The 144179-nt window shown below is 45.5% G+C and overlaps 1 protein-coding gene across 2 annotated transcripts; it reads right to left on the bottom strand.

The window, feature by feature from the left end:
- Positions 1 to 29767: 29767 nt before the first annotated feature.
- On the bottom strand, positions 29768 to 140819 carry ST3GAL1 (ST3 beta-galactoside alpha-2,3-sialyltransferase 1). Of its 2 annotated transcripts, none has more exons than XM_053395274.1 (9): positions 140195 to 140819; positions 99014 to 99088; positions 75402 to 75596; positions 53778 to 54688; positions 50312 to 50508; positions 46328 to 46507; positions 40069 to 40114; positions 37273 to 37392; positions 29768 to 34966 (listed from the first exon to the last, which is right to left on the bottom strand). In XM_053395274.1, exons 4-9 carry the CDS (start codon positions 54090 to 54092, stop codon positions 34793 to 34795), a joined length of 1032 nt encoding a protein of 343 aa, XP_053251249.1. In that variant the 5' UTR covers positions 54093 to 54688; positions 75402 to 75596; positions 99014 to 99088; positions 140195 to 140819; the 3' UTR covers positions 29768 to 34792. The 2 variants fall into 2 exon arrangements, with proteins under 2 accessions (XP_053251249.1, XP_053251248.1); XM_053395273.1 differs by having other exon boundaries at positions 140297 to 140819.
- Positions 140820 to 144179: the final 3360 nt, after the last annotated feature.

The following is a 144179-nucleotide window of genomic DNA, read 5'->3' as shown; positions in this document are numbered from 1 at the left end:
GTACGCCGGCTCCCTCGGCCACTAAAGCGAGATGAGCACTGCAACCCCAGAGTCGGCCATGACTGGACCTAATGATCGGGGTCCCTTTACCCTTTATCTTTACAATGCAACAGTAATGACTTTCTGTAACTATCCAATCACTGAACGTCACTTTCAATTCCTTATTTGCATATGTGGACCTGAGTGAAAACTATCTACAGTATCTTCCTGCTGGCCCAGGGTGAGAACTTCAATACATAACTCCAGGAATCAAACCTTTGACATTCTGCATGCTAAGCGGATACTCTACCTCTGAGCTATAGCTCTTCTGAGACCTCATCTTCTCCCCCTTGCTACCCCATATATCCAGAACTACGTTTCACAACACCTGAGTGGTGCCATCCCTTGCTATCCATCTTTCTCCAGCTCTGACATTCCTTTCCCAGTGCAGTCCTGGTTGCATGATGGAACTGTGGTTTGCTTTAACCAATATACTGAAATTCCATTCACACCAGTGGGTGTTGCGTGACACAACAGCAAACATCATGGGACAACAGGCGTACTTCTGTGTGCAAGGTCAGGAAAGAACCTTATGCAGGTATGCCAGGCCAAATTGCTCACTTTCCACCTGCAATTTTCTGGGTTAATGGGATTGCAAATGGATTTTTTCCCCCTCGAAGCTGTTCACATGGAAATGAGCGCTAAACTTCCGCCATATTCCGCTAGATTTCCAGAGGTGACTCTTCTAAGTAATGGAAATGTCAGGGAAATGGAACAAACGGCTGTGGGAATGCATCCGTCTGTCAATGCCATTTTGCAGCACACACCCTTAAAAAACACCAGAAGCCACCAGTCTGGAAGTGGCCTCAGAGAGGTGGGACCAAAAAGCCCCAAAATCATGTGCAGATACTTCAGAAACCAAAACAGCAGATGCTCAATTCGCCATGAGCATGCAAAAGAAAAAAATATCTGTAGATTAAAGACCTTGTTTCCCTATCTTTAAAGCTTTCGTGTCACATATTAATCTTCCTAGTAAACAAACCTCACCACCACATTCGCGGCTCTGCTCTCCGAGTCAATAAAAAGACTTAGGAATGTACACACCCACACAGCATGTGATGCCTTCTGCAGGAGCCAACAATGGCATCTGAGAGTGGGTGTGCATTCACCATTTATGGAGTCAGGGAGGGAAAAAAGCCTTTCTAGAAAGAGCTTGCAAAACACTTAAGGAAGATTAGACTTCCACCCTTTCTTGCTGCTTAGTGGTGCCAGGTATAGTATAACAATTGTAAGGTCCCAAATATAGAATGAATGTTGATAATTGCACAAGGTAAACACACGTACATAAGTATATAAACCACATGTCTCAAATAGTACAGAAGAGCAATGCAAAAGCCATCTTGGCTCTCCTAAAGGCTCTAAATATTTCCTCTGCCCCCTTAATCCCCCTTGCCAGAGAACACAGTTCCTGAAGGGATTCCTCTCCTATATCTATGAACCTAGTAAGGTAAAGGGACCCCTGACCATCAGGTCCAGTCGTGACCGACTCTGGTGTTGCGACGCTCATCTCGCTTTATTGACCGAGGGAGCTGGTGTACAGCTTCCGGGTCATGTGGCCAGCATGACTAAGCCGCTTCTGGCAAACCAAAGCAGTGCACGGAAATGCCGTTTACCTTCCCGCCGGAGCGGTACCTATTTATCTACTTGCACTTTGACGTGCTTTCGAACTGCTAGGTTGGCAGCAGCAGGGACCAAGCAATGGGAGCTCACCCCGTCACGGAGATTCGAACTGCCGACCTTCTTATCGGCAAGCCCTAGGCTCTGTGGTGTAACCCACAGCGCCACCCGTGTCCCTCCTATGAGCCTACTTTGTAATTATTTGTCACTGTTTGCCCAGATGCTCTGCCTTAAGGGAAATCTGACGGGTGGACTATGTAAAACTTGCTAAATTCTCAGGAATTTCACACCTTGGCCTGCCTGAGCCACAGTCACTCCACCTTAAGTGTGATGTAATTTCTGACTGTTTGTAGAGGGGATGTCCTTCTTCTCCATGTCAAAATGAAAACCCTTAAAAGAGATGTTTCTTCTTGGTTCTGGGTCTCTCTTGCCTCCTTGCTAGGAGGGAAGGGAACTCTCTTTCAGTGTATCTGAAGAAGTGTGCATGCACACTGTTAAGTTGTGGGTGAACATATCAGATGACACAGCAATTCTTCAAACAGCTCTTGTTTATTCACAGGCCAGGACAGAACTGAACTGAAGGGTTCAGTCAACCTGCTTATATAGAGCTCCAGTACAATGTAACTGTAACAATTTTCTAAAACTATCCAATCACTGAACGTCACGTTCGATCCCTTATTTGCATAACTATCTACAGTATCCCCCTGCTGGCCCAGGGTGAGAACTTCAGTACATAACACACACAAAAACTCATACCTATAACAAACTCAATTGGACTCTAAGGTCCTACTGGAAGGAATTCTTTTATTTTGTTTTGACTACAACAGACCAACACAGCTACCTACCTGTAACTAGAAAAATAAAGATCTGCTTTGCTTTCACTGCATCCTGCCTCCATCCATTCATCTCTGACCAATCATGGACTTAGGGGACTCAGTCCCTTGAGGAGTCGGGCAGCAAAAGCCAAACATCCCTATTTTTCTATATCGCAGGCTAGGCAACCTCTCCAGTACTGAGAATCACATGGCAGAACAACATGGGCTGGAAAAGAGTCAGTCCAGGGCTGCCCAGATGTGGTCCAAAAGAAAGCAGGGCATTACATTTGGCACCAGCTTGGACGCAGGAGTTGCCGGAAGGAGGTGTACAAGGTGCCATCCAACCGCCTTGGGGCCTCCACTCCGGATTTGTGCAGGCTTTGCTCCTTAGCCTTTTCTTTTCCCAAAGATATTCTGCAAGGCAGCAGAGGTTTAGGAACAGAGTTTTCCTTCTGCTAGATGGGCTGCCTTCTCAGGTTGATGAGCCCCATCTGCCCCTCACTAGATAGATGATGATAGATGATGATAGCTAGCTAGATGAGAGAGAGAGAGAGAGATGATAGATGATGATAGATGATAGATAGATGATAGATAGATATAGATATAGATAGATAGATGATAGATGATAGATAGATATAGATAGATAGATGATAGATAGATAGATAGATAGATAGATAGATAGATAGATGATAGATGATAGATAGATGATAGATAGATAGATGATAGGTAGATTATAGATAGATGATAGATAGATATAGATATAGATAGATAGATGATAGATGATAGATAGATAGATAGATAGATAGATAGATAGATAGATATAGATAGATGATAGATGATAGATAGATATAGATAGATAGATGATAGATAGATGATAGATAGATAGATAGATAGATAGATGATAGATGATAGATAGATGATAGATAGATAGATGATAGGTAGATTATAGATAGATAATAGAGTGCTTTTTTCTGGGGGTACGCAGGGGTACGCATACCCCTAAACATTTTGTGAATCTAAGTTTGGCCTCATTGAGGGGCAGTATTTCAATATGAGTAGGAAAATGAGGGTACCCCTAAACTTTTTTTTTTAATAGAAAAAAGCACTAGATAGATAGATAGATAGATGATAGATAGAAAGATAGATAGTGCCAGGTTTGGGGACAGGCAAGCAGGGGTCCCTCAAGTCAGGGTGGGAAAACTCCTTAAAAACTAGAGAGTTTGAAATGCCTGCTCTGGAAGAAGGACGGAAGTTTAAACATCTCAGACTGCTTTGCACGTCCAAGAAATTTCCGAGTGAATGTTGGGAAAGGAGGGTGTGTGTGTGTGTGTGTGTGTGTGTGTGTGTGGCGGCATTTGGCTTCCTTATCACAGAGGCTTTACTGTACAGTACATCTGTCAGCCCATGAAAAATCCAAAGTGAGATGGTAACATACACAGAACCCAAATGTTTACCCTCCTCTCTAAATGCACGGCCTGCTCTTAAGCTTAAGTAGACACACAGGAGATTGCAAGGCGTTTGCATAGATCACAGGGAAGATCAAAACTTGCCCGCTTGAAGCAGTTTGCACCTTTTTCAGTTCCTAAAAAAAAAATCTCTTCCCCATTTAGAACTGAGTGAAGTTATTTTTTTAAAAAAATATGTTGTGCTTTGTTTTTAAGGAGGAAAAGAGAAATAAGCATGCACAGCGCTGCCAGTCAGGAAATGGAAACAGTAGGCTTCTGTTGGCAATTGTGTGTGTGCCTAAGTGCATACCCTCCAACACTTCTCTGATGAAAATAGGGACATCCTATTTAATAATAATAATAATAATAATAATAATAATAATAATAATAATGTTATTATATGGGCAGCTTCCGACATATATAAAAACATAACAAAACATTAAAAAAACTTCCCTATACAGGGCTGCCTTCAGATGTCTTCTAAAGATCTCCTTGGTTCAGGGAGTCACACAACACCATACCCTCCAACATTTCTCTGATGAAAATAAGGACGTCCTAGGAAAAAGTGGGACATTCCAGGATCAAACTGGAAACTGGGATGGCTTTTGTAAATCAGGGCCTGTCCCTGGAAAATAGGAACCCTTAGAGGGTCTGTAAGTGCTTGCTTTGAAGTAGAGAGAGAGAAAAGGGAGACCTGGAACTTTTCTGTTGTAATTTATCGAGAGCGCCAGTCAGGAGAAACAGAAAATGCAAAGTAGGAATGAAAAATATGTACTGAAGTTCTCACCCTGGGCCAGCAGGGGGATTCTGTAGATAGTTTTCACTCAGGTCCACATATGCAAATAAGGAATTGAAAGTGACATTCAGTGATTGGATAGTTACAGAAAGTTGTTACTGTTGGTTTGTATGAGCTCTATATAAGCAGGTTGGCTGAACCCTTCAGTCCAGTTCTGTTCTGGCCTGTGAATAAACAAGAGCTGTTTGAAGAATCGCTGTGTCGTCTGATATGTTCACCCACAACTTAACAAAATAGACTAATCCCAGGACACCCAATATCATAAAAAGACCTTACTGGAACAGGCCAGTGGCTCACTCAGTGGCATTCTGTTTTTACAGATGTCAACCAGGTTAGGGAGTTTGCCAGCAGGACCTCACTGCCACCTCACTCCTGAGGTTTCCAGGAACAGTTATTCAGAAACATACTGCTTTGGACTGTGGGGGTATTTTCTGGTGAGCTCTATTCACATACTGTTAAATTCTGGTTGTGCAACTGAAGGGGATTTGGTGTTCTGGCACAACAAACCTGCTTCCTCCTTGAATCAGACTTTTTGCACAAAATAATTTTTATAAAAAAACACACACACCAGAAGCTTTTCTTTTGGGAATTATATGGGCAGAACTACTTAAATTGTATAGAAATTTATGTAGGCTACTACAGCAGCAGGAATGCTATTTGCCCCAAAGTGGAAAGAAGCAGAAGTCCCAGCATAGGTAGAATGGATCCAAAAACTTATGGAACATGCAGAAATGGCAAAACTTACCGGAAGAATAAGAAATCAAGATAACAAACTTTACAGATAACAAACTAGAACAGATTGGCTTCCGAAAGTCAGCATCAACCATGGACCACTGTCTAACTCTTTATCACCTTGCCAGTAAATACTCCGCACCAAGGCAAGGCCACCTATTTGCCGCTTTCATGGACCTGGAGGCCGCCTTTGATTCCATTCCTAGGCAGAGATTATGGTCCAAACTTGCCCATCTGGGAATTGATCCGCACCTCCTCTCCCTAATTATTTCCCTTTATTCAAACACCACAGCTTGCGTCCGAAGTGGTCCCAACGGCTCCCTTACCACTCCATTCCCAACGGCCAAGGGCGTCCGACAAGGTTGTCTCTTGGCCCCTTTACTGTTTAATCTTTATCTTCATGATGCAATTTCCCCTTTGAAGCTAGCAACTAAGTATCCTCCTCACTTAGCAGGTCACCCCGTTGCTTCCCTTTTCTATGCAGATGATGCCGTCATCTTATCCAGAACAGCTGCGGACCTGGCAAATGCAGTTAATGCATTTATCGCCTATTGTAAGGCGGAAGCTCTTAATATTAATTATAAAAAATCGAAAGTCCTTCACTTCACTCGTTCCCGCAAACTCAAGCTGGAGCCGCTTAAGATCACAGGTGGCTACTTAGAAAAGGTAAAAGCCTTTAAATATCTAGGCTCAATATTCACTTATAATCTCTCCTGCACCACCCATCTACAATCTGCCTTTCTCGCCGCAACCACGACCTCCAATGCCATTGTCCAATTTTACCACCAGAAGGGCGGCAAACACCTTCCAGCAGCAATTCAAATATTCAATGCCAAAGTTGTTCCTAAATTATTATATGGCTGTGAAGTATGGACTGCAGCAATATCAGGTAACTTGGATCGCCCACTTCATATGTTTCTGAGATCTCTTTCCGGTGTCCCGAGATGCGTCTCAGGTGCAGCCCTACGACTTGAGTTCGCCCAGCCCTCAATTGTAAAACGAGCATGGAGTCGAGCCATTTCCTATAGCTCCCATCTACTAGCATCGGATGCTCGAATTAGAGGTGGTTTTTCCAATCTGATCCTAAGAGATATTCATAATTCCCCTTGGAAAACTACAATTAACCTCAAACTCCGCTCTCTTTTCAATCTGAATTGCAAAACTGTTCTTAAATTAGAGTGTATCAGTCCGGCGGCCCTACCTTCAATTAAAAAGAAGCTACAGCAACTTGACTTCTCTAACACAGCTGCCGATGCAAGAGGGCCGTGTTCAGGCCTAGCCCTAGCTATTCCTCCCCCTGAAGGGATCCCTCTATACTGCTTCACAATTTCTTCAGAGGCTAAGCGAAGGGCCTTTACCTGTGCCCGTCTCAACTGTTTTCCTACAGCAGTTCTGTCGGGTCGTTATTCCAGAGTCCCCATCGCAAACAGAACATGCACCTGTAATGACACGGCTCTGGAGACTATGGAACACGTAATGCTCTTCTGTCCCAACTGGACAGATGAAAGATCTCGGTTTTTAACTCCTCTCATGAACAAGCTTCATCTCCCAATCCAGCCCTGGATAGTGTCCCTTTTTTTGCAGGATTCTGATTGTTGGATTACCGAGATGACAGCTAACTTCCTGCTCAGTGTGATGAAGAGGAAAGCGGCACTAACTTCTCTTTAACACCACAGCTGCAGTCAATACGCTGCACAATCGAACGAAGTTCCAAGTAGCTTTATTGTACAAGGTCAATGGAGCTAGGACAAATTTGAGGAGCTGAAGGACCCCTTTAACGATCCTCCTCCACCCTTTGCCCAGGACGATATCTACCTTCACCTCCCCACCCCCATTTTATGTTGTTATTTCTAATGTATATCATGCTATGGCCACATGGCTAATGCAATAAAATCTATTGATAACAAACTTTTTATAAAAGAAAGGAAACAGTTTATTGAATATTGACAGATAAATTGCAAACAGATAAAAACATTAGCAGGATTATTGTAACAACCTGCAGTTTCATAAGAGTATATATTTGAAGCAGATAATTAAATAAGCAAATTAAATCAATTTGGATATGCAGAAGATATTAAAAAAAATAATTTAAGGAACCGCAGAAAGAGGGGGAAGGAAGTCAAATTTTGAAACGTTAAATTGATTGTAAAACTAATGAAATGTATAAACTTGAAAAGTTCTTTTAAAAACATTTTTTTCCCCAAAGACTTTTTGCAACAAGGTAACAGTCAGGGGAAATGGGATAAACATTGGGAAATGAGGGATAAGCATCTGTTTGATGCAGAATTGTGTAACCTCCCCACAAACCAATGGGACGTGGTGTTCAATAAATAGCCAAAGCCATCGAACCTCCTTGCAAACCGAGCCAGAAGGAATGCTTGATAAACAGGTGATCTGGAAGCTGGCGCTAAAATGCTGATGAATTTTCGGAAGACACAAGATCTACCCACCGTGGAGGAATGGCAGATGCAAGTGATTGACTACATGGAGATGGCTGAAATGACTGGCAGAATCCGTGACCAGGGAGAAGAACTGATGGAACAGGACTGGAAAAAGTTTAAGGACTATTTACAAAAACACTGCAAAATGTTTGAGTGTTAACATGATGTGGGAAGTGAAGGTAACAGGGCATGTGGGATTTGGTTAAATGTGAATGAAAAGAAGAATGTTAAAAAGGAGAAGGGGTTATGAACAGAATAATATTATGTCACAGTATATAAGATGAGGATTGGGCTAAAACAATGAAAAATTGGGACATAATAATTAGAAGAATATAAATTTAAGCATGGTTTAAATAAGGGTTTGAATTTGCTGAATTTGATTGGAATAAAGAGGAACACAAAAAAGGGGGAAGTGAGGAGGTCAAGACAGAGGGGTATGGAATTTTGTAAATGTAAGAAAGTGGATTTTTCTTTTTTCTTTTTTTCTGTTTTTCTTTTTTTGCTATATATCTTTGTTTTTTTTGGTGTTTCTGTTCTTTATGTGAGCTTTATTCATGGTAATGTTCTATCTGAAATGATGAAATTTTTGATTTGTAAAACCTCAATAAACATTTATTTAAAAAAATAAAAATAAAATGCTGATGAATTTTCATGGAGACTTAAAAAAATAAATAAAATAAAATTGCAAACTGATGTGGAGAACTGAGCTCAAGCGTGGTAGAATGAGAAGCTGAAATTGGCATGCCCATCCTATTTCGATCCTAGTCAGCTGCCCTTTGCAATCCCTCTCCTTCTGCATTGTTTTGATATTAGGATCAAGGAAGACAGCGGGAAAAGCTACAAAATCTGCCAAGGCAGAAATCCTCGATGCTGAGAGGATTGGTGGAGCATTTTCCTTCCGAAGAATAAAGACGCCATTTCGCTGGGAGATTAAAAAGACCCGAGATATCAGCCAGGACTTGAATACTCAAGTCTTTTCTCCTCCTTTTCTTTAAGGGTGTCAGAATATTCTTGGCTCCTGCCAGCGTAGGTTTTAAGTTCAACCTTACAAGAACAGATAGAAGAGGCGATTAATTTTTATGAAAATGACAGGCCTCTTGTTCCACTGCATGCAGAGGAGTTTTTTCCATTGTACCATTTAGTAAACTCCTTGTGCCCTAAATAAAAGAAAAAAAATGGAATCACAGAGTGCTTGCTCTGAAAAACATCAAAGTGAAATGAACTTTGATTTCGTATACACTGCTCCGAGCTCAAAGACTATCCTTCTTTGTAAGGTACCTGTCTGTAATAACCCCAAGAATCCTGCTCCTCCCCAACACTTTCGTGTTTCAAGTTGAAGGCTGTGTTTAAAGACGCAGGCTGCTTGATCCAGACTGCCACTATTTTGTAGGAGGGATTCAGGTGCATACAGCTCGTTCCCTAAGTTTTATGGCAGTCGCACAGAATTTGGCCACCCTTAGTGTGATCTCTAGATCCTTGATCTCTACCAGGAGTTTTAGACATTGAAGTTCGGACCCATTTGGAGATTTTGTATAACAGGAGTGATAAATGTTGTTGTTTAGTCGTTTAGTCGTGTCCGACTCTTCGTGACCCCATGGACCAGAGCACGGCAGGCACTCCTGTCTTCCACTGCCTCTCGCAGTTTGGTCAAACTCATGCTGGTAGCTTTGAGAACACTGTCCAACCATCTCGTCCTCTGTCGTCCCCTTCTCCTTGTGCCCTCCATCTTTCCCACCATCAGGGTCTTTTCCAGGGAGTCTTCTCTTCTCATGAGGTGGCCAAAGTATTGGACCTTTGTTGGCAAGGTGATGTCTCTGTTTTTTATACCGAGCGTATATCCCCGTAGAAATAGCAGCATAACAAGTGCATATGGGAAATTTCGGTTTACACAATTAAAGGGGATGAAAATAACTGGGCTGCTTCAGCCTCCAGTATTCAGAGAGAGCAAATGTGCGCCGGAACATAAACACTGCAATCGTGTACTAATAACACTTGGATAATGCTCCGTAATCCCCCGCAAGGTAATGCTTTGGTGCTGAGCCAGATTATCTTAATATAGCGAGCAAAGGAGTGATTGTTTGACTGGGAGCTGAATGAATTGCTGGCCGAGGGTTGCCAGATGTTCAGGATTGGGCTAGAGGGCACTCTGGCATCGACTGCAACGTCAAACGACCTTCATCCCTGATCTATCATCCACAGGACGAAAATAGCAGATTATCTGCAAGACACGAGTCCAAAATAGCATGCAAAGGTCCTGGATCTAAAATATACGGGACAAAAATATGAAGATGAGTGCATTCAGACACAGGAATGATTGCATTAGTTTCCCTGGTTATAGAGCAAGAGCTTCTGTCCTGATTTTTTAACATTCCTTTTGCATTACATTACCTGTTGCATTGTGGAAAGGTGGCTTTTGGATTGATTTACTGCCATGGTGCATTAAATTTCATGCACATCAGTGGGTATGGTGGGGATATAATTGAACATCTTGCCAACCGGCCTTGCCCTTGACATGCATTGGGCTTCTGTTCCTCCATGTTTTCCCCATGAAAGCAGCAGCAATTAACTGTATTATTCATCCATTCATTCATTTATAGAGTGCCATTTATGTACATGGCTCTGTACAGAATTAAAATAGGAAATTCTACCTGGTGGAGGGGGGCAGGCATACAATCTAAAACAATATAAACAATAGGATCAAAATTAAGGAATATAAACAATACGATCAAAATTAACAGTTTATCGTAAGTAATTCAGAAGACATTCCACCAGATATAATAAATAGGTGTGCTGGGATGCCACTTCAATTTTCATCCTGCAATTTTTCAAGTTAAAAGGGTTGCAAATGGATCAGACACCCCCCCCTCGAATTAATTAACACAGAACGGAATGCTAAACTTCTGCTAGATCCAAAGGTAGCTCCCCCCCCCCCCCGTAAAGCATGGAAAATATCAGGCCAGGAAACATTGGGGAAATGGCATAAAGTGTTTTCCTGTATGTAACCTACACAAATTCAGCAAAGCAGAACTCACCACACCTCCAAAATGTAACAACAATAAATGAAAACAACAACAATCTGTATGTTTCCAATAAAATGTGAGGAAGGTCCAGATTACCTAAATAATATAAAGGCCTGGATGAACGTCAAAACGTTCATCTGGTGCCAAAAGAAGACAAGCTGTATATGAATTTCCAGATTCCCAGATCATCCAAGTGTCCCTATTTTCCAGCGATAGCCCCAGATTTACAGAAGCTGTCCTGGTTTCTGATTTGATCTCAGAATGTCCCGCTTTTCCTTAGGATATCCCTATTTTCATCAGAGAAATGTTGGGGGGTATGGAATAGGGCGTCCCTATGTTCACCGGAGAGATGTTGGTGGTTATGCATTCCCTGCTGCCATGGAATTATGGCTAGCTTATTGCCCTGTTCATGTGTCATATTTCTGAAAACCTGGGTGACTAGGCTGGTCGCCAAACTGCTCTGCTGTACATCACTGACACAGCTAACTTGGTGTGCTTTTCCTTTGCTCTGCTTGTGCAGAGATCCACTGCAAGTCCAAATATTGTTCCTTCCATCCTTCTGAGTGTGTAAATCAAGCACAACACTTCGATTCAGGTCACATGCCTTTCTTTCTCTTCATTCTGGTCATAAGCCTGACCAAAGAGCAATCCCAGGTTCAGGTGGCAGCAAAGGGGAAGCCAATTGCTGATTATATTCTTGCAACAAATGACTAACCGAGAGAGAGAGACAGAGAGAGAGAGAGAGAGAGAGAGAGAGAGAGTGCTCAGCATGGCAACGTTTTCTCTACCCATTTTTGTAATCGGAAGAATCTTGAGGAAACGATATGGTTGGGCAAATGCGGCCATCTCAGATTTGATTTCCCCCTCCCTTTAGTATTAAATTCTCTTTTAGGCGCATGCTAGTTTATTCATTAATCAAAAGAGCCTGAGGTGGAATTAGGAAAAAGGTGAACATTAAACTATAGCCAAGGACTAGGGCTTGATTGCAAAGCACACTGGAGCTGTCACATATCCTCCAAGTGTCCCGATTTTCCAGGGATGGCCCCAGAATTACAGAAGCCATTCCTGTTTCAGATTTGATCCTGGAATGTCCAGGTTTTCCTCCCCCTCCCCCTCCACATCTCAGAGAACTATTAAAAGTGGTGAAGGGATCAGATCAGAAACCTCCCATCCTTTTTGGAAATAGCAGCCTTTGCTGTGTGTTTGTGTAGCTGCAAAAACCTGTTTATACTGAAAATAAAATATCTGCACCAAATGAAGGAAATGGTGACGCCGACATACAAAACCCTTCCTATAATTTTGAATTCACTTTAAATTCTTTAATTGCAATGCTTCAGCAGCCAACAATTTTTTAAGACACGCATGGAGGGTATATTCCTTTCTTGTAAACTGAGCCTTTCATTGCAAGCCTTTGCATGTCTACTCAGAAGTAAGTCCCATTGTATTCAATGGAGCCTACTCCCAGGTAACTGGGTAAAGACTGTGCAGCCCTACACTGCAATTCTAAGCATTCTTACTCAGAAGTAAGTCTCACTGAGTTCAATAGAATTTACTGACTGATCATTCTCACAGATTCCATCATCATCTTCATCTTCATCATTATTATTGTTATTAATTTCCTGTCTTTTCCACAGGGACTTAAAAGGCAGCTTACAGCTAAAATTGTATTTCATCCCATTTATCTGTGGAAGGTTTGTACATGATTTTTCTTTACAACAATCCTGTGAGGTAGGTTCAGTGGAGAGGTTGCAACTGGCTCAAGGTAACCAATGTAGGTGTGTTTATGACATCTATGTGTGCAGCGAGATCAAATGCAGGAGAAGCTTCCTGATGTAGAATAGGATGTCCTTATTTTCATCTGAGAAACGTTGGAGGGTATGCTCTCAGGTCCCACACGACATGCTGCTTGACCTCACATGCAAAGGGGAAATGCACCGGAAAGTGTGGAATGAACGTTTGCTTGACGCAGCATCATCTAACCTCCCCACAAACGAGCTGGAACAAATGCTCAATAAAAAACCAACACCGTCTAAGCTCCCTGCAAGCTTTGGGCAAACGAACCAGAAGCGATGCTCAATAAACAAGTTTGGCTGGAAGCAGCCCCAGTTCCTCCACAGGGCACAATGGTTATGTTCTGCCCAGGGCCGTCTTACCCATAGGCACTAGGGGTGCGGGGCACCCGGGCGCTGGGCTCTCAGGGGCACCAGGCCGAGAGTCCGGGACCCGAGAGTTGAGTCCGGGGAAGAGGCTGCTTGTCGGTCGGAGCGTCGCGGCAGGCTCTACTGCTGTGGACGGCTCTGTGCCGCGAGTTCGGGGGTGACCAAGGCAGCGAGATGCTGAGGCGGCCATTCGGCTCCGCCCTCCTGTGCGCCTGGGACAGGGCAACCGGGGGGGGGGGGCACCGGGCGGATCTTTGCACCCCGGCGCCGCAAAAGCCCTGGTTGTGCCTCCAGTGTCAGAGACACTATTCCTCTGACTGCCAGATGTTTTTTTTAAAATGATATTTATTAGGAGTTTCAAGAATTACAGGGGGGAAAAAGGAAACAACAAAAATTTTAACAAAACATACATAACAATACATCAAAAAAGGAAAAAAAACAAGAAAAAAGACATAAAAATCAATACAGCAATAAGAATAATAATAAAGAAAAAACACACATCCAATATTCCATAACTTTATCTTTCATTTACTTGTTTCATCGACCTCCTCACACCTCCCTTTTTGTATTCTAGTTTAATTATTTGTTTCAGCAAATTCTTTCCATCTTTTTCAATTTTTATTGAGTAATTTAACTTAACAGTCTAACCTATTAATTAACTCAGCAAATCCTTTCCATCTTTCACTATATTCTGTCATTCAATTTACCTTAATTTATTTTAACCCTATCTTACCATAAAATACCTTAAAACTTAAAACTTAATATTTATTTATACATAATTCCTTATATCATTTCTACTAAAGCCAATTATTTTCATTCCAACATTTTTCCTAATGCTCATTAATTTTGCACTAATTCCCAAAATAATTAAAAAAAAATATTCTTCCAATCTTCCTCCTACGTCTCTTCTTCCTGGTCTCGGGTTATGTCAGTCCTTCCTGTCCATTCCATCTAGACCATCAACCTGGTAATCTAATGTCCGAGGCTCTTAAGTCTTTTCCATGTCCCTTCTGCAGATCTTCTTCTTGTTTGCACCCGCACTTTACCTTATCTTTTGTTGATCTCTTTCTTAATTTCTTTTCTCTCTCGTTGAGGAGTAGGTCTCGGGGATACTCCAACTCAAAAATAACTCCGTCTCTCCTCAGCAGATCAGCCCATTCCCCACAGTCCCATTCCCCACAATCAGCTGTGTAGTCCAAAAAATAGGCTAACCTGATCCAAAACACACACACACCTCACTCACACACGAAAACAAAGATCATCACAGCCAATCACAAGCAAACAATCACACCCTAGGCCAACCCCAACCTCGCTCACCACCAAAGGAACACAAGTGAACAACACAAGCAACGCTGACACCAAACTCTACATACATTAAACATAATAGAAACACCGCCACCCGACCCCACCCCCATCCATCTTCCCTCTCTCCACCCCCCCTTTCTTTTTTCTTTCTTTTTTCTCCTCCCCCTAATGCCTCAACAAATGAAACGGATTTGTAAAAATGTTACATGGAAGAAGAAAAGAAAAATACGAGGCACTACACTTCTGTAAAACAAGAAAATCCTTAATAATTTTTTTTTTTAAAAAAAAGCATGTTTCAAAGTCCCTCCAAGATTAAGGGCCCCCACATCTCCGGACCCCCCATGGCCCACTCAAAATTCAGTCTTCAAGGACAGCGGCTTATGCTCCTGCAGGGCCTCAGGTCTCTCCATTTGTGTTACTTGAGGTTCAACAACAACCTCCTCCATTATCTTCTGCATTTGCACTTGCCCTGTCAAAACAGGTTCCTGCGTTGGCTCCTGAATCGTTTCTGTATAGATATTCACTGTTTGTCCAAATTTTTTGACTGCAACAGTCATCAAATCCATCTTCTCATGCATCTGCTCCAACAAAGCACTTGTCTTGCAAAAAGCAAGCACCAAAACTTCTTCCAAACACATTTTTATTCAAGGTCAAAGTCTAGTCCCACGATCTTAATCTCCACAGCTGTGAAATCCCCAGCTCGACTCCAGCAACAATTTAACAAGCTCCCTCTAGAGGAGACAATTTCTATATGTATCCATCTTTTGAAAGCAGGTCCAACAAAAAAAAAAAATACTTTCATTTTTCAAATTCTTTGTTTCTTTTAAATGCAAAAGGCAACATTGGAATCAATTTGTTTCTCTTCTTTAACTATCTGTCAAAAGGCGTTCCATTCACAGTCAATGGACTTCCCCAAAAATCTCTGTCTCTGACACCCCGTTCCCAGGTTTGAGACGGTGGAAATTTTTCTTTCTTTACGCTCTCTCCTGCAGGCTTAAACAATCAGAATTCCCCCTCTTTACTCCTGCTTCCAAGAGGGGTTTTGCTGGTTAAAACTGAAGGAATTTTAAACCTTTATATACGACTTTCCTGACTTTAGCTTGCACAATTTTTGCTTCAGTCTATTTACAAAAAGCGGAAGGCGGACTTCCTGTTTAGAGCCTTCCCGCTTCAGTGCCAAATTAAAATGTTTCTTAATCCAATTTTCCATTCTACTCACGGGTACTTGTTTAGAGTCCAATTGTCCACAGGAAAAAGTCAGCGCTCTCCGGCAACGGCTGTGCGGCTTCACTCCGTAAAAATAGCGGTCGATTCAAAACACCGTGCCTCTCACCCCACGTCGCTTCGGATCCCCGAAAAAGGGGTTTCCTTGCGAGTGGGGGGGCGCTCCTGGTGTCAGCCGAATCCCACGTTCCCAGGCTTCCTCCGCCTGGGATTTTTAAAGGGTCTCCGCCTTCACCGTGGCGGCAAGACCCGATTTTCGCGGAGCGGGTTCCTCTTGATCAGAGGAATTCCGCCATTGCCGATGGCGCTAACCTGTAAGTCCCTCTGACTGCCAGATGTTATGAATCAGAAGTATGGAGAGTGCTCTTGCACTCTGCCTCTGCTCGCAGAGGCATCTGGTTAGCTAGAGTGGAAACAAGATGCCGAACTACTAGATGGGTCCTTGGCCTGATCCAGCAAAGCTCTCCTTTTCCATGGTTGCTTTTATTTTTGTTTTCTGACACACAATAAGCAATAATAGCAACAGTAAAGAAGAGAAGAGATCCACACATTGAAGAAAAAGGAATCAGGGAGGAAGGAACGGAAGCGTTCCAAAACCAGCGTTATAACTCCAGACAATTGTCCTTCGGAAGCAAATTATCCAAGAATGTTTTTCCAAAGGAAACTGTGACCACGAGGCTCTGTTTACGTTCTTTCAGGCAGCAGAAAACAAGCCCAGACTGCGCTTCTGCTGCTTCCAAACCTTCTGAATTCCAGACCAGTTTTCCTGTTCATTTGCATTGTTTGTCTTCTTTTTTCCTAACATAACCTAACAATGGTGCTCATTTTCTTTGTGAGCTCTGTAGCTGCAGACAAATGCATTTATGTAATTAGAAATCCCTCTGAAATGCCTTGCGACGGGAGTTCTTTAGAGCAGGCAGCCCCAAACTTGGCCCTCCAGCTGTTTTGGGACTACAACTCCCATCACCCCTATCTAACAGGACCAGTGGTCAGGGATGATGGGACTTGTAGTCCCAAAACAGCTGGAGGGCCGAGTTTGGGGATGCCTGCTCTAGAGGAAGGGAGAGAGAAAGCAAGGCCAGCCTCAGCTAAAAGGAAGTTTTACTTCCCTCCATGTTATTTTTAACGCGACACAATACCTATTGTTGGGTCTGGTGAGTGTGTGTGGGCAAAACCAAGTCACAAGCTTGGCTCATTTGCCTGGTGGTTTGAATGCCTCTTTTGATAGAAGTCAAGTGAAGGCAGAGAAGCGCACAAGCGATTGTTATCCTTCGGGGCGATTTGAATCTGCTTTGTTGCAGAGTTGTTGCTGGGCGTGTTGCTGGTTTTTTCTGCGGAAATGATTGGGAAAGATCTGTATATATTCCTTTAAAGAGCCCACAGATCTGCCACACTCGAAACCACCCCTCCTTCCGTTCAGCACATCTGCCCATTTGTCTAGCTGCTGCTACCAAAGGAGACTCGAAAAGAGATCTTAATGGTGACGCGGAGCAAAGAGACACTCAGGCTGTGAAGCCTTCCTTTCAGCCCAAAGGTCACCAGCCACCATTGCCTGAAGCCTGCTCATCCCTGCTTGAAGTCACTGCACTTTACAGGAGATTTGTAAATAGCCCCAGGGCATCAGCTGAGGCCTTCCTTGGATGACCTCTAAGGATTTTGAGGTTAAAAATGCAATTGATTGGGAAACTCTGTACCTTTGCTTCTTATCAGCCTCTGGCTCAGAGGAGCAGGATGTTCTCGATAAGGCACCAGGAAGAACGGAGCATGTAGCACAGTGGTAAAATGGAATAATCTGTCACATTTTTAATTTAATTTAATTTTTAATTTATTTTATTAAGTTTGCTTGACAACATTACATTGTAATATATGGTATTATGAAAAAAGAACAAGAATGCAAATCAAAGACAATTCTATACAATACAATTCACCATACATTCTTTTGTATATACATAAGACTTCCCGCCACCCCCAGTGTATTTACCTTTTCTATTTTCCAGTTGTATACATGGCTGTTAGGGACGCGGGTGGGGCTGTGGGTTAAACCACAGAGCCTAGGACTTGCCAATCAGAAGGTCGGCTGTTTAAATCCCCGCAACAGGGTGAGCTCCCGTTGCTCGGTCCCTGCTCCCGCCAACCTAGCAGTTCAAAAGCATGTCAAAGTGCAAGTAGATAAATAGGTATCGCTCCGGCGGGAAAGTAAACGGCATTTCTGTGCACTGCTCTGGGTCACCAGAAGCGGCTTAGTCATGCTGGCCACATGACCCGGAAGCTGTACGCCGGCTCCCTCGGCCAATAAAGCAAGATGAGTGTCGCAACCCCAGAGTCAGCCATGACTGGGCCTAATAATCAAGGGTCCCTTTACCTTTATACATGGCTGTTACTTTAAACGAATTATGTAATCTTAAAATTTATTACTACTTACGAAACCTTTTGCTTTAGTTTTATCTGTCATATATACAGAAATAATTCAAACCCTGTCATAGACACCCCGCCGCTATTGTATTTCATTAAATATTTCTTAAACATATCCCACTTTTGCCCTCACTCAGAGTTGGCTTAATGACGATGGCACAGCAGCCCATGGTGTCTTTGTGATGAGGATGGTGTGAGGGGAATCCCTCTTTACCTCACGCTGTCTCTTTACATAAGGGAACCCTGCTGGCTCAGACCAAAGGTTCATTAGGTCTACCCCCACCCCATGCCAAAGGACATTGGATGGTTTAAAAGGGAGATGTGATAGGTGTGATGCGAGGAAAATACCCAAACCCTTTCGGGTGTTTTTCACCTGCAACCCCTCCTCCTGCCCCCCTCATGCAGCTGATCCTTTAAACGCCCCGTTTTCCAATGCCTGGCTGAGGCAACTCCCCAGGCTAGATTACAACCTTTCGTTCCCGTGTTGTATTCTTGCACATGGAGGCATGTGCACCAGGTACGACGCCAAGGATGGGGTCATGCTCCTGTGACCCTCTGACACATGCCTTAAGATCATTCTGCATTCTGATGCAATCTTCAGAAACAGCGGCTCTCTTTCTGCTTGTACAAGTTTTAACCTTCAGTGCATCCTTTAATTGCATATGATCCCCACATAGCTGTGTACGTTTGTGGGTGTGTTTCTACAGCTCATCTCGCCTCTGGACCTTCTTGCTAATGCCCTCAGAAGCCTCCTTTTGCAATCTGTCACATGTTGGTTTGCCAAACCCTGTCGACTCAGAAATATGTCTGAGGCATTTTCAGCAAGAACTCATTCGGTCCTCGCTTCCTCCGGCGGGGCATATTAGCCAACTCATTGAATCGCAGAATTGTCGAGTGAGGTTCCCTAAAAAGGAGGATTGGCAACTAAAGATGACAGGATATGCAGAGTTAGCAGGTCTAACAAGTAAAAATAAGAGAGCAAGAAGACCAAGAATATAAAGAAGAGTGGGGGGAAATTTGTGGAGTATCTGGAAAATAACTGTAAACAAGTGAAAAAGCTAGCAGCATTAAGGTAAATTCAACCGTATCATATATCATAAAGGGAGAATAAGGGGAGAAAGTGATCTAAACGGACATATAAGGTATATGCAGAAATGGTGGAGAAATTAAAAGAACCAGGGAAGGTCGATAAGGGAAGTCATTGAATGTTTTTATTAAAAGAAAGATATAACAACAATAAACCTTAATAATAATAATAATTTATTATTTGTACCCCACCCATCTGGCTGGGTTTCCCCAGCCACTCTGGGCGGCTCCCAACAGAATATTAAAAGCACAATAAAACAATTGAAAGCACAATAAAACATTAACGGTGGAAATGTATATTGAAAGTGAATGTGATTTGGAAATGTTAATAATGGAAATTACACACACATACACAAGATTGTCGAGTTAGAAGGGACGCTGAGGGTCATCCAGCCCACTCCAAATAGCACCATCCGTAGCTTCAGGGAAATCTTAAAATTTGCAACAGTAAACTAAGAGGGAAAGAACGCAAAGTCCCTGCCAGACAGGAAGGGCAAACCAAGCTGTTGGACTACACCAAAATGACAAAACTGACCAGAAAGCTCAGGAACCAAGAAAACAAAAACTTCAAGAAAGAATGGAAAAAATTATAATTTATTTAGGAGGCCACTGTAAGCAGATGAAAACATTTGCAGGGTTTTAATCTCACTTGTAATGTAACAAACACTATGGACAATATGGAGAGATACAAAATGTAGATTATGAAATAATACGCAGTTGAAAATGTTGACAAGAGGAGCCATGGAGGGGAATGGGGGAAGTCTGAGATTCAGAGAAATCTCTAAATATGTATTTGGTATTGTTATAACTTTACACTTGTAAAATCAAAGAAAAAATATTTCCAAAAAGAAGATACAATAAAAAAAATAGACCGGGGGGGGGGGGAAGCTTTTCGGGGGGGGGGACTCCAAGAATGTGTGTGGGGGGGGGAAATGCTGCTCCTTGAGGAATTGTGCATGCAGGTTGACTGAGGGAGGGGCAGAAAACTGGAGGAGGGGGAACAGAATTGGAGTGCCCTGGAAGAAGAAGAACGACTGGCACGCTGAACAGCAGCACTCCACACGCAGTGTTTTGTGCCCACCTCTCACTTAAGGTAAAGGTAAAAGTACCCCTGACCGTTAGGTCCAGTCATGGCCGACTCTGGGGTTGCGGTGCTCATCTCGCTTTACTGGCCGAGGGAGCCGGCAAAATGTGAGGAAGGTCCAGATTACCTAAATAATATAAAGGCCTGGATGAACGTCAAAACGTTCATCTGGTGCCAAAAGAAGACAAGCTGTATATGAATTTCCAGATTGCCAGATCATCCAAGTGTCCCTATTTTCCAGAGATAGCCCCAGATTTATAGAAGCTGTCCTGGTTTCTGATCCCAGAATGTCCCGCGTTTCCTTAAAGGTAAAGGGACCCCTGACCATTAGGTCCAGTCGTGACCGACTCTGGGGTTGAGGCGCTCATCTTGCTTTATTGGCCGAGGGAGCCAGCGTACAACTTCCGGGTCATGTGGCCAGCATGACTAAGCCGCTTCTGGCGAACCAGAGCAGCGCACGGAAACACCATTTACCTTCCCACTGGAGCGGTACCTATTTATCTACTTGCACTTAGATGTGCTTTTGAACTGCTAGGTTGGCAGGAGCTGGGACCGAGCAATGGGAGCTCACCCCGTTGCGGGGATTCGAACCACCGACCTTCTGATCGGCAAGCCCTAGGCGCTGTGGTTTAACCCACAGCACCACCCGTGTCCACCTCTCACTTAGTCTCATTATAAAGGAGATGGAAAGGCAGGCGATATGGAGCTCAATGCCAGTCCGTCTTCATCGCAAAAGTGATGCCAGCTGGGAGCACGTGGCTAAAGCAGACAACCGAAGACACTGACAAGCCAATGGACAGGAAGCCACGGAAAAGAACAAGCTACATGGAGAGATTCCTCTTGGATGTTATCCCCAATTTAACAGGGTTCCTCTGGGCTCCTTACAAGGCCTTTTTAACCTCCTTTGTTATTTATCTGCATCCTTCAGCTCAGGTTTTCGCTGAGTCTCCCAGTCTGCAGAAGGTATTTTCCTAAGGCAGGGATGGGCAAACTGTGCTCTTCCAGTTTTGTGAACTCCCATCAGCCCCTGCAAGCCTGACCAGTGGTCGAGAATGATGGGATTTGTAGCCCTATAACATCTGGAAGGTTGTGGGTTCTCCATCCTTTTCCTAATGCACACATCTGAGACAATAAACTTGTGTCTGAGCTGTACCGCTTCAGACTGCAAGTGGGGTTCCTGGGACTGACTGTCCCCCTCTATACGGAAAAATAAAAATCACTGCATGTAGAAAGCTAGCCTGTCAAGGAGATAGGGTTAGGTATAATCCTCTCCCTGACACGCTAATTTTCTTAGTTAAGGGTTCCGTTATTTATTCATTTATTTTTGGGTATGGAAGAGCATCGTGCGAGTCTCTGCCTCTAGTATGAAGTGGTACACAATGCCACTTCAGTTTTTGTGTGTGGAATCATTCAATTGGAAATCTAAGAGTTTCCTAAGTTGGAGCATCTGGGCCTCTGACCTGGCAGAAAACAAGCTCATTCCCTGCGGAATAGATTCAGCAAATGAAAAATGGCGGGTTACTCGTGCTTCGCAACAACAGGTGTATTTATTCTCTTAGGGTGGTGGTTACTTATTAAAAAAAGATAAAGAAAAAACTGCCCAGCTCTGCAAGATAGGACTAAACGGCCAAGAGAGGCTGATAAGCATCTGAGTTACCGATTAACTCCTTTGCGAGATCCTGAAACTCTGAGATGATTAATCTGAAATGGAGACCAAAATATCAGGCTCTGCCAAAAGGGTTCAAAAGTTTACAAGACAAAGTTATGTTTCATAGATTCTTCAGAGGGTGTAGCACTGTAGCTTATTGAAGTGAACAGCGCCACTGCCCTCCATGGGCAAAAATTCGCAGTGGCTAATATTTGCTTCTGCAGAGCTGAGGGTTGGGCAGCATATTTTGAGCAGGGATGAAAGACCTGTAGCTCTCCAAGTCCTTCCTGGGCTTCAGCTCCCATCCATTGCTACCAGTATGGCCAACGGCCAGGGATAATGGAACAGGGAGTCCAGGAACATCTGGAGAACCTGGGGTTCCCTAACCCTGATGCAGTGGAGTGGTAAAAAGCAGGCACATGGGGAGAAATCTGCCCCAAGAACAGCTGCCAGTTGATCCGCCCTTCTGGCATGGGATGGGCAGAGCTCACATCATAGAATTGTTGAGTTGGACTGGACCCCCTTGCAAGTCTGAGCTAATTCTGAGGTTTAACCTGCCTGAACTTGACCCAACAACTGTTGGCGTCTGTTGGGAGCGGGTGGCGCTGTGGTCTAAATCACTCAGCCTCTTGGGCTTGCCAGTCAGAAGGTTGGCGGTTCGAATCCCCACGACAGGGTGAGTTCCCATTGCTCTGTCCCAGCTCCTGCCAACCTAGCAGTTTGAAAGCACACCAGTGAAAGTAGATAAATAGGTACCACTGCGTCGGGAAGGTAAACGATGTTTTCATGCGCTCTGGTTTCTGTCACAGTGTCCTGTTGCGCCAGAAGCAGTTTAGTCCTGCTGGCCACATGACCCGGAAAGCTGTCTGTGGACAAACACCGGCTCCCTTGGCCTGAAAGCGAGATGAGCGTTGCTACCCCATAGTTGCCTTTGACAGGACTTAACCGTCCAGAGGGTCCTTTATGCATTTGTACTCCTCCTTTGTGACTCCCCCTTTCTTCCATTTCTTATACATGCCCTTCTTAACTCTCAGCTCTTCTGTAAGCTCCTTATGCAGCCACACCGGTTTCCTTAGACGCCTCCCACTTTTCTTCCTTGTTGGAACTCTCTGCATTTGGCCCTTCAATATTTCACCCTTAAGAAACTCTCACCCATCTGTGACTCCCTTCTCTTTGAGTATTTCCGACCTTGGGATCTCACATTTGGATTTTTGAAATTGGCCTTCTTAAAGTCCAGAGTGCATGTCTGACTAAATAATAATAATAATAATAATAATAAATACCCCAGCCACTCTGGGCGGCTTCCAACTGAATATTAAAAACAATACAGCATCAGAAATTAAGAACTTCCCTAAACAGGGCCACCTTCACTTGTCTTTTAAAAGTAAAATAGTTGTTTATTTCCTTGACATCTGAAGGGAGGGCATTCCACAGGGCAGGTGCCACTACCAAGAAGGTCCTCTGCCTGGTTTCCTGTAACTTGGCTTCTCACAGCGAGGGAACCGCCAGAAGGCCCTCGGCGCTGGACCTCAGTGTCTGGGCAGAACGATAGGGGTGGAGACGCTCCTTCAGGTATACAGGACCGAGGCTGTTTAGGGCTTTAAAGGTCAGCACCAACACTCAGCTTTCCCTTACCTCTGTATTGTGAAACCCAGGAGGACACAATCAATACTCCCCAAGTTTTCAAGAACTTCCACTTCATCGATCAGTACTTCCCTGTTGGTGAGGACCAGGTCCGAGTTAGACGATCCCCTTCTTGATTCTTCCACCGTCTGGAAAATGAAATTGTCAAGAGAGGCAAAGGAAATCAAATTTGCAGATGACACCAAACTGGGAGGGGTGGCTAACACCCCAGAGGACAGGATCACACTTCAAAACGACCTTGACAGATTAGAGAACTGGGCCAAAACAAACAAGATGAATTTTAACAGGGAAAAATGTAAAGTATTGCACTTGGGCAAAAAAAATGAGAGGCACAAATACAAGACGGGTGACACCTGGCTTGAGAGCACTACATGTGAAAAGGATCTAGGAGTCTTGGTTGACCACAAACTTGACATGAGCCAACAGTGTGACGCGGCAGCTAAAAAAGCCAATGCAATTCTGGGCTGCATCAATAGGAGTATAGCATCTAGATCAAGGGAAGTAATAGTACCACTGTATTCTGCTCTGGTCAGACCTCACCTGGAGTACTGTGTCCAGTTCTGGGCACCACAGTTCAAGAAGGACACTGACAAACTGGAACGTGTCCAGAGGAGGGCAACCAAAATGGTCAAAGGCCTGGAAACGATGCCTTATGAGGAACGGCTAAGGGAGCTGGGCATGTTTAGCCTGGAGAAGAGGAGGTTAAGGGGTGATATGATAGCCATGTTCAAATATATAAAAGGATGTCACATAGAGGAGGGAGAAAGGTTGTTTTCTGCTGCTCCAGAGAAGCGGACACGGAGCAATGGATCCAAACTACAAGAAAGAAGATTCCACCTAAACATTAGGAAGAACTTCCTGACAGTAAGAGCTGTTCGACAGTGGAATTTGCTGCCAAGGAGTGTGGTGGAGTCTCCTTCTTTGGAGGTCTTTAAGCAGAGGCTTGACAACCATATGTCAGGAGTGCTCTGATGGTGTTTCCTGCTTGGCAGGGGGTTGGACTCGATGGCCACAAATGGTCTCTTCCAACTCTATGATTCTATGATTCTATGAAAGGAGGAATTTGTCAGACCTTACATTCTTGACAGAATTTGAGTTCCAACAAATATCGTTATAGGATCTCTTAATATGAGGAAATTCACAGAGTGGGTACCACTCCTGAGAAAGCCCCTTCCCTGGTTCCCAGGTTTAAATAAACAATAAATGTAAAGGGTGGCTGAGAAAATGTATATGGACTACTTCAAACACTTTTTAAACTGTTCTATAAATGTTTATTATTGTGATCATCGTCATGCAAGTTGGTTGATATGGTTCATAATTGGTGGATGAGCAGGCAAGATTGATTTGAATGCAAAGACTCGCACATACCCTCCCACAATTTTTCCCCCTGGATGACCTTCTCGGACTTCTGTTACAATAAGGTCCTATGATTAATTGGCATCATTGTCGGTGACATCAAGGCAAAAACAGGAAAGAGAAGAGAGGGGAAAATATTTGCATGTCCTGGAATCCATCCTGTTGTTGCAGGTGTGTCGGAAGGAAGCGATTCAGTTCTTCTCATGAGCCGGACATCTAGATGAATGGCAATGCTCGTCTTGTTGTGCAAACAGATACAAGAACAAATGTTCCTCATTCAAGAGATTAACCTAAAGATTTTCCCCAACCAAAGCAGGAAATTTGCGGTAAAAGCGTTCCTGATTGGTGGCCGTTTGGCCTCTGCTCAAAGACCACTACAGAAGGAGAGGCAACAGCTTCCTAGCCGATCCCATCACAATTCTGGTTCTAAACGCAGCATAACGGGTCTCAGTATAGTATAGTACAGTACAGTACAGTACAGTACAGTACAGTACAGTACAGCACAGCACAGCATAGCATAGCATAGCATAGCATAGCATAGCATAGCATAGCACAGTACAGTATAGTATAGTGTATTTTAAAATGGGGTTTTAGAGTTTTTAGGGGTTTTAGAATGTTTTATGTAGTTTTGTAGTAGTTTTATGTAGTTTTGTAGTAGTTTTATGTAGTTGTGGTAGTTTTATGTAGTTTTGTAGTAGTTTTATGTAGTTTTTCAATTTCATTGTTCTGCATGGGACAATGACAATAAAGGTATCGTATATCATTTAACGTATATCGAGCTGTTTGTGAGACCAGATCTCTGCTCTGGGATGAGGAAAGGCCAAACAACAACCTATTTATACCCCGCCCATCTGGCTCTGTTTCCCCAGCCACTTTGGGCGGCTCCCAACCGAATATTAAAAACACAATTCAGCATTAAACATTAAAAACTTCCCTAAACAGCGCTGCCTTCAGATGTCTTTTAAAAGCAAGGTAGTTGCTTATTGCCTTGACATCTGCTAAGAGTGCTAAAAGGCATTAGGAGACCCCTAGAGGTTTATCGGGACGCGGGTGGCGCTGTGGGTTAAACCACAGAGCCTAGGGTTTGCCAATCAGAAGGTTGGCAGTTCACATCCCTGCAACGGGGTGAGCTCCCGTTGCTCGGTCCCAGCTCCTGCCAACCTAGCAGTTTGAAAGCACGTCAAGTGCAAGTAGATAAATAGGTACCACTCTGGTGGGAAGGTAAATGGCATTTCCGTGCACTGCTCTGGTTCACCAGAAGCTGGCCACATGACCCGGAAGCTGTATGCCAGCTCCCTCGGCCATTAAAGTGAGATGAGCTCCGCAACCCCAGAGTCGTCCGCAACTGGACCTAATGGTCAGGAGTCCCTTTACCTTTTAGAGGTTTTTCATTCCATCCATCTTCACTGGAGGGTCTCTGGGAACTGTAGTTCTGCAAGGGGAATAGGCCTCTCCTAACATCTCGCAGCACCCTAAACAAACTGCAGCCCCCAGAATTCTTTGGGTGTTTAAAGTGCTATCATACCACACGGCACAAATGTGACCTGAAGTCTTCTTTGCAAAGCTCTGGTTGAAAAGGAAAGATCCCCAGTCTCGTTTTTGAACATGTTTCAGATCATAAACTTTTTTTGAGGGTGTGTGTGTTGGACAGCGGTGGTGAGGGTGAGGAGAAGGGAGGGAATTGGGTGCATTTCAATAACTCCGACAGAAATAGATTGCAATTGGTTAAATCGTTTGGTGTAGGTTTAGTTCTCACAAGCAGGGAAGCAGGTGAAAATCCTGGGTCCCCACTTCAGAAATGTAGTGTGTGTGTGTGAGACGGAAGAGGACTCCAATGGGCGAATGCCCTTCCATAACAAATCAATCAACCCATCAATCAATTTTGCAGCTTTTCTTTCAAGGCAGGAATCAGCCGTGATCAAAGGAGCACAGCGCACTCTAGTGGACACAGCAAAATATGACAACTAGCTTTCGTTTATAGAGTGGGCAGTACTGCCCCCTGGGGGTAAAATGGATTTATGGGGGGGGGAGTAAGATGCATGGGGCAGCTATGGGTGCAAATGATTCTCAGACTTCAGAAAGCTGGTATCACTTGACCAAGTTCAAGTTGGTTGAATTCCTTAATTTTATATATATATATATATAAATACCAGGCAGAATTCCATGTCCTTTGAACATGCTCAGCCCTCGTTGAGCTGTTTTGGGTTTCCTCCTCACTTCTCCATTGGACCGGATCGACATTCCTAAAACAACTGTCACTGTTAACTGTTTGCTTAATTAATTGGAAGCCATTAAGGTGGTTATCAACTGATCCTAGCTGGCTCATTGATCTGACCATATGCTGAGCGGGGGTTTCTTTGTGTGCAGGAAGGGGAAGCAGAACTCAGCCAACAGCTGTGAACCTTGGCGAAACTGAGGCCAGGAGTTTGCAGCAATAAAACTGCAAGCACCTTTGCAAAGCTAAGCAGGGTCCAGTATGGTTTCAAATTGGATGGGTGACGGTGTGTGCAGAATCCTGCATTGCAGTGGGTTGGACAAGATGACCCTCATAGTTCCTTCTCATTCTATCACTCTATGAAGTCACAGTTACTGTAACATGCTCTGCGTTTTGAACATAGGAATATAGTTCGCTGCTTTATATGGAGTCATACTGTTCATTTATTATCTGCACTGACAGCAGCTCCTTCAGGATTTGAGGTAGGGGATGTTTTCAGCCCTACCTAGAGAAACCGGGGATTGAATTTGGGACCTTCTGCATACAAAGCAAGAAACTGATGATTCTTGGTGCCAACAGCTGTCGGGTAGGAGTCACCCCTGCCTTTTTTAAAAACAAAACAAAACTGTACAGTTCAGAAAGGCCTTTGGAAAGTGTGTTTTTACAAACCAGTTTGATTTTAGTACATCATTATGTCTATTTCTATCCTGCCTTTTCCCCAGGCCGGCACTCAAGCCAGAATCAATGGACGTCAATAAGGAAAAACTCGGTTTGTCCTCTCCCTCTGCCTTATCAATAATAATAATAATAATAATAATAATAATAATAATAATAATAATAATATTTGTACCCCGCCCATGTGGCTGGGTTTCTCCAGCCACTCTGGGTGGCTTCCAACAAAGATTAAAAATACATTAAAATGTCACACATTAAAAACTTCCCTGAACAGGGCTGCCTTCAGATGTCTTCTAAATGTTAGGTAGTTGTTTATCTCTTTGACATCTGATGGGAGGGCGTTCCACAGGGCAGGCGCCACTACCGAGGATTTGGTTAATTCAATAAGAAACAATATTATTTTAATATTCATCTCACCTAAAACAGTAATGGGCTTCATTTTATCCTATGCTTAAAATCATACTCAGCCAATTTTTATTGTACCTACTTGGTGTGTGGGTGACACACACACACACACACACACACACACACACACACACACACACGTATATATGTAAAGGTAAAGGACCCCTGGACGGTTGAGTCCAGTCAAAGGCTGGGGTTGTGGCGCTCATCTTGCTTTCAGGCCAAGGGAGCCGGTGTTTGTCCTCAGCTAGCTATCCAGGTCATGTGGCCAGCATGACTAAACTGCTTCTGGTGCAACGGGACACAGTGACGGAAACCAGAGTGCACGAAAACACTGTTTACCGTCCCGCCGCAGCAGTACCTATTTATCTACTTACACTGGCATGCTTTCGAACTGCTAGGTTGGCAGGAGCTGGGACAGAGCAATGGGAGCTCACTACATGGCAGGGATTCGAACCGCCGACCTTCTGATCGGCAAGCCCGAGGCTCGGTGGTTTAGACCACAGCGCCACCCGTGTCCACACACACACACACACACACACACGTGTGTGTGTTTACCACATGGTGCCTTCTCTTTAATTTGCTTTTATTTTTATTTTTTTAATAACACCACCTTTATGGATATGCTATTGCCGTTTTTAACCCAGGTTTCTGTTACTTTGTGTTACACTGCCTTGGTGTATTGTTATTAATCGAAAGCGCAGTTTATATGTAAGTAAATCAGAAAGATGTGTTCCTAGTTTATGGAATTTTCTTCCAAGCCAGTTTAGACTCCTTTAAGCAAAGATTAGACAAACTCCAAGGAGATTAGGCCTATCCCAACCATGATAATACAACTGTACCGTTCAGAGGAGGTGTATGATACAAGTATTGTTTTTCATTCCTCTCTCTCCCCTTGCGTATGTGAGAGGGAGAAATCAGTTTAAAAAACAACATATGGCATGATATTATTTCTTTCACAGGTATTGAGGCACATAGTCACTTTGTGCCATCTGTATCTGCAAATGTCTGGCACGTTTAAGACTATATAGAACTGTTAGGAGCAGGTTAGCAATAAATCACACAGCGCCAGTGAAGGCAACTTTTTATTCAAGGAAACAGGGATGGCTCTGGAAGGCACAGCATTTGGTCCTGGTGGATCTTGCCCCTATTCTCTAAGTCTCCTCCTTCCCTGGGTCCTTCTCAAGCAATCTGAGACTTTGTAGTCTTGTCTGTTTCTGCTCCTTGCTCTTCAGACCGCTACTGGTCCTGGGAGACTAGCAGGGAGGGGAACTGGTTGCAGGATGGGAAGACACCCTGGCTTCTGCAGCAGCCTATCTTATCTCTGCCTCTTGACACCACCTCCTCTCCAGCCTGCTTCTGATTTCTCTCTGCCACATACACCCCCAGCTCACTAACCCCTGTTCATCGCCCTGCTACCAATCCCCAAATACAGTTGCACCATAGATTTGTATAACAGCATCACTATATTGGCAGTTTTATTTTTAGTTCCTTTCCTAACCACCCATAGCACGGAATCTGATTCTTCACAGCTGCCACACACTCAATGAACAATTTAACCAATTAACTGACCGCAAGCTCCTGCGGCCACCGAGCACAATTTATTTAATCAGACGCCGAGTCTAATAAAGAGGCCTTCGAGAGGGACGGGTGATTACAATACAAAAATTTATTTGAAGTCATTTGCATCGTATTGAAAATGTCAACAATAAATAAGATGTCGCCAAATAAAACAAAGTGATCCTTCATTTGGAGAGAGAAAAGTGATCATATAAAGAGTAGTATAAGAAAGAAAGATAGATAGAAAGAAGACTTTGACGACAACCCTGGAGACAAGTGTCAAAGAAATTTGGCTTTGCTCAAAACACCCACACCTACACATAAATACTTTAAAAAGATAATTTAGCAGGGATACTTCAGCGCTATTGGGCAACACCAGTAATTGAACCAGGTATTTCTGTATGCAAAGCTCTACTTTTGAGCTACAGTTCTTTCCTCAAAAGGGGAGCTTGCAGGGTCTGGCACCTGACCCTTGCCCCCACCGACATTTCTGTGATTAAGGTCACCAAATGATCAGGAAACCTATCTAGGCCTGCTCCTCCGCCTTTAACACCCGCTCCACCTTCAAAATAATTGGTGGGTAAAAGCTTCTGCGCAGAATGGAAGGTTGCAGCCAACAGCTCAGGCAGACCCTGTTGAAATGGATTTAAATTAGGCAATTGAGTTCAGCGCATCTGCCCACTACCTCCAGTTCAAGTTGTTGTTAAAGGCACAAGAGCACAAGTAGGTGTATATATATATAAAGTTGGTAACCCTCGCTGTGATCATAGCAGGAAGACAGCTATAGAGTGTTACTGGTTACTAGAGTTTTGCTGGAAAATGAGAAAACCCTTGTCATTTTGACTGTCATATTAGCTTCCATTTTTAATCAATAAATCACTGATCACCTGGTATCAGAAAAGTGAGAAATGCTGGCTTTGCTGCCTAGAGGTAAACAGAGACAATGTCGCCTTCTTCTCAGCCAAGCGGAGAAGATGCACTTTCTGAACGCTCACGAAAGCTACTGGACAAAGAATCTCACCCATTAAAGCAGGGCTGGTCTGTGACCACTGGACCTGCTTGCTGAGAGTCCATCTCCAAACAATGCCCAAAGCCCTGTTTTTTAAAGGCTCAAATATCGAAGCAAGGGATTTTTGGGTACGTGCGCCTAAGTTGCTTGGGAACTTGCAGCCTTGCCAAATCAGACGCCAGAAGTATAAGCAGAACGCAGAAGAGAATTCTGCAAAAAGCAGTGACACGACCCAATAGGGAAGGGAGAAGGGGGAGAAATTATACCCACTCAACAAACACACCTTGATTTAAAAATGATAAGCCGACAAGTTTCTTAAGAGTGATTTCTTTCCTTAAAAAAATAATACCACAGGTTCCGGAAGAAGAAGAAAACATTATGGAGGATAACCAAATAAGCAGCTCTTTTGAGAACATTTTATTTATGTTCTTATGCTCCAAGCTCTGCTGAGGTGGGCTGGTGAATAGTTTGATTGGGCTAAGGGTAGCAGTTTGTCTCCGCCTTCTGGCAGGGATTCTTCCACCAGGACAGGCAGAAATCCAACCGGGGAAGCTGCTTCTCATCACAACATTTGGGAGCTTAGGGAAAGCTTTCCCTGTTGGATGTCTCCCTGGCTTGTGGGAAACAAAGGCATCAATCTGAGCTCTCACTGAGACTGAGTGAGGACAGTGCAGTCCCTGCCCCTGACTAGAGAGCAGGGGTTGCTAACACACACAAACACACAACCTGCAGCCCTCATGGCTAAGTGAGAAAACCCATAAGCATTTCTGCCTGCTCAGACATTTACAGGGACGTTCTGTGGTCGGGACACCTGTGCGCTCAAAGCAGATCTTCTCCTTCCTACGAACTTCCACTTTCTATCCTTCCTTCATTACTGCCTTCCTTCGCTACTCCATATGTTTTCATTCTCCCTACCAACCTAGAACTTTTTATCTTTCTTTTTAAAAGAAACACAATACATATATTCACATACTTGATTGAAAAAACCCCCTCAAAATACTGGAACAAGGAATAAGGTAAAGGTAAAGGGACCCCTGACCATTAGGTCCAGTCGTGACCGACTCTGGGTTGCGGCGCTCATCTCGCTTTAGTGGCCGAGGGAGCTGGTGTACAGCTTCCAGGTCATGTGGCCAGCATGACTAAGCCGCTTCTGGTGAACCAGAGCAGCGCACGGAAACGCCATTTACCTTCCCACCGGAGTGGTACCTATTTATCTACTTGTACTTTGAAGTGCTTTTGAACTGCTAGGTTGGCAGGAGCAGGGACCGAGCAACGGGAGCTCACTCCGTCGTGGGGAGTCGAACCTCCGACCTTCTGATCTGCAAGTCCTAGGCTCTGTGGTTTAACCCACAGCGCCACTCGCGTCCTGGAACAAGGAATAAATTAAGCCTATTTCACAATTCTGACCCAGTCCCAGATTGTGCTCAGGGTAAGTGCACCACCCGAAGCCAAGCCATGTGTCTCAGTTCTTTCTGTCCTTGCAGGGAAGAAGGTTTTTCCAGATCTCATGCAATGATGAACCAGACTTCCTTTTAAAGGGGGACGGGACATCAGGGACTGAAACTAGAATCTTTCACATGCATCTCAAGTGCCTCTGAGCTCAGTCCTCCTCGGGTGCTAACTATAAATTGATTTATTCGGATGTTGTTCCGACCCTATAAGCTCAGAGTACGATGTTGAAAAAAACAACATTATTTCCAGTCTGTAAAATAGGGTTCCCAATTAATTGGGGCAGTCTGGCCTGCTCTTGTGCATTTTGAGCAGCGACCCTGATCTGCAGGCGACGCTTCCCACAATGTGGAGATAAGAATTAGCCGCTTGCGGATCATGTTGCTGTGAAAGGCACAGGCGCAGAGGCGGGCAAAAGGAACTGGCAACCCTGCCAGGGAATCTAAACGATTCTGGGGCAGACAATAATATCCTTGCTGCGGCACTCGTTTCGAACAGGTTTCGAACTACACCTGCGCCGCGAAATTAACGACGGCAACCCACTGGGGCTAAGGGTCAAATGGCAAGTTTTCAAAAGACGTCCTTAAATCTGGCCGCTCTTGTTTTGAGGAAAAAGCAACCATCCTGATCCCCACGTCGTCCCCTTCCTGCTGAAATACAGCTGGTTTATGCATTCTTATTTATTTAAAAATAATAATTGTGTTTATTCTCAGATGTCGGTTGCCCGTAAGAACTAAAAAGCCTTGTACGAGATATTTCGGAGAGTTTTTCAGAAAGGGTTTCTCTCTCCTTTTTATAGGGACAATTAAAATAGATACACACTATTTATTTATTTTAAAAGGAAATAAGAAGGTAGCATAACCATCTGGATTTTCAGGACAAAGAATCACTGTGACCGCCCCCCCAACATCCCCTCAAGAGGTCCCATGACCAGCGCCACGAGGCGACTTTAACGTGGATCTGCCCATCACCATTTTCTTGAAACCGCCACACGGCCGTCTTCCTAACAGTCTCACAATTAGTTCCTGTGGCAAATGCTTTGTTAAGGATGGCTTCCCCTCACTTCATTCTCCGGAAGAGGATGCTTTCTACAACGTTCCAGACCAATCTCTTCCAGTCACCTTCACTTAAGGGCCTTGTCAACTGTGGAGATCATCCCTTCCTCTTTTCATTCTTTATAAGGTTCCTGACGGTGCGATCCTTTGCTTGCCTGCGCAGAAGTAAGCTGCATGGAGTTCGCTGGGGACTTACTCCCAAGTAATCCCATTCCCTGGCCATGGATCTCACATCTTGATTCTGCTCACTCCTCCGATGTAGCCCTTGAACAATATCCTCCTGAGGTGGAGACAATTTCCTTCCATTTCAGGACAATTTCACACAGGAGCCACCTACTACAGAAGTAAAAAATAGAAGCCAAAAAAAAATATCTTCTTTTTTAAATTAAAAAACCCACATTATTTTAAAATAAGGCAAAAACGTTTCTCTCTCTCATAAACAAAACTGAAACATGACTGTTGCTCGCGAACCTTTCAAGTAGACTGAAGAAAGCTGTCGATAAAAAAAACCGATGACGGTAAGTAGCGTTGAACTTTGGTCAATTATTTCCCTATATATATATATATATATATGTAAAAAAGGTTTAATCGAGGGATTTCAGTCTCGGTGAGAGCCGAACAAGACAAAACGACTCTCCCTTTTGTATTCTTGATATTTCAGAAAGGCACATGTCAATGACAAAAATTTATAGAGATATAAAAATAACTTCATTTCTCTGATTGGTAGCAGAGTCGAAAGCTCAGAAGCGGCGAGAAAGACATTTTTAAAAGGTAAACAATAGTGACTAGTTTACTCCAGCTTCTTATATCTTCATATTCAACCCCCCCCAAAAAAATCTTTTCCCTCCTTAATTATGGCTATGAAGAAGAGCAAATACATTTCACACAGGGGGGAAAATCCACAGTAATAACTGGAAAGTGTTTCATTCAAAATTCCCAGCTCTTGGCAAATGGAATAATGGAATCATAATATTTTAGAGTTGAAAGAGACCCCCAAGGGCCATCTAGTCCAACCCCCTGCAATGCAGGAATCTCAGCGAAAGCTGGTGCCAATTTTTGCCGGCTGGTGACAAATGCACACTTGATCATAATGCAGTATGGGAGCTCGGAGGTCTTGCAAGGACGCAGCTCCTGGGAGAAGATAAAAAACAGAATTAGCTCCTTTTTGAGGTAATTTGTGAACGGAGAGGGTGTTTCACATCCACTGTTGTCAGGAATGAAATCCAGCATCTCTTTCGCTGTGTTTTCGGTCCCAGAGAAAATGAAAGCTCAAGATATGCGTTCTCAGAAAGACGAAAGGGGGTTGGGCGTCGGGATCTAACTTTTGTTTCCTTTAACTTGCACAAGGCAAGATTTACAGAGTGGAAATGTCTCACGAAAGGGAGAGTGACGAAGCAGGAAGAGGAATCCTCCCGCATCCTTCAAACGGTAAAGAAATCTCGGGAACCCAGCAATGCCGCTTGCAATCTGCAACCCGGCGGTCGTTCCTGGCTTTGTTGGCTAAGGCGTGAGATACAGTCAACTCCGAGACCCCTTTTGTTTCGGCAAAAGTCTCTGTATTCCCCATAAGTCAGAAATCACAGCGCTCCCCGTGACCGGGGTCATCTGCCCTTGAAAAAGCGTACTTTGTCGACCGAGGCAAGAGTCAACGTTACGTTGGATTCAAAATCCCCGTCGTGGACGCCCGTCTGGCGGAAAGCCCCGGCTGATGGGTTGTTTTCCCAGTAGTGGTGCCAGTTCCCTTTGCTGTCGGCTCCGAAGCCGTAAAGGTCCACCTGCGGGGGAAAAAAGAAAAGAATTCTGAAGAAGTCTCGGTCTTTAATGTAGCAAGTGCTCTGCTTTAAAGCTCTGAACGGCTTCGGCCCAGTATACCTAAAGGAGCGTCTCCACCCCCATCGTTCTGCCCGGACACTGAGGTCCAGCACTGAGGGCCTTCTGGCGGTTCCCTCATTGCGAGAAGCCAAGTTACAGGGAACCAGGCAGAGGACCTTCTCGGTGGTGGCACCCGCCCTCCCATAGATGTCAAAGTGATAAACAACTACCTGACATTTAGAAGAAATCTGAAGGCAGCCCTGTTCAGGGAAGTTTTTAATGAGTGACATTTTAATGTACAGTGGTAACTCGGGTTAAGTACTTAATTTGTTCCGGAGGTCCATTCTTAACCTGAAACTGTTCTTAACCTGAAGCATCACTTTAGCTAATGGGGCCTCCTGCTGCCACTGCACTGCCAGAGCACAATTTCTGTTCTCATCCTGAAGCAAAGTTCTTAACCTGAGGTACTATTTCTGGGTTAGTGGAAACCTGTAACCTGAAGCGTATGTAACCTGAAGCGTATGTAACCTGAGGTACCACTGTATTTTTAATCTTTGTTGGAATCCGTCCAGAGTGGCTGGGGAAACCCAGCCAGATGGGCGGGGTACAAATAAATTATTATTATTATTATTATTATTATTATTATTATTATTATTATTATTATTATTATCAGGCCAGAGGCCCATCTAAGCTCAGCATCCTGTTCTCAAAGTGGTCAACCAGATGAGTCTAAGGGAAGCTCACAAGCTGAACTGAGCACAGGATCCCCTCCCCAGAAACTAGTTTTCAGAGGCACTGATAGCTCTGTCCTTCACAAATTTGTCCTCTTTTAAAGCCATCCAAGTTGGTGACAACGTGTATCTCATATAGTATTCAATCTCTTTCCCCATTTCCATGGACGGAAGCCCTCTGCAAGATCATGTGATGAGGGGAGAGCAGGAACGAGATTCCTGACCCTTCCATCTCCTTCTCAACCCCAGCTTCATCACCTTCCCCAAGCAGAGAAGGAGCCCATCTGCAGAGGTTGATCTTCCCAACATATCTCCAATCTCCCCACCACATGATAGTAATTGTGTGGGGGGGAGAAGAATGAATGAATCGGGTTTAAGTCATGTACAGTGGTACCTCGGGTTACAGACACTTCAGGTTACAGACTCTGCAAACCCAGAAATAGCACCTTGGGTTAAGAACTTTGTTTCAGGATGAGAACAGAAATCGCGCGGTGGCAGCAGGAGGCCCCATTAGCTAAAGTGGTACCTCAGGTTAAGAACAGTTTCAGGTTAAGAACGGACCTCCAGAACAAATTAAGTTCTTAACCCGAGGTACCACTGTACCTGAACAAATTAAACCCAGGATGGTTAAGTCCAGTTGAAGGCAACCATGGGGTTGTGGTGCTCATCTCGCTTTCAGGCCGAGGGAGCCGCCATTTGTCCACAGACAGCTTTCTGGGTCATGTGGCCAGCATGACTAAACTGCTTCTGGTGCAACGGGACACCGCGATGGAAACCAGAGCGCACGGAAACGCCATTTACCTTCCCACCACAGCTGTACCTATTTATCTACTTGCATTGCTGTGCTTTTGAACTGCTAGGTTGGCAGGAGCTGGGACAGAGCAATGGGAGCTCACCCCGTCGCAGGGATTCGAACCACCGACCTTCTGATCGGCAAGCCCAAGAGGCTCAGTGGTTTACACCACAGCGCCACCCGTGTACCTGAATAACCCAGAACTGGCACTCAGCATCTCTTTTTACCCTCACCGCAGGGGTTGTGAGGTCTGCTCCGGTAGTTTACTATTTGGAAAAATCCGGTCCCTCCTCTCTCTCATTTTCTTTTCTATGCCAAAGGAGGAGTTTGAAAGCCTCTGCTTTTGATTTAAAACTAACCACAGTTCCTTGTGACCTCTGGATCCAGCAACTGTGGTTTGTTTAAATAAACTGTGTGAGCCTTGTTCACTCCCATCTGTTCTGTGAGGAGGCGGCTAGAAGCTTTCATTTTTGCTCGGTTACCTGAACTTGGTTACATCTGAACTTGGAGAATTAGCCCATATTCGCACCTCATTCAGAATGTGAATTATGTGCAGAATAAAGTGGCACTATCACTTCTCATGAATTGGAAGCGGTGGTTCTATGATGTCTGCAATGCTCACAAGCTCTCCAGGGATCTGTGCTTCGTTTAGAAAGTGGAAGCTTTTGTTCTCCCCCTTGAGAGGGCATAGTGGCAAACCACAGTTTCCCATGATGTCTACACCGAGCCCTAGCATTGCACGTACCTCATCGCAGATGTGAAGAGCAAATATAACTGACAGGAAGCCTGTTGAAGGGTATCTCCCATGATGATGCAGCCAGTTATCATAAACGTATTTTATGAAGAAGGGGTGATAAATCAGGATCTGCACAGAATGAATCAACAGGCCTTGTTAGTTTGGTTGCAGATACAACACGGACGCAAAAAAGGTCGCTAAGACGAGATATGAAATTGGACAAGGTTAGAAGTCGCTGACTTCAAGTGCAAATTTGCAGTAAAAGGTGGGGTTTCAAAATCAGAATTTATGCATTTATTCACCTGCCTTATAATGTAAAAATCAGGATGGGTCAGAACCTTTAGAACATGAGTGGCCCTTGTGGTCCTTCGAATGCGATTGGACTCTGCCTCAAACTCCTATCAGCCCCAGGCAATACAGTGGTACCCTGGGTTACATATGCTTCAGGTTACATACGCTTTAGGTTACAGACTCCGCTAACCCAGAAATAGTACCTCGGGTTAAGAACTTTGCTTCAGGATGAGAACAGAAATCATGCGGCGGCGCAGCAGCAGCAGGAGGCCCCATTAGCTAAAGTGGTGCTTCAGGTTAAGAACAGTTTCAGGTTAAGAACGGACCTCCGGAACGAATTAAGTACTTAACCCGAGGTACCACTGTAAACCAGAGCTTTCCAAACTTTTCATGTTGGGGGACACACTTTTTAGACATGCATCATTTAGCGACACAGTAATTCAGTTTTACTAGCAAACCGAAGGTTCAACTGACCCCATTCCAGGAGCGTTCGTGCGACACACCTACACACTAACGTGTCGCGACACAGTTTGGAAAGCTCCGCAATAAACGAACAGTTCAAGGAAATGCTAGATGTGCAGTTCCCATCACCACCAGTGAGTGGAGATGCAGCCACGCCACTGAACTGCTAGCTTGGTTCCTGCTTCTTCTTACGGTTACAGGGTGGGAATTTTGAACAGCATCACTTTTCAAGCCGCCTTTGAAACTTTGGCTCATTCCACCCCCCCGCCCCATGATATGGGGTTTGTAGTAAGGGTGGAGGGATCTGTAAATTTTTTTCCGTTTCCCCCCCCTTTTACATGTGTTCATTCATAAATCAATTTCACCACATTTCTACAGTCACCTGAGAGAGTAAAAAAATAAAATCCTGTACAAAAATCTTCCTATAAAATGCGTATAGTTAAATGTTTCATTGCAAAGTAGGTACTGGGGCTGGGGCTCAGTGGTACAGCATCTGCTTTGTTCGAAGAATGCCCCGAGTTCAATTCTAAGCATCCCTACGTAGAGCTGGGAATGTCCCTTTTAAGAAAAGAAAAAACAAAAACACGGAGAGCAGCTGCCAGTCAGTGTAGACAATACTGAGCTATATGGGCCAATAGTCTCGACTCAGTATAAGGCATCTAAACATGCTACAGTGGTACTTCAGGTTACATATGCTTCAGGTTACAAACGCTTCAGGTTACAGACGCTTCAGGTTGCAGACTCCGCTAACCCAGAAATAGTACCTTGGGTTAAGAACTCTGCTTCAGGATGAGAACAGAAATCTCGCGGTGGCGGCACGGCAGCAGTGGGAGGCCCCATTAGCTAAAGTGATGGCTCAGGTTAAGAACAGTTTCAGGTTAAGAACGAACCTCCAGAACGAATTAAGTTCTTAACTCAAGGTACCACTGTATTGCAAAATATGTATTTTATCTCAATGTACAGACCCCTGGTAATGGACTTGACTGGCCGGCTAAACCAGGCAAGTGTACCTGATGGGTCTCAAACCCTCAGTGAGTTAGGGATTTCCCCTGCATGTGAAGATAGGCTTCAGTGGATACAGAGGACGTGACCAATAGTGTGCTAACGCAGCAGTGTCAACTTCACCCCTGGAGGTGCACTCCATTGCCTCTCAAGACAGATGGATGCCAGTGACACACTTCCAGATCAACTTTATCCTAAAACACACATTTTCTGTGTGCTTTTGGGTACAAGATACCTAAAAGATCGTCTGACCCCTTGTACACCCTACTGATCACTGCAGATACCATCTGTTCCCTTCTTCCTTCTGTTGTTGAAATCGGACCTTTGGTGGGATGGCACCTGTCCTGTGGAATTTCTTCCCGCTGCATATCAGATAAGCATCACTGCTGTTGAAAAGCTTCCTTTTTTAACAAGCCTTTAAACCGAGGCTTTTAATCCCACTTTGTATCCATATTGGATTTGAAATCGTTTTGATATAAGAAATTATTTTATATAAGTTTCCTACTGCTGATACTTTTATTGCTCAGTTGCTTCAAGGTGTTTTCCTGGAAGTGATGCATAAATGGAACTAACTTTGTGTGTTGTGTTGTGACAATTTAGAATATTCATTTAAACATCCTTAAAATATCAATGACTTCCCTTCCTCTCCTTCCATGGTTCATTCTGCATAACATAAATCCCTCCATTTTTTATATAAACCAAACCCTTCAGCATTCCACTTTTGGATCCATCAAAACTTATTTATACTGCTGGATTTATCTTAATGCTGCCAACATTTTCAAGTGTACACAAAATGGAACTAACTTTGTAAGCGAGCACTGCAAATCTTAGAGAAGTTCCATCTATGGTTAGTCAGCTGGACAGCTCAGTTGGTAGAGCACGAGAGTCTTATCTCAGGTCGTGGGTTCGAGTCTCATGCTGGACAAAAAATCCTGCATTGAAGGGCTGGTCCTTTCTAATTCTACAATTCTACGGTTTGAAGGATCATCTGAATTTAGCCCATGCTTACGTACAGAAGAACTTTGTGGCCAGATCAGAGCAATAACTCACCTTGCCTTTGTTGACTTTGATTTTGCGTGGCACTGGAATATATGTGCTGTCAAAGAAAAGATATATGTGAGTCAGTGAAAGCAAGGTACACCCTGTGCAGCATGCAGTAAAAAAATAATAATAATAAAAAGTAAAACATCCACCCTTACTTCTAAATCCAAAGTCTTGGCATATATGTCATTTATGAAAGAGACACTAAATTAAAATGTAGGTTTGCAAAATATAGGTTGTAGGTTTGCAAAATATAGGGAGGAATTCAGATCGCTATTTTGTCACAGTGCATTTCTGCTTGGAAGATGGAGCAAACTTCCATCAGGGCGTGTTGAATTTGTCAACTTTCAAATTCCAAAAAATGAGGGGATGCTAAAAAGTGTGACTTGGGAATTTGAAAGATATTTTGGTTCAATTAATGTGATTTAGTTTGGCCTGGTAAGTAAAATGTGTGTAAAATGGCACAGAAATCATTAAAAATGCTTGCCAGGTACCTGTAGTTACATTATATATCAATATTGTATTTATTTATTTATTATTATTATTATTTAGCACTACCTGACATTTTCAGAATGTAAAATTAAAATTCTTTGGTTTTCCTAAAGCAGTGCTTCTTCATCAAACGTAGACTTACCAAGCTATATGTTGTCCAATCACAAAAATAATAGCAGATTTGATTTCCTTGCACCAAAAAACACACATATTTTAAAGACTCCTCACTGAATAAATTTGCAAAAGTTAAGTTTAATTCCCTAAAATGGCACACCCTACTCCCCCATGTGCTGTCCTGGGGTCCTCTTGACCCCTCGCCCCACCAGAGCTGATCTGGGGCACATGGGTGCAGGACATACGAAAAAGCCCCACTTGTGCTAGCAGGACTTCTGCTAGCTGAACTGTTTTATTTCCCTCCAGCCCATAGTCAATTTGCCAAAAGTTAAACACAGAAAGGGCATTAAACCTTAGGCGAGCAAAGCCTGGCAGCTCCATGTCTCTCCACATGCCCTGTTCCTGAATGGCTAAGCTACCGTGATGTCATGGAATGTTCACTCCCTCTCTCTACTCCTCACAGCTGTCAGTCAACAGAATGCCCTCCCTTTCCCCAACCAATGTTCTGTCTGTCCTGTCTCCACGGCAGAACACTCAGGTTTGCCGTGGATCAAGGAAGAAGTTCTTTCATCCCCAGAAAAAGTCAACAGCTGCTGTGAAACCCCCTCCCCTTTTTTAAAGACACATACATTTATTTTTATTTTTTTTACAGAAAAGAATTCCCTGCCATATATGTGGCATTCTGGTCTGGATGAAGCCGTTGCTAAAATCCATTTCTTTACCAAAGGGAGACTAATCCATTCCCTTAAACTCGGCTAATAAGAACAGAGGCTTTTGTCAATTCCCAAATAAAACCCTGGAACGTGAAACCTTTGATGAACGCTTCGGTTTGTGCTTATCCTGTCCAGGAAGTTTGCTTTGATTCTGTTACACTGTAAGCTGCCTAAATTTCTTTAGCCTTTGCTCCATCGCATTACATGCAGACATTCACATTGCTTTGCTTCCTGCTGCTTGCTTTTCACGGACAGCGAGATCAAAGGAAGGAACCCTGACCCCTTCTCCTCCACCCCCCCCCAAATAAATAAGGCACAATAGAGAGGGGAGAAAATAGAGAAAGTGCCACGCAGCACATTGTATCTCAGTATGCAAAACCACAACTTTGCATATCCGTTTCTATTTAACGATTTTCCTCTCTCATTTTCTAGTTCTGTTTAGCAAAAGGAGGCACCATTACTATGATGAAATCTGTGTGAATTGAGAGAGAACGTCTATATTGCAAGGGGGATCTGGTGCGTTATTCTTATCCTGGCTAGTAGGCTATGGACGGCTTACTAATGGTACATGTGAACAGGATCTAGGGGTCTTGGTGGACCACATGTTTAACATGAGTCAACAGTGTGATGCAGAAGAAAAAAAAGGTGAATGATATTCTAGGCTGTATCAACACAAGTCTAGCGTCCAGATCAAGGGAAAGGATAAAGTAAAGGTAAAGGGACCCCTGACCATTAGGTCTAGTCGTGACCGACTCTAGGGTTGCGGTGCTCATTTCGCTTTACTGGCCGAGGGAGCCAGCGTACAGCTTCCGGGTCATGTGGCCAGCATGACTAAGCCACTTCTGGCAAACCAGAGCAGTGCATGGAAACACCATTTATCTTCCCGCCGGAGCGGTACCTATTTATCTACTTGCACTTTGACGTGCTTTCGAACTGCTAGGTTGGCAGGAGCAGGGACCGAGCAACGGAAGCTCACTCCATCGCGGGGATTCAAACCGCCAACCTTCTGATCAGCAAGTCCTAGGCTCTGTGGTTTAACCCACAGCGCCACCCGCGTCCCTGGTAGGGAAAGGATAGTCCCACTCTATTCTTCCTTGGTCACACCACACCTGCAGTTCTGTGTCCAGTTCTGGGTGTCACAATTTAAGAAGATGTTGACAAGCTGGAATGTGTGCAGAGGAGGGCGACCAAGATGATCAAGGGTCTGGAAACCAAGCCTAATGAGCAACGGTTGAAGGAGCTGGGTATGTTCAGCCTGGAAAAGAGGAGACTGAGAGGAGATATGATTTGTTGTTGTTGTTTAGTCATTTAGTCGTGTCCGACCCCATGGACCAGAGCACGCCAGGCACTCCTGTCTTCCACTGCCTCCTGCAGTTTGGTCAAACTCATGTTAGTGGAGATATGATAGCCATCTTCAAATATCTCAAGGGCTGTCACGAGGAAGAGGGAACATGCTTTTTTTCTCCTGCTCTGGAGGGTAGGACGTGAACCAATGGCTTCAAGTGACAAGAAAGGAGATCCCAACTAAACACACAGAAAAGCTTTCTGACAGTTAAGGGCAGTTTGACAGTGGAATAGACTCCCTTGAGAGGTGGTGGAATCTCCTTCGAGGTTTTTAAGCAGAGGTTGGGTGGCCATCTGTCATGGATGCTTTAGCTGAGATTCCAGAAGAATATTAGCTTTTTTTGCTGCTGCATTTTCTGGAAGCCAGGATTCAGGAAGCCAAGGGTCCAAAAGCAAGGAGTCACGAAGTCAGGGGTCCGTGGATCAAGAAGCAGTGAGTCAAGAAGCCGAGGTTCAAGAACCCAGGAAGCAAGAAACCAAACACAGCGAGGCAGGAAGCATGTTGCTGTGGCAAAGAGCTGAAAGGAAATGCTGACCTTATAACCCTTCCCAGCTCTTGTCACCAGGTGCAGTGAGTTACCAATCGGCCTCACCTGTGCGGCCACGCCTTGCCTCTCCAGAACAAAGGAAGGCCCCAGTCCTGCAGAGTCCTATTGGTCCCAGGGCCTGGCTCCTGCAAGCACACCCGACAACAGGCATCTGGCTGGCCACTGTGAGAACAGGATGCTGGACTAGATGGGCCATTGGCCTGATCCAGCAGGCTCTCCTTATGTTCAGTGAGACAGGTCTCAAATCCCCACTCGGGCCAGTCACTGTCTCGCAGGGTTGTTGTGGGAATTAAATGAGGAGGGGGGAGGGTCACACAGTATGCCAACGTTGAGCTCTTTGGAGAAAAAGGTGAGATATAAATGCAATAAATAAAAACAAATGTTCTTACTGCCAACAGCAAAGGCCCGTGTGATTCTGCATTCATTCAGTTCTCCCAACAGGCAGCCAGGTTCCTTTGGGGTCATGACTGCTTGCTTCCCCATATATTGTCGGTCTCAGTTGAGGCTCAAAATTGAGCTGCGCCTGCTTTGGCTCTCTATGGCCCATTGCAGGGAAAAAGTGCTCTCACTTCATAAAAAAAAGTCCCTGTCCATTAATCACAAGCCCATCTTCTTCCTGCTTGCCAGAGGCCTGCTCTCTACATTGTGTGCTCCTCGTGTTTTTAATTTCCTGACTGGAACTCGGTGGGCTGCCGTGGCTTATAATAATAACCATCATCCAGACACTAACTTCAGGAACCTGCCTGATCTGATCGGCGGCAACTTCCAGACGCAATAAATGGAACAGGAAGGAGACCCGTAAGAATAAATATCAGACGGGTGTTGGAGGGTGAGATTGAACACCTTCTAATAGCCTGCATTTGCCAACAAAGGTCCGTATAGTAAAAGCTATGGTTTTCCCAGTAGTGATGTAAGGAAGTGAGAGCTGGACCATAAAGAAGGCTGATTGCCAAATAATTGATGCTTTTGAATTATGGTGCTGGAGGAGACTCTTGAGAGTCCCATGGACTGCAAGAAGATCAAACACATCCATTCTTAAGGAAATCAGCCCTGAGTGCTCACTGGAAGGACAGATCCTGAAGCTGAGGCTCCAGTACTTTGGCCACCTCATGAGAAGAGAAGACTCCCTGGAAAAGACCCTGATGTTGGGAAAGATGGAGGGCACAAGGAGAAGGGGACGACAGAGGACGAGATGGTTGGACAGTGTTCTCGAAGCTACTAAAATGAGTTTGACCAAACTGCGGGGGGCAGAGGAAGACAGAAGTGCCTGGTGTGCTCTGGTCCAGGGGGTCACGAAGAGTCGGACACGACTAAATACTAAACAACAACAACAACAACAACAGCCTGCATCAGCCAGATATAGAATAATAGAATTGTAGAGTTGGGAAGAATTGAAGAGTTGGTTAGCCCAACCTGCTGCAATGCAGGAATCGCAATGGAAGAATCTCTGACCACAACCTTAACATAAGTCAACGTTGTGATGCAGCAGCAAAAACAGCTAATGCTACTTTAGGCTGGATCGACAGAAGTCTAGTGTTCAGATCAAGGGAAGTAATGGTTTCACTCTTATTCTGCCTTGGTCAGACCACACCTGGAGCCCTGTGTCCAGTTCTCGGCACCACAATTTAGGATGCTGACGAGCTGGAACGTGTGCAGAGGAGGCAGCCAAGAGAATCAAGGGTCTGGAAACCATAGTCCATTAATTTCGTCTGCCATTCTTCTTTCGTCGGAATTTCTTCTTGTTTCCATTTCTGGGCTAACAGTACTATTGCCGCAGTTGTTGCATATAAAAACAATTTAACATCTTGCCTATTAATGTCCTGACTTATAATACCAAGTAAAAACGCTTCTGGTTTTTTTAAAAAAATGTATAATGGACTATGTATAATGTATTAAAGAACTATGCAGAATTGGACAAAATGACAGGAAGGATTCGAAACCTGCGGGACCAGAGATTTACAGAAGATTGGAAGAAGTATATGAATTATTTGAAGAGCAACTGTAATCAACAAATTACGCTAGCAGGACTACAAGAAGTTTTATAAGGAGAAATATACAAAGTGTTACAAAGTAGGAAAAGATAGAGATATTGGTTATGAGTTTGAAATGTACAGTGGTACCTTGGGTTACTTATGCTTCAGGTTACATACACTTCAGGTTACAGACACCGCTAACCCAGAAATGGTACCTCGGGTTAAGAACTTTGCTTCAGGATGAGAACAGAAATCGTGCTCCAGTGACAAGGCAGCAGCGGGAGGCCCCATTAGCTAAAGTGGTGCTTCAGGTTAAGAACAGTTTCAGGTTAAGAACGGACCTCTGGAACGAATTAAGTACGTAACCAGAGGTACCACTGTAATAGGGAAAATAAGAAATGCATACTAAGAGATTAGATTGGAAAATTTTCAGACAGGATTGATGGAAGTCTAAAAAATTGAATAAGATGTAAAAGTATGCTTAATTACTGTTGAAAATGATATGTTAAAAAACATAGAGACTGAGAGGAGATACAATAGCCATCTTCAAATATGTCAAGGGCTGTCGCATGAAGGATGAAGCAAGCTTATTTTCTCATGCTCTGGAGGGTAGGACTCGAACCAATGGCTTCAAGTGACAAGAAAGGGGATTCTGACTAAACATCAGGAAGAACTTTCTGAAAGTAAGAGCTGCTCGACAGTGAAATGGACTCCCTCAGTTGATGGGCTTTCCTTGGAGGTTTGTAAGGTTGGACGGCCATCTGTCATGGATGAGTTAGTTGAGATTCCTGCATTGCACAGGGTTAGACTAGAGTTCTTGCTTCCCTCTACAGTTCTATGATTCTACTATTCTGTGAGATCATATGAAGAGATCTGCTGGATCAAGTTGTGGGCTCACTATTACGTCCCTTGATCTAGATACTATACTTCTGTTGGTGCAGCCTAGAACAGCATTTGCTTTTTTTGCTGCTGCATCGCACTGTTGAACCAACGTGAGTGGTCCACAAAGACTCCTAGATCTCGTCCAACAGAACTCGTCCAACTTCTCATGGCCTCCTAGAATAGAGCAGACACGGCCACTTACTGGTTGATGGTCCCTGTGGTGAGAGCGCTGATGACCCAGCGAAGGTCCAGGGTCTTGAACGGGATGACTATCATGCTGACGTTCTCGCCCAGTTCCTTGTAGCTCTCAGGGTAGACAAAGTGGTGGGTCGTCTTGCTGCCGACATCAGACTCATAGCCGGCTGTGGGGGCTTTGTTCATTCTGTGTGGTCCAAGAGAAGAGGGGTGAGGGAAAAAGCAGGCAACGCCAGGAGGAGGTACATGGGGCAGGTAGGCATCATCTTGCCACAGGTGGCAATGGCCGCTATTGATGGGCGCATTTGCAGGCTGGAGAAACTCTCCCCTTCCCACCTCGTAAGTCTCATGGCCAGTCCCTGCACCCTGAATGGACTTCAGAAAATTCTTCTGTTGGCTAAGGAAGGGTTCCTCTCAAGCGCAGAAGTGCAATTGGTTCGACAGCTGCAACCATTCCTGGATTGGGAAAGACTGACCATGGTAGTTCATGCATTGGCTAGATTAATGCAATGTGCCCTTTGTGGGGCTTCCCTTGTGCTTGACCAGGAAGCTGAGGTTAGTGCAAAACGCTGAAACACAGTTACTGACAGGAGCGAAACCTTGTCAGTATAGAACACTTGCCCAGAGATCTGTGCTGGTTCCTGATCTGCTTCCAGGTCAAGTTCAAGGTGTTACTGTTAGTATATAAAACCATTAACAACCTGGGACCAGTTTATCTGCAAGATGTTGTGAACTGCCCTGAATCCTGTATACAGTATACAAAAATTACAGTATACGGCATATAGGGCAGTATACAAAATTAATTAATTAATAATACCACCCCACTCAACTGCTTCAATCTGCAGAACTGGGACTGTTATAGGCTCCATATAACACCTGTTCTATATTTATGAGAAATCGGTCTTTTAGTGTGGCAGAACCAACACTTTGGAATGCCCTGCCTATTGACACCAGGCAGAGAAACCTTTGCTGTTTTCAATTTTGGCGCCCGCTAAAACCATTTTCCCTTTAGTCAAGCCTAACCAGACCTGGAGAAGGTTGAAGTATGTTTTAATCTGTTTTTAGTTTGTTGCCAATTTTATTTTTTTGAACGTTTTAAAGAGCTGGGTTTTTGGGTTTTTTGGGGTTTTTTTTACTGATAATACTACAGTGGTACCTCGGGTTAAGTACTTAATTCGTTCCGGAGGTCCGTTCTTAACCTGAAACTGTTCTTAACCTGAAGCACCACTTTAGCTAATGGAGCCTCCTGCTGCTGCTGCGCCGCCGGAGCACGATTTCTGTTCTCATCCTGAAGCAAAGTTCTTAACCTGAGGCACTATTTATGGGTTAGTGGAGTCTGTAACCTGAAGCGTCTGTAACCTGAAGCGTATGTAATCTGAGGTGCCACTGTATTAGCTTTGTCAACCCCATGCCCTTTGAGGTGCTTTTTTTTTTTTGGTCTTTTTACGGTTAAGCAGCATTTAAATTGTATGAAACAATTGTATGTAAATAACTAAGTTTAGCAGGGGGAGGAGAGGGGCCTCGTGGGTGCCAGAAACACCCTTGCGGCTACGCTAACAGGCACAATTTGGCAAGCCAAACCATCTTGTACGTAAAGGAGAAAGGCCACAGAAATAGAGCCCCCACTCTTTTGGAAAACAGAGGGTCCCAGATTTGATCTCTGGCATCTCCAAGTACTGTACAGCTGGAAAGGATTCTTGTGTGAGATCCTGGACAGCTGCTGCCAGTGCTGTCAATACTGGGCTGGGTGGCCCAGCGGCCTGACGCCATGTAAGGCTGCTTCCCCTGGTCCTGAGCCCGATATGGGTGTCTGTGCATTAGGTAAAGGTAAAGGGACCCCTGACCATTAGGTCCAGTCGTGACCGACTCTGGGGTTGCGGCGCTCATCTCGCTTTATTGGCCGAGGGAGCCGGCGTACAGCTTCCGGGTCATGTGGCCAACATGACTAAGCCGCTTCTGGCAAACCAGAGCAGCGCACGGAAACGCCGTTTGCCTTCCCGCCGGAGTGGTACCTATTTTTTACTGTACTGTTTTTAACACTGATTGGGAGCCGCCCAGAGTGGCTGGGGAAACTCAGCCAGATGGGCGGGGTATAAATAATAAATTATTATTATTATTATTATTATTATTTATCTACTTGCACTTTGACGTGGTTTCGAACTGCTAGGTTGGCAGGAGAAGGGAATGAGCAACAGGAGCTCACCCCGTCACGTGGATTTGAACCGCCGACCTTCTGATCGGCAAGTCCTAGGCTCTGTGGTTTAACCCACAGCGCCACCCGCGTCCATTAATGCCACCTAAATAACATGCTGGTATGAAAGCCATGATGCCCACAAGTGGCTGGACCATGTTCGTGGTTAACACGACCTTTCATCCTCTATAAAATGTTTGCCAGTTCTTGTGGTTAGAGTGTGTGCGTGTATTTAACTAAACTATTCCCTGGATCATCCAGAACTCTGCCATAAAGAGTTCACTCAAGGTTGCTTGGATTCGGGAAAAGGCTATGGCACCCTGAGGCCTCTGAACACGAGCTGAGCTGCTAAAAGAGGGTGCTCCCTACAGGTGAACAGGCAGACGGGCAGTAATGCAATGAAAAACCTCCCCATACAGTCTGCCTGTTTACTTCAACTTAAACCGCCCTGGGTTTTATTTTATTTGTTTGTTTAAAGGTCAGCATATTGAAAGCAAATATCTATCATCTATCTATCTATCTATCTATCTATCTATCTATCTATCTATCATCTATCATCTATCTATCTATCTATCTATCTATCTATGCATCTATCTATCTATCATCTATCTATCTATCTATCATCTATCTATCATCTATCATCTATCTATCATCTTCTATCTATCTCTCAGAATATTTATTTAATTTAAGTGGAACAACCAAAGCATTCCCAAGAGGCAGAGTGAAAGACCTGGCAAGAGCTAGAATCAATTATTGTACAGAAATATAGTAAAACCACAGATAGTCTAAGCCAAAGCCTAGGGCTTGCCAATCAGAAGGTCGGCAGTTTGAATCCCCGTGATGGGGTGAGCTCCCGTTGCTCAGTCCCAGCTCCTGCCAACCTAGCAGTTCGAAAGCACATCAAAGTGCAAGTAGATAAATAGGTACCGCTCCGGCGGGAAGGTAAACGGCGTTTCCGTGCGCTGCTCTGGTTTGCCAGAAGCGGCTTAGTCATGCTGGCCACATGACCCGGAAGCTGTACTGGCTCCCTCGGCCAGTAAAGCGAGATGAGTGCCACAACATCAGAGTCATCCATGACTGGACCTAACGGTCAGGGGTCCCTTTACCTTTTATAGTAAGCTGCCTTGTGCATATTCAGACCAAGCTCAGTATTGTCTGCACTGAGCAGCTGCTGTTCAGTATTTCAGACTGGTCTCTCTCTCCCCACCAGCCAGTGGTGTAGCTTTTTTGAGGGGGCACAGGGGGCACAGCTTCCGTCGCTGGGCTCCGTTGGAAACGGCTTCTCCATGCGGACCAGGAAGCGACCTCTCCGGACAACGGAATGACTTTCCTTTTCTTATCTCAGTGGCTGCAATCTCCTGGGTGATGTGGATGCCGTGAGGCAGTTGAACGTGCACCCGTATTTTGTCCGTTTCAAACGTCCCTCCATGTGGCTCTGGCAACCCATGCTACACCACTGCTCCCAGCCTTACATGGAGATGCTGGGGACTGAAGTTGTGGCGTTCTGCACAAAAACCAGGTGTTCTACTGCTGAGCTGCAGCCTTTTTCCTATGGAGTCAGTTCCCCCATATGGTTGCAAATATCGAATTATCAGATGAGGGGGAGGTGTATGCGAATCACGAGTCTGCAGCAGCAATGGGCTGAAAATTGGTAAATGGGATCTTTGGTGAGGCTCAGCTCCAGACGTCACCTATTTAAGCCTCACCATGAAGACAATGGCTTCTTTCTTTTCTTTTCGTTACTTTCAGTGGCAGAGAGCGGTCAGGCTAAGATCGCTAAGCCTTGCAACAGGGACTCACCTGAACACAAAGTCATGGTTGTCGATCTCCTGGCCGTACTGCGACTGCTTGAGGTTACCCGAGTTCCCCACCACGGCACACCGCCTGCATCGCGAACTGCTTCTCTCCAGGAGCTGGTCCGCGTCTCCAGGGATGAGCTCAAACAGCTCCTGGATGGTCTCATTTAAACCCTTGGGGTTCTTTTCCCCTTGCAGCTTCTATAAAGAAGAACACACAAGTCACTGTGCGGCTTTCGGAGGGGCTGTGGAAAAAGGATTCCAGGCACAATTCAAAGTGTTGGTGCTGACCCCTAAATGGCCTCGGTCCAGTATACCCAAAGGAGCATCTCCACCCCCATCATTCAGTCTGCACACTGAGGTCCAGCTCCAAGGGCCTTCTGGCGGTTCCCTCCTTGCGAGAAGTGAGGTTACAGGGAAAGAGGCAGAGGGCCTTCTTGGTAGTGGCGCCCACCCTGTGGAACACCCTCCCATAAGATGTCTAAGAAATAAACAACTACCTGACTTTTAGAAGACATCTGAAGGCAGCCCAGTTTAGGAAAGCTTTTTATGTTGATGTTTTATGTGTTTAATATTTTGTTGGTAGCTGCCCAGAGTGGCTGGGGAGGCCTGGCCAGATGGTCGCAGTATAAGTAATAAATTGTTGCTGTTGTTGTTTGTTGTTGTTACAGCAGTGTCTTGGCTTAGGAATCAATAGGCTGGAGCAGGTTAGGTGACACAAGAGGCATTCAAACGTGGTAGATATCACATTCGTTTCCTTGATTAAAGCTCTTGGAGAAACCACCTTCTTGAGCGTCAGACCCACTAATGGTCTCAATCTGCTGAGCCTGTCTTCACATGCAGGGGAAATCCTTAATTCACCGAGGGTTTGAGACCCATCAGCTACCCTCAAGTGGTTTAGCCAGTCAGTCAAAGCCATTCCCAGGGTGTGGCCGCTGTTGCATGCTGACTGCTTCTAAGAGCCACAGGTGAGATCGGAGTGCAGGCTGGGGACCAAAGGTGAACAAACTACCCCAGAAGGAGCATGGTGTGTCCCCCACCAGGGGAAAAAAAGATCCCTGCATTCCCATGCACCCTATTTTATCCTCCTAACGATGCTTTGAGGTAGGTTAGACTGAGAGGCCCAAGGTCAGCCGGTGAACTTCGTGGCAGAATGAGGATTCAAACCCTGGTCTCCCAGGTCCTAGTCCAACACTCTAACCTCTACACCACATTGGTATCCCTACCTAGACTTGCAATTTCCATAATATGGTGCTTTTATTTCCTTACGGGCAAATGTGAACATCTATTCTGCAGCTGTTTCAGAACCCCGCCCAAACCCAATTATAATGTGAAGTAAGAAATGAGCCAGCTGGTGGGACCGCAGGCAACAGAAATCTGATCATTGCCTCTAATGATATTGATTTTGGGGAGGATTGGCAGGTGTCTCTCCCCCCCCCCCCCGCTGTCAGCACAGATTTAACGGGCCTCTCAGATATCGGGAAAGCCACCCACGACAGAAATTTCTGATGGACAGCTTGCCACAGAAACCAGATACCATGCAGAACAAACCGTTTCTCAGATTGGTCACTAAAGCTGCCTCCAGGCTGTCAGTAATTTGCAGGAGGGATCCAAGAGCATGCCGGAATTTTAGGTTTGTGCAACTGCAGTGTTCTTACAAAAGGCGACTTCTTTGCTGATTTGTTGAGAGCCAATGGTGGTTTGGTGGTTAGAGTGTTGAACTAGGACCTGGGAGAGATCAGGGTTCGAATCCCAACCCGAGCCAGGAAGCTCGCTGGTTGACCTTGAGCCAGACACTCGCTCTGAAGGCTACTTTGCAGAGTTGCTCTGAGGATAGTATGGGGGAAAGGGACAGCCATGCAAGTCACTTTTGAGTTCTTTGGAGAAACGGGTGGGATAGAAATGTAACAAGCAAACAAAATGATAGTTACGAAAATGGCTGGGAAACACAACTATTGTTGACCACATCTGTGGACCTCCAGATGCTTGCAAGGATCTATCGGGCACTGCCCTGATGGCCAATGCTCAGGGATGATGATAATAATAATAATAATAGTAATCATTTATTATTTATATCCTGCCCATCTGGCTGGGTTTCTCCAGCCACTCTGGGCGGCTTCCAACAAAGTATTAAAATACAGTAGTCTGTTAAACATTAAAAGCTTCCCTAAACAGGGCTGCCTTCAGATGTCTTCTAAAAATCTGGTAGTTGTTTTTCTCTTTGACATCTGGTGGGAGGGCGTTCCACAGGGCGGGCGCCACTACCGAGAAGGCCCTCTGCCTGGTTCCCTGTAACTTGGCTTCTCGCAGCGAGGGAACCGCCAGAAGGCCCTCGGCACTGGACCTCAGTGTCCAGGCTGAATGATGGGGGTGGAGATGCTCCTTCAGGTATACTGGACCGAGGCCGTTTAGGGCTTTAAAGATCAGCACCAATACTTTGAATTGTGCTCGGAAACGTACTGGGAGCCTCCAGCCAGAGAACCCTCTAGGGAAGCCTCACCAGAGGAAGACTCTGACTACATATCAGGAAAAACTTTCTGGCAGTAAAAGCTGTTTGACAGTGGAATGGTCTCCCTCAGGAGGTGGTGGACTTTCCTTCCTTGGAGGTTTTTAAGCAGAGGTTTGTTTGGCTATATGTCAGGGACGCTTCAGCTGAGATTCCTGCATTGAAGGGTTGGACTAGATGCAGCTCTCAGATCCTTTGATTCAATTTGCCAATAGCTGGGAATTTTGAATGAAACTCTTCCTACGATTTTATGATCCTTACAAATTTGGCCACGCAAGGTTCCAACCAACCGAGGTGCACAACAATGCACGTACGAGGGTAAAGGAAAATGCACCACGTTTGTGAAAAACAACACCAAAAGATTTACATCGCATTAGGGGGAAATTGCTTGAAAGGGTGTTTCGTCTTGCTCAAAAGTGCATACAGAAATGTGCCTGTTTCTGGAGAATCCTACACTAAAATGCTGGTGGTTCACGCATAGGTAAAGGTACCCCCTGAGCATTAGGTGACTCTGGGGTTGTGATGCTCATCTCGCTCTATAGGCCAAGGAAGCTGGCGTTTGTCCGCAGACAGCTTCCGGGTCATGTGGCCAGCATGACTAAGCCGCTTCTGGCGAACCGGAGCAGCGCACAGAAACACCGTTTACCTTCCCGCTGGAGTGGTACCTATTTATCTACTTGCACTTGACATGCTTTCGAACTGCTAGGTGGGCAGGGGCAAGGACCGAGCAACGGGAGCTCACCCCATCACAGGGATTTGAACCACCGACCTTCTGATCGGCAAGCCCTAGGCTCAGTGGTTTAGACCACAGCGCCGCCCGCGTCCCTCTTGGTTCACACATACACACCAATTAAAAATGGCTAGGGAAAATTTGGATGACTGAAGGCTGGGGGAAAAAACGACACAAGAAAGTGGGGAGACCCCAAGACAAACAGGTCTCTCTTCTCCACAGCTAGCTACTCACCAGCCACCACTTGTAGCTGTCTTCGGGCATGAAGGCATTCTGTGTGGTCAGGAAGGGTTGCATAGTTTGGTTGAACCTGTCGTCGAACCAGAGCGAGACCCCCTCTTCAGAAATGCACGTGCGGCAGCTGCAAGGCCTCCGGGAATATTTCATCAGTCTCCGAAACTGCTCCGAAAACTGGTAGACGAGCTGTTTGGGGTCCCAGGCGACCATGACCGTGTTGTGGCTGTAGTTCAGCAAGAACGACGTGATGGTGATGACAAACAATAAGGCAAGAGTAAACATCTTGAAGCCCCTCTTCCTGATGGCCAGCATCTTGACCCGCTGCCGCCGCCTCCTCCTTAGCCCGGATGCCCGAGTGAAACGCCAGTGGCTGAGGCAAGCAAAAGCGGAGGTTTCCTTCCAGGGCTCTGTTTAGGCTGCAAACAGTAGCTTAATTGCCTTTATTGTCCAAAAGGAACAGCCCACATTACTATGTCCTGGAGCGACTGAAACCGGACTGAATCCCTGATCATCTTTTATCTCCTTTTATGAGAAAAATAAAAGGCTCCATCCATCCACCTTCACAACTCTTTTTTCCTTCAGCTCTCCTCCAGCAGCTGCTAATTCCTCCAAAGGTTTAATGAAAGCAAACAACTGCAATTTTCTGTTTCTTTTTTTGCCACCCCGGCAGTTTGAGGGAGGAAATTATTAACAATGTCAAGGAACACTCCCCCACCCACCTCTTTGCTGTGTGGGAAGAGAGACCTTAAATGAAAAAAAGGCTTTAAGTAAGGGCGAAAAAATCACTTTTCCTCTGGAAATTATTTCATTAGGGCCGCTGATTAGCTCATTCAAAGGTTGTCGTTCCAGGCAGCTGGCAGTCAAAAGTCTCGTCCATGTTACGATGCTGAAACTCCTTTTTTTTCTACCTGGAAAACACAAGAGAGAAGGAGAAACTTCAACAGTGAGTTTCAGGGATCTTTCCATTTAATGGGAGGGTGCGGGTTTCATTTCCCAACCCCCCACAGCTTCAAATCAATGGAAATTAAACGTTTCTGCTGCTCCCAACATGGGATTCATGTGCTGAGAAATTTCCAAAGAGGCCTTTTCAACATAATAAAGCCTACGCTCTCTTGCAGGCTGAGCCACCGGTCGGCTGGGTTTCCTGCAACATATTCAGGATATAATCTGTGTTTTTGAAATTATAGTTTGCCTGCATTTAGTGAAATCTACCCGTTACATTAAGGCACAATTGGTAGCACTTACCAACAGAAGAGTATTCATAACAAGCAGAAGTGGAACTCTGGAATAAATGGAGGGGAGCAGCCATAGCAAGGCTCCCACACGAAAAGAGATGGACACACAAGGCTGTAGTCTCTTCATCTAGCTCAGGCTGTGCTGTCTACTGGGAGAGCTCAGTAGGTAGAGCATGATAATGTCAGGGTTGTGTGTTTGAACCCCACATTTGGCAAAAGATTCCTGCATCGCAGGCGGTTGAATTATGTGGCCGAGGCCTCATCAGATGCTTTGCAATTTGCAGCAAGGGCCATGGCAGCAGATGTAGGAGTGCGCAGGCAGCTCTGGCTTAAACAGTGGCAAGTCGGAAGCCAAAGCCAAGACCAGCCTGGCCAGTGACCCCTTCAAGGGGGGCAAGCTGCTTAGGGAGGGCCTGGAAGATGCACTGATAAAGACCAGGGACAAAAAGAAGGCACTGCAATGCACTCTATGTGGGGCTACCTTTGAAGTTGACCCGGAAACTACAACTAATCCAGAATGCGGCAGCTAGACTGGTGACGGGCGCCGAAACCACATAACACTGGTCTTGAAAGACCTACATTGGCTCCCGGTATGTTTCTGAGCAGAATTCAAAGTGTTGGTGCTGACCTTTAAAACCCTAAACGTCCTCGGTCCAGTATACCTGAAGGAGCGTCTCAACCCGCATCGTTCTGCCCGGACACTGAGGTCCAGCGCCAAGGGCCTTCTGGCGGTTCCCTCACTGCGAGAAGCCATGATACAGGGAACCAGGCAGAGGGCCTTCTCGGCAGTGGCACCCGCCCTGTGGAACGCCCTCCCACCAGATGTCAAAGAGAAGAACAACTACCAGACTTTTAGAAGACATCTGAAGGCAGCCCTCTTTAGGGAAGCTTTTAATGTTTAACAGACTACTGTATTTTAACACTTTGTTGGATGCCACCCAGAGTGGCTGTGGAATAAATAATAAATAATAATAATTATTATTAGAGAGAGAGTCACAAGAAAACTATTCTTCCCTTTGTCCCTACAGGGACTCATCCAATGCTAGAGACCCCAAGAAACACCACCTGATGCTTCAAGCTGGAGATCAGCGCAATAGAGCCTGTGCCACAACCACAGCAATGCTTTGGCCGCTATTCTATTCTCTTTATGGTCCCAAAAAAATCAGGGAAATGGAGGGCCATTCTGGATCCCAAGAGAGTCCACCAATCTCTGAGCCACAACAAGGATCCCAATTCTCCCTAAAGAGAAGTCACTTAACATGGTAAGAACCAACATTTGCTCACCATACCTGGAATGAGAGATGTACGCAGCAGCTGCTGCCATCAGCAAAAACAGGTAAAGTGGGGGAAGTCAAAACTTTGCCCACAGTTCCCCTGTTCCTGCAACACATACAGGACTTGGATATTGCCCAGCAGCCCTCTGCCCTCTCTCAAAATCGATTCCGCTCACGACTTTGGATGAAAGTGTGGACCAGTGGGGCGCAGCAAGTCCAATCCTGCTTCTCCCCCAATTCCCATCTTCACTCATATTCCATGACCAAGGCTGGTGCCTCAAGCTATTCCCAGGCAGCACTGTTGGAAACCATGCAACTTTCCATTTCTCCAATTTCCTTAGTAACTCGCAGACATACTGGAAAGAGCTTGATTTAATCCAGGTGTGCAAAGATTTTTTTCTCTCCCCACCCCCATCCCTTTTAAATGGCTCTCGCAAGACAAATCACCACTGGGCTTGAGCTTAAACTTGAAAAATGTGGCTGTGAAAGGAATTTCACCAGGCCAAGCCAAATAACATCTGGAAGATGTGGGAAGGCCACTCCCCTGACTCTGTGAGTCACTGTGTTTCGTGAGAGAGGGCCAGAGGTGGCCACAGTCCATAAATCACAGGTGCACAGCCTGTTTTGCCTGCCCAATCCCATCCCACCCCTGTCCTGCGCATACCCAGCCAAGGAAGGCAAACAGCAGACAGTTAATTCTTTATTGACAAAAGCACACACTTAACAGCAGCTCCTAAGGTACACCGGATGCACACACACAGAATCACAAAATTGTAGACAGAGATGGAAAGGACCACGAGGCTCATCTAGTCCAACCTCCTGAAATGCAAGAATCTTTTTGCCCAAAGTGGGGCTTTAACCCAAGACTCTCAAGCTCTAGCAACTGAGCTATCCAGGGGTTTTGGAATCTACATGGCTGCTTTCCAGTTTCATGCCCAGCGCAGCCATCAAGAAATCTGTGGGACCACACACTCCTAGGCTTATGTGCAGTGGTACCTCAGGTGGCGCTGTGGTCTAAACCACAGAGCCTAGGGCTTGCAGATCGGAAGGTTGGCGGTTCGAATCCCCGTGACGGGGTTAGCTCCCGTTGTTCGGTCCCTGCTCCTGCCAACCTAGCAGTTCGATAGAACGTCAGAGTGCAAGTAGATAAATAGGTACCACTCCGGCGGGAAGGTAAACGGCGTTTCTGTGCGCTGCTCTGGTTTGCCAGAAGCAGATTAGTCATGCTGGCCACATGACCCGGAAGCTGTACGCCAGCTCCCTCGGCCAATAAAGCAAGATGAGTGCCGCAACCTCAGAGTTGGCCACGACTGGACCTAATGGTCAGGGGTCCCTTTACCTTTTACATTCTTGGCAGAGTTTGAGTTTCAACAAATATTGGTTTAGGATCCCTTAAAATTCACAGGGTGGGTACCACTCCTGAGAAAGCCCCTTGCCTGGTTCCCAGCCACAATTGAAGAGTACTTCAAGTAGAATTTAAATAAAGGGACAGCTTTAGAAACGGTTTGGGACGCAGGGAAAGCCGTCATGAGGGGCTTTCTAATTCAGAAAAACAGCCATCAAAGAAAAAGAGAAAAAGAAGGAGGAGATTTTAGTACAGTTAATGGAGAATGAAAGACAATTAACTATTAAGCCAGGTGATGAGACTATAAAACAAAATATAAAGTTATTACAAGCCCAATTTTCTATGATAGTAAACCAGGAGATTGAGTGGAAAGTTAAAATGTTGAAACAGAAGAGTTTTGAATCTGCTAATAAAATAGGGAAATATTTGGCCTGGCAACTAAGAGAAAGGAAAAAACAAAATATGATCTGTAGGATAAGGGATGGAGACAAGATAGTGGAAGACCCAAATGAAATAAAAAGGTTGTTTCAGAAATACTATAAGGATTTATATAAAAGAGGAAAGGAGACAGGCTATGATATAGAACGCTATCTGAAAGAACATCATTTACAACAGATATCAACCGAAGAAAAAGAATTACTAAATCAGCTGATTACAGAGGAGGAGGTAAGGAAGGCAATATCAAAGATGAAAATTGGTAAAGCGCCGGGGCCAGATGGTCTGTCAGCCAAATATTATAAAGTATTAAGTGATCAAATAAGCCCAACCCTATGTGAAGTGATGAACAATACTTTAAAAGAAGGGAAGACCCCGAACACCTGGAAGGAAGCCTATATTACATTAATTCCTAAAAAAGATGTGGATGCCTTAGAGGTGAAAAACTATAGGCCGATTTCGTTATTAAATAACGACTATAAACTGTTTGCGGATGTAATGGCAGAAAGATTAAAAAAAGTATTAAATAACAGAATCCATAAAGATCAAACGGGCTTCCTTCCAGGGAGACAATTGAAGGACAATGTAAGAAATGTGATAGATATCATTGAATATTTGGAAACCAGAATAGACAAACAAGCCGCTTTGATTTTCATTGATGCCGAAAAGGCCTTCGATAACGTTTCTTGGTGCTTCCTGACAGAAAATCTAAAAACGATGGGGCTGGGTGAAAGATTTAGAAAAGGTATAGAAGCTATCTATAATGAACAAAAAGCTAAGCTAATAATAAATAACTCGACATCAGAATTTTTTGACATATCTAAAGGGACTAGACAAGGCTGCCCCCTGTCTCCTCTGTTATTTATAACAGTACTTGAAGTACTTACTAAGAGACTGAGAGAGGCAGTGGAAGTGAAAGGGATTAAGGTAGGGACTAAAGAACATAAGATAAAAGCTTTCGCGGATGATATTGTATTAACTCTAGAAGACCCGAAAAATAGTATGAAAGAAGCCTTGCAAAAATTTGAAGAGTTTGGAGCGGTGTCAGGCCTCAAGATTAACAAAAATAAGACTAAAATGTTGACTAAAAATCTAACTAAGGAAGATATTGTAGAACTAGAACAAAAGATGGGAATTATGAAAGCAAAGAAAGTGAAATATCTTGGAGTGTGGATATCAGCGAAAAATATTAACCTATATAAGGATAATTATGAAGTCACTTGGAAGACTATTAAGAAAGATCTTGAAATCTGGGAGAGATTGAGGTTATCTTTTCTGGGGAGGATAGCAGTTATCAAAATGAACGTTCTCCCCAGAATGTTATTTTTGTTCCAAACCATTCCGGTACTAAAAGGTCTAAAGCAGTGTAAAGAGTGGCAAAGAGCCTTAGCGAGATACATCTGGCAAGGCAAAAGACCACGAATAAAAATGAAAATATTGGTGGACAATATCTAAGTATATATTATGAAGCGACGTGTTTATTGTGGCTGAAGGATTGGATAAGATTGGAAAATAGGGACATCTTGGACTTGGAAGGTTTCGATAACAGGTACGGGTGGCACTCGTACCTGTGGTACGAAAAGGTGAAAGTTCATAGAGGCTTTCTAAATCATATTTTTAGGGGACCACTATTCCAAGTATGCGAAAGAAATAAAAATATATTGGAAAGGAAGACACCTTGGTGGATTTCACCAATAGAGGTGTTAACTATAAAAAAAATAAACATGGAAGGGAAGAATGCCACCTATGAAGAACTAACTTGGAAGACAGATCAAGGGATTAAACTTAGACCATATGAAGAGATCAAAAATTTATTTACAGGGTGGTTGCAATACCACCAAGTAAATGACCTGCTAAAAGAAGACAAAAAGAAAGTAGGGTTTGAAGAGAAAAAAATCTAAATTTAATGTAGAGGTTATAGAAGGTAAGAACAAAACACTGTCAAGGATGTATGATATTTTGCTGGAGTGGTTTACAAAAGATGAGGAGGTGAAGGAGGCCATGACTAAGTGGGCGATAGACATTGGATATAACATCGACTTTGAGAGGTGGTTGGAACTATGGAACAAGAATATGAGATTTACGGCATGCACAGCACTAAAGGAAAACCTGTGGAAAATGATCTACAGGTGGTATCACACACCAGTGAAATTAGCGAAGATTTATAAGTTGAAGGATAAAAGATGCTGGAAATGTAGAGAGGTAGAAGGTGACCTCTACCATATGTGGTGGTCGTGTTGCAAAGTGAGAGACTTTTGGGAATTGGTTTATAATGAACTTAAAAAAATCTTGAAATATACATTTCCCAAAAAGCCAGAAGCTTTTTTGTTAGGAATGGTCGGTAAAGAAATTAAAAAAGAAGACAAGATCTTGTTTCTATATGCTACGACAGCTGCAAGAATTATTTTAGCACAAAATTGGAAATTAGAAGTAATACCCAACATAAGTGATTGGCAGGTTAAAATGATAAATTATGCTGAGCTTGATAGAATATCAGGAAGATTAAGGGACCAAGACGAACAGAAATTTCATGATAATTGGAAGAAATATTTAGTGTATATGGAATCTAAATCTCAGGTGACACTGTTGAAATAACTCTAACAGCGGGAAAGGCCTATGTAAAAGAGTTAAAAAGTACGCGACTATATAATTTATTCGATACTTACCAAAGGAGTGGAGGGAAGTCCAAGGCTCAGTTGAGACTAACTCAGTTATCTATTTTATTTATGATTTGTGAAGTGGATATAATTTGTATAAGGTATGTGGTGGATTTTTTGTTTATGCTTTTCCTGTATATATGTGCAAATATGAATAAAAATTTATAAATAAAAAAAAAACTGGTAGAACTGTGCAGCCCAGCCTAGGGTTGATTCTCAATAGCTGTGATAACTGAGGACCACCTGGGGGGAAGTAGCAATTTGAAACACCTCTCCAATGGCATTCCTGATTGCATCTTCTTTGCTTAACTTTCTCCCACAGAAGTGAATAAGGCCGTATCTCAAGTAACCTGCTCCTGAGCTGCAGAAGGCCTTATGTATTAGTACCGTAACCTTGAACTTGGCCCAGTCGCAGATTGGCTGCCGGCGCAAATCCCACTAACAAGGTGTTGCCTGCCGGCGGTATTTTGCGCCCACAAGCTGCCTAAGAGATTACGTATCATGAGACCTGTCTAAACTTAACTTCCTTACATGAAGACTATTGTTGCATGTATTGTGACTTGGTGAGTCACGAGCATGTGATTTCAACTCAAGAGAGTATTTTAAAACAGGCAAATTAATTGCTCTTGCCTTTAAGCTGCATTCTCTGCTATGTTCCTTTCTTCGCCACCAAAGGCTGGCAAACAGGCTTTGCTTGGTTATTTGGGATGACAGCCCCTCACTGCCTTGTCCCTTGAATCAAACTTTGTGTGTGTGTGTGTGTGTGTGTGCGCGCGCACACACACACACACACACACACCTTCTTTGCATCCTTATCCCCAAAGTTTTGTGGAACATTCTGATATCAGATGAGGCCAGCACTGAGGAAACAGCAAAACAAGGGAAAAAAGCAGCTTCCTCTTGCTCCTGCCTAAATTCCACATGCAATGCTGTCAGCTGCTGCATTGGTTGGATGGACATAAATGCTTTAGCTGCATTGCAGGGGGTTGGACTAGATGATCCTCAGGGTCCCTTCCAACTCTATAATTCTAAGGAATATGAGCATTCCCCAACCTGGCACACTGCAGGTGTTTGGGACTACAACTCCCATTAACTCCAGGCAACATAGCCGTGCATTTAGAGGGCATTGGGTTGGCCTAGACTGGCATGTTTAATCTGTGCCAAATTTGCCATGGTCTATGATTGGACGCAGGTAGCGCTGTGGGTTAAACCACAGAGCCTAGGACTTGCCTATCAGAAGGTCGGCAATTCGAATCCCCGTGACGGGGTGAGCTCCCGTTGCTCAGTCCCAGCTCCTGCCCACCTAGCAGTTCGAAAGCACATCAAAGTGCAAGTAGATAAATAGGTACCACTCCAGCGGGAAGGTAAACGGCGTTTCCGTGCTCTGGTTCGCCAGAAGCGGCTTAGCCATGCTGGCTACATGACCCGGACTGTACGCCGGCTCCCTCGGCCAATAAAGCGAGATGAGCGCCGCAACCCCAGAGTCGGCCACGACTGGACCTAATGGTCAGGGGTCCCTTTACCTTTACCTATGATTGACACTGGGAAATTGGTCCAGTGCAAGACAAAAGGTCAGCTCCAACTGACCCACAACTAGCATGCTCACACCTTTGTGTGCGGCAGATGTACAGGGTGTACATATTATGGGATCCAACATGCCCAAACCCTGGTCTCTGAGGCATGTTCTAACACTGCCCTGCGCCTGCCCAGCATTTGAGTAAGAACCAGCCCACGGCATAAAGCGAGGCAATGCAGCATTATTAATAGCTAAAGCAGGCATGTTGTGGGCAAATGTAACAGGGCAGTGCTGCCAACAAGCTTGGCTGTGAGCTGTCGCTCCAAAGGCTGAAAAAAATAAATAAATACAGGACATCTGATAGCCCTGCTAATGCTGAATGGCAGTCCTGCAAGAAGATCAGATGTGATATCCTTTGGGTTGTGTTTTAGACGGGCTTTGGGATTTGACCATGAGACTCCATAGACTGAAGATTGGGACAACATTTCTTAAGAATGTATTAATGCTGGTGCCCTTGTCTGGACCAGTTGTGCAAAAGCTTCTTGCGTGAAGGTCTCTGCCCCCTCCAGCCAATTAAAAACATGACATCTCACCCATCAATTCATTCTTAAGACAGCTAAATTCAAATGCTTTTGCGTACTACAAAAATGTTTTTAGAGGCATCTTTCGGGAACACAGAGGAAGTTTCCACACTGGAACCTGGGGCCACCCGATGAAGTGAAAGGTTTGAAGCAGTGTTAGAACCTCAGATATATAAGCTAGGCACCAAATAGCTCCCTAAACCAAGGTTACAGTTGCCAAAACAAGCATGACTAGTTACTATTTGGGGGTTAAGGTAAAGGTAAAGGGATCCCTGACCATTAGGTCCAGTCGTGACCAACTCCGGGGTTGCGACGCTCATCTCGCTTTACTGGCCGAGGGAGCCGGCGTACAGCTTCCAGGTCATGTGGCCAGCATGACTAAGCTGCTTCTGGCAAACCACAGCAGTGCACAGAAATGCCGTTTACCTTCCCGCTGGAGCGGTACCTATTTATCTACTTGCACACTGACGTGCTTTCGAACTGCTAGATTGGCAGGGGCAGGGACCGAGCAATGGGAGCTCACCCCGTCACGGGGATTCAAACCGCTGACCTTCTGATCGGCAAGTCCTAGGCTCTGTGGTTTAACCCACAGCGCCACCCGCGTCCCTTAGATAAATTCTTATTTATCAACTGACGGACTGTCTGTGATTGACTATCAGTTAAAAATCTGGCTAGTTCAGATTACAACCTTGAGCTCGGTTATGAACTTTGAGAACTTGATCCAGGGACTGTCCACATATATAATAGCCTGTTCTGATCTCTTTTTCCTAATGGTGACATATACCGTATTTTTCGCACCATAGGACGCACCGGACAATAGGACGCACCTTGTTTTAGAGGGGGGAGAACAAGGGGGAAAAATTCTTCCGCTCTCTGCCCAGCGCCCCTTCAGCGAAGTGGCAGGAGGCGCTGCGCAGAGAGGGTGAGAATTTTCCCCCTCTTGTTTTCCTGCTCTAAAACAAGGTGCCGTTTAAGGTGCGTTCAGACGGCTACCTTGGAAGCCTGGAGAGCAAGAGGGGTTGGTGCACACCGACCCCTCTCGCTCTCCAGGCTTCAGGTTCCTTTGGACCTGCTCTTTGGGGCTGGCGGGGGGAAGCCCACCACCAGCCCCAAAGAGCAGGTCAGGGAGCAGTGGAAAGGCACAGCGGAGAGGCTGCTGCCATAGCCGCGCGTCGCCTCTCCAGCCGGGAGAGGGTCGCGGGGGGCTGCCTTAGCCCCGCGCGCGCTCTCCCGGCTGGAGAGGCGACGCACGGCTATGGAGGCTCCTGCCATAGCCGCACGTCACCTCTCCAGCCAGGAGAGGGTCGCGGGGCTATGGCGTCTTCGCTCCATAGGACGCACACACATTTCCCCTTCATTTTTGAAGGGGAAAAAGTGCGTCCTATAGAGCGAAAAATACGGTAATGTAGGGATATTCTTCACAACTGTAAGCAGGGCAGCTGGGTGGGGTAAATAAAGACAAGCGACAACAATGAACTAGAACGTTGTTCCATTCTCCTGCTCAGGCATGCAAATATCCATGAATCTGTTCAACCCTCTTCCAGAGCCTTTTGTGTAGGCAGCAACTACGACCTCTTTCCATCATTTAACTTCCATCATTTAACTATGCAATGTGTGACTAAGTACTTTCTTTTGTCTGTCTTGAACCTTCAAAACAGTGTTCGAAATTAGCCCTAGGCGCCAAGATAATTGCCTGGGACAGAATAAAACGGATAGAATTCCACAGGATGTGGTACTAGTGTGTACAAACAGTCAAGATGCAACGATCCCCAGGCACGTATCTCCAAATGGTGGAGATGTCAGGAGCCATCTTGGTGCCTAGGCATCTTCACTGGGTCACAAGCAGCCAATAGTCAGATGCAAACTGTGCTTGATGCCTGGCTAATTTCGAACACCGTTTTTGTTAAGTTGTGGGTGAACATATCAGACGACACAGCGGTTCTTCAGACAGCTCTTGTTTATTCACAGGCCCAGAACAGAACTGGACTGAAGGGTTCAGCCAGTCTGCTTATATAGAGCTCCACTACAACACAACAGTAACCACTTTCTGTAACTATCCAATCACTGAACGTCACTTTCAATTCCTTATTTGCATATGTGGACCTGAGTGAAAACTATCTACAGTATCCCCCCTGCTGGCCCAGGGTGAGAACTTCAGTACATAACAGTTTTGAAGGTTCAAGACAGACAAAAGAAAGTACTTAGTTACACATTGCATAGTTAAATGAGGGGATTTGCTCCCACAAGAGGTCGTAGTTGCCACCTACATGAAAGGCTTTGAAAGAGGGTGAAACAAATTCATGGATGATAAAAGCTCCCAATGGCTACCAGGCCTATGTTGGAGGCAATATGCCTCTGAATATCAGTTTCTGGAATTGCAAGCATGGAGAGTGCTGCTGCGGCACTCGGGTCCTGGTTTTTCAGGCTTCGCATATGAATCTCACAGAAACCTGGAGTTGGAAGGGACCCTGAGGATCATCTAGTCCAAACCCCTGCAATGGAGGAACATGCAGCTGTCCCTTATCGGGATCGAACCTGCAACCTTGGCATTGTGAGCACCACAGTATAACCAGCGCAGCTATCTGAGCTAGCCTGGCAGCTGTGGGAACAGGATCCTGAACTTGATGAGACTCTGGCATGCTCTAGGTCCTAAAGTTGTGGGTTTTTTATTTTTAAGATATATTTGCAAAAAGGAAATCTAAAATTGAACAGAAGGAGAAGGGAAAGAAACTTTGGCATCTGACACTAACAGTAACATTTTGTTCATCTTGAGGCCCTGCTTAAAAGATTTCCTAGATAATAACAAAAAGTTGCGTGCAGGTTACGAAACTTGGTGTCTTCCCCGAAGGGTTGTCAGTACGCAGTCTTAACGCGACGCCTGCAGTTCATTTTCTGTGGCTTTGCGTCAACGGAAGACAATGGTCACCATGTTGCTTGGCAACGCAGTTATTTTCAAGTTGACAGCTTAATTAAAACCAATGAAGAATTTTGTTTGCAACAGCAGAGTTCCTTGGCCCCTCCCGGATACTCTGCTTCCTCCCAAGTCTTTCCTTTGACAGGAGAGAAGACAAGAGGCAGACCTGCCCCCTACGCATACAAACACCCATCGCCCCCACTCACACAGCTGCAATTGTGTGGTCCAGCCTTGTTTTCTCACTGCGGAAAAGGCATTTGGAGTAAGTCTGCTTCCTCTCCTATCTCCCATTGTCATGCATGGTCCAGATCATCTTCCAGAGGTCTAACCTGTTACTTTTTTAAAGTCCCATAATTTCACCAGATTTGGTGGCTGGAAGAGGTTTGGTGCAGCTGGCACTTTACCTAAGTGTCGTAAGCTGTGGAGGGGTCTTCCACTGACATGAAAGGAGCCACGCACAACACTGCCGATACATATCAAGGCATGAATCCTGTTCTGTAAGTTCATATTAAAACAAAATTCGACCGGATGCTTTGGTCCTTTGCTTCAGAAACTCCTTCCTTTAATTAGGCTGCAGTAAGAGACTAGGGTGCTCACTGGAAGGACAGATCCTGAAGCTGAGGCTCCAATACTTTGGCCACCTCATGAGAAGAGAAGACTCCCTGGAAAAGACCCTGATGTTGGGAAAGATGGAGGGCACAAGGAGAAGGGAACGACAGAGGACGAGATGATTCTATGATTCTATGATATGGTTGGACAGTGTTCTTGAAGCTACCAGCATGAGTTTGACCGAACTGCGTGAGGCAGTGGAAGACAGGAGTGCCTGGGGTGCTCTGGTCCATGGGGTCGCGAAGAGTCGGACACGACTAAATGACTAAACAAAAACAACAACAACAAAGAGACTAGGTATTCACTAGCTTCTTTGGCCCCAGATTATGCTCTCAAGACACATGTGGCCACCCCACCAATGTGGCTTAGCACATCTTGGCCTGGTCAAAGCCTGGATGCATGACCACTTGGGAACTACATGTACCCTGCCCAGGTTTCTATGTTGGATGAAAGCTGGGCTATAAATGGCAGGAAATGATTTTTAAAATCAAGGACACCCCACAGTACCTCAAGGATCATCATCTGAGGCACAAGAACGGGCCTCCACGTTTGTGTGATGCTCTCCCCAGAGAAGACTCTCGGGCACCTTCATTACATATCTTTATGCACCAGCGAAAGTTCCTCTTCTCCCAAACCTTTGCTGTTTAAACAATCTAAGGCCTTTTAAACTGTGCATAGGATGGATGAGCTCTTGTTTTGTTTGCTACTATGTTATGTATTTTTATACTGTAAATTGCCCTATGATGAAGGGCGGTATAATAACAATAACAGAAATATATCCAAATATTTTTTACAGGTGTATCTAACTGATTTATCACTTATATGTTTGCTGCCTGACAGATGGAGGGGACCCCCCACCCAATGTCTCCTGGTAAACAACGTGAAAAACAGCCATGCTAAGCGGTACCTCAGAGCCAACTCCGTTTTGCTTCTCCTGCTCCAGAATAAAAATAAATTCCCTGGCAAGGCTTTTCCGCTGTTGGTTTTGACCTGGAACAACGTATCGGGGCCAGGAACTGGCAGAGCCTCATTCATCACAATGAAGAGGATTGAAAGGCTTTTAGAATTATGCGCCGAGCATCCGAGATGTTAACCGTTTGAGTAAATCAATGGTTATCGCATCTTATCAGTGTACAGGCTCCTCATAACAGGCTTAGACCAGCTAGCTGGATAAAAGGCTCTTTTCCCGCCGGTAATTTAAGCTGAACATGGGAGAGCTGGCATGCCCTTATTCTTCATGAGCTCAGCGGGTCTGTTGCTGTCAGATGAAATAAATGGCCACCCTCTCTTCCCTCTAACGCTCCAAGAAGGATTCTGGAGAAATTTAAATGGAAAGCAGACATTCTGCACCCTCAGGACACAGCAACAAAACCGCCCCCTTCTCTTTCGCAGTTTTATCTGTAAATGAAACCAGTTTGCAGCAGGCAATCGAGGCTTGGGGCCCCCCACACATACAGCAAGATCTGCCACTCTGCATGAGCCATTTCAGCCTGTCTATCTTTTGGGTTGGCAATCAGGGCATCTAGGCAATACCAGGCGAAATGGACCAGTTGTCCGACTCTATCTCAAGCAGCTTCACATATCTATGGAATTCATTTTCCTTAGGAAGTAGTTGTGGCTGCCAACTGGGAATGTCTTTAGAGGGGAATTAGATACATTCTTGAATTATAAGGCCACCAACCAAGATGCCTAGGTTCAACTTCCACTCTGCTAGGAATTGCAAGCGGGGGGAAGGCTGTTGTGCTCAGGTTCTGCTTGTGAGCTTCCTAGGAGCATCTGGTCAGGATCCTAGAATGGCCTGATCCAGAAGAATATTCCTTATCTTCTTACATTAACTGCAAGGAAAGGGATTGACATATCCCTCCACCACAGGCCCATTTCAATGTTTGGGGCTACAGTCCAGTGTTATAAACTTAGATATATAAGCTGGGCACTGAATGGCTCCTTAAACCAAGGTTACAGTTGTGACATTAACATATGAGAGTGCTGGAGGTGAAACAGTTAAACAAGTTACCCAATCAGTACCCAGGGGGTGGAGTCAGAGGGACTATAAAACCAGCTCTGGGAAGGGTGAAAGGGGAGTTTGTTGGGTGGTTGGTTGGAGTGGGAGTGAATTGGTATAGAGTCTGTGGGTAGGTCGAGTTAGTGTAGTGAAATAAGCCGAGTCAGGAGCAGTTAGGAGCTGGGAAGACAAGTAAATATCTGAGAGGTGGGTTAGTGAGTGAGAGCAGGTAGCGGAAGTTATAAGTCTGGATAGGCAACTCATGATTGTAATGGACCGATACAGTTTATGAAACCACACGCTTGTTAAACTGCAATAAATAAACAGAAGTTTATGTTCCAATTTAACCCTGACTGGACTCAGTATTGTACCAGGTAGGGCCTGGGTGGTCGCAGTGAGAAATAAAGTGGTGGCACAGGGATCAATAGATGGTGAAACGTCCGGAGACCCTGTGTGATTGCCACAACAGTTGCCAAAACTGAATGTCTAGTTGCCATTTGTGGCAAGATGGCTCTAAATTCTCATTTTTCAAATGATGGACTGACTGATTGATCCTCAGTTAAACATCTGGCTAGTTCAACCTTGAGCTAGGTGAAGAGCTTTGAAAACTTCAAGAAGAAACATCACTTGATCCAGGGTCTGTCCACATATATAATGGCCTATTCCGACCTCTTTTGCTTAATGGTGACACGGGCCATTCATAACTTAGGAATATTCTTCACGACTGTGAGCAGGGAGCTGGGTAGGGCAAGTGAAGACAAGCTAAATCAATTAGCTATAATGTTGTTCACCGCTCCTGCTCAAGTTGCACAGAAAGAGCGTTTTGGTTCCTGAAATTCAGTCCGATTGTGCAGATAAAATATAATGGATAGAATTCTACAGGATATGGTATCAGTGTGTGAAAATAGTCAAGATCCAACAATCCCCAGGCATGCACCTCCAGATGGTAGCAATGTAATGCATCTTGGCACCTTCACTTGGTCGTGAGTGGCCAACAGCCAGGTGCAAAATGTGCCTGGCGCCTGGCTAATTTCGAACACTGCTACAGTCACTTGATGGAGATGGCTGGAGGTTATGGCTTCCTAGAGACATAAACACATGTGGCATTTAACACAGGAGAAATGGCTCCATGCCAGTGGCTATGTCTGACCTCACTGTTAGAGGCATTGTGCCTCCGTATTGTGCTGGGAATCGCAAGTAGAGAGACAGTTGTTGTACTCTGGGTTTTGCCTATGGGGTTCCCAAAGGCTTCCGGCTGGCCACTGTGAGACCAGGCCCCCAGACCAGATGGGCCTTTGGCCTGATCCTGGTTCTTATATCTAAATGATACCTCTTTTCGCCTGTCCCACAGCTTCAAGCTTCTTTCACAAGAATGCGTCTCCTTCCTAACACACAATGGAAGAAATCTTGTTGCAAGCAGCCCTCGGGAAACCAGCCAATTATGTTGAGAGGGCGAAAAAGCCACACAGAAGTGACTTTGGCACCTGTTTGATCCATGAACTGGGCGTCACCCACCTTGACTCCTTTATCCTTTCCAGCTCTTCACTTCCATTTTCATGCAGTGCCAGCCTGGGTTGGCACGAGAGAAAACCCACTAACACCTGGCAATTAACCAAAGACCTCCAGAGCAAACCTCGCCAGCTGAGTCTTTGCTCCAATTTGGGGCATTAATGTCGTTTTTTAAAAAACACCACTTTCCTGCAGGGCGTGTTGGCCCAACTTTTACGGAAGGCCATCTGCACGCCAGGCTGCCGATATCTACTAAGCCAGCCCTAATGCTGCGTGTCATCTGTTCCTCGGTCTCCCTTGCACCCATGAGATAAAACGACAAAGCCAACGCATTAGCACAAGCCCCTGGGAGAAGCATCTCAAATTTGCAGCCTGCTGCGTACACCCATTCGGCGGGCACAGCGTCTTGGCAGCAAAAGGACTTGGGATGCTCTCACATTCGGAACAGCAGGGGGAAAAGAGACTAATCTGGTTCAGTGTGTGCCACGGACACCTTACTAAGCTGGTCTGCTTAGGCCTGGCAGCAGGAATGGCTGTTGGAGGTCAAACACAGGATCACAGGAAACTGCCTTATATAATCAGACCACTTGCTTATTGAACTCAGTGCTGTCTACACTGACTGGCAGAAGCTCTCCAGGATTTCTTGCAGGGAGATGCTGAGGACTGAACTCAGGAGTGTCTGCTTTCAAGGCAGAGATGCTCTACCACTGAGCTACCGTCCTTCCCAAAGGTCCGGGGCAGAGACATTTCCTTGCTACTTGAAAACTCAGCTTTCCAACTGACAAAAAGTTAAAGGTCGGGCTTGGGAGGGAAATTTGGGGAAAGTTACATCCTGCAGAGGGGTAGAAACTACTCTGGAGTGTGTTAAACATCTTGAATAATTGCTATTACAGATAATGTTTAGCTATTTTTCTATTCTTTTATATTACAGTGGTACCTTGGTTCTCAAACGCCTTGGTACTCAAACAACTTAGAACCCCAACACTGCAAATCTGGAAGTGTTCTGGTTTGCGAACTTTTTTCAGAAGCCGAACGTGCTCCGTTTTGAGTGTTATGCTTCCGTTTTGAGTGTTACGCTGAGGTCTGTCTCTTTTTGCTATTTATTTTGCGTTTTTGTGGCTCTTTTTGTGTGTGACTGTGTAGAATCCAATTCAGCTACTGACTGATTGACTGTGTGACTGCAGTACATTGTTAATTGCTTTCATTTCATGGATGAATGGTCTCGTTAGACAGTAAAAATCATGTTAAATTGCTGTTTTGGGGTTGTTTTTAAAAGTCTGGAATGGGTTAATCCACTTTGCATTACTTTCTATGGGAAAGCGCGCCTTGGTTTTGGAACGGACTTCCGGAACGGATTAAGTTTGAGAACCAAGGTACCACTGTATATGATGTAAATGAGATAAAGGGTTTCTTTTTCTGTTTTTTAGTTCTTTCTTATCTGTTCTTTTTCTTTTTATATATATAATTGTGCTTTGCAGTATTCTATTTTATATTTTCTTTTCCTTTGTTATTATTATTCTTTCATGATATATTGCTTTTTATAAACGTGTTTGGATTTTAGGACTTAATATGTTAAAAACCTTCAATAAAATTGCTCTTTTAATAATAATAATAATAATAATAATAATAATAATAATAATAATAATACAGTTGTAAATGGAGATGTTGGAGTTGGACCTGAGAAAGTTGTGCATGAAAATCAGGCACTTCCCCCTATCCTTCTTCATAAACAGTCCCACGTACCACCGCGGTGCAGAAGATGTCACAATCCGAACCCACACCTCCAACCTGCCCTTTCCAGATATGCTGTGCTTAATCCCCCGAGCTGTACCTCTGCAGGCCAAATCTAGGGACACACATGCTTCTTCAAAGCGAGCTTGTTATTAACTTCCAAACTCAAGTTGCCCATCAGTTACGGGACAGATAACTGAGTGAGGCAGAGGCCAAAGAAGCAAGGAAGCGCTGGATGTTATGTAAGCAGAGCATCAGAGACAGAAAGTGCTTATCTAAGCTTCCAGCTAGCTTGTTTTACTCCTCTCCATCTCCCCTTTTGTTACAAGAGACCCTTATCTGATCTCTCCTCGTATTTATTGGGTTCTCTAACCCTTTCCTTGCCCTCTTGTGCTCTAAAGTTCCACTGAAAAGCTCTCCAACAGCTCGCTACTTGGAAACCGAAATATTATGCTGCTAAACTGGGACAAGAGTTACAACCTAATCCTTAGGAGGGGGCGGGGAAGCAATAAACAAAATACCCCGGAAAACAGGAACATAGCAAGCTGCCATGTGCTGAATCACACTTATTGGTCAATCTAGCTCAGGGGTCAGCAAACTTTTTCAGCAGGGGGCTAGTTCATTATCCCACAGACCTTGTGGGGGGTGGATTATATCTTTTTTTGGGGGGGGAAATAATGAACGAATTCCTATGCCTCACAAATAACCAAGAGATACATTTTAAATAAAAGCACACATTCTACTCATATAAAAACACCAGGCAGGACCCACAAATAACCCAGAGATGCATTTTAAACAAAAGGACACATTCTAATCATGTAAAAACACGCTGATTCCTGGACCGTCCGTGGGCCGGATTTAGAAGGCAATTGGGCCAGATCCGGCCCCCGGGCCTTAGTTTGCCTACCCATGATCTAGCTCAACAATGCCTACATTGGCTGGCCAGAGATGGTAGTGGTAGTTGTCGTTTGCCAACTCCCAAAGCATCACAGGTTCCCCACACCAGCCCTAAATTATTCCCACCACATATTATGATGTCCTGTTCTGGACCGACAGCCTATCAATGATATTTAGGTAAAGGTACCCCTGACCGTTGGAGACGTGGGTGGCACTGTGGTCTAAACCACAGAGCCTAGGGCTTGCCGATCAGAAAGTCGGCGGTTTGAATCCCCGCGACGGGGTGAGCTCCTATTGTTAGGTCCCTGCTCCTGCCAACCTAGCAGTTCGAAAGCACGTCAGAGTGCAAGTAGATAAATAGGTATCGCTCCAGCGGGAAGGTAAACGGCATTTCCGTGCGCTGCTCTGGTTTGCCAGAAGCGGCTTAGTCATGCTGGCCACATGACCCGGAAGCTGTACGCTGGCTCCCTCGGCCAATAAAGCGAGATGAACGCTGCAACCCCAGAGTCGGCCATGACTGAACCTAATAGTCAGGGGTCCCTTTACCTTTACCCCTGACCGTTAGGTCCAGTTGCGGATGATTCTGGGGTTGTGGCGCTCATCTCGCTCTATAGGCCGAGGGAGCCAGCGTTTGTCCGCAGACAGCTTCCGGGTCATGTGGCCAGCATGACTAAGCCGCTTCTGGAGAACCAGAGCAGTGCACGGAAACATGATATTTGAATAGCCCCAAATTTCAGCATTTTGAATGAGGGAGAACAAAAAACCCTCTGTCCCATTTCTGCACTGCACACATAATTGAATCTATATAAAATTTTGGTATGCACACATATTTGGTGTGTGTATTTGGGGTACTATAGGAAGGAGGTGCTCTCTCGTGATATAATTCTGAAAAGATTTTATTGGGTGGGTGGGAAGATTATTTCCCTAAGGCCGCCACTCGCCGATCCCTCTGCTACTACGATTTTTGCTCACCACGTGGGAGGTATTCTAAAGAAACCAGATTAGCATACATTAGAGAAGCAGTAGGCATGGCATTATCGGAAATGGGGAAATACATTTGAGAGTCACATTCAAAGGGGATTTGCACATCACAAAGCCCCCAGTGTGGCTTCCTGGCTGCGAATCCCAAAGCGTATTAAAAATGTTAATGCTGAATTAGGTAGATGGTGATAACTTTGTTGTTGGTGAGGGATCTCAGGGAAGGGAAAATGTGTGGACATTGAAATAAAAGGAATATATAAAGAAATGGGTCCTTTTGCCTGCTGTGATAGATGCCAATTTCTGTTTTCTTTCAAAGCATGAAGGTAAAGTGTGCCATCTCTGTTTTGACAGGAAAAGTCCCTGCCCCCCCCCCACCAGCCCAGTTAAAGATTTCCAAGGACCTTGTGTTCATACAGGCACAGATTAGCAGAGAAAGACTTTAATTGAAATGCCGCACACAAGGATTTATTTTTTTAAAAAAAAATGTGTTGATGAATGTTTGCAAGAGCACTGGAGAAAAGGCTGCCTGCAACTGAGTCCTACTCATGAGGAGACTCGCCGAAATTAATGACCATAAGTTAGCCGTGTCCATTAACTTCAATAGTTCTGCTCTGAGTAGGGCTAGCATGGAATACCATTCCCCCAAATGGGAAGCTCAAGGCCAAGTGAGAGACGTCCACAGCAGAAAGGGAAATCTCGTTGGGTGCTAAATTTTATATGTCTCATTGTGCATTATTATTATTATTATTAATAAATAATAATAATAATAATAATAATAATAATAATAATAAAATTGTATTCCAACCTTTCTCAAAAGATCCCAAGGTGATGTACAACATTATAAAAACACATTACAGAACACCAGTGATAAAAACATAATGAAAAACATAATGACACACAGCCTAATAGTAAAATCGTCATCCTAGCAGTCCTTACACAGGCCATAGATGATTTAATAGCCATAGGCCTGGTAAAGAGGAATGCTTTTGCCTGGCACTTAAAGAAATGCAGTGACGGTGCCAGGAAAACCTCTCTGGGGAGGGCATTCCACAGTCGGGGAACCACCACAGAAAAGTCTTCCTATATGGGAGTCAGTTGACAACAGACACACTGTATAATGTTGAAGAAAAATGACTTAAGGATCCCTGGGATCAGGAACTATGCTAGTGGCTACAGGGAAAGCTAAGAAAGTAAGGAGAGCCCTGTTGGATCAAACCAAAGGCTGCATCCAACTAAGTTCTACTCACAAGTAGACCCATTCAAACTAACGGGTCCCAAGTTAATCATGGCCACTTCTTTCAATGCTAAGTGCAACTAGTACTGGATATAACCCCCCCAAAGGCTCATCTGGCAAAGGCTTCCCCAACCTGGTGCCCTCCAGCTCCCACCAGCCCCAGCCAGCAGGCTGGTCCACCATCCTCTCTCCCCCTACAGAGGCCTCCAGGGAGCCTGGAGTGGCCACAGGATACTGACTTGTGTTTGTGTGCGGACAAAAAAAATGAGATTGATGGCTCTGGGAAAGGGCAACGTGGCTAGCTAGAATCCTGAATAGGAGGATGACTCCACGCTGCAACATTTTGTTGCAGGCACCACTTGAGTAGACCGATGGTGAATCCTCCTTGAATCAGTTTTCCCCACCCCTGCCCCCAATTTTAAAGCCATGGGTCCTAGGAAGGGGGCGGACTGAGCTCTGGAGGCAGAAGCGGCAGAAGCGGACTGGATTTGGAGAGGTTCTTTTGCTAAAGCTAAACTCTTCTTCTTTGCTACCTTCCTTTTGGCCTTTTGCAATCTCTGCCCGGGGAAGGACTGCTCCTTTAACATTCAAGAGCTCTTCGCCCCTCCCTCCCTTTCCACATGGCAGATTCCAGGACGGAGGCTCGCTTGCTGAACCTGCATCCAACTCGGCATTGTGAGAACACAAAGGGTCCCATTTACCTTGCCAGCCTCTTTCACTTGGCTGCTTTTCCGAACACTGGGCGCACTGTTGATGGATTTTCTCCTGCCACGGCAGGTCACCGCTTCTTCCCCTTGTTTTTGCCAAAGCCGCTCTCCAATTTCGCTCTATTCTCCGGTGAATATGCGGTTCTGCAGCAGAGGTGATGTGGGCGCAGACTGGGGGTCTTCGTAGATCTGCAGGGGTGGAGAGCAGGGAATTTAGCACTGCATGCAAAGATCAAAACATGTATCAGGAGCAAGTATCTAGTCTCTGTTGACTATGAAAATAACCTTCGAAATCTATAGGCCTGGTGAAATTTCAGAAGGCACCTGTAGAAGGGAGATCTAAATAAGATTTCCTATGGAGAGAAGAAGCAAAGTAAATTCACAGGTTGTGTGCAACTTTTTTTACAACCTTATGTTCCTAGCTTATTTAGATGAACGTTTGCCAAAAAAACAAAGAAATGAACTGCCATTTTCAAATCTCTTGAAAATAGGTCACCCCAAAATCAATAAATCTATTTTTGTATATGTAACTGTATAATGTAATTTGTAATATGTAGTGCTTTTTTTCTAGAAAAATAGGTGCTGGTACTCAACATTGTTGCAGTAAGTGCCACATTTTTTAAAAACCCCATAAAAGAGATGTCAGTACTGAGTACCCCTGAGTACCCCTTGGAAAAAAACAGTGGGCGTATGCATACCATGTACAGGAAAAATGGAGCTTGCAAATTTTCTGATACTTGTACATAGTTTTGTACATTGTTTTGTACATTGTACAAAATCAGTGTTTTGTACATTGTACATCACTTCTTATTGCTTAGAATAAATCGAGGTTCTTGTGTGATATTGTATATTGCCACTGAAAAAAGTATTAAAAATTAAGAAGTTTAGTTGTGTGCCCACAAGGCTTTCTATATAGACAAATTTTTGGATTCTACTAGAACGTTTTAAACAGCTTTAGGACGCTCCAGGCACTATATAAAGTTCTTAAAAGTTCCATAAAGTTTTTTAAAGTGCTAATACTCATGAGGAGTAGCGTCACATATGCGGTGATTGCGACTTTTCATTTCGGGGTGACCTTTTACACAACTGAGAAGAATTAGTTCCCTTTTTTCAGTATTTCTAAGCAAAGGTTCATCCCTTTATGATTCATGAGATCGTTTAAAAAAATAAATCAAAAAGTTAAAACCCTAGCATGCACGTTTAGCAGAACTTAGACGGGTCATCTTTCATCGGAAAAGAATTTGGCACTGCTGTTTGGCACACAGACTCGTACGTGTATTTTCTGTGCTGCCACAGAATCGTGGCCTGCTCATAGTCCTGGTGCTCGAATTTCAGAGCTCAGGTTTTGGGGACTTTCCCTTGCACCTTAATAAGGAATTGGCTTAGTTCCAGCTACCTTATAACCTTGGCAGGCGATGGGACTTGTCTCAGGGGTTTTGACAGTGGTTGATGGTCACAACTGCTAGCCCGCCAATGCAACCTGATCCTAATACTACACACTCCCCCCTCCACCTGCAGCCAAGATGGTGCGGCTGAGTTGTGTAACAATTGCTATGTCGTGAAGCCAGAGGAGGGGAAAGGCAGTCTCCGGTCTGATCTCTGTAGGCTGGCACAGCGCTGCCAACCCAAACAAGGCCCAGAGCAGTCTGAAGATTTATCTCTAGGCCACCATCCTGATTCACAAAGTGGCAGAACCAAACACGTTGAGGAGACCCACAAGCGGAAGGGCACAGATGGCAACAGCTCTCTCTTGCTTCACGTCTCCATCACCTGGTATCCTGCGGTACACTGCCCCTCTCATTTAGAATGATAGAATCCTAGAGTTGGAAGAGACCCCATGGTTCATCTAGTCCAGGCATGTCCAACAGGTAGGTTGCGATCTACTAGTAAATCGCGGGGTGTTCCTGGTGTTGAGATTTCCATTCCACCTTAAGGAGCAGACATGTGGAACTGTTGCGTGTCACATGTCTGTTTACATCCCAGCACAGCTTGCTGGGAACTTCCGTTGTGTATAGCTTTTGCTTTTCCCGTTCTCTCTGAGAAGATGAGAGAGAGGCGACATGTTTCTTTGTCCTGATTTATGATTAATAAATCTGTAGTTGTAGTATGCTTCCACAAGCCTCACGCCTATTCTGCGCAGTTCACTCTGCTGATAGTGTGCCCTGGCTCTGAAGTCCGGGTGGCTGATTTACATCGGAGCAGAGGCCGATGTATGGCCCAGCCTCCCAGCCCTCTGCATGTCGACACCTGGTTGATCTCTGGCCCTTCAGTAATCTCCTTACAAAAAAGCACAAAAACCAACTTTGGCTTCCTAAAAAAAAAGCTCCACAACTTTGGGTAGATCACTGCCAGTCTTTTTATGACAACGGGTAGAACACTTCCAGTTTTTTTATACTGTGAGTAGATCGCAGTCTATTGGGAGTTGGACATCCCTGATCTAGTCCAACCCTCTGCGATGCAAGAATGTGCAAGGTAAAAAAGGTAAAGGTGAAGTCCAGTCAAAGGCGACTATGGGCCTGCGGTGCTCATCTCGCTTTCAGGCCGAGGGAGCCGGTGTTTGTCCACAGACAGCTTTCTGGGTCATGTGGCCAACAGGACTAAACCACGTCAGGCACAATGGGGCACCGTGATGGAAAGCAGAGCGCACGGAAAGGCCATTTCCCTTCCCACTGCAGCGGTACCTATTTATCTACTTGCACTGGCGTGCTTTCAAATTGCTAGGTTGGCAGGAGCAGGGACAGAGCAACGGGAGCTCACCCCGTCGCGGGGATTTGAACCGCCAACCTTCTGATCGGCAAGTCCTAGGCTCTGTGGTTTAGACCACAGCTCCACCCGCGTCCCACCTGCAGGAAGTTGTACCCATATGGGGATCAAACCCGTGAAGCTTGGCGTTATCAGCACCATGCTCTAACCAACTGGGCTAACCAGCAAGGCTTAACAAGGCAGAACACGGACATTCCACTTGGTGTCATGACTCACAATGTGTTCTCTATTTATATACCGCTATTCATTTGGAAAAAGAGAGCAGTTTGCAATATAAAACTGTACAATAAAAAGCCATATAAAAAGTTAAAATAGCCCTGTTTTTTAATTTTTTGACAATGCCGTCTAACCTGGTTATCACCTCCAGCTGCCCATCCTGTGGCAAGGGGTTGAATCCAAAGCTAATTCTGCTTAGAGTAGACTCACTGAAACTAATGGACATGACTGAGTGCTGTAAGAACATAAGGTGAGCCTGATGGATGAGGTTAATGGCCCATCAAGTCCAGCAGGACATGAATTTGTAAAGTGTGGCGTAATGGCTTGGAGTGTTGGACTAAGGGCAGGGAGAGCAGAGTTCGAATCCCTCTCAAGTCAGCCGGGAAGCTCTCTGGGTGACCTTGAGCCAGTCACCATCACTTAGCCTAACCTACCTCACAGGCTTGTTGTGAGGATGACATGGGGAGAATGCCATGTAGACTACCTTGAGATCCTTAGAAGATAAAGCAACTGTGATAAAGAAATAAATAAGGCAGAGGGCCTTCTTGGCAGTGGTGCTCTCCCTGTGGAACACCCTCCCAATAGAGGTCAAGTAGATAAATAGCTACACACTTTTAGAAGACATCTGCTGGCAGCCCTGTACAGGGAAGGTTTTTTATTGGTTTATGTTTTATTGTGTTTTTGATATTTTGGGAGGAGCAGCTCAGGGTGGCTAAGGCAACCCAGTCAGATGGGTGGGGTACCAATAAAATAAAATAATAATGATAATAAAGATGGTAGCCATCATTAATTAGACGCAACCCAACAAGCCTCACACAGCAGTGACATACAAAGAACTGGAGTTTAAGGAAACAGAAATTCACGTGTTCAGGGTAAAACACCCCTACAGGAAATGTATACTTTCCCCATCAGAAAGACACCATCTTCATTGTATTGTCAGCATCTGCTGAAGACGTTACTCTTTAAAGAAGCCTTCTTAAGTGGAGATTTGTGTATCAGTCAGTATCCATATTGGAGAACTATCTATACACACACACACACACACACACTGTATATATACATATACATATATACATATACAGTGGACACTCGGGTTGCAAACATGATCCGTGCAGGATGCACATTCGCAACCCGCAGTGTTTGCAACCCACGTCTGCGCATGTTGCGATTCGGCACTTCTGCGCAAAGCGCAATTTAGCGCTTCTGCACATGTGTGACCGCCGAAACCCAAAAGTAACCCGTTCCGATACTTCTGGGTTTCGGCGGGTCCATAACCCAAAAAAATGCAACCTGACGCGTCTGTAACCCGAGGTATGACTGTACACACACACACGCACACGCACAATTGCTTTAGGTAATAATAGAGTGGCCCTGACCTGCTGCTCCATCTTCAGTTCCTAATCAGACACACACACACACACACACACACACACACACACACACACCATCTGACTTGCTCTTTTGATCCCCTCCCTTTTGGTCTTGCTTAAAATCATTCCCCTTCACGATCCCTCTGGGGGATTTAAAAGGCAGCAGCAGCAATTTCTTCCAAAGACGTTAGCATGGCATTCTCAGATGTCTCCCATGCATAAACCGTTTCTCTTCCCTCCTTTATTTACTGCTGGAAGGCTCTTATGTTTTGAGCCTCGGCAGCCAGAGGAACAGAATCCCCAGCATGTGCGGTTGGTGGGATGTTTGTCTGGCAACGGGGGGAAGGCTGCCGAGTTGCCCTTTTGCCAAGTCTCTTGTGTCTCCTTTGGCACCGTCGCCAGGCATGGCATGAAAGCAGGCAGGGGAGACCTGCTAAAAAGCAAGCGTGGTGGCGAGATCTGAATAGACAATTGTCCAGGCACTCGATGAACAAGATGGTTGGCAAAATAGGAGAGGGGCCAGCTCGGATCAGGTTCTGTATGCATTACTTCGCTCTTCTGGCACACAGGTCAATGGGAACCTATATAATTTCATTGCACTTATTTTTAGACTCCAGAGTCATTACCGCAGCTATCTTCACAATGGGTTGCATGCAACTAAATTACCGCACAGACAGAATGACTTCTGCCGGGTGCAAGGGATCTTCGGCTTCCTTCTGCACCCTGCTAAATCCACTCTGGGGGATCCCCTGACCCTCTGGAGAGGATTTTTAGGCGGTGACAGGGAAAGGAGGAGGAAGAGGAAGTTCCATTGTGTTTGTGGAAAGATTTCATTGAATACAACCCAATGTTCTTGTAAGAAAGACCAGCCTTTATCATCCCAGTATCACCAGCATCACCAACTCGATTTGCATGCCACTTTTCCAAATTATTCTGACAGGGGATCACAAGAACAGCAAACAAATAATCAGTGCAGAGATACAATGGAAACGACAACATTTGCCTATAACTATCACTACACAATGCAGAAGTTGCAAGCTGACGAAACATTGCAAGCAAAATATCCCTAACTGTGATAAAAGGAATGCCATAGGGTAGCTCATTGGTGAAGCATCTGCGTTGCATAGAGAAAGTCCCTGTTTCAATCCCGAACATCCTTCTGAAGCCCAGCAGGGCTTCTGCCGGTCAGTGTAGACAATACTGAGTGAGATGAACCAAAGGTAGAAAACAGCTTCGTGTCCCAGTCATGCACACACACAAATCCACCCTAACTTGCAAAGGTATCAGCGGCGGGAGATACATACAGATAGAAAGATGCAGCCATTTGATCCTAACAATTCAGTCCAAAGTCTCAGACAGCAACAGAATTACAGTAAGGCAGCGGAAAGAGCTGGAGGCTTATTGATCTCAATCAGCCTAAGAGCAGCAGAAAACATGTTCACATTTTCAATCCGCAGAGCCACTCATGAAGTTTGGAGACACTCACAAACAATGGCTAAGCAGGCTGTCTTTCGCGTAGACAAGCTTGCCTCTTTGCTCCCACCTGGGGCATCCTCTAGCACACGGGTGTCAAACACAAGGTCCGCGGGCCGAATCCGGCCCGCCAGACCTCGTCATGTGGCCCGTGTAGCCGCCGCCGGCCGCCAGCCTTCACCTTTTATTCTCACTTTTTTTTTTGACACAAGAAAGCCGCCTCTTCAGCGCATGCGCGGCAGCCTACAAGCCAGAGAACGTCTGCCCTCTAGCGGCGCCGGCCGTTCTACACAGGAAACCTCCACTTTACATGCATTCAGGAAACCTCCACTTGTTTTTATATTGAGCGCATATTGAGTCCTATAGATACAACCGGCCCTTTGAGGGTGACCAAACTGCTGGTGCGGCCCCCGATGAATTTGCGTTTGACACCCCTGCTCTAGCAGAAACTCCTCTTTCTCTAAAGCTTCCCCAAAAGCAAGATCCCAACACACACATGCATGCACACTAAGCTGTGTGACACAGGAGCAGCCTTTGTAGACGGAGTAAGTCAGGGCCCCGCCTCCCAGGCCAGGTGGAAATGAGCTCCGTAGAAGCAAGGGCCACGTCTTACAGGGCTCATGTTACAGAGACAATGGTTTGCCTGTACAGTGGTACCTCGGGTTAAGAACTTAATTCGCTCCAGAGGTCCGTTCTTAACCTGAAACTGTTCTTAACCCAAGGTACCACTTTAGCTAATGGGGCCTCCCTCTGCCGCTGCGCCGCCACCACGCGATTTCTGTTCTCATCCTGAAGGAAAGTTCTTAACCCGAGGTACTACTTCTGGGTTAGCGGAGTCTGTAACTTGAAGTGTCTGTAACCCGAGGTACCACTGTAATTCTCCACACACCCCACTATGGGATTAATAGGAGCCTCAGGTGCTGGTGATCAGTGTTAGAAACTCAGATATATAACCTAGGTGCCAAATGGCTCCTTAAACCAGAGTTACAGTTGCCAAAACAGAACGCCTGGTTGCCATTTTTGAGCCAGGTGGCTTGAAAGTCACATTTTTCAGCATACCTAAAATTCATTCTGATTGTGCAGATAAAATGTAACGCGTAAGAATTCTACAGGATGTGTTGCTAGTGTGTGAACACAGTCCAGATCCAAGGATCTCCAGGCATGCACCTCCAGATGACATCAGGTGTCATCCTGGTATCTTCACTTATTCACAAGTGGCCGACTGCATTTTGCACCTGGCAAATTTCGAATGCCGGTGGGGATGTAGATCTGGAAAAGGCACTTTGCATGGGTGCTTCTCCAGCAGCAGTCTGGAAGCACCCAAAATATATCCAGAAATTGCCCATCCGAGATAGCCTTCAGCTGTTTGGAACATCGTGCTTATGCCAGCTAGCAGAGCAGAACGTGTCCATGCAATGCTTTAGCACACATTCAGTGTGCAACTTAAGTCACAGAAATAGCTTACTGATAGCAGACGCCCCCGAAACAGAAACCAACACCGGCCTTGGCAATATTATTGGGCATCAATTGGATATTGTTAGCAATGTTACTGGGCAGGACACGGGTGGCACTGTGGGTTGAACCACAGAGCCTAGGACTTGCTGATCAGAAGGTCAGCGGTTCGAATCCCCACGACGGGGTGAGCTCCCGTTGCTCGGTCCCTGGTCCTGCCCACCTAGCAGTTTGAAAGCATGTCAAGTGCAAGTAGATAAATAGGTAGCACTCCGGCGGGCGTTTCCGTGCGCTGCTCTGGTTCGCCAGAAGCGGCTTAGTCATGCTGGCCACATGACTCGGAAGTTGTCTGCGGATAAACGCGGCTCCCTCGGCCAGTAAAGCGAGATGAGTACCACAACCCCAGAGTTGGTCACGACTGGACCTAATGGTCAGGGGTCCCTTTACCTTTACCTTACTGGGCAGCAACTGGAGACCCCTCTTTTCTCCTGTTGCAAATGCCAATTGGTCCTTAACAAACAAACAAACAAACTCCTCTCTTTCTCTCTCTCCAGTTTTTTAACAGCACTTGAATTGGCTTTGTGCTGTTGGGGAAATCACTGCAAAAACCAACCAACCAACCAACCATCTCTCTGTCGCCTTTAAAGAAAATCAGTAATTGGCATTACGATGGAAGGTCCCCGGCATTAATTATAAATAAATCTTAGATTGGCTATAATAATAGTCTGGATTTACAGCCCCATCTTGTACGCCGATGCTTAAACCAGAGAGGTTGTCAACTTGATGCATGTCAGAGGCCCAAAAAGTGTGGGTACTGCAGTTTGTGGTTTATGGCCTATTAAAATGAATGTGTAAGTAGCAATAAAGCAAACAATTACTTAGCAGAAAAACAAACTCTCCAGCCTTTATAAACTGATGACACTGGGCTGTGTTTTTAGTTGCATACGACTGAGCCACCTGCTCTGGTTTAAGCGGAAGCACCCGTGTTTTCTCAGGCAGTGTTTTCCAAGGCTCTTTGCCATGTTGATTTGTCAGCTCTAGAAATCGAAAATACATGGATCTGGGCAGGGCCCGGGGAGCGGAGGAAAGAAGAGGTTTGGTGATGGAGTCAGAAAGCTTTTGGTGGAACCAGAAACGGAAGAAAAATCTATCCATCTACTGTTTGTTTTAAAGCACAGTTTGTGTATGAGGCTTATTATTATTATTAATATTAATGTTTATTCTTTAAATTTCCCCTAACTGGCAGCGTCTTCCTCTCCGTCTCTTTTCTGACATTGTAATATCACGAAGTTTAGCTGGCAATATATTACAATGTTGGAAAGCAGGTATCGGCAAGCCCTAGTTGTTTTACTGCATTATACATATTGTAAATTGCATTAAGACTTTTTTCCCTGTAGTATAAAACGACATACTAGTCAAATAAATCACATCAGGTAGGGTCAGGCTCAAGTCTGGAGTCAGCTTTCTTTGCAATCCAGGGTAGAGAGTATTGGAACTCAGCTACATTAGTAAAGAAACAGCGATTTGAATGCACTATAAACATGCAACAGTAGATGGCGCAAGAGAGCAGGAAATTTAAAAACACTGTTTTCCATAGAGATTTTTTTCTTTTGTTATAACCATCTAATTTCTGACTAATTGATAAGCGGGTTTTTCCCCTGTGTCTAGGTCCACCCTTGCTCTGTTCACTGAGACACATCACTGCAATATACAAGCTCTTCCTCCACACACACATTTATCATAATTATTAGCATTTTGCCAGGATTACACAAGCAAGGCATGTGTTAAGTGGCCAGTAATGTAAGGGTACTTCTTCACTGCTTAAACATTGCTTGGTTCAAATCTTGGAACGGGAGTCCAGTTAAAGGCTAAGTCAACATTCTTAAAAGCTGGAAGCAAGTGTTTGAAAATGCCAATCAAGGGAAATGTGAGTTTCAAATGCTTCTCGACTCTCTCCCTCGCTCAATTTCATCTTCGCATCAAATGGCAGCTGTGGTGAAACACAAGTCCAGGAAATTCTGCTGGTTCTTATCTCTGAGTGGAGTTTGAAAAACATGGGATGACCTCATACCCCCTTTCCTGACTCTTTCAACCACCCAGAAAGGGAAATATTCCAAAAAAGTCAACCTGTCTAAGCTGTTATCGTAAGAGCATAAGAAAAGTTGTGCCAAACAAGGACAAAGACCCATCTAGACCAGTGCCCTGTTCTCAAAGTGGAATACAGCCATTGTGGCTAGCAGCCCCTGGCAGCGCTCTCCTCCATGACTGTCTAATCCTCCTTTAAAGCCATCCAAATCGGTAGCCATCATTATCACTTTAGATTTTCCCCAGAAAAGGAGATGTGACAGCTGGTCTTTTATCCCACCATATTTCCCACTCAATCAATCAATCAATCAATCAATGAAAAGTCTGAACGCCACAGAGTCTGTAATTGATTGCATTTCCAAGGAGGAAGAAAAATGCAATTTCTTCCACTCTGCCTAGAAAAGCCAGCAAACAAATGGGAGACTGCACTTCTGTTGATGCAGCCTAGAATTGTTGTTGCTGTTGTTTAATTGTGTCCGACTCTTCGTGACCCCATGGACCAGAGCATGCCAGGCACTCCTGTCTTCCACTGCCTCCCAGTTTGGTCAAACTCATGCTGGTAGCTTCGAGAAGACTGTCCAACCATCTCGTCCTCTGTCGTCCCCTTCTCCTTGTGCCCTCCATCTTTCCCAACATCAGGGTCTTTTCCAGGGAGTCTTCTCTTCTCATGAGGTGGCCAAAGAACAGCATTAGCTTTTTGTTGCTGCTGCATCACACGATTGGCTGAATGTTAAGCTTGTGTTCCACCATGACCCCTAGATCCTTTGCGCATGATGGGAGTTGTGGTCCAATAACAGGACTGGCGGGCATCCTAAAAGAAGCAGTGGGGTCATTGTGGGGTCTCACCCACTGGGTGCTCCTGTCCCATATCCAACCCTCACCTCCAAGTGTTACACATAACATCTGCAAAGCATCTAGCAGGGAGAAGGCCCATTGGCCAAGAACCACATGACCACATTGCCTTGTGGGCTCTTGCAGCATGAACTGGACTTGTGTTTATTGGGTTTAATTTCCGCAGCACCAACATACTCTTCGTACGTCCTATACAAATCATAGAATCATAGAGTTGGAAGAGACCACAAGGGCCATCGGGTCCAACCCCCTGCCAAGCAGGAAACACCATCAGAGCACTCCTGACATATGGTTGTCAAGCCTCTGCTTAAAGACCTCCAAAGAAGGAGACTCCACCACACTCCTTGGCAGCAAATTCCACTGTCGAACAGCTCTTACTGTCAGGAAGTTCTTCCTAATGTTTAGGTGGAATCTTCTTTCCTGCAGTTTGGATCCATTGCTCCGTGTCCGCTTCTCTGGAGCAGCAGAAATGTGATAGCAGGTCTTGCAGCCCCAAAGTCTCCCAAGGCTCAGACCTGAGACAAAACTTTTCTGTCACCCAAGGCACAGTGCTCTTTTAATTTCTGATGGCGTATTTATACATGCTGAGGGTAAGGACTGAATAAAGTGCATGTATAAACACACGCCATGCTTATCACTTTCACTGGCAGAACATTTGCCATGATAGATGGATAGTGTGCAGAGCAAAGGGTTGCATATTGCTAATATCTTTATTTTAAAAAAATAAAGTGCCATTGGTTTTCAAACAAACACAAATACAATAACCTTTAAACACTTAACCAGCAGTACATCTAATGGTGCTTGTTTATCCATTGTCTCTAGACAAACGCTTACACGTTCAACATTCAAACATATTACTTAACGTAACCTCTCGACTGAGAATATTGAGCGGTTGGTAGAAGGTGGTTTTGATTTTGGCCATTAACATAGTTAAAGAAAGGGGTCCATGTTTCTTAGAAGGTGTCTCCATTTGTTCTGTCTTTAATTGCCCTCTTGTGCCTGGTGAGATGCCTGGATATTGCTGTATCCCATATATTATTTCCCCATATATTCAGGAGTATTTCAGCCTCAGTCTTCCATCACTGAGCTATGGCTAATTGTGATGTGGTCAGTAAGAAGCCTACTAGTTTGCTGGGGTGCAGGGTTGAGCTTGTCCATGTCTGAAGATAGCAGGGCTAAGGCAGGATTTGGAGAAAGGGGGAGAATTGCAGGTATAATGGAGAATGCTCTATTCCAAAAGTTTTTAAGGCAAGAGCATTCCCACCAAACATGAATAAATGAACCAAGCTTTCCCCAGCCCTTCCAACATAAAGGGGAAAAGGAGGGGTTAATTTTTGCCAGCCTGACTGGCATCCAGTGCCATCAGAGGATGACCTTGATCGAGGGTCTCCTGTAAGCGAGGAGAGATGGTTTTGAGGTGGGTCCAGATACCCTTCCATCTGTGATCTTCAATTGGGAGGTGTAAATCTGATTCTGGTACAATTTGAAGGCCTCTAGCACACACACACACACACACACACCAGCTTCATGATCTAATAGATTCCTGTATATTAGAGAAGCAGCACCCTTCAGGTCATATGCTGAGCTGCTGCATAAGCGTTCAAACAAGGCAGGTGTGAGTAGGCCATCTCCCTCGCACTCCAAATGAAGTGCAAAAGAAAGAACCTGAGCTACCTGAAACCAGGTAGTATGAATGCCTTCCAATGCACCTTGCAGTTCCTCTTTAGATGCTAAGATCTTGTTAGTGAGGTTCAGCATGTTTAAGGTCAGGGAATGTCGCCCAAAACTGGTGTTTCATTTTTACCCATAGTGACAAGGATCCACTTTAAAGGAAGGAAGTGAAGGGGTGGACCGGGGTGGTGAACACCAACCATTCAAAATTAAAACTGGCTAATATATCAACCAGAAGGGATGCGGGTGGTGCTGTGGGTTAAACCGCAGAGCCTAGGACTTGGCGATCAGAAGGTCAGCGGTTCGAATCCCCGTGACGGGGTGAGCTCCCGTTGCTCGGTCCCTGCTCCTGCCAACCTAGCAGTTCGAAAGCACGTCAAAGTACTAGATAAATAGGTACCGCTCCGGCGGGAAGGTAAACGGCGTTTCCGTGTGCTGCTGTGGTTCGCCAGAAGCAGCTTAGTCATGCTGGCCACATGACCTGGAAGCTGTACGCTGGCTCTCTCGGCCAATAAAGCGAGATGAGCGCCGCAACCCCAGTCGGCCACGACTGGACCTAAAGGTCAGGGGTCCCTTTACCTAATATATCAACCATCATCAGTGAATGCATAGCTTTTTACTTATGTCTCACGGTGGCCCTCCAAGTGCACCATAAATGCAGGGGGAAACAGCTGTTAAGGAAGTACAAGAAAAGCAAGTAAAAGATGATTTTGAAAACAATGCAAAATTAATACTGAAGACAAACACGTTTCCATCCGGCTGGAAAAAGCATGTCAAAACGACAAGGTCTTTGTTTCTGGAAAGTGCAGAGTGCCTGACACATCTCAGCACAGAACAAGGGCAGTCCTGCTCCCAGTTACTGTGGAGAATGTGTCTGATGTCTTAGCATCTTGTTGGTCACACTAGAGCGTGATGGAATGTTGCAATCAGATAGATCTTTCCTATGGTCCAATGCAGAGGTTGGATGACCATATGTTATGGATACTTTAGTTGAGGTGTCTGCATTGCAGGGGGTTGGAATAGATGACCCTCGGGGTTCCCTTCCAACTCTACAATTCTTTATCATTTTCCTTGCTCAGCAGTTTCTGCCTCTTCATGCACCATTCCTGAGGGATGTAGGCTCTGCCAGAGTTGCTTAAAAATGACAACACCCAGCCTCATTCATTACAAAAAGCTGGGATTCGCTTAAGAAAAAACAACAGGCAGGAAAATTCTGCCCTCGCTAAAGAGATGCACAGTGAAATAGATTTTAATCAATTCGGCGCTACCTCAACCTTGACAAGATGATCCATCACCTCGGCTCGGAGTGAGAGTGTGTGGAAAGACTAAGCCCAGCAGAAGATTAGAGAACAATTAATCATCAAAAATTAATCAGGGTATTAATTAAGCACTGTATCCTATTTAAGTACAGGCCGGTATGAGGTTTCCAGTCCCAACTGCCAATGACATCAAAACAGCAAGCGAAAGCATAATGCAAAAAAAAGGGGGAGGGAACAGTAAGGACAGGAACCAAGTGGAACATACCAAAAAGAGAGAGCGCAACTCAAAAGGTTATTTTGCTCGCACAACTCAAAAGGTTATTTTGCTCGCACAACTGGCAGAATCAGGCATTAAGCAAAGGCATCCACTTACAAAAGACATGGTCACTTGGGTGGGCTTTAAACGGGGTTTATATAAATTCAAGGAGAGTAAGCTTAAGACATCGCAATACAGTCATACCTCGTGTTCCGTTAGGTTCATGTTGCGTCTTTTCGGCCTGCGAACGCGGCAAACCCGGAATTGTATACTTCTGGGTTCAGCCACGCACACATGTGCAGAAGCGCTCTATCGCGCTCTGCACAGAAGCGCCGCCCTAGTTGCAGATTTTTTCGGAGTGCCATTTTAGGGGTTTTTTTTAAAAGTCTGGAACGGATTAATCCATTTTGCATAACTTTCTATGGGAAAGCGTGCCTTGGTTTTGGAACGCTTTGGTTTTGGAACGGGCTTCCAGAACGGATTAAATTCGAGAAGCAAGGTACCACTGTAATTCCTTTTATGGTGGTACTGAGGGGTTGCCCGCAGCCGCCTTCAACTGGCATCTAGCGTGCTGAGCAGGGCAGGGAGAGAAGGCCGCTGGCGTGCCAGATCCAACTCTTGCGGAGCCTCCAACTGGGCCTTGTCCAGACACCATTCTGTCACCCTTAGTTCTCTTGAGCTACTGCAGAGCCAAAGTCACTCGGGTTGTTGTTGTTGAGCCCACTCCTTGTAAATTACCACAGATCTAAAAGGGTGGTACCTCTTTACATAGGGCCTTGCCCAGGGTGGATTTGATTCAAATCAAATCGATTTAAATCTTTAATCAGTAAGACTTGATTTAAATCATTTTTTTACAGAAAGACTCATTCTTGCTGGTATAATCTTAATATTTACAACCAAATGAAGGTTTCGTTTTCGGAATAATAAATTTTCAGAGCAGTTTTTACAGTTTTATCAAAAATTACTGATTTGGTTATACTATTAGAAATACAGATAATTATGAAATTATTGTGAGGTTCGGTAAGTTAACTGTTTACATTTGGACAACTTTTCTGCTGTACTTTGTTGGAAGGAGATAAATAATCACTTCCTTAATAACAATTTAAACAATTTATTTACCGTATTTTCCAGTGTATAAGACGAGCTTTTTTGACCCAAAAATGAGGTTCCAAATTTAGGGTCGTCTTATACACGGGTAGTGCTTAGGGGGGACGGGCGAATGTTTTTTTGGCGCGAGCCTGAGACTGTAAGTGGTGATTGGCCGCTTGATCATTTTTTTGGGGGGGGGGGATGCCGAAAATCGCTCACCCACCGGAACGCAGCACACAACCGCTCGCGTCGCAACTGCCGATCGCCGCCATTAGCCCTCCCGATTCCGCTGCGGCAGCCAATAGACAGCTGCCCTTGTCGCCAATCACGTTTCCGCTTGCCGCGACAAGGGCAGCCATTGGCTGCGGCAGGGGTATCGGGAGGGCTAATGGCGGCGATTGGCAGTTGCGATGCAAGCAGTTGCATGCTGCGTTCCGGCGGGTGAGCGATTTTCGGCATTCCCCCCAAATAACCCTCCCCAAAGCTCAATCCCCCCCCATTTTCTAAATTTTGAGGACCCCCCCCCAAATAGGGGTCATCTTATACATGGGGGCGTCCTATAGACGGAAAAGTACAGTAACTAAAACAAAAACATTACAGCTTATGTATCCATATTTGTTAACTGATGTGGTTAAACAGGTTTTTTGGTTGCTGTTTTTTTTTAAAAAACAAACAAACTGAGTTTTAGCACACACGAAAAACTTAAATCCTTATTTCCTGATCAGTAGCCTTTGGACTATAATGTAACTTAAATAGGAAACTAGCTTTAGAAAGATTTTTCCTCCAAAAGCATTTTATTTTAAAAATCCGATTTAAATATAAAAAAAACCCGATTTAAGTAAAAAAACAACAACCCATTTTACATATATGTTTTTATACTGTATTTTATGCTGCTTTTATAATTAAGTGTTTTAAATTTGTTGTTAGCCGCCCTGAGCCTGGTTTTTTAACCAGGAAGGGCAGGATATAAATAAAAATTTATTTATATATATAGATCACGGGTGTCAAACACAAGGCCCGCGGGCCGAATCCGGCCCGCCAGACCTCGTCATGTGGCCCATGTAGCCGCCGCCGGCCGCCAGCCTTCACCTTTTATTCTCACTTTTTTGTTGTTTACACAAGAAAGCTGCCTCTTCAGCGCATGCGCGGCAGCCTACAAGCCAGAGAACGTCTGCCCTCTAGCGGCGCCGGCCGTTCTACACAGGAAACCTCCACTTTACATGCATTCGGGAAACCTCCACTTGTTTTTATATTGAGCGCATATTGAGTCCTATAGATACAACCGGCCCTTTGAGGGTGACCAAACTGCTGATGCGGCCCCCGATGAATTTGAGTTTGACACCCCTGATATAGATAGATAGAGAGAGAGAGAGAGGTTTTTCTCCACCTTGGCCCTGCCTCAGGCCACTGGAATGCCTGAGCGGCGCCTCAGATCCCTTTAGCAACAAAGTATCTGTTTCTTCACTTGGCCTCAGAAGTTAGGCCTCAGCAAGGCCTGGCCTGCGCCTCAGCCTGTAGGCCCAAAGCCTCACGCTTACCGTTTCCCCATTCCCTTTTTTTTTAAAAAAAACCGTTGTTCTGAGAGGAGCCACGAAGGGCTAGTTTCCGCCATGAGCTCTTTCCCAAACCTGCCTACCTCATGGCACCTCGTGGCTGAAACCAGGATGAAGGAAGAAGCTCCGCCATTTGAGTCGCTCATCTCTCGGGCGGCCATTTTCTCGCTGCGACAGACCATTGATCCATTCAGCTCAGTGCTGCCTGCACTGACAAGGGTTGCTAAATTGTTTCAAAAAGTGGGGTGCAAAAGTGGTTGCGGGGGGGGGGGGCAAACTGAGTTTTTATTATTATTTTTGCAACACCACACAAGAAGAACGACACTGCCGACATGGATTGCCATACATCCAGATTTTCCCCGACTTTTTTTTGCAGTTTTCGCTCCTACACAGTATTCCAGCTATGTCCGTATGGCAACGCTAACACTGGCCGGCAACAGCTATTCTTTATATATATACACATATATATAATAATTTTTATTGATTTTAACATATAAATTATAAAATGTACCACGAAACTTATCACTTATACAATCTTTTTAGACTTCCATCAGCTCCTCTGATAATCCACCGTTTTATCCACTTATACATTTCTTAGCTTTATGTTGCCTTTAAGTCTCTCAACAAATTATCCTTCCCCTTAACTATTTTTGCAATACTTCCAATAAAACTCCTCACAGAACTTCTTGCAAACCTACGAACGTCGTCTGATCTTCACAAATACTTTTCAAATAGTCCGTAAATTTACTCCAGTCTTCTGTGAATTTCTGGTCCCGTTGGTTTCGAATTCTTCCTGTTAGTTTATCGGCCGGCAGCAGCTATTCAGGGTTTCAGACAGGAAGCAATCCTAGCCGTACTAGGGAAATCCCAGGGAATGAATCCATGTGTGTACAAAGCAGATGCACTACTGTGGAAAATGGAAGGATGCTCAGCAGAATCCGTGTCATACCACTTTCCTGGTTCAAATGCAACATGACAGCCTTTCAGTGTTGCCGGCAGGCGTTCCTCTCAGATAGCTGCCACCACCTTGCCTGTCTCAAGAGACAACAGAGTGTGCCTGCAGGGGTGAAGTCAAGCCATGGAGAATCACAGCGCCTGCTGTGGCTGTAGAGTCATAAAGGAGGAAGAGGAAAAAGATTTGTCCATCATAATGTCGTAAGCCAAATATGGCTTATCTCCTGAGTTTATGCCAATAAAACCCAGATGTCTGAGGAGTTAGGAGTCCATCATTGTTTCTTCCAAAGCAATAGGTTACAGCACTGCTCCTTTGGGGCCAGACACCTCTCACCTTTCTACCTGTTTTGACATTTTAAAGCCAGCGGGATGTTAATTGTGCGAGAGACAAACTGTAGATTAAAAAAAAAAATCACAAGCAGAGAGAACACAGAGCACCGGCGGAGCCAAATTCATCCCCTTGATTATGGTCCCAAAGAAAATCACCTTCCTGCAGCTGAGATTTGAATTGAGAAAGGAGCCTCCAGGGGCAAAACCCACCCCTGCAATCTCACTGGTACATTCTTAAAAATGCACCACGTATTCATGGTATCGCATCTAATTTTTAAGAATGCGGCCCAGAATTGCAGCTTAGAACTGCCACCCACCACACACAGAGACACACAATATGGGAAGGGCTGTAGTGCGGCGGCGCATGCCCCACATGTGGGGCTTGGCTCTGGGTTCAATCCTCAGTATCTCTAGGTAGGGTTGAGAAAGACCCTGCAGAGCTGCTGAGCGTAATAGAGTTGGTGTGCTGGTGGCCTGACTCAGTAGAAAACAGTTTTCTATGTTCCCTAATTGAAAAGGAGGAGGCTCTGCAGCTTTGTAAGCCTGCCTAGAGGACATCAATATCTAGTTATGACTTTTTCAGGAACAGCTGAATTAGGAAGAGTGTTTGTGTGTGTGTCCAGTGAAATGAATCCCTTACAAACAGCAGAAACAAACATTTTCATTTGGATCCTATGAAACAAGAATGCCCTCTATGTTTTTCGTGGCGCCCAGCCACCTCCATAAAAAAGGAAGGTTCTATCGTCAGCATACAGTTTTCACTGTTCACATCTCTCTCCCCTGCGCCCCCCCAAACTCCCCACAAATGAATATATGCAGGCATTATGTAAGTGCCATTCAGATTTTGGTCCAGACAAACCTAGCACATCATAAACATCAGAAGGCTTGTTAGCTCCATTTGGGGCCAAGCAGAGGATTTAAACTGTCGGCCCCTCTCAGGGCATTCTCCTTTGTAATGCATCTCCCTTGAGCAGTAAGATATCCAAACGAAACTTGGTCTGTGTGCATGGGATGCAATTCAAAGGCCTGGTCTGCCGTCTCACTAAGCAAAACCATGAACACTTGAGCATGAAGGTTCTCAAGAGGAGATCATGGCTGCTTCCATCTTCCTGGTCGTTCCCCTCAATTGAGCTATACCACGGTGTAACTTAGCAAAAGCAGGCTTGCGGTTTAGCTTTTTTCCAGCCTAACCCAAAGCCGAAACCAAGGTTTTTCTTATGGCAGGGATGGGAAAACTTATTGGCTGGGGTGGGTGGGGGGAGCCAGATCTTTTATCTCCCCCCTCTATTGGCAAACTTCTGCATTTAGGCCAAGTCTGTGCAAGTTGACCCTCCATTTCCCAGAATTCCTTGAGGGAAGCCAGGACTGTTTCTGACGATATGATACTGTGAAATGTATAGCGCAAACGGGGCCTCGGTTTCAATAAGTCCTAGAAAAGAGCAGTGCATCCTGGAATGCAGTAATTTTGCATTAATTTCACAGCGAAGCTTGGTTTGCGAAAGCCACCCACTCTACTGAGCCTCATGTTCCAGGCAGCCAGTTACCATGAAGTAAGCCCCACTCAAATTTTGCTGTTGTCACAACTGGTATAAAGTGTGTTTTCTTTTTTTCCTCCTTGGCAGCCCATGCCATTTGCTTTTGTCTCATCTCCTTCAGAGACTCGGTTCCCAGCCTTGGCAATTTCACTAAATGTTGTGTGGTTTGTTGGAAAATCCACAAAGTGCATTTCACAGGAAACTAACAGTACTCGACTACAGCAAACTGCAGGTGGAGGGAATGCACCATATCCCAAAAAGACTCTCAATACGCCTATGCATGGAGGCAAGACCTAGGACTGAGTTATCAAGGGTGCAATTTAAGGGTGTCTCCAAGCAGATGCTCTTTAGGCAGTAAGCCATCAAAGCACCCTATTTTATTTCACCTTGGGAAAGCAGGGGGCAGGGCGTCAAAGATGCCAGGCTTTCTTCGTGACTCGGCCAGTTGCATCGAAGTGGTGCTGACAGAAAAGGAGACACATTTCCTTTACAGAGCCTGAGATGTTTATATTGCAGAAGGCATTGCATTAAGTGGCCTTTTTATTCCCAGCCACGCAAAATGAGCAAACGCAGCACTTCCGAGCTTATCTTTTGGCACCGCTTCAGAGCACGAGGAGACAACCTGAGCACCCAGCCAGCTTCTGCAGGGATGTTTGCCTTTGAGGTTTGAAACTCGGAGCCAAGGCCAATATTAGGATAGCATCTAGCGCACAGTGTGAGCCCTAGCGCATGATGTGGACAGTTTCCCAGAATCCCTCGCGAAACAGAAGAGTTTCCACAAACAGACGTGGGGGGAATGTAGGCACAAATCTGGAGCTTTGAAAACTACCTTCGCTGATACGCTTTATAAACCACCACACCTGAGAGCATTAGGCTAACTTGTGGGGGGGGGTACATAAACAGTTCAACGTCTTATTCTCACTTCTAGTTTCTGCTACCTCAGACGGATGCCCCACACTTCCTAATGGTAGGCTGGGTCTAATTAGGTCAGCCTGGGTTAAATAAATAAGAGCACCCAACCGGCCTAATTTGAGAAGCGGGTGCAGTTTTTAAACAGAAATAACACTGTCTTTGCCTTTGGTATCTGAGATAGAGGGGGAGGTATCAACTCCACTCGTTTTGTTAGGGGGTAGATTTGCGTTTGGCAACCTGACTTTCCTCTCGCTCCTCCACCCATGCCCTCCCCTAAGTCTGCTTTGGGTTAGTGGGAACCATGGGACATATTTAGGGGGTGCACAGGAATCTATATTATATCTAAGTTACACAATGCCACTAGTTTCTGCTGGGACGTTATTATGATATTTTGAAGGTTTTGTAAAGAATAGTATGGAATCTTCTCAGCTGCTAAATTTTGATTGCTACGTAGTTAGAAGGACAGTAAAACACCAATACTGAAAATGTGTTGCTTAAAATCTGGAACACTGTAGAAATGGCAAAGGTTACAGGGCACATTCAGTCACTTTACGAAGAATAAATATGGATTAGACATTAACAGCTATCTTCCTTTCCAGCTAACATAAAATGCCATTTATGAGTGAATTATTATTGCAGTCAATGATTGTATTTATGTTCCTCTATCCTATACTTTATTATACTTTATTATACTTTATCATTTTAGTGTTCTGTAGAACACTTTAAATACATGCTAATCTAGAAATAAATCAGAATAAAGATATACTCATATGGAATGATGTTGGGTAATTTATAGGTGTGGCCATTTTTTTGGAAAATTGAGTGGAAGTGATTGTGTAATTAGAATCAGTCCGTTTTGGTATATGTCATATGATGGAGATAGCCAAGGTGGTTCTCTCCAGATGTCCTAGGAGTACCGCTACCACCAATCTCAGCCTGCATGGCCAATGGTCAGGAATAATGGGAATTAAATTCCAACATCTGAAAGGCACTTCGTTGGCTATTCCTGATGGATTAGATGAATGACTGACATCCTTGATTACGGATATAGTTTGAAATATCTGTATATATGTACACATTCACACACACATATGTATTTGGCTCAAAAAATCCCATTGGCAGCTTTGGCAGAGAATAATGAAGTTGTTAAGGAACTTGCACCTGTCTTGCAGAATAAACCTCAATGGCCATATCGACAAATGGACGTCATCCAGAGCAAATGGCTTTACCTCATGGCCCCAGGACTTTAGCTCCTGTTCATAAATTAAATCATCTAGCCAAGTGGTTGAAACTTTAATTTCTTTTCCTTTTTAAAAAAGGAAAAGAAAGGAGCAGGAATCTGTCATCAAGCCAGCTAGCCTTGCTCAAATGCAGAATGATTTTCCTGAAATAAACTTTCTAATGAGTGACATGACAAAAAGCCACTTGGGATGATTCCAATGCATCTCGTAACAGAAATGAAGAAGGACTAAGCAGTGTCAGCCTGGTTAAGGCCCAAGTTTGGGAAACCCTGGTATAGACAGCACTAAGCCAAGGGGACCAATGGCCTGATTATGTATAATGCAGTTTCCTGTGTTCCTTTCTCTCTCTGCAAGGGAACTGAAACCCAGGAAGAACTGAAGTGCTTTCCCACTTTGGTAGGAGCATCTACCAATATGCCCTCACTCCCGACTGGGCTATTTTCCTTCCGTTCATTACAGATCCCTTCAATACGCTCCCCTCATTACGGAGTCTAAATCATTTATCAGTCTACAGCATTAAAAGCAGCCAGGGTACACCTGCTCATTGAAAATTGCTATCGTTCATCACAAGACTGTCCTATTTCAGTGACTCTTGGGGACATGTAAAGGACCCCTGGAAGGTTAAGTCCAGTCAAAGGCGACTATGGGGTGCGGTGCTCATCTCACTTCAGGCCAAGGGAGCCAGCGTTTGTCTGAGGACAGCTTTCCAGATCATGTGGCCAGCATGACTAAACAGCTTCTGGCACAACAGAACACCATAACAGAAGCCAGAGTGCACAGAAATGCCATTTACCTTCCTGCCACAGTGGTACCTATTTATCTACTTGCACTGGCATGCTTTCGAACTGCTAGGTTGGCAGGAGCTGGGACAGAGCAACGGGAGCTCAGCCCGTCGCAGGGATTTGAACCGCCAACCTCCTGATCGGCAAGCCTGAGAGGCTCAATGGTTTAGACCACAGTGCCACCCGCGTCCCCGTGTGCAGCCCCAGTTAATTTCAAAGTGATGCAGACCGTGTAGGATCTTCCATTCATGTCAGGACGGAAAAGCCGCCCGCCCTTCCTTTCCCAGGAAGTATTTTTTAAAAAAATAATGAAGAGTGCTAGAGCAGAGAGCAGCGGTTTAAATAGGCTTGACTTGGCTAAGTGCATGACAGCTGCTTACAAGTCCAGGAGTAGAAAATGCCCCAAGGAAGATAACCAACAATTTCCTGCCCCCTCGAGTCAAAGTCCTGGGATGTTCAGTGCTCAAAACACACATTGCCTCCAAGAGCCTATGTTCCAGCAACACACACTTAACCTGAAAGGCAAGGCTGCAATTTGGCAACTCAAACCGACTCTTACTGTGCTCCAAAATCCTTTTTGCAAATCTTGACTCTTGCTGGAACAAGCAGCAATTCTCTTTATTACATTTTGTTGCTGTCTTTTGTTTGCCTTTGCTGCACAAAGAGGAAGAAAGGCCTGGCACTTGGGGATATATATATATATATATATATTCAGAATACCAAGCACAGTGTGTGCAGATTTTCCCATGCTCAGTCTGTCCAATGGGAATAGTGGTAATATAACGCACAGGGCGGTTGCAAGAGGCTGTGCCAGTTTCAGCTGCTTGGATTTCTTTTTCCATTCTCTTGACTTGCTCTGCACTGTAAAATGTTTTGATTCCTCGCTAAAGCCTTCAAAACCAATTAGATTCATTTGAGATCGGTTTTATTTATTTATTTTTTAATCATTTCAACTTTGTGTTATGAATGGAAGAAGAGTCTGCTGGATCAGGCCAAGAATTTGTCCCGTCCTCTTTTAAAGCCATTCAAATGGTGGCTCCACCTCACTGCAGGGGGCCCGCTGTGGCAAGGTACCCAGCGTATTCTTATTGGGTGACACAGTCCAGCCCCGTAAGACAGCATAAGCTCTTGGTCAAGTGGGTGGTGCTATGGTCTAAACCACTGAGCCTCTTGGGCTTGCCGATCGGAAGGTCAGCAGTTTGAATCCCCGCGATGGGATGAGCTTCCGTTGCTCTGTCCTAGTTCCTGCTAACCTAGCAGTTTGAAAGCACGCCAGCGCAAGTAGATAAATAGGTACCACTGTGGTGGGAAGGTAAACGGCGTTTCCGTGCACTCTGGTTCCTGTCACTGTGTTCCGTTGCGCGAGAAGCGGCTTAGTCCTGCTGGCCACATGACCCAGAAAGCTGTCTGTGGACAAACGCCGGCTCCCTTGGCCTGAAAGCAAGATGAGCGCCACAACCATCCAGGGGTCCTTACCTTGGTCAAGTCCTAACCGTGACAAAGAGGAAAACATTTCAGAAATCTACGTGCCGATTCAGTTCTCGTCTGTACAACTTGCGGCCCACAAACTGAATGCCATCTTTGCCAAGAAGCTTGATAAACCTCCAGTTTTTATTTCCAACAAGGAACTATTGAAAAATGTTACAAAACATGGCTGGTGAGCTTAGTCTGGCACGATGGGCCACAAATCGTGCAGGCCTGAACTTTAGGCTGCACCACCAAGCATGCAATGGAATGACCCCTTTGCCATAGAGTCACCTGCATGATCTCACGTATGCCAAAACAACACGTTGCTTTCCACCCAGGGCCATACCTTGCAGCATCCAGAGGAGGCAGATGTAGTCTCGTCCCTCTGCACTAAAACATCTCTGTTGAATGTTGATGTATTCTGGGGAGAGAGAGAGAGAAAAACACAAATATAACGTAAGCTGGATATTTTTAGGGTTCAGATTTACTCCAGTTGCTAGAAGGCACATTTATAAAGATCCACGCACTCTGTGCTTTTAAGGTTAGATTAACAGACGATCAAGGAGGACACTGACAAACTGGAACGTGTCCAGAGGAGGGCAACCAAAATGGTCAAAGGCCTGGAAACGATGCCTTATGAGGAACGGCTAAGGGAGCTGGGCTTGTTTAGCCTGGAGAAGAGGAGGTTAAGGGGTGATATGATAGCCATGTTCAAATATATAAAAGGATGTCACATAGAGGAGGGAGAAAGGTTGTTTTCTGCTGCTCCAGAGAAGCGGACATGGAGCAATGGATCCAAACTACAAGAAAGAAGATTCCACCTAAACATTAGGAAGAACTTCCGGACAGTAAGAGCTGTTCGACAGTGGAATTTGCTGCCAAGGAGTGTGGTGGAGTCTCCTTCTTTGGAGGTCTTTAAGCAGAGGCTTGACAACCATATGTCAGGAGTGCTCTGATGGTGTTTCCTGCTTGGCAGGGGGTTGGACTCGATGGCCCTTGTGGTCTCTTCCAACTCTATGATTCTATGATTCTATGATTCTATTTCACCCTAATATGCTTGCACAAAACTTGCACAGAGGTTAAAGTCAGACTATGTCAGGTCTTTATGGTGTGGTTATTCGACAATCACTCTTCATCCTGATTTGCTTGTGGGTATTTTTCCATTGATCATTCCTTCATCCCACACTTTTCGGCTCATTTCTCAGTCACTGCAAAAAGTCTGTCTGTGTGTTTTTAAGTGGAACTGTTGTGTTAGGGCAGTGGTTTTCAAAGGTTGTGGTGTGCCACACTGATGTGGCAAGAGAGAATGGCAACTGTGGTGGAGAGACACGAGTACAATCAGAAACGTTTGAACATTCCAATGTAGTATAGGATCAAAATAATTTTATTTATTTATTTATTTGCAGACCTAATATAAATAAGATTACCCGGCAAAAACAAGCTCACATCTCTCATTGAGTATGCATACATACTCAAGAGTTGGAAAGGACCCCAATCTAGTCCAACTCACTGCAGTACAGGAATATTTACTAAAGCATCCTTGACAGATGGACTTCCAACCTCTGCTTAAAAACCTCCAAGGAAGGAGAATCCACAACCTCCCAGGGGAGTCTGTTCCACTGCCGAACAGATCTCATTGTCAGAAAGTTTAGTCAGATTTTCCTTACGTGTAACTTTCTTTGTTCGAGTCCTACCCTCCGCAGCAGGAAAAAACAAGCATGCTCCCCTCTTTCTTGTGACAGCCCTCGAGATATTTGAAGAGGGCTATCGTATCAGTCTCTTCTACCATCTCAGAATTCTGCCATGACATTCTGATGCATCTGATTGGAAAGGCTCGGGTTGCACAGAATTAGGAAGTCGAAAAGGGTTTATCTTGCTCCCTCACTTAAAAAAATTAAAGGGGGAGGGGAAGCTTCCTGCTGATTGTACACTTCCTGCAAGTGCCACATAATAGTCACTCATTCCGCACATGTAAGAAGTTGGTCGTTTAGTGTGCGCCACTTTGTAATTCCCTGCCTACTGAGATCAAGCAGGCACCTTCACTGTACTCTTTCCGGTGCCGTCTAAAAGCATTCTTGTTTAGGCAAGCCTATCCAGATGTTTCGAATTAATCTGCTTTGAATTTGCCGTATTTCAAAAAGGGGAAACCAGGACACCCCCCAAAAATTGAGTTTAGGAAGACCCCAAAATGATTAAGCTTTTTATTTTTTAGGAAACCCCCAAAATTGATGAGCTGTTGCTTCTTTCTTTTTTAAAGGAAACCTTCGAATCTGTTCAGCTTCTTTTTTTTACAAACCCACCAAAAAACCTGGGATTTTTCTATTGACTTGTCTAAGATCCAAGACAAATCCCCCCCCCCCGACGTCAATTTCACCTTTGAAATCCTGGTAATGTTGGGACGTATGGCGGCCCTAATTTAGGAAAACCTTCAGATGTTTGGAAAGCAGAAGTAATTTTAATCTGCTTTAGTATTTTAAAACTTTTGCATGTTTTTAAATATGACTGAATTTTTCTTGATTTTGATACCCTTTTGTTAACTGCTTTGAAGTTTGTTTGGGTTTTATTTTTGTTTTTACGATCAAGTGATGTATAATTTTTATGGAATAAATCCACAGTGCAGAGATAAAGGGTTGGTGAAATTTCCTCTCCCACTTGCAAGTTTAAAGCGTGCGGAGGGAGATTCTGGTGTGGGTGACATTTACAAAACGAAACAAAAGACACCTACTCTGCAATCTGATATTCTGCAGTCGAGAGGATCATTCTGTACAATGGGCAGCCCGTCTCTTAAAGTAAAATAAAATTTCCCAACGACTTACAAATCACCAAGACTGCTCCCCCCCTTGCTTAAGGCTCTGCCTGCAGGGATGCGTCCCCCCAACTGTGTTAAACGTGGCTGTTCTTTGGTATGAAATGTGCAGCACAGAAAATTCCCGTTTCCTTAATGTATGCATTGACTTGCTTGCACTGCAAAGCGCAATTCTGAAATCCGAGTTGAAGTTTTCTATAAAGTTACTATAGTGACAAACTCGCATGCATTTAATGACTGATAAACCACCCGTTCATCAACGCTTCTCCCACCCACCCGCCCCTGGCAATAACCACCTTCTAAATGCTTTTGAGTTCCAGCTACTCTATAATAAGCAAAACCAGATCCCAGGAGAGATTGAACGCCCCCAAGTCATTTAAAACTAAACTACTGTGGTCAGTTTACTAAGCCGGCCTCCTTCAGAAAGCCACTGCAGGCCAGGATATTGCAGACAAAAACCACAACACCAACACACAGAGAGAAAGAGAGAGCAAGGAAGGAAGTACAATGATAGTAATTGCAGCTTTTGACACTTGAGGTGTGTATTTTTAGGACTCGCTTATTTTGTGACTGTTAAGTTGTGTTAAACTGCATTTAACATTGTGTTTTAAGGTTGTAACCTGCCCCGAAACCTTAGGGTGAAGGGCAGGTAAAACAAATTAATAAGAATAATTTGTAAACAGTGGAGATGGCTAAATCAGCCTGTGGTTTGGGGGTTTGCGAATAACAGGAGAGCCATTGGTCACAGCACCCTAAGCTTTCATCTGTTGAAATGTTAGAGATCATGAGCCGCATCTGTGGCCAGTGATCATGTGACGAATCACAGCTCAGTGGGAGAGCACAGGCTCAATCACAAGTCCATTCCCTGATACCTCCTAGTACAACAGCGGAAGTCTTCTCCCTGATTCCCCAGAGAGCTGCTGTTGTAGACCAGGAATTGCCAATAGGGCACCCCAGAGATGTTGCTGGGTCAAAACTCCCACTAGCTGATGACCAGAGATGTCATAATTCAATAGGATATGGCGGGCACAGCATTGGTTTCCCCAGGTGTAGACAATAGCATTTGAAACTAGATAGGCGCATTATGCACCTCTCAGCCACTTGTGACCAAGATGCCTGGGTGCCAAGACGGTGCCTGACATCTCCACCATCTGGAGGTCCATGCCAGGGGATCCTTGGATCTGGACTGTTTGTATACACTAACACCCCATCCCGTAGAATTCTATCCGTTATATTTTATCTGCACATGCAGAACGAATTTCAGGAACCGAAATGCTTTTTCTATGCAGCCTGAGCAGGAGCGGTGAACAACATTCTCCTTCTCGGTAGTGGCGCCCGCCCTGTGCAACTCCCTCCCATCAGATGTCAAAGAAATAAACAACTATCTGACGTTTAGAAGACATCTGAAGGCAGCCCTGGTTTAGGGAAGTTTTTAATGATTGATGTTTTAATGTATTTTTAATCTTTTGTTGGGAGCCGCCCAGAGTAGCTGGGGAAACCCAGCCAGATGGGTGGGGTACAAATAATAAATTGTTGTTGTTCTTGCTTCTCTTCATATACCCCACGTGGCTGCCCTGCTCACGGCTGTGAAGAATATTCCTACGTTATGAATGGCCCATGTCACCATTAAGAAAAAGAGGTCAATATATAGGTGGGCTGTCCCTGGATCAAGTGATTTTTCTTCCTTTAAGTTCTCAAAGCTCTTAACCTAGCTAGATGTTTAACTGATAAGTCAGTCGTTCCTTGGCAACAGAAATGGCAACAGAAATTCTGTTTTGGCAAGTATAGCCTTGGTTTAAGATGCCGTTTGGTGCCTAGTTTATACATCTGAGTTTCTAACACTGGTTGAACTAGACGGATCAACAGTGGTTCAATCATAAGGCCACTTACGATATTTGCAGTCCTTTGGGGAAGGGCGCAGTGTTTGTCATGTGGAAGGTTCCTAGATCAGTCGCTAACGAAACACCCCTGCATGAAACTGTGGAAAGCTGCTGGAAGTGTAGACAGCCCTGATCTAGACGGACCAGCTATCTAGCTCAGCCTCATACGTCTTTCACATGCAAGCAGTCTCACGCCCCACAGTGCTTGCTTAGAGTCGCCTGCTCATGGGTGCAGGAGAAATCATGCAGGTGGCCACTTTGCCACCAGTCACAAGCAAATCTAGGTGTTTGGGGGCGGGGGCGGGACATCGGCCAACAGGGAACACGGGGAGCCAAGCACAGAACAACCCGTCCACCTCCTCTAAATCACCACAAACAATTCTAAAAACATCACAACTGCCTTGTCAGACCAGTGCAGAAATCTATATAGTCCAGAGTTCAATTTCCAGCATCAGTCAGCTTCTAGGAAATTCAAGAAAAGGCCATGAATGCAGTGGCGGACCTACATTTTTGTGGCCCTGAACCTTGAATTTTCATGGGGGCCCCTTCGCAAACCAACAGTGAGGTTTGGGTAACCACTTTTATCTCCTTCAATGGGGTTGTTCTACAAGAATTTTCTTTTTTTAATGTAACTACTACATCTCAGATTTTGATTAAAACTGCTGAACTGAATTATCTCATATTACATGGAGCACATTTTACAAAATACTCTTTTTCTGTTTTTTCTAGCAACCTATTCATGTACAGTTTCATTGTATGAGAGCTTCCTTGCAATGCCCTTTTCTAGAGGCAATATGCATCAAGTTAAGTGCTCTTCAGCAGAACAGACAACTTATCGAGACAGTCCACCTTTACGACATCTATGCTACCCACTCTCAAACTTTGGGATTGTTGAAATAATAATAATAGTCAAATTGAGTTGTGCAACTGTAATCTAGTCTATTAGACACCCCTTATTTAACAAGGAAGACTGAAGTCTGATCTGGGGGACACACCCCACCCCACCCCCGGATTAGGGCTCCTAAAGCTTAAGATTTGTTAAATTTCATAGCAGATTTGCCTCTGCATGAATTTAGGCAGGGAACTTTCTTTCAGTTGTCTGAGGGTCAGCTTCTCGGGGACCAGATACCAGGGGTATACCGTACTCTTTGTTCATTTCAGCGGGTTTACTCTGAGTAAAACATAGTTGAATACCACCCTATGCACCTTGCCATGTGCAAACATGCCCGGGAGGCAGTTTCGAGTGGCTTGTCAAATGCTTCCGTCTTCTTCAGCTTCCTTCTCAGGATTTATTTCCATTTGTGCCAGAGGACTCTCAACTCTAAGAATATGCTGATTTATTCCTCCTACCAGCTCCCGGCTTCTTGGCTTCTTGTCGGGGGAGATTGCTAGCTGCCTTCAAATTAAAGCCCACAAGCTTATGATGTCTATCGGGGGTCCATTTCCTTTTGAAGGCCCCCCGCAGAGCCCTCCATTCAAGCGATAGGAAATTACACGAGTCCGACTGACTGGAGAACATGCAACTTTTACACCTGTGAAGTCCGAGGTAACTTCAAAGCAAAGGAGGTCCTGGCTTTGGAATTCGAAATGAGCACTACTTATTCAGTCAGGAAATTATTGAGAGTGGACAGAGAAATCCCTACGCTGAAAGGTACATTTCCTTATGGGAGATAGGGAAGAATCTAACAATCTGCTAGTGCCTCAGTTCCTCTTCTGCAGAACTGGGAAACAGGTCAAGTCACCTCCTTGACTTCAGAAATATTTTTAAGGAGCTGATGAAATGATGTCCTGGTAGAAGAATGGTCCTTAGGGGGGCAGGTTAGTTAGTGGTCTTTTATATGGAAATCAACCAGAAAGGATATAGCGGCAATTCTCTCTCTCTCTCTCTCTCTCTCTCTCTCTCTCTCTCTCTCTCTCTCTCACACACACACACACACACACACACACACAGACCTTGACTGTTCCTCCAGTGTGCGATTTTATTGTGGGTGTTCTCTGCAACTTGTTCTTCCCACAAAAACAGTGTGCCTTTGGTGGACTTATATTCTCCACTTTAATGCTACCACATTATCACTGTCTGCACGCCCTGCAAAAGTTTATTACACTCTGTCATTAACCCTCCCTTTTACTTGCATTTCCTCAGCTAAAAAGCCCTCAAAGCTGCAATTTTCCCCCTTGCAAAGCAGTTGCCCCAGAGATCCCTGATCATTTTGATTGCCCTTTTCCAACTCGGCAGTGACTACATATCCAGTTGCCACTCGAGTGTTCGGTAATCAAACACCGAGAAATCAAGTGGCGAGCCTGAAGATGGGAATCAGAGAAGAGCCAGCAAGCACACTTGGAGAGCTGGGAGCGTGTTTTATGCAAGAAACCACAGAGAACAGCAACGTTCGGAAAAATGGAGCTTGCAGATTGTAATGAAAAAGTGCAAGCATAACTAACAGAGTGGGGGAAACAAAGAATCAGAAATGCAAACCATATATTGACAGAGTCTGAAAGGACTAAATGGGCAAATATACAGCGCAGCACCAAAGGGACAATAAAGTATAAACTCCTACAAATATTCCCTTTACAGATAATAAATATACGGAAGAGTAAACGTATTCTCCACCTGCGAGTTTCATTGTTATTGAGAATAAAGGTTCTATGGTCTTAAATGAGCCAGATATTTGCACATGCAGGTGGCACCGAGAGACCATGTGCCTCAATACTTGTATAAGAAATAAAATAATAAAAACATGTGAGATCATTCAAGCGCTGTCCTTTAGATACTTTTAGCTCGTGAGAGATCTTTTCAAGAAGAGAAAACTGGAGATCCTCTCCAAAGAGGAATAATTTAAAATATTGCACTAGGCAAAACAGGTTGGCTTTGCACCCTTTCGATCAAGGATGGGGAATATCTCCAATCCAAGGGCCACATTCCTTTTGGGACAATGTTCCAAGGGCCGCATGACAGTGGTGGGCGGAGCAACAAATGTAGATTCTACCTCTGTACTGCTGGCTAGTTTTGACACAGACACAAACTTTTTTTTTAAGCATCCTTCTCTGTCCTCCAGACAAGCAAGAGCAGTTGAGCAATCAACTTCTCATATGGTTTAACATTCCATCCCTCTTCCAAGGGAACTCTGGGAATTGTAGTTCTGTGAAGGACAATAGGCAGGCCTCCTAACAACTCTCAGCACCCTTAAAAAACCACAGCTCCCAGGATTCTTTGGAAGTCATAACTGTTTAAAGTGGCCAATGCTTCTTTTCAAATTTATAGCACAGCTGGGCCCCACGTGGGATTTTCTGCATCCAGCCTTTCAGCTGAAACCTCATTTCATCAAATTCATTGTTTTCCAGACAAGATGACTTCCGGATACCAAAAAGCCTGAGATCAATAAAGCTCACTGGTTTTGGTTTGAAGGACAGACCTTTCTTTTACCTTCACAGAGATAGATGTCTTTAAAGGATTTTACTCAAAACAACAAACAGCTGTCAACAAGCAACAAACAGCTGCTACAAACAGGAGGCAGCCTTCCTGCGTTTACAGAAAAAGTTAGCTGGGAACATAATGGGGTGGTGTTTGGGGGGTTTTTCCGCCTTTGGGAATGGTCAAAGCACCCAGGGAGGCTGCAGAGTGCAAAGCACCAGAGATGATTTGCAGAAGGAAAGAAAGCACACTCACGATGAAGCCTGTTATGTACTGAAGTTCTCACCCTGGGCCAGCAGGGGGATATTGTAGATAGTTTTCACTCAGGTCCACATATGCAAATAAGGGATTGAAAGTGACATTCAGTGATTGGACAGTTACAGAAAGTTGTTACAGTTGCGTTGTACTGGAGCTCTATATAAGCAGGCTGGCTGAACCCTTCAGTTCTGTTCTGACCCATGAATAAACAAGAGCTGTTTGAAGAATCGCTGTGTCGTTTGATATGTTCACCCACAACTTAACAAAGCTGAACTCTGGAATATTCAAGAGGGGTAAAATGAAGCATTTCTTTATGTAGTACATACAGTGCTACCTTGGGTTAAGAACTTAATTCGTTCCGGAGGTCCGTTCTTAACCTGAAACTGTTCTTAACCTGAGTACCAATTTAGCTAATGGGGCCTCCCGCTGCCGCCGCATCGCTACTGCGCGATTTCTGTTCTCATCCTGAAGCAAAGTTCTTAACCTGAGGTACTATTTCTGGGTTAGCAGAGTCTGCAACCTGAAGTGTCTGTAACCCGAGGTACCACTGTAGTTAAAACTATGGAACTCCCTCCCACAGAAGGCAGTGAAGACCACAAATTTCGATGGCTTTAAAAGAAGACTAATTCAAGGCGGAGAGGGCTATTGGTGGCTATCCTCTGCCTCCACAGTTTGATGCAGCAGTGCCTCTGAATACCAGTTACTGGAAAACATAGGAAGGAGAGAACTCTTGGCCTCAAAACCAGCTTTCTTACAAGCATCTGGTTGGCCACAGTGAAAACAGGATACTGGGTTGTTGGGTCATTGGCCTGATCCAGCAGGCTCCACAGAGCCTAGGGCTTGCCAATCGGAAGGTCGGCGGTTCGAATCCCCACGACGGGGTGAGCTCCCGTTGCTCAGTCCCTGCTCCTGCCAACCTAGCAGTTTGAAAGCACGTCAAAGTGCAAGTAGATAGATAGGTACCACTCCGGCGGGAAGGTAAACGGCATTTCCATGCGCTGCTCTGGTTCGCCAGAAGCGGCTTAGTCATGCTGGCCACATGGCCCGGAAACTGTCTGTGGACAAATGCCGGGTCCCTTGGCCTATAGAGTGAGATGAGCGCTGCAGCCCCATGGACCAGAGTCATCCGCGACTGGACCTAACGCTTAGGGGTACCTTTTGTTGTTGTTTAGTCATTTAGTCGTGCCCGACTCTTCGTGACCCCCATGGACCAGAGCACGCCAGGCGCTCCTGTCTTCCACTGCCTCCCGCAGTTTGGTCAAACTCATGCTGGTATCTTCGAGAACACTATCCAACCATCTCGTCCTCTGTCGTCCCCTTCTCCTTGTGCCCTCAATCTTTCCCAACATCAGGGTCTTTTCCAGGGAGTCTTCTCTTCTCATAAGGTGGCCACCTCCAGGTGGATCATGTTTGGTCAAAGCTCTCCACTATGACCTGTCCATCTTGGGTGCCCTGCTCACCATAGTTCATAGCTTCTTTGAGTTATTCAAGCCCCTTCGCCACGGCAAGGCAGTGATCCATAAAGGGGAGGGGTACCTTTACCTTTACAGTTAAACATACCAAAAACCCCGCTCCCCATCCATGAGAATTTCACTGAAATTTTGGATAAGTTTGCAGTTTCTTTTCTCATTAATTAATGGAGTATGCTTAGGGGAAGAATGCCATATTTTGGGGGACATCATTACTTCATATAGTTGTTGAACAATACCAGTGAGGCAATGCATCTCCAAGATATGTCTCATGGGCCCGCCCTGTTTATAAGAATCGAAGTTCCTATTCAATGCTTTGCTGCTGCCGGAAGGAAACAAAACAAGTCTGGGAAGGGAACCCACACAAAGCAAAACAATGCCCAAGACTGTAAGAGGTCTCTTCTCCTGCCAAAAAGGTTTCTGCCGCAGCAATGCTAGGTAATACCACTCTCAGACTGCCTGGAACCAGCCAGGTGGAGGAGAAATAATAATGGCAATGGGAGACGATGACAGTTTGGAAAGAGTATCAGCAAATTGATTTTGACAGCTGTATAGGAGAAGGATTTTTAGTATTCACAGATGGATATGACAGCCCCATCATAAGGTGGGGGAGAGCACAGAGAGACGGAATTTCCATTTCTTGGTTTGAAGTGCTATTGTCAAGTAGCTGCTTAGATATACAGCAGCTGGGGAGGTTACGGCAAGAGAGGATGGAGAGATCTCCCTCAGCAGAACCGTGTCCAAATGTTTGGCTGGTCACAAAGTTAGTTCTGCTGTGCTTCCTGCAAAATAGGGGTGGAGAGCCTCTGAACCCCCAGACATCACTAGGCTTCTGTTTCCATCATCTGCAACCAACATGGCCAATGGTCCAGGAAGACTGGAGCTCACGCAACAACATCCGGCGGGTCAGAGATTTATTGGTCCCTTTGTGCCCCGCCTTTCCTCAAAAGATCCCAAGCCATCTCTTTCTTCCCATTTTATCCTCACAACGCTATGAAACAGGTTAAGCGAAAAGATAGCAATATGCCTCAAGTAACGCAGTGTGGATTTGAGCCCTGGTTTCTCAGGTCCTAGTCCAACTCTCCATCCCATGGTTTCTCAAACTTGGGTCTCCAGCTGTTGTTGGACTACAACTCCCATCATCCCTAGCTAGCAGGACTACCCAGTACACACTGGCTCATACCACAACCCTGAAGGAGCAGAAGGCGAAGTGACTCCACCTACTGCAGATCAGCCTTCTTGTTCCCAATGAGAACCAGCTGGCTCCAGCTTTCTTAAGCTGGGTTTCCAGCCTCATCCAGTTGCTAGAAACAACATTGGTCGTTCCTGGTCAGACCTTACTGCTTCTTGCTTCTTGTGACCTTGGACCCTGGGTATCTTGACCCCCGAATCGTCTGACTACATTAACTGACATACTCCTGACCAGGCATAGGATAATTTGACCCTCCAGATGTTTTGGGACTACAGTTCCCATCATCCCTGACCACTGGTCCTGTTAGCTAGGGATGATGGGAGTTGTAGTCCCAAAACATCTGGAGGGCTGAGTTTGTCTGTGCCTGCTCCTGACCTTAGGATTGGACTGAACCTTGTATATGGGCTGTGTCCCTCTGAATCTTCAAGTACTCGACTGCTTAACTGACTGAGCTCTGCCATGGCTGGCAGCACCAGACTACGACATTCTCCTGCTTTGACCTTAACCAAATACTTCAGTATCCCAAGCAGGAGGCATTCTTTACGGATCTTGGTTTTTGCAGATCACAAAAGCTCACAATGGCAAGCACTTCTCATGGCAGTTTGGAGAGTTTGGAGTTGCATATCTGCTATTTCCATCTTGTGCTGGAGGTTTTCTTTAAGGGGGGGGAGCAATTGTGCTCTCTGCAGGCACAGGGAAGTCCTGATGAATGTCATTCTTCAGGCTCATGTTGAGTTTGCAGCATATGAAGCAGAAATATGTCTTATTTTTTCCACCCAAGAACAGAACTTTGATTCCCTCCCCCTGGTCAGTGCTTTCAGACACACTGAAGTTTCAGTTTTTTAAAACTGAAGTTTTTTTAAAAAAAGTATTGCCAATTGGGCATGTTTTACCCCAAACAATCGGGAAGTGAGTAATAATAATAATAATAATAATAATAATAATAATTTATACCCCGCCCATCTGGCTGGGCTTCCCCAGCTACTCTCGGCAGCTTCCAACAAAATATTAAAATACAGTAATGCATCAAACATTAAAAGCTTCCCTAAACAGGGCTGCCTTCAGATGTCCAGCAGGGCTTAATAAGAAAAATAATAAATTTATATGCCGCCCACCTGACTGGGTTTGCAAGGGGTTGGACTCGGGGTCCCTTCCAACTCCTTGATTCTATGATCTAGTCCAGCACATTGGCTGCCCCTGACATAAAAGACCATCCCAGATATGCCTGCCCTCCCTGAAAGGTTGGCTGGAGAGGGAAGAATCTGTTCTCTGGGTCCTGAGAATGGCAGAGGCATGGCTGGTTGGGACAATGGGTAGGGCCCCTATCACAAGGCCCTTATCAGAAGATGGGGCCTTTGACTGTGGAACTCCTTGCCACAGGATAACTGGCTGGCTCCCTTGCCTTTGCTGTCTGGCGCACGTCATTTTGCTCTGGCAGGCGTCAGAGCTTCAGGGACGAGTCTGCCCCCCCCCTCTGTTTTTACAAGGCTTCGGTTTTTAAAGCCATTTTTATCTGTGGCTGTTATTGTACTGCATAGTCATTGTTTGCTTGCTTCTTTGCACTTTGTCAACCTTAACTGTTAAGCTGCCCCAGGCTCTGCACTGCAGCAGATGGGTGGAGTGCACATCTTTTCATTAAAAAGCGACTCTGGCGAAAGAGAAATGCAGCGGTTTGGAAATCTGTCCATTTTGCCCGAGAAACGCAAAGGGGGCAAAAGACTCATTGTTTCTCCTTGCCACTATCTACCTTATTTTTCGCTCCATAAGACGCACCTGACCATAAGATGCACCTAGTTTTTAGAGGAGGAAAACAAGAAGAATATATATATATATATTCTGAATGAAACAGTGGATGTATGATTTTTGTGGTTCATGCTGTGGCCACAGACATGTGATTTGACAGTGAGTTTGGGGTAGCCCAATGCAAAAATCCTGAGGATCCATGTGGATCTGTGCTTTGTAACCACGTTTTTGCACCATTGTGGCCCCACGAAACAGCGGGTGTGTGATTTTTTTTTGGTGCAGGCTATAGCCATGGACATGCTGGTGAATTTGGGGTGACCCAATTCAAAAATCCTGAGGATCCATGTGCTTTTACCTCCCCCTTCCTAGGCAGCCTCCTTTATCACTAGGGTCCTTTATCTCCCTCCCAATCGCTTGCCGATCAGCTGCTCAGAGGCTTTGTTTCAACACCCCCTTCCCTCTTTCTTAAAAAAAAAAAAGCACAATCTGCTTTTTGCCCCTGGGCAATTGGGCTCCAGGGACCACGCATTCACTCCATAAGATGCACAGACATTTCCAGTTACTTTTTAGGAGGAAAAAGGTGCGTCTTATGGAGCAAAAAATACGGTTGTTATTTTTCCCATTTTGAGGTCTCTGCCTGTTTGCCTAAGTAGATTACGCAGCAGCACTTGCCCTCCTAATCTTTGGCCAACGTGACTTATAAACCTTCTGCAGGAGGTGAATGGGCATCCTGAGCACAGATCCTAGACAGACTCATTCTCCTTCTACAGCAATGGTCCCCAAACCCACTGGCTCTACAAACTCACCCCCAGTGCCCCCTATAAAAAGCATTATTCAGAAGAGCCCAGTAAGAAAGATAACAGTGCAGCAAAATTCTTTTTTTTTTATAAAGATATTTATTAAGTTTCCTATTTTATACAAAAAAAGGAAAAAGCAAAAAAGTTTAAAAACACATACAGTTCACAATTCTTAATTTTCAATGACATATTTCCCTGACCTCCTCATACCTCCCCTTCTTGTATTCCAATTCAAATTATTTACTCAGCAAATCCTTAACTCAAAACATTGGAGCTGGAAGCCCCTTAATTTATTCTACCCAGATCTTTAATCTTAAATTATTATAACCTTGAATTTTTACTTATAAAAAACCATTTTTTCATATTCTTTTAAACCATTACAGCTGGAAACCCCTTAATTTCAATCCAACATCATTCAAATAGTGCAGCAAAATTCAAAACAGTGAACAATTAATTGCACATTTATTCCAAATCCAATTAAAACGATTTAGTTCCATTCTTCTGCGGAGTCTCGCAATCTATCTTTGGATATGAGGCTCTACAATTTCTCTCCAGAGTTCTGTGTTGTTTGCTTCCCGTACCCACATATTGTAAGCCCTCCTGCTAGTCTTAGTCCACCCATCGCAGAGGACTTTCAAAAATTTAGGGTCTCCACACTAACACCGGATTATTCCATCGGCCCGAGTCACTTCTCATCACATTTTGATGATGTTCCTCACACTCCACGCTCCATGGCATGTTGTGTTGCCCTTCACCTCTTCGTGGTTCTCTGGTCATTAGTTTAATTAATTCAACAAAACTGATGAAAACCTGATCCACAGACACCAGCTTCTCAAAGGCACCCCACTTAAACTCCCTTGCCTCTTATTGCCCTACTAGGAAATCCCGGAGGCTGCGGGGGGGGGGGTACTGTACCAATTTAGGAACCACAGATCTAAGTGATCTTACAGATCTATACAGGGGCAGGCAGGCTTTCTGCCGCGGATAATTATCCTAACGTTCTGAGTGGACCTTGTATCCGAGTGGTTTAGAAGCAGGAAAGGGAAAGGTTGCTGATCTCCGGAGCGCTTGCAACATACATTTCGTCAGGGGAGGCAGCAAAGAGGAGAGAGATTCAGGTGAGCAGATGCAAAGACGTGCGCTCAAGCTCTGCTTTGCAAATTGTGCCAATCCATCATAATGGCTTTATTTGCCAGTATCCAAGGCAAACCCCACCCAAGGTTTGTAACAAAGTCCATAAGCTCACAAGACCAAAAGACCTACTCCCTGCTCCATGACCCATTTCCACCTGGCTTAGGGGGAGGAACCCAGACTTGCCCTGAAAAACCAAGAGGCTCCTGGGAGGCCGGTGAGACATTGCTGGAACAACTCTTGGATTGGGGCAACTGGCTAAAAAATGTTTTAAAATGTTTTAATTTCGGTTCCTCTGTTTTGTTTTTTGTTGGGTTGGGGTTGGTTCAATGTTTAGTTGGGGCTGGCAGTTATTTTAATTTGGGTGTAACTAAACTGATCATTAAGGGATGCGGATGGCGCTGTGGGTAAAACCTCAGTGCCTAGGACTTGCCGATCGTATGGTCGGCGGTTCGAATCCCCGCGGCGGGGTGAGCTCCCGTCGTTCGGTCCCAGCTCCTGCCCACCTAGCAGTTCGAAAGCACTCCTAAGTGCAAGTAGATAAATAGGTACCGCTTTATAGCGGGAAGGTAAACGGCGTTTCCGTGTGCTGCGCTGCTGCTGGCTCGCCAGCTGCAGCTTCGTCACACTGGCCACGTGACCCAGAAGTGTCTTCGGACGGCGCCGGCTCACGGCCTCTAGAACGAGATGAACACGCAACCCTAGAGTCGGACACGACTGGCCCGTATGGGCAGGGGTACCTTTACCTTTACCTTAAACTGATCATTACTATTTTTGTTTTTATTATTCTACTGATTTATTTATAGTGTGTATAAGATATTCAGCTTTTTAATGTTTGATGTTTTGTTGTGTTTTTATATACAGTGGTACCTTGGTTGTCGAACACCTTGGCTCCCGAACAAATCAGCTCCCAATGCCACAAACCCATAAGTGTTCTGGTTTGCGAACGTTTTTGGGAAGCCGGACATCCCATACAGATTCCGATTGAGTGCAGGAAGCTACCGCAGCCAATTGGAAGATGTCCTTGGTTTTCAAATTGTTCCGTGAGTCGAATGGACTCCCGGAATGGATTAAGTTCAACAACCAAGGTACCACTGTATTTTGTAAGCCACCCAGAGTGGCTGGGGAAACCCAGCCAGATGGACGGGATATAACTAATAAAAATTTATTAATTATTATTTATTATTCTTATTATTAATTACTACTACTACGTCCCAACCCATATTGCTTTGCTGCGCTCCAGGAAACCATGATACCAGTAAGCCAAGGACAAACTCTAGCTCCATCATAGTTTCTTGAATTTCAGATTCAACTCTACACCAGGAATTGTGGTTTGTTTCCTCCAAGCACAAGTGAGAAGTCATACGGGTACACACATGATAAGCCAAACTTTACGGATTTCCATGACATGTGAGCAAAGCCTTGGTCTGCCAAAGCTTTGCCACGGATCTATTTCAAGCCCCAAGATGGGAAGAAGAGTTTGCAGATCAGGGACGGAGAATCTTTTGAGCCTCTGGTTGTTGTTGTTGTTGTCCGACAGTTTCTTCCCGTTATTCCTGACCGTTGGCCCTGCTAAACAAACACACCCACAATCTGCTAAAACTGGGCACACGGCACAAGCGATGCAGAACCTGGTGCTCCTACAGGTCAATGCCCCCGCCCCAGCTATTTCTGTTTGTTCATTTGTGGCCAAGAACTGCTGATACCAAATCTTAGGACTGGCAGAATGCCCAGGGACACGGAATAAGCCAGCAAAACCAACTGCCAAACTAAATGTTATTTGTGCATGTGTCCGAACTCAAAAGTTTCCTGAGATAACGGAGATTGCGGGGGATTGGGGAACTTACAGGGGGAGATCTGTGTGTGTTTAACCCCTCCAGCGCATGATATGCACTAACTAAAACGCCCACGCACCCAGGGGAGTATTTCTGCACCGGCTGAGCTTGAGAGTTTTGGAGGCTGCCCAGAACATGCACTAACTGCTAGGTCGGGACATTTGCAGTGGAGAGAATCAGCTTTCTGGGGGAGGGTTAAACGCCCCCCCTGCACCCCAGTTCTCCCCTGCAAAAATGCCCCCAGGACCTACATCAGTGCTGCACAGGAATTGCAAGATGGGGAGCTTCATTTTTTCAGGGTTCTGACAACTCTGCTCCGTCCGTGGATGCAGAATGCAGCCATTGTAGTGGCCAGAAGCCATCGATAGAATTTTCTCCTGTGAATTTATCTAATCCTCTTTTTTTTTTAAGCCACACATGGTAACATGACAGCCATCTCCAAGTATTTTAAAGGGCTGGTGCACAAAGGGTGGTATCTGATTTCTGCCGCTCTGGAGAGAAAAACCCGAAGCAATGGGTTGAAATTAAAACAAAGGGATTTCAGTTAATGTTGTTGGAATCATAGGATAGTAGAGTTGGAAGGGAACCTGAGGGTTCATCTATCCAACCCCCTGCAATGCAGGAATATGCAGCTGTCCCATTCAAGGATTGAACCTGCAAACTTGGCGTCATTGGCACCATGCTCTAACCAACTGAGATATCCAAAAGTTCCCTGGCGAAACAGTGGAACAGGCTGTCTTGCAAGGAGGGCTCTCCTTCACTAGAGACATTTAAGCAGAAGCTAGACAATGGACTCTTTGCATGGTCGGGGTTGGGCTAGATGACCCCTGAGGTCATTTCCACCTCTGCCATTTTATGACCTAAAAGGTATAGGGACCCCTGAACATTAGGTCCAGTCGTGACCGACTCTGGGGTTGCGGTGCTCATCTCGCTTTATTGGCCGAGGGAGCCAGCGTACAGCTTCCGGGTCATGTGGCCAGCATGATTAAGCTGCTTCTGGCGAACCAGAGCAGCGCACAGAAACGCCGTTTACCTTCCCACCGGAGTGTTACCTATTTATCTACTTGCACTTTTGACGTGCTTTCAAATTGCTAGGTTGGCAGGAGCAGGGACCAAGCAACAGGAGCTCACCCCGTCAGGGGGATTTGAACTGCCGACCTTCTGATCGGCAAGTCCTAGGCTCTGTGGTTTAACCCACAGCGCCACCCGCGTCCCATATTTTATGACCTAGGATTTCTTAAAGATGACTTTCCCCCCGGTCTTGTGCTGCTTCTGGCAATGGAAGATTGCCACTATCTTGACCTTATCTTCCTTTTTTGACTTACTGTATTTTTTGCTCTATAAGACTCACTTTTTCCCTCCTAAAAGGTAAGGGGAAATGTGTGTGCGAATGCAGGCTGCGCAGCTATCCCAGAAGCCAGAACAGCAAGAGGGATTGCTGCTTTCACTGCGCAGCGATCCCTCTTGCTGTTCTGGCTTCTGAGATTCAGAATATTTTTCTTCTTGTTTTCCTCCTCCAAAAACTAGGTGTGTCTTGTGGTCTGGTGCGTCTTATAGGGTGAAAAATACGGTAAGTCCTTGGCACTACCGCAAATATACCTGAGTTAAGAGCGCCACTACAGAGACTTCCTTCCAAATTCCGCCACCATTTCAAAACCCTTCTAATACTGCCTTGAGAAAGCTATGCATAGAGTTATGATCACAATTGCCCCCCGCCCCCATTTCTCAATATCACATCCCACTGGAAATGGAGGCATCAGATCTAATTAGACGGGGGCGAATTTTGGAAAGGAAAAAGAGACGAAACCTAGTGTTAATGAGGTTGCTTTGGCTGAAATTACACCTCGGAAATTAACATCAAGGCCAATCATACATCCATCCAGGGAATTAGACTAAACCTTTCGTGAAATTACGTTCACATAAGAAAGAGGTACATGCATGAAAAGATCAGGCATATTTTATTGGCTTTAATTAAAATTCACTGAATTACAGAGAACGGCCATAGCTCAGTTTGATGTTTATATGCTGACGTTCTCAAGTTCAATCCCTGAAAGCAGGCTGGGACCAACCTCTCCCATAATAATTTGTTGCCTGCCTATCAAAGCATGCCCCGCCATGGGTCAATAATGCAACTGGAAGAGGAGAGTTTTGCAGAGACCAGATACAGAATGGTGAAGTGTCCTATTTGCCATCCTCTGGACCTCCTGGAAAAACTCCCCAAACCAAACCTTCCGTGCAAGGTCTGGGGATGGCTGCTGGGATCGGGCGGGGGCCAGTAACAGCCCCTCTAAACTCCTGGGCCCTCAGCCACTGTCTCGCCTGGCCAACCAGTGCCACCAGGTCTGCCAGCTGCCAGCTGGAACCGGGTGCAAGTCCAGTGTAGCTGACTGAGTGCAGAATGGGCAGCTGTGGGCAGTCAAAGGACGCTACATCAACCTTGGCACCTGCCCATAAAAGCAAGTCTAGAGTCGAAGACTAGGGAGAGGTTGGGATTGTGAGTGTGTGATCTGAGTTTGTTTGGGCCCTGGGTGAGTGCCAGGGTGGATGGGTGGAGCCCTGTGCGAGAACCAGGGGGCTGAGAGGTCCTGGGTGCCAAGGTGTGTCAAAAAAAGGAAAAAATCATAGCAGTATGCATCTATCGGTAACTTGTGTTGATTTCTTGTGCATTTCTGTAACATTTGTTGCTGCTTTAGTTTTCTGTACACTGGTTAGGGAAACTTTCCATATTAAGTGTTATAAAGGTAAAGGTAAAGGGACCCCTGACCATTAGGTCCAGTCGTGACCGACTCTGGGGTTGCGGCACTCATCTCACTTTATTGGCTGAGGGAGCCGGCGTACAGCTTCCAGGTCATGTGGCCATCATGACTAAGCCGCTTCTGGCGAACCAGAGCAGCGCACGGAAACGCTGTTTACCTTCCTGCTGGAGTGGTACCTATTTATCTACTTGCACTTGGACGTGCTTTCGAACTGCTAGGTTGGCAGGAGCAGGGACCGAGCAATGGGAGCTCACCCCGTTGCGGGGATTCGAACCGCCGACCTTCTGATCGGCAAGTCCTAGGCTCTGTGGTTTAACCCACAGCGCCACCCGCGTCCCTATTAAGTGTTATAGAAAAGGTCTAAATAAATTAAATGAATAAACTATGAGATCTATTGCCAGTTATAGTAGACAGCTTGGCTAACGTGATGTCAAACTGATCCCGATGCAAGTTTGATAAGTTGTTTTAATATACACAGGTATTCTTCAATGAAAACATAGATGAATTTGCTGAGAAATTTGACTCAGTTTCATTTAGGATGAAGGTAAACACTTCAGATGAATCTTACCCAAACACATTTGGAATCAAAAGCTAACAAATTGCTACAAAAATGGATTTAAACTCGGGCAATTTTAGCCTGAGGCACATTTTTATGGCCCCTTATCCAAAAGGAAACAGATATCCTTGAGCTTAAGAACTTTACTTAACAATTTAATCAATCAAGTTTTAGAAAGTTGTGGGAAATGTTGGTCCATGTGTTATTTTTCTTGGACTTGACTCTACAATTCCATTCAGCATTTTTAAGTCATTGCAATGTCTACCCCAAGAGATGTTCAGCTGCAAAGTTCTGTGAAATCCTGAGAAATTAGACATGAGTAATCGTGCCTCAATAAACTTTTACGGCAGTGTTGGCCCTCCAAAGAAAATGTGACATCCGAAGAATGTAGGAAATTGCTTGCAGTGTTTGGTTGTGATGAACCCATGTGTAGGATTACTAAGACTATCCAGAGGAATGGGGGGGGGAAGTAATATAATAATAATTTTTATTTATACCCCGCCCTCCCCAGCCAAGGCCGGGCTCAGGGCGGCCAACAAGCAATAATAAAAACAAGTTGAATAAATACAACTTAAAAACAAGATTAAAATACAACATTAAAATATTGAAAGATTAAAATATTAAAATGCAGCTTCATCACAGGAGGAGAAAGGAAAATGAAAAAAGAAAGAGGGGGAGGGAATCAAATTGGCTCCAAGCCAAACGCCAGGTGGAACAACTCTGTCTTACAGGCCCTGCGGAAAGAAATCAGATCCTGCAGGGCCCTGGTCTCATGAGGCAGAGCGTTGCCGGAGCCAGTGTTGAAAAGGCCCTGGCTCTGGTTGAGGCTAATCTGACTTCCTTAGGGCCCGGGACCTCTAGGGTGTTGCTATTTATGGACCTTGAGGCTCTCCGTGGGGCATACCGGGAGAGGCGGTCCCGTAGGAACGAGGATAAGAACATAAGAGCCCATTGGATCAGGCCAACAGCCCAGCTGGTCCGGCATCCTGTTCTCACAGTGGCCAACCACAAACCCAAAAGCAGGACCTGAGTGCAACAGCACTTTTGGTTTCCAGCACCTGGTATTCTGGGATGTGATGCCTCAGCCAGTGGGGGTAAGTTGGGTGCACATCTTGCCAATTAGTTTCCTACTTCAAAGGGAAGTGTACCAAGTGCTGCTGCAGGCTGTCTCGCCAGAGTGGTTCATGCTCTCGCCAGCGTGGCGATTCCCGCCCCCTCCCGTGAAAGAAGTAAATAAAGACACCAGACACAAGAATTTAGGTTAATGGGCGAAATTGGCCACAACTTTATTGATTACGGGTAAGAGTGGTATTGGCTTTAGGCATTGGCCCTAACAGACTATCCAGTAAAACCGGGAACGGTTAAACACCAACAGGGGGAACCCCCCCAGATGTACATCTGTAAGCGCTCCCCCAGGGGTTACTGCTCGGGAGCGCGCTTTAGGCCCTAGCCTCCGTAGGTTTCGGACGAGGCGACGCCCCTCGGAGTCCTTTAACAGACCACCCTTCAAGATTTGGGGGAGGTGATGGCATTCCTCCCCCCCGACCACATTGAAGAAGGAGCGAAAGGGGCGAGGCAGGGCAGTCCTGACCTTAAGAAGACCCCGAAGTGCCCGCCCCTGGCGCCAGACGATTGGCTGGCGGTGTGGGTGATGAATAGTAAGTAGCTAAGGGGATTCCCGCGACCCGTGGGGCTTCCTAGCCCCGCGAGAAGGTGATGGGGGCGTGCGCCCGCAACCCCACCCCCTCTTCAGGTCGGGAGTGTCTTTATCTCTCGCTTGGACTACTGTAACACTCTCTACGTGGGGCTACCTTTGAAGGTGACCCAGAAACTATAACTAATCCAGAATGCGGCTGCTAAATTGGTGACTGGGAGTGGCCGCCGAGACCATAAAACACTGGGTCTTGAAAGACCTACATTGGCTCCCAGTATGTTTCCGAGCACAATTCAAAGTGCTGGTGCTGACCTTTAAAGCCCTAAATGGCCTCAGCCCAGTATACCTGAAGGAGCGTCTCCACCCCCATCGTTCTACCCAGACACTGAGGTCCAGCGCCGAGGGCCTTCTGGCAGTTCCCTCGCTGCGAAAAGCCAAGTTACAGGGAACCAGGCAGAGGGCCTTCTTGGTAGTGGCACCCGCCCTGTGGAATGCCCTCTCACCAGATGTCAAAGAGAAAAACAACTACCAGACATTTAGAAGATATCTGAAGGTAGCCCTGTTTAGGGAAGCTTTTAATGTTTAATAGACTATTGTATTTTAATATTCTGTTGAAAGCCACCCAGAGTGGCTGGGGAAACCCAGCCAGATGGGCGGGGTATAAATAATAAATTATTATTATTGTTTTGACCTATAAAGCCTTAAACGGCTCAGGACCACAATACCTCAAGGACCACCACTCTCCATATGAACCTACCCAGACCCTGAGATCAACTTCTGAGGCCCTTCTTAGTGTGCCTCCCCCTCAAGAGGCCCAGAGGGTGGCAACATGAGAACAGGGCCTTCTCTGCAGTGGCTCCCTGCCTGTGGAATGCTCCCCCCAGGGAAGTTCCCCTGGCGCCTTCATTATACACCTTTAGGTGCCAGGCAAAAACGTTCCTTTTGAACCAGGCCTTTGGTTTATCTGATCCTATGCCCTTTTAAAATGTGGCTCTTTGGGGGGGGGGCTGTTACTGGGTTATTATTTTTATTTTGATTTTATAAAATGTGAACCGCCCTGAGACCTCTGGGTATAGGGTGGTATATAAATTCAATAATTTAATAAGAATACCAACACCCAGCAAAATCTGTCACTTAAGGGATATCCTCCAGTTCACTTTTGAATATATAGCTCAGTTGGTAAAGCATGAAACTCTTGATTTCAGAATTGTGGGTTCGAGTCCCACCTTGGGCAAAAGATTCCTGCATTGGAGGGGTGTATACTAGATGACCCCTGAGGTCCCTTTCCAGCCCTACAGCTCCATGATCTACCGAAGAGGTTTTCTGTATCTGCACGGAATTGGAAAAAAAAAAAATGAAACCAAGCAAAGTATACATGCAGATTGCAATCACAGAGGAAGCCAAACCAATCACTGAAATCCACGACTGTGATCTCAGCAGTAAAACAGGTATATTTCATTGCCTTATACAGCGCAGGCCCTAATAAATATACCATTACTTCTGCTTTCCACCAAACGCCGTTCCACCCAGAGTTTCGGCCGTCACTGCTGGCAGCTGACCACATAGTTCAGTGGTTAAATAATCGTATCACCAAGGTTGATAAAACGTATTTGCTTGTTTCAACATCCTTCGAGCTCAGGTTACACCACAAAGGAAATGTTCAATGTTGTGCTTGGCTCTTTGTGAAGATGTAGCCTTTCCTTTACGAAACAGGCATGTGATTGGGATGGAATGGGGAAGGAACTGCCTGAAAATAAGTAGATCTACATCGTGGATCATGATTAATGTTATGCTTTACGGGAAAAGTGAGCTTAAGTTTCTATTTATACAAATAGTTGCTTTTAGTGGGGGGAGGGGGGTGGCGGCTGTGCTTTCTTCCCTCCCCTTAACACTGGACCGAGAAAACTGTGGCCCTCCAGATGTTGCTGGCTCTTACTCTCATCAGCATCACTCAGCATGGTTAGTGGTCAGGAATTGAGAGAGTTGTAGTTCAACATCTGGGTGGTCATAAGAACATAGATTCCCTCCTAGATCAGGCCAATGGCCCATCTAGTCCACCATCTTGTTCCAACCGGATGCCTGCGGGAAACCTACAAGCAGGATTCAAACACAAGAGCTCTCTCCTTTTCCTGTAGTCTCCAACAACTGGTATAAGGGTTCAAAATTAGCCAGGAGCCAGGCACCAGGATGGTGCCAGGATGGTGACTGACTTCTCCATCTTGAGGGTGCATGCCTGGGGATCCTCGGGTCTGGACCGTTTGTATACACTAATACCACATCCTGTAGAATTCTATCCGTTCTACAGTGGTACCTCTAGACGCGTACGGGATCCGTTCTGGAGCCCCGTTCGCATCTAGAAGCAAATGTAACCACCGATGGCACATCTGCGCATACGCGTGACGTCATTTTGAGCGTCTGCGCATGCGCAAGCAGCAAAACCCAGAAGTAACGCGCTCCATTACTTCCGGGTTGCTGTGGAGCGCAACTCGAACGCGCTCATCCTGAAGCACATTCAACCCGAGGTATGACTGTATTTTATTTGCACAATATAAATGAATTTCAGGAACCAAAATGCTTTTTCTGTGCAGCCTGAGCAGGAGTGGTGGCCCACCAGGCCAAAATATATGTGGACTGTCCCTGGATCAAGTGACTTTTCTTCTTTAAGATCTCAAAGTTCTCAACTGAGCTCAAGGTTGCCATCTGAACTAGCCAGATGTTTAACTGATAGTCAATCACAGTCAGTCCATCATTTGGAAAATAAGACTTTAGAGCTGACTTGACCAAAAATGGTAACTAGACATTCCGTTCTGACAACTGTAATCTTGGTTTAAGGAGACATTTGGCACCTAGCTTATATATCTGAGTCCCCAGCCCCCTATAATTTTTATTAAATTTTCTGTTTTACATTTTAGAATATTCATTTAAGGAACCTTAAAATATCAGTGACTTCCCTTCCTCTCTTTCCATGGTTCGTTTTGCATAAGATAAATCCCTGCATATTTTTACATAAACTAAGCCATTCAGTATTCCATTATTACATCCATCAAAACTTATTTACACTGTTGAATTTATCTTAAGATACATATCGGAGTTTCATGGCAACTTCCTGTATGGCACTGAGTTGAACTTCCTCAACAGAATGAGTTGCATCAGTAACTTATTATGCTACGGTTTCATCCTTCCTGCTGTGATCCTGCCCCCACCCAAAAAAATAAATAAATAACTCCTTCTTAAAGATGTTGACTATAAGAGTTTAATGAGAGGGCAATAAGGATTTGCATATAAACATGGACTGGAAATCAAGGACAATATGAATTCGTGGTTATCTTTTCTTTTGAAACAGGGCAAATACCCAGGAATATTATCCCTAGAAACTCTGAAAGATTAGATTTGAAGCTCTGATTGAATCATAGATTCATAGAATTGTAGAATTGGATGGGACCCTGGCGGCTTACGAGGTTTCATCCAACTCTCAGCTTCCAATACGTGGTCACTGTTGTATGCTTCGGTCCTGCAGATATACCAAGCGCTCCAAATAAAGTTTATAATTAATTCTGGAAAATACAACTGACATAGAATGGAACAGAAAGAGATGTTTTAATTTGCTAATTAACTACATAAGGGATATTATTTCAAGAAGAACAGTACACAGAGGTTTTAATTAGTGTCTAGAGTTAAGAATCTCGGAGACGTTCATAAATTTACATGAAATGACTAAAAGAAAGCCATTATTATTACCACTTGATAAAATGGCAGGCATTGAAATTATGACTATCCAAAGCATTATGCAGAATATATTTGAAGGAACATAGAAATAATTGAAACTCCCAATTACAAATAGAAACCCAGAGGTCAAAGGGTAAAAGCACAATCTTACATTTGCTTACTCAGAAGTAAGGGTAAGTGTGCATGCACCAAATTGCAGCTTTAACTGAATTGTCACAAAACTGACTGAGTAGTCAATCTGTTAGAAATCACTCAATATATGCTGGGTCTTACATACTAAGCCTGCACTGAAAAGAGTTTGGATTTTAAATCACAGCCAAGGCAGAGACTGCCTTCAGCTTGAAGGCTTTCAGGATGAAGGTGTTTGTTGCGAGGGGAAGGAACTCAAGTGATTTGTGTGCAGCCCAATCCTACACACAAAGATAAGTAAGCCCATTCTGCAGACACATGTAGTTGTATTATATTGTAAATTAACCTGATCCGAGGCAGAAAGGATATTGTTACATCCAAAAACTTAGCCACTCCAAATGGTACCTTTTTATTTCCATTATTTGTGTGCATTTAGGGACATAAGACCCATTAAGTCAACTTGAGAATTTTGTTTCTCATTCTCCCACTTCAGACAGACTTTGCCAGAAGTTAAACCTACATTTTTTTAAAAAAAAAGCTGGTGTTTTTTTTTAAATAAAAAAATATAAGCTAAAGATTGTTGGCAAATTTGTCAGCTTGTCAACCTCTTCTCAAAAATCTGTAATTAGAGCCTTTTCCCCATTAAGTATGAGCCCAGAAGGCAAATACATAATTACAGGCATTTTCTACCAATATATTAGACACATGAGTCACTTGGAAGCATCTGGTCTGCTAGGGCTCCTTGGCGCGTCTGTTTTTGAGCATGTAAATATGTATGAATGGGTAAAGAGGCATTTCATTGGCTTAATTGACAGAACACAGAAAACAGAACATGCACCTTTTGTAGGGGAAGAAAACTGGAACGTGTGCAGTAGAGGAGAGCAACCAAGAGAATCAAGAGTCTAGAAACTGAGCCTTATGAGGAGTGGTTGAAGGAGCTGGGTATGTCTAGCCTGGAAAAGTGAGACTGAGAATAGATACGATAAAGATAAAGGTAAAGGTATCCCTGCCCGTACGGGCCAGTCTTGCCAGACTCTAGGGTTGTGCGCTCATCTCACTCTATAGGCCAGGGGGCCAGCGTTGTCCGCAGACACTTCCGGGTCACGTGGCCAGCGTGACAAAGCTGCATCTGGCGAGCCAGTGCAGCACACGGAACGCCGTTTACCTTCCCGCTAGTAAGCGGTCCCTATTTATCTACTTGCACCCGGGGGTGCTTTCGAACTGCTAGGTTGGCAGGCGCTGGGACCGAGCAACGGGAGCGCACCCCGCCGCGGGGATTTGAACCGCCGACCTTTCGATCAGCAAGCCCTAGGCGCTGAGGCTTTAACCCACAGCGCCACCCGCGTCCCTTGTATAGATACGATAGCCATCTTCAAATATCTCAAGGGCTGGCACATGAAAGAGGGAATAAGCTTGGAGGCTAGGACCCGAAATAATGATAATGATAGTAATAATAATAATAAATGTTATTTATACCCCACCCTCCCCAGCCAGAGGCGGGCTCAGGGCGGCTAACACCAGTAAGATTACAGTAAAAGCATCATAGGGAGAAAAAAACCAATTTAAAATACAGGTTAAAATACAATTTATAATGCAGCCTCATTGTAAAAGTAGCCGATAAATCAAGACCATATGGGGAGGGAAACATAAGGGTCAGACTGAGTCCAAACCAAAGGCCAGGCGGAACAGCTCTGTCTTGCAGGCCCTGCGGAAAGATGTCAAGTCCTGCAGGGCCCTAGTCTCTTGTGACAGAGTGTTCCACCAAGTCGGGGCCAGTACTGAAAAGGCCCTGCCCCTCGTTGACACCAATCTAACCACCTTGCGACTTGGGACCTCCAAAATGTTGTCATTTGTGGGCCTTAAGGTCCTCCACGGGGCATACCAAGAGAGGCAGTCCCGTAGGTATGTGGGTCCTAGGCCGCATAGGGCTTTAAAGGTCAAAACCAGCACCTTAAACCTGACCCTGTACTCCATCGGGAGCCAGTGCAGTTGGTAAAGGGCCAGTTGAATGTGATCTCGCAGCGAGGACCCCGTAAGGAGCCTCGCCACGGCGTTCTGCACCCACTGGAGTTTCTGGGTCAGCTTCAAGGGCCGCCCCACGTAGAGCGAGTTACAATAATCAAGCCTGGAGGTGACCATCGCATGGATCACTGTGGCCAGATCAGGGCGAGAAAGGTAAGGGACCAACTGCTTGATACGGTGGAGATGGAAAAATGCCACCTTTGCTGTGGCTGCAACCTGTGCCTCCATGAAAAGGGAGGTGTCAAATGTTAAACCCAAGCTTCAAGTTACAAGAAAACAAGAGTCCGACCGAACGCCAGCAAGAACTTTCAGCCGCTAAGAGCTGTTTGGCAGTGGAACCAACTTCCTCGAAAGGTTGTGGACTCTCCTTCTTTGGAGGTTTTTAAGCAGAGGTTGGATGGGCCTCGGTCATATGGTTGCTTCACTTGAGATTCCTGCATTCCAGGGGGTTGGACTGGATGACCCTCAGAGTCCCTTTCCAACTCTGATTCCCTAGTGCTTTAAAGGTATAGTGTGGATGTGGCCTTAGACAGGCATAGGCAAACTCCAGCCCTCCAGATGTTTGGGACTACAATTCCCATCACTCCGACCACTGGTCCTGTGAGCTAGGGATGGTGGGAATTGTAGTCCCAAACATCTGGAGGGCCGGAGTTTGCCTGCGCCTGGCCTAAGACTTCCTGGATACAGTGGTACCTCTGGATGCCTGTGGGATCCGTTCCAGAGCCCCATTCGCATCCTGAGTAGAATTTAAGACACGACTGAGCATCTGTGCAGGTCACGTTTTGCCACTTCTGCGCATGCGCGTGACGTCATTTTGAGTGTCAGCACATGCGCAAGCGGCGAAACCCAGAAGTAACGCGCTCCATTACTTCCGGGTCACCATGGAGCATAAGTTGAAAATGCTCAACCTGAAGCATATCTAACCCGAGGTATGACTGTACAGTGGTACCTCAGGTTAAGTGCTTAATTCATTCCGGAGGTCCGTTCTTAACCTGAAACTGTTCTTAACCTGAAGCGCCACTTTAGCTAATGGGGCCTCCCGCTGCTGCCGTGCCGCCGGAGCACGATTTATGTTCTCATCCTGAAAGTTCTTAACCTGAAGCACTATTTCTGGGCTAACAGAGTCTGTAACCTGAAGTGTATGTAACCCGAGGTACCACTGTATAAGCAATCTGCCGGGGCAGTTCCTCATTCCCCCTCTACTAGACCAGCCTCGACTGATGCCATAAAAAGCCTTCAGACTGGAGACACTTGCTCCAGTTTTACTGCCACTGAATTGGATCCGAAGATTCCCCTCCCTTGCTTGGAAGGCGGAAATCTCTTGATCCCAGCCACTGATTTAAAGAAATAAGAACAAGCCTTGTGTTGTCAACATAAAGTGAAATTAAATGTCTAGTTCTTGTAGGCACAGCCAAGCAGTCTGGATACATAATCCTACTGTAACCTTCAAGGCTTGGAAACCAGACAGCTTCCCTTCCCCCCTTAAAAAAAAAAAGAAAAATTATTTTAATCTCATTACTTTTAAACCAGTCTCATGTTTTTTTGGGGAGGAGTGGAAAGGGAGTGGGGTGAGCCAGGATAATTGGGCACTCCACGTTTTTCTACAGCAAGAATTTTCAAGCAGGCATCAAACCTCCCCTCCCCTTCTGAATACCAGGCACAGCGCTAGATTCTTTTGATAGGAAAACCACTTAACATGATTACAATCAACTTCAGCTCTCCTGTTTCCTCTCTTCGCAATCTACATCCAAACGTTAAAAACTTGGTTTGGCTTCACCCAGCAGTTGCATCAGTCGCTGGGAGGGCTTTGCAATATATATATATTATCTCATTTTTCATCCTTGGACCTGTTTAACCTGAGCACACAGGGAGTGGGCTAAGGATGGAAGGAGAGAAGGAATATCCTTCCTTCAACACGCGGTTTTACCGACATCCACCATGGCCGCCCCTCTGTTCCGCCATCTTTCTTGAAAGCCAGCACCTCTGAAACTTTTGATTCATGTCACCCTTGTTTCCCTATACAGTGGTACCTCGGGTTACAGACGCTTCAGGTTACAGACTCCGCTAACCCAGAAATAGTACCATGGGTTAAGAACTTTGCTTCAGGATGAGAACAGAAATCGCGTGGCGGCAGCGGGAAGCCCCATTAGCTAAAGTGGTACCTCAGGTTAAGAACAGTTTCAGGTTAAGAACGGACCTCCAGAACGAATTAAGTATTTAACCCAAGGTACCACTGTATTCACCCTAATGCCATGGGACCACCAGCCCATCACCCAGCATAAACTATGGAACTCACTGCCACAGGAGACAGTGGTGGTTACCAACTAGGATGCCCTACAAGAAGTTTGGGACAAGCTTGTGAGGGAAGAGGGCTGTCAATGGCTACATTTATCCCTTCTTCTTCCACCTTCCCCTCCCTACTGTCTCCCCTGGGAGTTAGGTGTGAGTGGGAGGGAAATCCCACAAATACAAAGGGGCGAGTCTTCTAGGAATCGGCTCTGGTATGTGGGGAGCTGGTGCCAGCACAGGAGATTAAGTCCATGGGAAGCTATTTGTGGAACTTTTCCTAGTACCCACAATGGCTTAATTATAGAATTGTCAAGTTGGAGGGGATCCCGTGGGTCATCTAGTCCAACCCCTTGCAATGCCGAAATCTCAACTAATGCATCCATGGCAGATGCCATTGATGCCTTGGGGTCAAAATCCATGTTGAATCATCTTTTTTCCCCTCAAGGCAATAAAATGTGAGTGTGGCATGTGGACACTTAAAGGCTGGGGAATTTTGGCTTCCCAGAACACTTGAATCCATTGTTTCTGGTCTAGATTGTGAAAACTGAGGAACAAGTATTTCAAGTGTTCAGAGATCCCATTAGACCAAAGTGCTTGGGTTTCTTCAGCATTAAGGGCAATGAAGTCAAGCAGAGCTTTTGCCTGATCGGCTTCTCTCCTGTATGCTGTTGAAGTTAATGAGATTGAAATCAGATTAAATGCGGATCAGGACATGGGAAGCCTAACTCACCAGGGCGCTTTTTGAAAGCAATCCCTTCTATCACAAGGACGGCACAAAAGATAACGTGCCAGTTGTCCCACCTGAAAGTTGCCACACCTCCAAAAACACCTTCCACTGGAACTGCAGTTTGCTCTGGGTGATTAGCACCCTGAACAAACTACAGTTCCTATTACTTTCCATGAGCATTAAAGTGGTTTAAATGTGTGATGTGGGTGTGACCTGAGTTGAGCTGTTCTGAGAGCCAGTGTGGTGTAGTGGTTAAGAGCAGTAGTCTCATAATCTGGGGAACCGGGTTCGTGTCTCCGCTCCTCCACATGAAGCTGCTGGGTGACCTTGGGCCAGTCACACTTCTCTGAATCTCTCAGCCCCACTCACCTCACAGAGTGTTTGTTGTGGGGGAAGAAGGGAAAGGAGAATGTTAGCCGCTTTGAGACTCCTTAAAGGGAGTGAAAGGCGGGGTATCAAATCCAAACTCTTCTTCTTCTTCTTCTTTAGCGCCCACTTCAAAACCTGACAGTCTGACCCATCATCTGGAAGGCTGCAGGTTCCCCATCACTGAGTTAGCACCCCGCGTAAAATTTCTCTCCACCTCTTTCAGTGCAAGGACTGCCTAGATGTGGGGTAGCCAACATGCCCACTCTGGATATTGTTGGACCACAACTCCCATCAGTCAACAACTCAAAGCTAATGCGCACAATGGCCAGAGATGATGGAGTTTGCAGGCAAAGAACTCATTAGCTACCCCTGATGTAGTTTCTCTCATTTTCCTTCTTTCGAGAATCTGGGGAGTTCCTTTTAATGATGGAGACGGACTTGGATAGCCACTGCTTTTTGTAGTTCTAGGTAAAGGTAAAGGGACCCCTGACCATTAGGTCCAGTCGTGACTGACTCTGGGGTTGCTGCGCTCATCTCACTTTATTGGCCGAGGGAGCTGGCATACAGCTTCCGGGTCATGTGGCCAGCATGACTAAGCCGCTTCTGGCGAACCAGAGCAACGCACGGAAACGCCGTTTACCTTCCCGCCGGAGTGGTACCTATTTATCTACTTGCACTTTGACGTGCTTTCGAACTGCTAGGTGGGCAGGAGCAGGGACCGAGCAACGGGAGCTCACCCCGTCGCAGGGATTCGAACCGCCGACCTTCTGATCGGCAAGTCCTAGGCTCTGTGGTTTAACCCACAGTGCCACCCGTGTCCCATTTTTGTAGTTCTAGGGAAGAGGAAATAACCATGGTTGGGTTCAGAGCCATCTTTTCCATTGGTCTTAGTGGTTCATTGCGCCAGGGCGCCGGCCTCTCAGAGGCACCCTAACGAGTGGGGGAGCTGCACGGCTTTGCCGGCAGCCTCCCCTTTCCCTGCAAGCCCACCAGCTGTGCCCCGCCAACTATATGGCTGGCGGGTGTGCAGCTTCCTTCCCAAGCCTCTGCAGGAGGAGAGTGATCCCCGCAGAGGCTTAGGAAGGAAGCAGCGCACAGCTTCCCTCCCAGGCCTCTGCGTCTGCTAAAGACGGCCCTGCTCCCGGTCGTTGTCGTCCTCCTGCTTCATGGCGAAAGGCAGTGCGCAGCCTTCCCGGGTGCTCCGACACCAGAGAGCATGTCTGCCAGGACATTTCCCTGCTTGATTGCCTCCACCACACCGGGGATCGGGGAGGCAGAGAACGTTTTCCACCACCCCCTCCCTTGTTTTGGAGTTGCCGGGGCGAGGGTGCCGGAGGGATCTTTGCACCATGGTGCTGGATATGCTTAAGACGGCCCTGGTTGGGGTTCTCCTTCCCAGCAGTGTTAGGTTCCAAATGGCTCCTTAAACCAGGGTTACAGTCACCAAAATGGAATGTCTAGTTGCCATTTGGGGGCCAGGTAGCTCAAAAGCCCTGTTTTAGATACTTTTTGGTTCGTGAAATTCGTTCCGATTGTGCAGATAAAATACCATGGGTAGAATTCTACAGGATGTGTTGCTAGTGTGTGAAAACAGCCCAGATCCAAGGGTCCCCAGTCACGCACCTCCACATGATGGAGACGTCAGGCACCATCCTGGCAACTTCATTTGGTCACAACTGGCTGATAGCCAGGTGCAAAATGCACCTGGCAAATTTCAAATGCTGCTTCCCAGTAGGCTAGTGTTGTACAAGAGCTTGTCCTCCAACTTTTCAAGTTTGCTTCCCCAGCAAAAGGGGGTTCCGTTTTACTGCCTCGTTCATAGAACACTTGAGTTTCTTTATAATTTCTCTGAGTTTGGGGTTTTGAGGCTACCTTGCAGGTGGTGTGGGTGTTTCTCCTCCACATACAAACTATTCTCTCCAGCACTCTAATCTTCTGGATCTGAGAAAATCTCATGACAGGAGTTGTCGCCTGACAATCTTCCCCCTGGGCCTCAGCTGAATCAAGGGCACCCAGGAAGGCTTCAAAGTGCAGACCATTGCAGAGATGACTTGCAAAACTCCAAAAGGGACACTTGCAAAAGTTACGTAAGCACAATGAAAGCCACAAGAAGCTCACCAAATTTTCAGATGCAGTTTCAGAACCCCTACTCAAATGTCATCTTTGCCATGTTTTCTCCCTTTCCACCTCAGTTATCACATCTGCAATATGGGAAGAACAGTACTGATCAAATTCTATAGCTGTAAATTCTGTGCTCCAAAGGGAAGGACAAAAACCAACAGGTAGAAATGTGGAACATGAGACTCTTCATCTTGAGCAAAAGATTCCTGCTTTGCAGGGGGTTGGACTAGATGTCCCTCCTGGTCCCTTCCAACTCAACCACGAACATGAGCATGAAATTTATTAGGGTCAAAGACCAGCTTGAGAAACACAAATGGAACTACAATCCCAATAGTAAAACAAACATTTAAAACAATATACAACAGTAGATTTTAAGTTTAAAAGTCCGACAGGCATATAAACACATAAAAACTTTAAAATAGTCTACCTTAGAGAAATGACCCAAAGTCGCCCGTGGGTCCGGGTTTAGGAATTTTCTTAACAAACTAGATTGAATCGGGGGATGATCTACGCCTACAGATCTGTGCACAGAATCTGGCGACAATCTGGGTCGTCTTGTGGTCTTTGCTTAACAGGAGAAGATCAAATTTTTGCTTTACCGGTCAGTAAGCCCCACCAGCAGGGGGTCAATGGTTTCTCTACATGCCTCATCATAAAAGGGAAATTTAAAAAATATGTCTTCAGGGCTTCCTTTATCCCCCAATGGACAGGCACAAATTCTCCGGTCACCAACTCAACTGTTCTATGGTTCTATGAGCTTGTAAGGGAGAGGTTTCCGGCTAAACATCAGTGCAGCAGGCTCCTTTGAGGGTGGGCGGACTCTTTGCTGTAGGGAGTTCAGAGTGGCCCTCTTATCAGGAAGCCTGAAGTCTCCCAATGGAGCAGCCTAGCAAAAGAAAAATGCAGCCATCAGCTACAAGGGGCAGTGTGCTTTGCAGCTGCTTCATAACACCCACTAAAACAGCCCATAGCCGGGGATGGGGGAGCTCACATTCGGCAGATTCCCATCGCCTCCGAAGATTTACTCGGCATGCGTTCCTAACAGAGGAGAGGCAAACCTAATAATCAAACCGCGTTCGTTATCCAGCATCCCTCTGATCAAGACGCACGAAGCCTCCAGGCCAAAACAGATGTAGCTTTAGACCCGTGGTACCGAGTGATGGGATCCTGTGGCTATAGAGCTCTCGGCCAAGTTGAGACGGGAAGAGGGATGCTGATCGGCAGCCTAAACCTGAGAAGCCCCTTGATTAATTTATCAGCGGCTACGAACGCTGGAGAGACCATCTGCTCAGTGAGGGACCAGAGCCCAATCTGCCAGCGATTTCCAATCTTAATTGCCGAATTAAAAAGGGACTTAAGAAGGGAGAGCCGCTTCCTAGATCATCAGCTGAAACTTGCCATTTTGGAGGAAAAGCATGGCTGTGCTTCAAAGGGGACGGGGACCTCCTTCCATGGTTGGTGCCCGTTGCTTTGCCGCTTCTACAGTCTCTGCACATGGGATGAGTTCCCCCAGAGCTGCCCGTCTGCCACTGTCTTTCAGGGAGACAGTCAAGAGCTCTGCACAAACCCAGAAGAAGTGTGCCGATTTACTGACTGAAGCTGCCTTACACAGAAGTAAGACCATTGGTCCAGATAACTCGGTCCTGTCTACAGTGACTGGTAGGGTTTCAGGCAAGAGTCTTGCTCACTCCTATCAGGAGTTGCTGGGACTTGATTCTGGGAATTTCTGCATGCTGCAGCAATGAGCCCCAGCTGGACAGACTGGACAGCGGTTGAGAAAAATCAGCAGGTGCCTGGAGGGTGTCAAAGCAATCACACCCTCTTTGCATTCTCCACAATTCCAGGTGTGCAAGGCCTGGCTGCAGGACTGGAAAGGCACTCTGCACATGATCAAGAGATCAGGATGTTGTCCCACACAGGAAGCATCAAGCAGGTTGTTTCAACTGAATGTCAAATCCAATCGCTACTGTAATGGTCCGGTTCACGGGCTGGGGACGTCAGGACCGGGGGCAAGATGGCAGGGTGGGAGCAGGAATGGGAGTCCAAAAGCCAGGAATCAGGAAGCCAAGAGTCCGAGGGTCAGAGAGCCGGGAGTCAAGAAGCCGGGGGTCAGGAAGCAAGGAGTCATGAGTCAAGGGTCTGAGGATCAAGAAGCAAGGAGTCAAGAAACCAAATGCAGCAAGGCAGAGAACATGTTTAGTGGCAAAGAGCTGAAGGGAAATGCTGACCTTATATCCCTTCCCGGCTCTTGCCACCAGGTACTGTGAGTTACCAATTGGCCTTACCTGTGCGGCCGCGCCTTGCCTCTTCAGAACAAACTTAGGAAGGCCCCAGTCCTGGTCACAGGGCCTGGCTCCTGCACGCACACCTGACAGCTATAATTACATTGACCCCGTGTAAGAATATGATGTTAGAATCATAGAGTTGGAAGGGACACCAAGTGTCATCCAGTCCAACCCCCTGCAATGCAGGAATCTCAACTGAAGCAACAATGGCAGAGGACCACCCAGCCTCTGCTTAAAAACCTCCAAGGAAGGAGAGTCCACCATCTCCCAAGGGAGATGAACAGCTCTTACTGTCAGAAAGCTCCTCCTGGTGCATCGTCGGAATCTCCTTCCTTGTAACATTACTGTCAGCAGGGCTGTGCCTACTTCTTATCCGGACAAATTCTTAGAACTAGCAGCAAGAAGTGAAACTAGGTAAGAGCAATGCTTTTGCATTGACGGGGCTGTCTCAAAATTCATGCATGCGAAAAGAGGAGGAGAACATCAAGTTTCCAGCTGCTCAGAATGAATAATCTCCAGTATGAGATCTGCACTGGCCAGGAAACTGATCTTTTGTTTTACAAATATGCTGAATATCAGATGTGAACAAGAGCTTAAAGGGGGAATTGAAGACTTATATGTAAAAAAAAAAAAAAATTCCTAGAAATGTGAATTGAAGAGCCCTAAGTTCAGAACTTCTCCATGAACTCACGAACAATACCAGTTCCCCAGCTGCAATACATTTGTTCTGTATTAATTTTATTCCCCCCCTTACGACACTATACATTACAACAGCGCAGTGAAGTAGGTTAAACAGAGAGAAAATGACTGACGCAGTGAGCAATGATTTGAAGCTGGGGCTTCTCCAGTCCTAGTTCAGAGCTAACCATTGGGCTATAGGGACTCTCCCATAACACTGACCAACCTTATTTGTTGCAAAGCCTACCAGGGCAACTATTTTTTAGAATTTTCACATTGGTGTCTAGAGAATTACCATCGTAAGATCTTGATTTTCTCACCGCTGGACCACAAATACACATATCCCAAGGTTAGGCAATATTGAACCACTAGTAGACTAGATTTCTTTTCTTTTTAAACTGCTCTATTTAGTAAGCATTCCAATCAGCTAACTGTTAAACACTCGAGCAGTAATTATGTCCAGGAGGATCCCTGTGCAGCAGGTTTTCTAGTTACACCTCTCCCCCTGCCTTAACGCAAAGTTAGGTTGGAGTTGTTTGTTTTTTTAAAAAATGAGATGACCATTTATTTATTTAAAAGCATCCCAGAGTGGCTTACAAACAAGGAATTAAAAACAAGACAGTGCCTGCCCTCGGGTTTCTGGTTTTAAAAAGAACACAACACACAAGGCAAAAGGGACAGGGACAGCAGAGGAGTGGGAAGCGCTCAGGTACCATTTCTTAAAGATCAGGTCTTATTAAAACTTAGCAAGGCCATTAGATCCACTGCTAACATAAGGAGAACATTTCTGCCTAGACATATTGGTGTTCCATGAACATATAGACACATCTCTGATGTGCTGTTCCTAAAAAATAAATCTTGAATAATATTTCCCCCCCACTGGGCTAAGAAAACCTAAGTCTTTGTAACAAGAAAAAAATGTCCAATAGACACAGCTGCAACCTCTAAATGTGAATATATTATTTCAGGACAACACAGGATTCTCAAGTTAGTATTTGTGGAATTTTGTTTAGAGTGTTGGGGCGGAACCACTCCTCACGGAAGCTGCACTTCGTTTCCTAACACACTTCCAATTTTTGTACTTCTTTTTAAAACTCTGTATATTTCCACTTGCAACAGTTATTGCTGGCTGTGAGGGCATCAAGGAAAGAAACTGGGGAGAACATCTGATAGCAAAAGCTCCAGATACCAAATATCACTTTGTTATGAAGTTTCTTAGGGAGCACTTTGAAGATCTGCATCAGCCAGAAGATTCCCAGCACAGCTGCAGATACGCTTGCTTTTACAGTGGTACCTCTGGTTACGTACTTAATTCGTTCCGGAGGTCCGTTCTTAACCTGAAACTGTTGTTAACCTGAAGCACTATTTCTGGGTTAGTGGAGTCTGTAACCTGAAGTGTCTGTAACCCAAGGTACTACTGTACCTTGTAAGTTGCTCATCCTGGCTATAAACTGAAACTGGTTGAGCCAACGCTGCTGTAAATCCCCAAAAAAGGGGGGGCATGGATGGGGCAGGACCAGGCAGAATGGGATTTAAACTGGATCTTACTTTGCTCAGCTCAATGTGACCAGGAAAAAGGGTACTGTAAGCCAAACACTTGTTTTAACGGCTTGCTTTCCCTCTGACAGGCTTGGGCCAGCTCAGCCAGCAGCCTTGGTCTTGAATGGGGTCTGGATGTGGCAGAGCTTTATGCAAGCTTAATTTATGGAGGTCCTGGGCTGCCCAGACAAGAGCCCCCTCTTGGCCTCGCTGATGGGGTCCAAAGGAAAGCAGAGCAAGATGTTTGGCACCAGCTTGGCTGCAGGAGGTGCCAGAAGGCAGAGTACAAGGCACCATCCTACCGTCTTGGGGACTCCAATCCGGATTTGTGTAGGGTTTGTTCCTCAGCCTTTTCTTCTCCCGAAGATGTCCCGCAAATGCAATGGAGGCTTCGGATCAGAGTTTTCCTTCTCCTAGATGGGCTTCCTTCACAGGTGGACGAGCCCCATGTGCCCCTCACTTCCCTCTACAGCACATGCAGAAACCCCTTCCTGACCGCTGGACCCACTTTTGGTCTCATCCACTCAATCTACCAGAGCCTGTCTTCTCATGCAGGGGAAGCCTCTAACTCACTGAGGGTTTGAGACCCATCAGCTGCCCTCACCTGCTTTAGCTGGCCAGACGAAGCCGTTTCCTGGGTGTGGCCTCTGTTGCATGTTGACAGCCTCTAGGAGCCACAGGTGAGAACTGAGTGCAGGGTAGGGACCAAAGGTGGCTGAACTACCTCAGATGGGGCATCATAGTACCAAAGGTACTACCCCTGCCCTAACACCCCACACACTTCAGATTTACTATTCGGTAGGGGTGTCAACTTTAATAAAATATTGGTGGGCCCATATATTTTTATTATTATAATATATATATATATATATATATATATATATATATATATGCCCCACCCAACATAATCACTCACAAGACACGGCATGCACACAAACCATTTGAATGGCAATGTCCATCAACTTTGGGGGGCCCAGCCCCCTCAAATATTTTATTGGGTTATTGGGGGGTGAAGGGACCTCAGCTTCTAGGAGTTGGCTCCTATGCTACTCAGATATAATGACTTCGGCTATGAAGGACTTGCTCACAAATTTACTGACAGCTGCATGAATTATTACAGCTAGAAAGCAGAAGGGGCAAGGGGAATATAAAATGGAAGGATGGTATAAATAGGTGTGGGGTGTAGCTATTAATGATAAATTAGCATGTGCCATTAAGGTAAGCCTGGGAATATGCAGGAGAAATGATTCTGAGGAGTTATGGAGGGGGTGTTTGTAGAATCAGATGTCAAGGAAATAAACTACTATCTGACTTTTAGAAGACATTGGAAGGCAGCCCTGTTTAGGGAAGTTTTTAATGTTTGATGTTTTATTGTATTTTTAATATTGTGTTGGAAGCCGCCCAGAGTGGCTGGGGAAACCCAGCCAGATGGGTGGGGTATAAATAATAAATTATAATTATTAGTACTGTTAAAACAGAAAGGGGTCAAACCATCACAAGAGGGGTTGAAATTTTGGGAGGCTGGATAGTTACAATGGAATGGTCTCGGTGGTGGGGTGCACATTTTTATTATTTATGATTCTTACTTTGTCAAAATAAAACCAAATTAATTTTTAAAAAATATATAATGATTTCCCCTTTGTTAGCTCATAAGAGGATTGATTGAGCTGAATGAATCCCTAACTGAGAACTCATCTCTGTCAGTAACTAAGACTACAAACCTAAACACATTTACTAGAGAATAAGCCCTAATGAACAGAGTGGGACTTTGGGTTAGTCAGCGTGGTTCCATCCAGATGTTGCTGGACTCCAACCCCCAACAGCTCCAGTTAGGCAGTCAATGAAGAGTCCACCACATCTGGAAGTTGACACACCCCTTATCTGCAAGACAGCAATAATGCTTACCTACCCAATTAAGTTGCTGTAAAGACAACTTGAGTAATATGTGTGAATTACTTTGAACACCAACATTTACTTCTCTAATTTGAAATGATTTATACACCACCGTTCAACACTCCCAACTTAGAAGAAAATAAATAAACAGATAAAAAAATAAACAGCCAGAAAGGGCTTAAAGGAATTCTCTAAATTCACATATTGTTTGCAATCGCCAGTACATGGTCTTCGAGAGAGAGAGAAATCTCACCATCCCATACATATGCATACAGAATTTTACTTGTATGCTGCATTACCACAGTTCAAAACCATGCTCAAGGCAGCGAGCGACGTGAAAAAAATACATAGCTGCAACATAGCATGACAAAAGCAGTCATACTGAAGCACTGAAGGAAAACCCCACTTTTTACAACCCCGATTGCAAGTTTATTGGGACAAACTGGTCAAAGTCAACACGCACAAGAGCTCCGTGTCTTCACAGGTGAAGCTGGGGAATGCAAACGGGTGTTGAGCCGCTGCAAATTTACACCGGATCCAAACTCTATTTGGCAGGGGAGGCTATGGCAGCCTAAGCCTGTGGAAGAGGGGGGGAAAGGCCTTAAAGTGATGTTGGAGTCATCACCCTTCGTTTAGCCAGGACCAAGCTCTGCCTCAGATGAGAAGGAAGCTTGCAGCTCACCTGAGCCGGGAATCTCCCAGCTCAGCGGGAGATCTGCTGGACTCTAACCAGCTCATTCCTTCAGATCTTGCTGTAGGATGGCTCTCTTAGGGCTGCAATTCCACTTTAGTCATACTCCCGAGTAGACACATTGAAACAAACAGGCACGACTAGCTTCGAGCCACTATGGGTGGCAACTGCAAGTATAATTCTGACGGCAACAAACTATGCACCACCGAATGGTTTTACCTGCCACACATCGGGAGCAGAAGGTAAAGCGTCACCTGAGGAGGTGAGGGGCTGGTTTGGAGGCAGGCTGAGACACAACTACTCATTTTTTATTATTATTTCAAGGTCGAGTACACGGTTCTCCTCCCCTCATCTCATCCTCACAACCACTCTGTGAGGCAGGTTAAGCTAACAGATGGTAGCCCAAGGCCACGCAGTGAGTTTCATGGCTGGGGGAGTGGGGTTCAAACCCAGATCTCCCAGGGCTTATCTCCCGGCTCCGGACCTATTTCTGCAGCCGGGGGCGGGGAACTTAGCGCTGGAGTTGCAAAAAGTCTTCGAAGTAGAAACACGTGGCGGAGCTCGCTTCCTGCGTCAACAGGGTCGCTTCCACAAAGCGGATCGCCTCGCCGCGTTTCCGCAGCCAGCGCGAAGTTAACTTCCTTTCCCCACCGCACCCTTTTCGGAAACCGGACGGGCGAAGTTTGCAACTCTGCGCCCCTCACCCCTTCTCCAAGCCAACCCCTCTGGAGAGAGAGATCCCCGGCCCCTCGCTCCCTATCCAAGGGCAAGGATCTCCCCCTCTACACACACACGCCTTGCGCACCCCGCTACTTTCTCTAGAAGTAAAACAGAAGGGGAGAAGAGAGAGATAAGGAAAGGAAGGCGCCGAGGCGCCGCTCGGACTCCGGGCTCGCCGGCCACCAGGCGGGGGCGGCAAACAGCCAACCCCTTCCCCAAACCCCCTGAAGGGCTAAGCCGGGAGAGAGAGAGGCGGCAGACGGAGAGGCCGGACCCAGAAGACGACTGGAAAGCGACTTGCTCGCCAACCCGCCCACGCCTCGCGCGGCTGCTGTTTTAAACCGAGAGGGAGAGAGGCGAGTGGGCAGCTCTAGGGGGACGAGACTGCCCGGCTGAGGCCACAACTCCGCCGGGAAGAGTCGGCGTCTTCCTCCGACACCGCGCCCCGCATCTGCGCGCCGGGCGCGGAGATCCTTTTTTGGGGCGTCGCGGAGCGCGCTTGTCCCGTTGGGCCGAGTCCGGAGAACGAAAAAGGTCGGCTCTCCCCTTCCCGTTAGCCCTTTTTTGAGACATACACACACAGGCAGGCACACCCCTCTCTCGGCGAGCGGGGCCCCCACTTCCCGTCTCTCATAAAAATCCTGGTTCATAGGAAGCGGTCCCCACTCCACTCCGCTACATCACGTCCCTGCTACGCCCCGGCCGCTTGACCCGAGACGCGGGACCCATTCCGGCTTGGAGATCTCCCCTCTCCAGAAACAGATCCCGCCTCAACCGGTGGACACAGCTCCGTTTAAGCCCGAAGATACACACACACACCCGACCCCGCCGCCAATTCTACTCCTCTACCTTCGTCCCGCCGATGCGAGAGTCCCTTTCCCCGCCTCTCCTCCTTTCTCGGCGGATCCGGGAAGGAGAGATCCCTGGCGCTCAATGCCGCCGGGCACTCACCGCGTCCGGAGAGGCTGCTGGCGCCGCCGCTGCTGCTGCTGCTGCTGCTTCCCGGCAGCTCTCATCGCCTTTGCACGCCGCCTTCTCCTCCTGCTCCTCCTTTGTCCTTCCAAAGTACCCGCCGCCGCCGAGCCACGACGGAGGCACCTCCCCAATCCTAGCCAAGGAGGGGGGATCCTCTTGCTCTGCTCTGCTCTCCTCCCCTCGCTCTCGTTCCCGGGGCGGCAGCAGCAGCAACAATGCACTCCCCAAGCGCTGCCTCGGCTTCTTCCTTCCTCCCTTCCTAATATAGCGCTCCCTCCCCGAGAAAGCCACGTGGATGGGAGAGGGAGGCAGACAGACGTCGAGAGAGCGAGCGCGCAAAAACGCACAGGCGAGGGGCGCAGCGCAGGCTCCTCCTCGCTCGCAGGCGGGGACCGAGAGAGAAGGACAGCGGGAGGGCGTGTGTGTGTGTATCGGTGCTTTTAAAACATCGACCGAGCAGAGCCCTCGGCTGATCTGGCAGGAGAGAGAGAATGTGGAACGAGTTAAAGGGGGCTTTGCGCCAGGCAGAAATAAATACGACCCATGTGGGACTCAGCAGGTTTCTGGCACGTGTGAGAGGGGAGGGTTCCCGGGCCCGGTTTAATTTATTCCTCGGCCATGTGTGGAGAGCGAAGGGTGGAGTTACAAGTTGCTCTCTCCCTCTCTCTCTCTCCCCCCCCCCCCACCCCGGCCTTCTAAAACTAGCAGCTGGATGATAATCCAGTCCTCAAGAGAGCGAGAGTCCAGCTTGCCAAAGTTCCCGTCTGGCAGCGACGGCGCAACAGCCGTCTTGTTTCCAAAGCAGTCCCGGAGAAGCCCCCTGGTCGGTTTTCGCAAAGGCTGAAAACAGCGGGTTCTGCCCCGCGCGAGGGCAAGAGACTTCTCCTTCGTCTCGGGCGATTTAGTCGGGTGCCCGATCCCCTGGGATCCCCTTCCTTGGTGGAGTCTCAAATCGGCAAGGAGCGCCGAGTCGGGGGGAAGAGGATTCCCCGGGAAAGTCGTGGCAATGCCCAATTAAACTGATAAGAGCGCCGCCGCTGCGCGTTTCAATGCCGATGTGCCGGCGTTGAGTGCTGTGCGGGAGAGAAGAGTTTTGAGAACTGAAGAAAGATGCAGAGAGAAAGAAGGTGGAGTTGGAATATTGTAGGCAGGAGGCTGGGGAAGGCGAGAGTTTAGCAATGAGATGGGCGTGAGAGGTAATGGAGACCGTGCGAGAGCGACGGCTCAGAGCAGAGGACTGGGGGGGCAGCTATCCCCCCCCCCAGTAAATACAAATTAATACAAATCTGAGGTTCTAACCTCCCTAACAAAAATCCTGGCTACGCCTATAACACCAGGGTGTGGGTAGGTGGAGTACAGCAAGATGGATTTTCATATAAATATTTGCACTCATGTTATTTAATTCCATTCACGAATCACTTGCTATGAAACATCTCTAAGCGATTAACATTAACAATATATATCTATAAACAATAGAGAAACCACACCTGTTTCTCTAATCCTCCATTTACCTTCCCTGTACATATTTGATGGTCAGGCTGCTGAATCACTTCCCTAGTTTGTCAAAAGTCTGCTGCTATATTTTTAGTTGCTTGAGATTTTATGGTTCCAATATACAGTGGTACCTCTGGTTACGTACCTAATTCGTTCCGGAGGTCCGTTCTTAACCTGAAACTGTTCTTAACCTGAAGCACCACTTTAGCTAATGGGGCCTCGCGCTGCTGCCACACGATTTCTGTTCTCATCCTCAAGCAAAGTTCTTAACCCGAGGTACTATTTCTGGGTTAGCGGAGTCTGTAACCTGAAGCGTATGTAACCTGAAGCGTATGTAACCCGAGGTGCCACTGTATGGTGTGTGGTAGTATTTGCTATCTCTTTGTAAACAGCTTAAGAGACTGGGCCTGTCTTAAGCTGCATCTAAATAGGTCTGAAAACAAATAAATATGAAACTGTTGCCTATGTCACCTATAAATAACCATTTTAAATCCAATGCACGTACAGGCTGGGGCATGGAAATGGCTCAGCCGAGGACCCAAAGTTTGGGTAGGTGGAATATAACAAGATGGATTTACACAGGGATGTTTGTATTTATTTTGTTTTATTCCATTCGTGGAGCACTTGCTATGGAGCATCTCCAAGCAATTGACAGTAGCGTTGGTGCATATGTATAGTATAGCTAATATATAAAACTGCCGTATAAAAGCAGTTCAAATCCAATGCAGGTGGAACGTGAAAATGAAAGAGGGATGGTTTCAAAATGAGCAAAAGGAAGTATGAGAAAGATTGAAAGTGCATGTGAGAGAGAAAGAGGGGAGAAGGAAAAGGGAGTTTGAGAGTGGCAGGCAAAGGCAGAGCAGAAATAGAGAACTGATGGAGAGCAAGACTATTGTCATCATTCAATGCTGCTACCTGTGTGGGCAAATGCGAATACCTGTTTGGAAATAAAAGGCATTCACCTACATGTGCAACTTCTTCCCCAAGGATCTGAAGATTGCCTCGCCCTGTCCTTTGCTGCCAACATTCCTGCCAGACATTCAGCTCTTAAAGGCACAGGGGCCCTGGCGGCAGGAGACAGGTGGCTGCCATGGACGTTAAACTCACAAAAACTGGAGGCTTAAAGGGGAGAGGAAGTATGCGAGTATCTGCATCTCTCTGTCTGTCACCGTCCATAGACATCAAAACAGGATAGGGGATTAGTCTGGTGAAGAGAAGCAATTCCCCCTCTCTCCTCCCTATTACATAGATCATAAAAGAGTATATTGCCATGAATAAACCAGCTCGTCTATTATTTATTGATTACCCAAAGGCTTTTCACAGTGTCGGCAGGTGTAAAAATCTCTTGTCGTGTTTTAATGGAGATGGCCTTTCTGCTCTGTCTTATTTGATTCACAGCTCTGATTGAAAAAGCCAGAGGGGTATTCCTTCACCCCCCACCACTCCACTCTGTCCATCCCTCTCAATCCTTCCTAGCTCCCCAATCCTTCCTATTATTATTAGTATGTATGTTCTATCCATTCTGAAGGAAATCAGCCCTGAGTGCTCACTGGAAGGACAGATCCTGAAGCTGAGGCTCCAAGACTTTGGCCACCTCATGAGAAGAGAAGACTCCCTGGAAAAGACCCTGATGTTGGGAAAGATGGAGGGCACAAGGAGAAGGGGACAACAGAGGACGAGATGGTTGGGCAGTGTTCTCGAAGCTACCAGCATGAGTTTGACCAAACTGCGGGAGGCAGTGGAAGACAGGAGTGCCTGGCGTGCTCTGGTCCATGGGGTCACGAAGAGGCAGACACGACTAAATGACTAAACAACAACGTGTGTTCTACCCTACCTGTGTGGAATTCAGCTTTATCTGGTCATAAGGAGCTTTGAGTTGTCCCAGACAAGATAAAGCAAATAACAAATTCAGTAATAATAACAATGTCCCCACTTGCACAATAACCTTGTGAGGTAGGTCAGGTTGGGAGACAGGGATTGATCCAAGGTCAACCCAACGAACTTCCTTCTCTAGTTCCCTCCATGCTGTTTGTTTAAGTCTCTGCAAACCATTCTAGTTGAGCCTCTTCTCTGAGAAGACCTTGATTTGGCAAGAACCTGGGTGAAAGTCTGCTTTTGGCAAGGAGCTAAACTACAGCTTTCCAGATGTTGTACTACAACTCCCATGAATCCAGCTGGGGCAATGAAGAGCAGGATATAATTTTTAGATGGAAATAAAAATAAATAGTTGCCGATTCCATCCTCTTGCTCCCATAAGCTCATCCACTTTTAAAGAAAATATTTCAAAGGTGGCTTCCAAAAGACCAGAGATTCCTTCCATGTAACAAATGACCCCCCTCATTTTCCCCACTTTGTCTTACCTCTG

This window comes from Podarcis raffonei, chromosome 7, assembly GCF_027172205.1.
Source record: "Podarcis raffonei isolate rPodRaf1 chromosome 7, rPodRaf1.pri, whole genome shotgun sequence".
Lineage (NCBI taxonomy): Eukaryota > Metazoa > Chordata > Lepidosauria > Squamata > Lacertidae > Podarcis > Podarcis raffonei.
This window is presented reverse-complemented; position numbering and strand designations above follow the sequence as displayed.

Excerpts from the sequence above, each read along its gene's own strand:
- ST3GAL1 (XM_053395274.1), bottom strand. The coding sequence starts at position 54,092 with ATGCTGGCCATCAGGAAGAGGGGCTTCAAGATGTTTACTCTTGCCTTA. Across the intron at positions 50,509-53,777 it reads ACAGCTACAAGTGGTGGCTG|AAGCTGCAAGGGGAAAAGAA; the intron begins GTGAGTAGCTAG and ends TCTTCTTTATAG. Across the intron at positions 46,508-50,311 it reads AACCATGACTTTGTGTTCAG|AATGAACAAAGCCCCCACAG; the intron begins GTGAGTCCCTGT and ends TGGACCACACAG.